The 144,179-nt window shown below is 38.5% G+C and overlaps 2 protein-coding genes across 2 annotated transcripts; both read left to right on the forward strand.

Annotated features, from left to right (window-relative positions):
- The first annotated feature begins 45,540 nt into the window (after positions 1-45,540).
- On the forward strand, positions 45,541-78,510 carry ARL8B (ARF like GTPase 8B). The gene is made up of 7 exons (XM_070933576.1): positions 45,541-45,936; positions 66,591-66,671; positions 68,467-68,540; positions 70,558-70,651; positions 72,297-72,364; positions 73,057-73,127; positions 76,222-78,510. Exons 1-7 carry the CDS (start codon positions 45,814-45,816, stop codon positions 76,269-76,271), a joined length of 561 nt encoding a protein of 186 aa, XP_070789677.1. The 5' UTR covers positions 45,541-45,813; the 3' UTR covers positions 76,272-78,510.
- Positions 78,511-85,054: 6,544 nt separating this feature from the next.
- Positions 85,055-117,623, forward strand: EDEM1 (ER degradation enhancing alpha-mannosidase like protein 1). The gene is made up of 12 exons (XM_070936867.1): positions 85,055-85,700; positions 90,249-90,321; positions 92,614-92,717; positions 94,702-94,873; positions 95,310-95,493; positions 99,537-99,711; positions 101,823-101,943; positions 102,768-102,938; positions 103,931-104,004; positions 105,094-105,190; positions 106,257-106,442; positions 114,287-117,623. Exons 1-12 carry the CDS (start codon positions 85,195-85,197, stop codon positions 114,374-114,376), a joined length of 1,953 nt encoding a protein of 650 aa, XP_070792968.1. The 5' UTR covers positions 85,055-85,194; the 3' UTR covers positions 114,377-117,623.
- Positions 117,624-144,179: the final 26,556 nt, after the last annotated feature.

A 144,179-nucleotide genomic window follows, 5' to 3' on the forward strand; every position in this document is an offset into this window, starting at 1 on the left:
TTTCTTGTTTCAGCTGCATATGGCAGATTGCATGCCTTAAAAACTGATAATTCCTATTAAAATCAGTAGTGCTGGCCATGATTGTTTGCTGATTTTTACTTTACTCTGCCAGAATCATAGCTAAAGGTCAGCATTTGGGGGAATTCAATTAATTGTTTGCTCAACTGAGGCATCACGTCTTTATCCTGACAAGGTGTTTTTTCAAGTAGGAAAGGAAAAACGGAGACTTCTCTTTAATATTTTTTAACCATCACAGAATCAATCCTGTGCGTGTATGTTTGTGAGGCAGACACGGTGACCCAGGTTGTTTCCCAGCTAGATGGGCTTGAACCAGGGGTGGGATGGTGGGGGTTTGCAGGGGTTTGGGTGAACCTCTAGCTAAGTTTCTGTGCAGTTCGGAGAACCCCCAAATCCCATTCCTGGCTGGCCCTGCCCACGCCACTCTGCCCCTCCCAGGAGTCCACATGCGGCCCATTTTGGATGCAGGTAAGTACAGGGCACGCGCGGTGGCTCAGGGAGGGCAAAAAAAATGGCCTACCAGAAGTTTGGGAAGGCCAGAATCAGGCCCGTTTCTGGCCTCCAGAGGGCCTCTGGAGCCTGGGGATCCATTTTTGCCCTCCTGGAGGCTCAAAGAAAGCTTCCGGAGCCTGGGGAGGTCAAAAATGCCCCCCCCGCCATGGTGCAGGAGGCCAACTAGGCCACACCCACCATGGCCACGCCTACCCAGCAACCAGGCAGAAAACCCCTTGCTAAAATTTTTGAAGCCCACCCCTGGCTTGAACCTGGCCATCTATAATCCTACTGCAACAATTTAATAACTTCAGTGTATGGTGTTCTTTCTGGCTACTATTGTCTATGCATCTTCTACCTGCAACTCTGTGTGCAGCCACAGAATCTAGGAGAATGAAAAATAGCCTTTAGTCATTTCGCTCTAACTTTCTAGAGAGCCAGTGTAGACCAGGCATAAAAAGTCATTCAAAGAAAAATATGCTGTGAATCCTGTACAGTGCCTCATTGTTCTCAAGAATAAATAAATAACAACAGGTGTTAGCTGCAATACAATAATGATATCAGAACTACTTATCAATAATTGCTTTGATATGAAAGATGACAAAGATCTACATTTTGGTAGAGGCAGAACAAAGGGGTGCAACCATTCTGGTTCTTCTTGATCTCTCAATGGCTTTTCATACCATTTGATCATAATATCCTTCTGGGCTGGCTACAGGATGAGGGAGCTTTACTGGTTGTTCTTTCTTGTAGCCAGTTAACATTTAGAGTTGACAGCACAAAAAATCCAGACTGAAGCCTCTGATTTTTGAGATGCTTTAAGGCTTGGCACTCTTGTCTCAATTGCTTAATGTCCACATGAAACTGCTGAGTGAGGTCACCTGTTGACATGGGGTAGGGTGTTGTAGGTATGTTGATGATATTCAACCGTAGAACTTGACCCCTGCTTGACCAAGTTGTATTGTTGAGGTCACATATCAGTGTCAGGAGGATGGAGAAGAATAGACTCAACCTTTACTCTTACAACATAAAGGCTGGAGGGTATGAGAGAGATAGTGACTGGCTCAAGGTCACCCATCCTGAAAGTCTGGCCATCACCCATAGAGCTGTTAGTTGCATGGAGCTTGATTATCTGAGGAAGTGCCTCTTCTCATCATTCCTGTCTGTTCTGTAAAATTTGACCCAGGTAATGTGGCTTTTCTGAACCTTTTCTGGACTCTGGAACAGCACCTTTCTCCCAGAGATTTGCAGCATCTTGACTCTGCAAACCTTAGAACAATCCCAGAGCTTTCCCCTAAAGCTCTAGGATGGTTCATTTGTGGGCCCATTGTGTGTGTATTGCTTATATTGCTTGTAATATGTCTTTCCCCCAGTTTAGTAATATGTCTTTTCTGTTCATTTTGTCTCCTTTCTTAAAGTAGTACATTGCTTTGTAACTGCTCACCACCCAGAATCAGATTGGGTTCAGGAGACCTTATGAATTGAAATTATAAATAAATATAAATATTAATGTAATTGACGGTGGCCTAAGTCACAGTAATGAATATGGACAGATCATCAGTCTTCATCTAAAGGGTCTGATGGGCCTGGTTAGCAAGCTTGTCAAACACAATATGATCCTGAAATGTGTATGAACTGGTGATCTATTTCAAGAGACTATTTATTGTTTGAGTGAAGCTCCCTGTTCCGTGCTTCCAGCAGGATTTTAAACTATCCCCAAAAAATAGCTATCCAGCCTTTCCCTCAGTGCATCCAGTTGAAGAGGAGCCAATCACTTCTCCAGGTAATTCGTTCCATTGTCAAACTCCTCTTATTTTTAGGATTTTTTTTTTCTAATATTCAATTGGAATCTAGTTTTTTGAAAGTTAGATCCATTCTTTTGTGTCCTGCCCTCTGGAAGGAGACGGATCTTGATTTTTTTTGTGTGTGTGTGTGTGATTTCTTGTCAGGTATTTGAGAAGAGGTACCATATGCCCTTCTCACTTTTCTTTTCTTAAAGTTAAGTACCAGGAGCCTGGTTTAGCTCAACAGACAGAAGCACTGTAATTTAACACCAGCTGTCTGCAATTAAAGTAAGATAGAATCTCGCCAGGCTCAAGGTTGACTCAGCCTTCCATCCTTTCAAAAGTAGGTGAAATGAGGACCCAGTTTGTGGGGGCAATAAGCTGACTTTGTATAAATATACAAAAGTATGAAGGCTATTGCTTAACGCACTGTAAGCCACCCTGAGTCTCCGGAGAAGGGTGTCATATAAATCAAATTAAAAAAAAAAAAAGTATTTCCCATTGTTTCACTCTGATCATCATTTTTAGTCTTGTGATCATCCTTTTTGCTTTTCAGTGAACCTGTTTCAGTTTGTTAAAATGTGTTATCCACAACTAGACTCCATACCTGAGGTGGAGTCTGAAATATAGAGCATAAAACAGATTACTTCCCATGATTTAGAAATAATGTTTCTGTTGATTAAGCCTAAAACTGCATTTACAGTGCTTATAGTCACAGCGGCCTTTTTCATGTTCATTGCTGACTCATATTTAGTTTGTTATCGAATGCTGTTTTTTGTGGCACCCATTTGATTCTTCCCTTTATTTTAATGAGAAAATGATAATGAGTACTCTGAGTACAATTTTCAAGTCAGTGATGTGTTTATTTAATTGTCATTCCATCCATCCCTGCCTAACTATTTTGTTAATTAATGGAGTTCTTTGCCATATGCTTTGCTAAAATCAAGATATATTATATTTACAGCATTCCCACATTTTATTACCTGATTAAAAATTAGATAAGGCTGGTCAAGTAAGACTTGTTCTTCATAAATCACAGCATTATTTTAAAAGTGCTGTCAGTCAATCACTTTATGTTCTAGAATTGTCCCAATTACCAGCATCAGTTTGATTGGTCTATAGATCCTTTGATCCTTCATTCCCATCCTTTTAAGAATAAGGACAAAAGTTACCCTTCCCTAGTCATCTGATACATCGAAAGTTTCTCAAAGAAAATACATAATTAACACATGGAATTTACCTGGTCCAAGAAATTTACATTTGCTGAATGTAAACATGTATCTTCTGACAGCTTTTAAGTCAATCACATGATTTAATCCTACCCTTTCACCTTAATGTTCAAAGTCACCAGTTGGAATATATACTCTATTGTTGGAGAAAATTGGGGCAAAATAGATGTTGAGAAGATGTTGTCTTTTCTTTTTTATGTATTACTGCTAACAGAATAACAGAATTGGAAGGGACCTTGGAGTTCTTCTAATTCAACGCAAAAGACCCTATTCCATTTCAGACAATGGTTGTCCAATCTCTTCTTAAAAACCTTCAGTGATGGAGGACTCATAACTTTTGAAGGCAAAGCATTCCATTACTTGTTCAAACTGTCATGAAATTTCTTCTTATTTTTTAGGTTGGTTCTCTCTTTGGTTAGTTTCCATCCACTGGTTCTTGTTCTTCCTTTATGTGCTTTGGAGAATAGGTTGAACCGCTCTTCTTTGTCGCTCTTCTTCAGCCCCTTAGATATTGGAACACTGCTATCATGTGACCTCCCCTAGTTCTTCTTTTCATTAAACTAGACATATCCAATTCTTGCAACTGTTCTTCATATGTTTTAGCCTCCAGTCCCCTAATAATCTTTGTTGCTCTTCTCTGTACTCTTTCTAGAGTCTCAACATCTCTTTTATATTGTGTTGACCAAAGCTGAATACAACATTCCAAGTGTGGCCTTACCAAGGCATTATAAAGTGGTATTAACACTTTTTATGATCTTGATTCTATTCCTCTGTTAATGCAAGCTAGGACTGTATTGGCTTTTTTGGCAGCTGCAGCACACTGCTGGCTCATCTTTAAGTGATTGTCCACTTGTACAACTTGTACAAACTCCAAGATTACAAGATTTTGTGAGCATGTTTTTCTTCTTCTTAGCACCTTTCATCAACTTCTGCTTTTTGTTAACTTTAGCAACAGAGTCTGGAGAAAGATGGAGAATGGGCCAGAAGGATAATTTCTTTTGCACAAGTATACTTCATTAAGTGTCCCTGCATTATGGATTTTGTGGTCTGCATAGTTTTTATAAACAGTCAATGAAGCAGCCTACGGTCTAAATTAAGATACCCTAGTTCTTAATTTGTGTGATTTAATTTGCTCCATTTGTTAACAAGTCCTACAAGGCATTGAAATCTGGATGCTCAGGAACTTCTGGAAAATGTTTTCCTACAGCTTCCCTGACTTACTTCCTTATTACACAATTTACCTAACTTCCTCCATAGAGTTCAAGCTCACAGTGGCATTAGGTATGGTCCATTTTTCCCCCCCCACTTTATCTTCATCAAAACGTAGAATGAATTTTCTACTGTTAGAAAAGAACTTCTAACAGTAGGAACAATTTGACAGTGGAGCCAATTATACAGAGGAATAGTGTGATACTGGATATGTACAAACCAAGGCTAAACAGATTTTGTAAAATAGGTTAAGTTAAGGAGAAAAAAAATGTGTATGGCAATAGCACTTAGACTTATATACCACTTCACAGTGCTTTACAGCCCACTCTAAGCAGTTTACAGAGTCAGCATATTGCTTCCAACAATCTGGGACCTCAGTTTACCAACTTCGGGAGGATGGAACCCTGAGTCAACCTTGAGCCGGTGAGAATCAAACTGTTGAACTGCTGAACAGCTGGCAGTCAGCAGAAGTAGCCAGCAGTACTGCATTCTAATCACTGCACCACCACGGCTCTTATATGTATAGCATTATACATGGGGCACAAAACTTGAGTATGAATATTTGCTTTTCTCCTTCCCCTTCTTGAAATATTAGGACCCAAGAACATACAATGAAGTGGAAAAGGGAGATATTCTGGGGGAGGCGGGGGGGGGAGGAAATAACTCTTTATGCTACATATAATTAAATTATACAATGTGCCCATGCAAGATATAATAATGGCTGCCAATTTAGAAGACTTTAAAAGAAAATGGGATAGAGGGACACACAGTTCAGGGCTACTAGTTATATTGGCTATAGTTCTCTAGTATCCATTTTCCATGAAGAAGAAAGGGAGGGAGGGAGGGAGGGAGGGAGGAAGGAAGGAAGGAAGGAAGGAAGGAAGGAAGGAAGGAAGGAAGGAAGGAAGGAAGGAAATCAATCTATTCATATCTTCAGGGATCTGGTTAACTGCAGAACAGAAGACTAGCCCAGGCAAGTCTTTGACCAGATCAGAACAGCTCTTTGGGGTTATTTTTGGTTTGATCTTCAAACCAGCTGCTGAACTGTCTGCCTCACTCTGTCCTGGGACTTTTTTTTTTTTCTTCACACCATCTTGCCAAAGGGATTATCTTTCATCTAGCAAGCCTCTATATGAATACTTAATCTCTGCCATAGAAATACGATATCTTGTTTCCAAATAGATGTTTAATCCATCATTTCCTCCATATTTAAGAATCCCTATCAGCTCTCCTCTTAAGATTCAGTACAAATGTAGGAAGAAATGTTTGGTTATTGCAAATATGGAATATTTGTCAGCAAGCAGTGCTAACACACACTGGAAGCAACAACAGAGAATACATTCCTTGACATATGCCAATTAGTTTGGATTTCCAGTTAGCACATGCTCCAAAATGAAGATTCTTTGATGTTATGCAAATTAAACCCTCTAGTAGTTAACACAGAGAGTCTAGCTTCCTTTCTCTTTTGGGCTGTCCCTGTTAGTCAAAGGGTGAAGGCGAGGTCACATGGGGGATTTTAAGAATTGTTCTGATGGTTTTGATCTCTGTCTAATCCTCTGTGTTGTAGCTAATTAGGCACAGCAGCTGCAAGGTGGACTTAGAAAGCCAGGGTTTTTGATCAAGTCATGCTGGTCAAATGAAGCTTTCCATCCAGTGAAATGAAGGGCTACTAATGAGTCTGTTACTAAATACACTCATTGACTTCAGACTCTCAGCAGTAGGGCATTTTTTTCAATTTGGGTCACTCCATCTTGGGCATCCAGATTTGAAAATAAGTTATTTTGATGGTGGCTGACCTAGGTCGTACGAATGGGTTGCAACCCACATTCCTAGAGAGGGGGTGATTTGAAGCACAACTTGAATTGTGGGAAACGTATTGCACAGTGCTCTCTGCCCTTTTCTTACACAAGTTGGCAACAGATATAAAACACTACCAAAAGGGGATTTTTAAACATTTCTTGTCAACTAAACTGTAGTGTATTGTAACCATTGTATTCTCTTTTAAATTCTTGCCTTCAATCTTCAATAACTTGGTTTGGCCATAGAAACATTTTTTCTTCTGATTTTGTTTAGAAAGCTAATAGACTTTGAATCTTAAAAAAAGTCTGCATGAGGGAAAAGGAGGATTATGGAAATGCAATTCTGGAGGAAAATATAGACAGGGAAAATAATTAACAACTTGATCTAACCGAATGAAATTCAATGGTGAAAAAAGTAAGGTTCTACATTTAGGTAAGAAAAACAAAATGCACAGGTACAGTATATGTGGTACCTTGCTCAATAGTAATAACTGTGAGAGGGATCTTGAAGTCCTAGTGGACAACCATTTAAATATGAGCCAGCAGTGTGCAGCAGCTGCCAAAAAAGCCAACACAGTTCTAGGCTGCATAAACAGAGAGATAGAATCAAGATCACGTGAAGTGTTAATACCACTTTATAATGCCTTGGTAAGGCCACACTTGGAATGTTGCATTCAGTTTTGGTTGCCACAATATAAAAAAGATGTTGAGACTCTAGAAAGAGTGCAACGAAGAGAAGAGCAGCGAAGATGATTAGGGGACTGGAGGCTAAAACATATGACGAACAGTATGTCTAGTTTAATGAAAATAACTACTAGGGAAGACATGATAGCAGTGTCCCAATATCTCAGGGGTTGCCACAAAGAAGAGGGAGTCAAACTATTCTCCAAAGCACCTGAGGGTAGAACAAGAAGCAATGGGTGGAAACTAATCAAGGAGAGAAGCAATTTAGAACTAAGGAGAAATTTCCTGACAGTTAGAACAATTAATCAGTGGAACAACTTGCCTCCAGAAGTTGTGAATGCTCCAACACTGGAAATTTTTAAGAAGATGTTGGATAACCATTTCTCTGAAGTGGTATAGGGTTTCCTGCCTAAGCAGGGGGTAGGACTAGAAGACCTCCAAGGTCCCTTCCAACTCTGTTATTCTATTCTATTCTATTCTATTCTATTCTATTCTATTCTATTCTATTCTATTCTATTCTATTCTATTCTATTCTCTCCCACCTGATAAAAACTAGTTTTTTTTGGCCATCATAGTGAAGTGGCAATATCCATTTTTCCCCCACTTCATGGAAACATAGACAGGAGATATTTGATTGGCAGGCGTAGAAAGCAGGTTACTGGGCTGATCAGTGCAGACTTTCATGGGACATTCTTCAAAGCTGTTGCTTAACTTGCCTGCCATACTCTATCCAGAGATCCATTTGCCTCACATCAGGGATTTATGGAATCCAGAAAAATGCTATTGGGAAAAAAAAAGCAATGGTTTTAGTATGTGGAATAAAAATGTCCATATTTAATGTTTCATGCATTTTACACAAAGCTATACTTTTGAAAGTGGAGGGTAGAGGAAGCTGAAATCAATGTACCTGTTCAAATTACTGCATCTGAAGTTTTGCACATGTGCTGGATGGGTTTGATGATAATGCAATTCTGAAGCTTCAAGATGGAACAACTGCTAAAGGAATGGCATAGCCTGATGCTTATAAGCCACTGTAGGTTATTTCTGAACTGGAAATTGTTCTGCTTTGCAGTCAATCTATTTCAATTAGCTTTTACCAGTCTGGGACCATTGGGATGAGCTGAGACACAACTCTAATCATCTGTTGGCATATCCTCCAAAGGTCACCAAATGGCATTATACTTTTTTTCCTTCTGCCTCTTTAATGTACATCTTTAATGTACAAGTGCTTAGGTAAACAAAACAACTTTTTAAAAAATGGCAAGATGCTGGATACAAGGCCATGATGCATTTTAAAATGCCCTAATATGCTGGAACCAATGAAGAAAAAGGATACTTTAATATGTCCATAACCAATCCTGTCATCAACATCCTGCTGTGAATGTGTAGGATTTAGTGCCTATGTAAGCAGGTGTCAAAGTGAAGAGTCGGTAGCTGAAATTGTGGCGTCCACACCTTCTATTGTAATGGGGAATGGGAAGAATTATGGATGATTCAACACAAACTCCATGGAGAAGATCACCTATTTCTTGCTTGAGAGATTATGTATCGGTTGATCTGTAAGACTTCTGTCTGTGAGTCAGGGTGAATAGGTAATTGTTGTGCAAGGCATCTCCTTGTGTGAAAGCTTTGAGTTTGAGTGCCAAATCAGGCTTATCCACCTCTTTCAATTCATCTGCCCTCACTTGCTGTTAGACTGCATTATCTTCTAATTCACATGGGCTATTGATGGGTTGCTGTGAATCAAAATGTACCAGTGTGGTTGTGTAACACATTTCACCAGAAATTGAAATATTTGTAAATGATTGTTCTTTCCCTGAAAAGTAAAGAGGCCGAGCAGGATTACCGTTATAATGCAAAGGCATTTTGGGATAAAACCACAGTGCACTGACGTGTTCTGGTGGTACAATGAGTTGCCAAAGTCGATTGAATTCTTGTTTTATTTGGGATAGAAGATGAAAACCATAAAATTATATAGGCTTTAGTTCTTCACAAGTATGCTCTTCCACAAAATCCCTATGAGGAAAGAAGGCGAAGAATGTATGATGCATGTGAATTGTGCTAAGCTCCTAACATCTCTGGTACCCACACTGTGCTGTACAAAGAGACTAGTTTCCACTGAGCGGTGGACATTCTTCTCTTCCTGATTTACAACACAGTTGACTTTCATTATAGGAATTTGATATAAAAAAAATGATGGATAGATCTAGGGTCTAAGCAAGATAAAATACTGACCTAAGTTAACCCAACAATAACAAAGAAGATTTCAATCCTCTGAAGAGTCTTGCAGATATAAGGAAACAGTCCCATTTCTACAGCCCTTTTTTGGCTCTTGGGCCAACTTGTTAATGAACCAGATGTAATAATTATTATGCATTTAAAACTTGACATTGTAAAATTGATGTTGAAATTCAAGGTACAGCTGATACTGAAACCCTAAGAGATGGGTTTAATAGGATGAGGAGGTCAAATGGGAGAGTATTACAATGATTAGTGATTTTGCCTGTTTTTAGGTTCCGGATGTATAATATAGTATTTTACACTTTAATAAATCAAAATTGCAGTACATATGCTGAAATATTCCTACATAGCTATTCATTTTGATTCTTCTTCATCTCTTCCAGGAAATTTCACATGAATCCAAATGATTCTTCATCCATTTTACTGCTATAATAATTCTATACAAGAGTATAAGGAGTTAATAGCTATTGGGGCAAAGTGAACTTCAAGCCAAACAGGAAATTTCATTATCGAAATCAAAAACCCAAACTTCAGTATTTACATGTGCATATCAACCTAAATCGTACATACAAGTTTGGTTTAGAATGTTATTTCTAAACCAAACCAAGCCTTTGCCACAATCTAAATTCATGGCATGTTCTTGAAATTCAGACCTGCATAAATGAGCATTAGTGGGGATGGGCTTATGTCAAGGAGAGAAATGACAAAACATATGGCATTGCTATGCAAACTTGACCTCTTCCATGTTTGCGTGTGACATCAAGACACTGCTATAAAAAGCCAGAGCTTGGGTCATGATGTCATGATTGACATTTTGGCATCATTGTGGATAGCTCTGGACACCTATCTCTACATACTGTTTGATCTCCAAATAATGTCAATCCTACAGTAGCTTTTAGAGGGAGCTGCAAGATTGAGTTACAAAGTAGGGCTGTTTCTGCCACAGTATCTTTACCTTTTTGTTTTACTTTTCATACACAGTGCAAAAGAGCAAACAAAATTGGTAGGAGGATTACCCTTTCCTACCCCTACCCTACCATCTGGCTTCTGTACATTTACTTTTGAATTTGGTTTAGATTAGTGGTCAAATGCAGCCGGTTCTACCCGGCTCAGGCGAACCGGTAGGACCGGCGGCGGGAGACTCTACTCACCCACCTGGACATCATCATGTCCATTCTTGACACTCTATGCATGCACAGAAGGCTCTGCGCATGCATGGAGAAGGCGCGCACACTCACATTTGCAAACCTGTAGTGAAGGTAAGTGGATTTCACCACTGGTTTAGATGTTGGCACTAGCCAACAACGACAACAGTGTAGCTGTGTTTTCTGGCCTAACATTGATGGTTAAGTAATTAATGATAAACTGTCAGTAATTAATGATAAACATGTCTTAGCCAGTAGTACAAGCATAGTAATACAATAGCTTGTATTACTACAAGCTATTGTAAGAGTAAAATGAATAGATAGCTCATTTCTGAATTATTGGAAGCAGCATATATGCTCATGAAACGTGTAAAGAAAACGAATTGTGCAGACAACTTTTTGCATGCCACCTTCACATCCCTTGGCTTATCAGGTTATAAAATAACTGGTTGAAAGCCTCTACATGTCTCTTTCATTGATGATATAGTCAGCTCCTGAACTTGTTTGCTCCATTTTTAATTCAAATTCTAAAATTACCCCCATATTGAGATTGCCTCCACTTATAATATGCGGAGAGCATTTGGAAATAACACATTCCAATTTGAAAGGCATTTGTTGGACGAATAACCTGTGATGGCAGCATATACTTGGGGCTGAATTTAATATTTTATTCTTATAAAGTGGGCTGGGTCAGAAAGTTTATAAAACCTTCCATTTTCCATTCTTGTTGCTGCAAAACTGCTCCTCTTCTGCTGCTTTTATGACCAAGAAAATAAAGTAATCCTTGCTGAGTGATATAGTTTTTGAGAAAACAATAGAGAGAACAGGCAAAATAATGATTTTATTTACTTCTTTGTTTCCATCTACTCATGATGCAAATTATTCTCATCCATTAATTCTCATGGCAAAATTAGAACAATCCACAGTATGGTGTATCAGTCCTACAAGTATAATATCTGTGAGGGCTCTTTAAAGATCTTATTTATTTTGAAGCCATGAATAATAAAGTCATAAAAATATTAAAAGTTTAGAAGTAAATTCTTGTTCATGCATATAGATTTTTAGATTTCTCTTAAAAGCAGATGTGAGTGTGGTCCATCTCCCAGAACGAGGACATTCTACTGTATTGATGCCATGGGTCTGCTTGTTTCTAGCTGAGCATCCTTTCAAGGTAACATCTACATAATAAATCCATGAAGATGAATTACCATATTGCTCATAGATACCATTGAGAAAATGAGTGAAAATATATCAGAACTATGTTTTCAGAACCTCATCTTTCTTGTAGAATTCAACAGGATACCATAATACCATGGCTTAGGACCTGGGTACTTGCGGGACCGCCTACTACCACCAATAGCCTCCCACCAGCTGGTACGCTCCCATAGAGAGGGGCTCCTCCAGGTGCCATCGGCCAAACAATGCCGACTGGCGGCCCCCAGGGGGAGAGCCTTCTCTGTGGGGGCACCTATGATCTGGAACGAGCTCCCCCCAGAGATACGGAGGATCCCGGATCTGCGCACCTTCCGCCGCGCTTTAAAGACCTTATTATTTCACCAGGCGGGCCTGGCCTAATTTTCTCCCTCTTTTATAAAAGATTTTTAATTTTTAAATATTTTCTAGTATTTTATATATTCAATTTTAAAATTGGTTTTAAATAGTTTGGGGTTTTAATTTGTCCGGGCCAAAATTATTTAATTTGATTTTAATTCTATTTTTAAATTTTGTATGTATGTGTTTTATTGTTTGGCTGTGCACCGCCCTGAGTTCTTCGGGAGTAGGGCGGTATAGAAATCAAATAAAATAAATAAATAAATAAATAAATAAAATAAATAAATGGATGGTATCAAAGCCACTAAGAAAACCGAATTAGAGAGTTGGAAGGGACCTTGGAAGTCTTCTAGTCTAACCCTCTGCTTGGGCAGGAAACCCTATACCATTTCAGACAAATCTTTGTCCAGTCTCTTCTTAAAAACTTCCAGTGTTAAAGCATCCACAACTTCTGGAGGCAAGTTGTTCCACTGATTAATTGTTCTAACTGTCATGAAATCTGTCCTTAGAGGGAAGCATAACGGAAGAGCATAAACTGAGCACTACTTCCCTTGTAGCACTCCGTCAATGAAATTATTCATAGGAATAATCAAAGTCATGACTGTGCCATCTCCCAATTTGAAACTGGCCTGAAATGGATCCAGATAATCAGTGTGATCAGTGGGCCAAGTTCATCTTAAGAACCTTGTCCAGAGAGTGAAGGTAAACCAGGAAACACTACTATATGCTGCTACTAGCTAACATTTTCAGTCCTAATTACCTAGAAGGGTAACAAAATGGCTGCAAGCAAACAACCAAGTTCAGAGAGCACCAAAGGCTCCATAGTTCACATATATTCCCTTCTATTAGCATTACAATCTTCATGAATCTCAATCCAAAAGTACTTGATACATTTAAATGACCTTGAGAAAACATTTGCAAAGCTGTTGCCAAAAGACATGCTAGGCCAGGGGTCAGCAACCTGTGGCTCTGGAGCCACATGTGGCTCTTTCACCCCTCTGCTGCGGCTCCCTGTCACTCAAAATATGCATCACAACCACCAATGTGCGACACCTGCAGTCACACGATTTATTGAGCTTTTCAACGCCTGGTAGGCCAACCATTGATAAATCCAAGAAAAGAAAAGTTTCAGAAGAAAACAGAACATTTAATTCAATTACATATGCTAGTTTTGTGGCCACTCAAGAAATAGGCACGGGAAGGGTTTTGTGGCTCCCGGTGTTTTCTTTTCTATGGGAAATGGGTCCAAATGGCTCTTTGAATGTTTAAGGTTGCAGACTCTTGTGCTAGGCTGTGTCAACTCTAGCATCAGGTAGAATAGCTTGCTAAGGTGCTTTTTAGCAGACAAAACTCTTACGTTCCATTCTCAAGGTGTTATTTTTCTCAGTGCCCTGTAAACTGTGCATGATCGTATTTGCTTTTGGATTTCCAGGGCACTGATTGAACTAATTTTTGCACTTTCACACTGGTCAACCGGAGGGAGAATTTTTTGGTTTCTGGTGCTACATAGTTAAGCAGAGGTGAAGACAATCTTTGTCAGTCACTGTAAGAATTGGGAAGAGAAATTGTGATGTGGTGCAAATGTCCACTGAACAATGTTCCTGCTACTTCTCCATTTAATATACTGAATTTCTGAAGCTCCGGAAACTTTTTAAACAGTTTTAGCTAGGCCAAGCAGAACCTGCCTGACCACTGCCATTAGTGCATTTTCACAACTGACAGGAACAAAAACCATCACAAGATCCTGCACGTATTTCCCTCTTTTTTTTTTCTCCTTCAAAGCAATAGGAGGTGGCAATCAACTCTGCCAGAGATTTTCGCACAAATCTCACTCTCTTTGCAAAAGTGAAATGATTCTTCCTTTTGTTGGAAATGTGTCTGATCAGGACCCACGCATGTTTTATCCCGTGAGACAAATAGCAACTTCAGGAAGTAGATTTCCATTTCAGTTAGGAAATAGCATGGGGTAAAATGTCATCCAATAAGGGAAGGGCCAGGGCAGGGTTTCCCATAGTCGCTTTCAATGTCAATAAAACAAATCAAAGCCACATTTAGCTCTGTGTTAGATCCCATCATAGATTATTTGTGATTGGTGTGAAAAAGACTTGACTTAGTTCCCAGGCTGTTTAATCAAGGAGAAAATATTCATGGATTCTCGGGAGTTCATTTTAATGACTGTGGGAGTTGTTGTTTTTTTTTTTAAAGGTTATTGGAGAGAAACCTGACCAATTTACAAAATAAGAACATCGATGAAGTTACTCAAAACCTGTTACTTCACCTTCAACCACAAAGAAAATGGATTTCATAAATAATGAGTTCATTGGAAAAGGCGTTGAAGTAAAGTAACCATAAGCATGAACAGGATGCTAAAAACTTTTGCCTCCATGTTTTTCATGAATCTTGCTGTAAGAAAAATTGAATGTGGCATTGTATGGTTTGAGAAGACTGAATGGTGAATCAGTACTGCTCTGGAGCTGTAGGTGCCCTCTCTGAGCTGAAAGCTGGGGGAGAGGGTAGGGGGAGAAGCAGCAGCCTGTCACTTACCTTTGAATGAGTATGTGAATCCCTAGGGGAACTGTGGGAACAGGTGCAGAAAGTGGGTCATGTATGCAGATGCCTGGATGCCTGGGTGTTGGTGGGTGTTTCTTTGGAGGAGTGCTGGCTTGGGGAGCTGGAGTTGCTGAGTGCCAGGGGCATCCCAGTGACCGAGGCTAGCTCATATGGGTTAGTGGTTATTGGATGTTGCCTCTTGGTCCAGTGATGACCCAATCCAAGTTGGGCAGGGAAAGGTTTTGGGGTATGGAAGCAGATAGAAATATTTCAGAGGGGCATGGGGTGGGACACAAGAGATGGGCTGTTCCTGGGGATCAAAATTCTTGTACCAATTATGCATAATTGCCCCTTTTCTCTGCCCCAAAGCCTGCAAATTGGACCTTCAGGGCCAAGTTTCAGGAATGCCAGGTTAGCCTGTAATAATACCTTTCTCACCCATCATCTAATCAAGGATGAGGTGACTGATCTAATGAATATTATCAAGATATATGTAGAGGGAGGGGCTGCCCTCTTAGAAATATGCCCAGCTGGATTTTGAGTGTGTCATCAACTAAGACACAAGGTCAGAGATGGTGGGTAGCTATTGTTATATGAGATATTCTGGTAGTTTTCAGGGATGCTGCCCCACAGATAACATATGGGATACTCTGTTAAGTTAGGCTCTAGGGATCAATTAAGATTCTTGCTATATATCAGTCGCCTTGCTGTGTAGCAGCTTTCTTGCCTGAGGATCTTGACTCCTTGCTGGACTAGTGGTGGAGCTTTCCAGCTTATGACCCTGGATAACTTCAATCTCCTTTAAATCTGTTTTCTGACCTTGGGAGTTCATGACCCCCATGACTCAACATCATTGAGAGCCCAACTCATAGTGATGGTCACACACTGGATCTGGTTTTCTGTTGGGACGGTGGTAATGCAATCTGGATTTGTGGGAGCTTACCATCACTGCCTGACATGGTCAGACCATTTTCTGATTGCCTTAGAATGGCCTGAGATGTAGTGGCTCAGTGGCTTAAAAGACGCCAGAGAAGGTATATTCCCCAGCGGTTCTATCCCCACATGTTGGAGCTCCTGTCACTTGCCTCAGCTCCTGCCAACCTAGCAGTTTGCAAGCATGCAAATGCAAGTAGACAAATTGGAACCACTTTGGTGGGAAGGTAACAGTGCTCCTTGTTTCGACACACAATTGCAGAAGAGGGTGATAGTTTTCATATCTTTTCATCACTTTCAAGTGGACATCCATACTTTTATGGATCAGATATGATAGCCCTAATTAGAGTTTCCTCAACATTTTGCAAGCGTGGAACCAGGGGTGAAATGCTCCCGGTTCGGAACGGATCGTCCGATCTGGTAGCAATGGCGGCAGGTGGTTCGGAGAACCAGTAGCAAAAATCCCTGTGCACACATACCTCCCCATGCCCAGCTGAGCTGTGCAATCATCAGAGGCTGTTTTTTTTACTTTTAAAAGCATTTTTTCTACAGCCTCTTCAGCCGAAAAAATGCTTTTAAAAGTAAAAAAAAAGAAAAGTCTCTGATGATCGTGCAGCTCAGCTGGGATCGTCAGAGGCTTCTAAAAGCATTTTTTTCTGCAACCCCTTTGGACGAAGAGGTTATAGGAAAAAAAATAGCTTTAAAAGCCTCTGGCGATCCCAGCTGACTTGCCTGATCGTCAGAGGCTTCTAAAAGCATTTTTTCTGCAACCTCTTAAGGTTGTAGAAAAAATGCTTTTAAAAGTAAAAAAAAAAATGGCCACGCCCACCCAGTCACATTACCCCCACCACCAAGCCATGCCCACAGAACTGGTAGTAACAAATTTTAGATTTCACCGTGGAACCACTAAGAGTTGTAGAGAGTGGTGAGATATGATTTCTTTGTTGCTAATCTAAGTTAGGTAGCTATTCAGATTTATTCCCCCCCCCACTTGCCTTTGCAGAAGTAGAAAGCAGAAACTTCCTACTGCTGATGATTAGGGGACTGGAGGCTAAAACATCCAATGAACTGTTGCAGGAACTAGGCATGGCTACTCTAGTGAAGAGAAGGATCAGGGGAGACATGATAGCAGTGTTCCAATATTTGAAGGGCTGCCACAGAGAGGAGGGGGTCAAGCTATTCTCAAAGCACCTGAAGGCCAGACAAGGAATAATGGATGGAAGCTGAACAAGGAGAGATTCAACTTGGAAATGAGGAGAAATTTTCTGAGAGTTAGAGCAACCAACCAGTGGAACAGAGGTTGTCTTCAGAAGTTGTGGGAGCTTCATCACTGGAAGCTTTCAAGAAGAGATTGGACTGCCATCTGTCAGAAATGGTATAGGGTCTGCTTGGGCAGGGGATTGGACTAGATGACCTACAATAGTACAGGGGTTTAGTGCACCCTGTTATTAACACAGCTGCCTGCAATTTCTGCTGGTTCGAATCTCTCCAAGGCTCAAGGTTGACTCAGCCTTCCATCCTTTCTAAGGTAGGTGAAATGAGGACCCAGTTTGTGGGGGCAATAAGCTGACTTTGTATAAAATATACAAAAGAATGAAGGCTATTGCTTAACGCATTGTAAGCCGCCCTGAGTCTCCGGAGAAGGGCGGCATATAAATCAAATTAAAAAAAAAAAAAAAAAAAGGTCCCTTCCAACTCTGTTAATCTGTATCTGAAACATCTCAGAGGAGTCTCAAAAATTTCAAAATGGCACTGAGAATATGCCTTGTAGACCTGCCAATCCTATGGAGCCGTTTTACCAAACTTGTTTATGTGAGCATCACATCAACATGCGATAAAATCCACTGAAAAGATTGAGATGTTTTCATAACCAGCCTTGTTTAAAAATGAAAAACTCCCACTTTGATAAATACAATGTGATCTCCAGATCTTGGTTTCCTAAGCCAGGCAGAGCCAGGAGAGACATGGATGACATCATGCATTAGGGTTGGGCAACCAATTTTTGTATGGGTCACAAAGACTTTAAGCATTGTGTTTGAAGATCTGCATTGGCGGAGATAGAGAGACTAATTAGGGAACAGATGTGTCAAGACATTCATTGCATATGGCAGACTGAATCAGACAAAGGAAAGAAAAACCACCAAACCAAACCACCAAACACAATTTCAATGAATGGCTGGCAAACCTAATGAAGTGTGGTGAGTCTACTTGGCAGAATGCTCCGACAAGCAGGCAAGATTAGCAAATCTAGCTGTTGTGCTCACAATTCTTGCATGCAAGCACACACAATGATTCTCTAACTCTGTGTTTAATATGGTACCAGCTTCCCAATTGCTCTTCTTGGTATGCTGCGGAGCACAGACCTCAGGCAATTGTTGGATAATCAGAAAGTTATCTTTGATGATTCGTTGGACTCTGTTGTTACAGATTTCAATCAAGACCTGATGGCCTACAGGTGGAGCTCTTGCCTCACAATCAGGAGGTTATGAGTTCGATCCTAGGTAGAAGCAGATTAGGGTCTCCTGCTTGGGCAGGGGGTTGGACTCGGTGACCTGCAAGGTCCCTTCCAACTCTGTTAATCTGTTAAATCTGTTAAGAGTAAGGAGTTCTGGTGTCTCAGCAGACTAATTAACATCCACTTACATCTGCTGCCTGCAATTACTGCAAGTTCAAATCTCACCAGGCTCAAGGTTCACTCAGCCTTCCATCCTTTCTAAGGTAGGTAAAATGAGGACCCAGATGGTGGGGGCAATAAACTGACTTTGTATAAATATACAAAAGTATGAAGGCTATTGCTTAACGCATTGTAAGCTGCCCTGAGTCTCTGGAGAAAGGTGGCATATAAATCAAATTTAAAAAAAAAATATTTTTTTTTTTTTAAAAAGAGTAGGCCACAATCATATGGTCCTAGTACCTGATTCTGATTTTGGCAATATATAAATATAATGAAGAATTAAAGAAATAAATAGAGATGGAGAGCAGTAGTAGTTAGGGTATTGGCCTAGAAACCAGGAGACTGTGAGTTCTAGTCCTACTTTAGGCATGGAAAACTGGCTGGATGACTTTGGCCCAGTCACTCTTTCTCAATCCCAAATCACTTCACAGGATTTTTATTGTGAGGAAAATAGGAAGGGGTATTACTGCCTTGAGTTACTGGGATTAAAGACGGGATTTAAAAAAATCTAAAATGAATAATATGACAAAGAAGTATATCCCAATACCATAAATATCTCCTGATTTTTAATAGAAAGCATTGACTGAGGTGCCTAGCTATATCCTCAGGAAAACTATTTCTTCAATTATTCCAAAGATTACAGGCAAAATATGCATATGGCAGGTATGGACATGCTACTTTTTGGCTTTATTTCAAAAGCTCCCTCCAAGTGACCAGTTCAGATTTTTAACCAGAGTCAGTGAGTCTGCTATTCCCTAGCAGCATGCTAGATAACAGGGACTGAGATAAATGAAAATAGAAAGGAGTGGCAAAGAAAAAGAGAGACAAAAGCACAAAGAAGTAACCCTCAGTTACTTTTATCTATAGCTGCTACCATCTATTGCCAGTCTAAGTTTTTGGGGGAATATAGTGATTCCCCCACTTCTGCCATAAGGAGTTTCACCTGAGCAACCCTATACCTTTCACTTAAACTAATAATAAGTAAAACACTATGCACATCCAAGTAACTCATAGAAATCTTCAAAGCAAGTATTAAATTATAGATATCCTCCAAGCCAGGATTGACTTGGCCAGTATCAACTGGATGTAACTTCAATGCTTTTGTAATTGACAGTGTTGTGCATAAATATTGAAAATTAACTTCTTACATGGTGGAATATGGGAATGAGGTTCAGTAAAAGAGGAAAAGTAGATGTGGCTTTGGGAGACCTGCCAACTCAAAATGTGCTTTTTTTAAAAAAATGCATTAAATGTATTATTATTTTTAAATGAATTATTTCACAAACACAAGTATTGTCTGGTGGATAATACTGCATACTGGTAGCAGTGATTTACTGAATTTGTATACAACAATGGATTATAATCTTCAGACAGATTTATTTGTCATCTAGACAAGTTTAGTGTTTTTGTTTGATTGACCAGACTTTGTAATAGACTATGCAACTAGGTTTATCCTGAGACTGTCTTGCACTGAATAGATTTACTACAATTGGAACAAAATGATGGAAATTGTTGTTTCAGGAAGCTCATCTTAATTCATATTGCGGATGTATAACTGTGATGTATACTCTTTCTGAATGGTAAAACAAAATTGAATTCTTCAAGTGAATTTCTAAGCAGCTTCACCATTGACTGGATCTTTAACTGAATTACATGATCACTGTTTGCAAATGAGGACTCTCTCATTGTAAAGGTCACCCTGCCCCCAGGTATTTGTTTAATTTAAAAGTATACATTGTAACCTCCAGGAAATGATAAACTGACCACGGCTTCCCTAAAAGTGTAGCTGAGAAAATTGCAATAGAATGAAGGCTTGGCAAGTAGAACCATTCCTTTTAATTTCTCTCTGAACAAGGAGAGGTCTGGAGATTGCTCATAAGTGCTCCATACAGTTACTCCTTGGAAGGGCACCATTAGACAGTTTTCTGGTAGGTTTAGAGATGAGGAAAATGAGAAAATAACCATTTTGCAGAATCCACGATTAGTGCCATCAAAAAGAATGCTGGGTTTGCATATTTTCTTTTATAATTACTTTTGTAAATTTCTTGTTAACTGCTTTACAGCTATTAGGAGTCTTTGGATCAACAGGTTTTATAGCACCAGATGAGTTTTCTTCAATCCTTAACAAAATATATTTTAAATGACTTTTTTTCCCTAAAACAAACAGCAAAAGGGTGATTAGAACTTTAATTTTGGAAAATTACAATTTGACTAGAGGCCCAGATGGATTTGAAATAAGTTTTTTAGAATTAAAAACTTCTCCACAGAGTTTTATTGTGGGAAATTGCCAGGGAACATTTGAATTCCTTCCTTCCTTCTTTCTTTCCTTCCTCCCTCCCTCCCTCCCTCTCTCCCCCTCTTGAATTCCTGCCAACTTCCCCATTTATTTTACTTATGAGAAACTTGCAGAGAGAAAGTCAGCGGGGAAGTCAGCAGGAAATTGCAAGTTCAAGCCCATCAGGCAAGTGACTGACTGCTACCAGGTGGAGAAGGAAGTAAGGGATTGCTCAAGTGGCTGGGAAATTGTCATGGAACATTGAAAATGAGGATCATGGGAGTTAAGCAGTGGCCTAGCAGTGCTGAAGAAGGGAATAAAGATCAAGATTGTTAAAAGTAAAAGGAAATAAAATTGTTTTATATGGTCAAGGTTAACATACAGTGTATTCAGACCGCCTTCATTTTTGTCAATTTGTAATGCTGCAGCCTGATTCTACAGTTGTTGAAATTCATTTTTTGTTGTCATTAATCTATACTCAGTATCCCATAATGACAAAGTGAAAATAGAATTTTAGAAATGTCTGTAAATTTATTAAAAAGAAAAAAACTGAAATATCACATTGGTATAAGTATTCAGACCCTTTGCAACAACCCTTGAAATTTAACTCCCATTTCTCTTGATCATTGCTGACATGTTTCTACACTTTGATTGGACTCAACCTGTGGTAAATTAAATTGATTGGACATGATTTGGAAAGGCACACATCTTTCTATAGAAGGTCTCATAGCTGACAATGCATACTGTAGCAGAGCAAAAGCCATGAGGTCAAAGGAACTGTCTGCAGAGCTCAGAGACAGGATTATTGCAAGGCGCAGATCTGGGGAAGGCTACAATAAAATTTCTGATGCACCAAAGGTTTCTAAAAGCACAGTGGCCTCCATAATTCTCAAATGGAAGAAGTTTGGCACAACCAGAACCCTTTCAAGAGCTGGTTGCCCGGTCAAACTGAGCAATCAGAAGGGCCTGGGTCAGAGAGGTGACCAAGAATCTGATGGTCACTCTGACTGAGCTCCAGAGATCCTGTGTAGAGATGGGACAGAGTTCCAAAAGGACAACCATCACTGCAGCCTTCCACCGATCTGGGCTTTATAGGAGAGTGGCTAGATGGAAGCTTCCCCTCAGTGCAACACACATGAAAGTCTGCTTGGAGTTTGCAAAAAAGTACCTGAAGGATTCTCAGACTGTGATGAACAAGATTCTCTGGTCAGATGAAACCAAGATTGAACTGTTTGGCCTCAATTCTAAATGTTATGTCTGGAGGAAACCAGGCACCACTCATCACCTGCCGAATATCATCCCAATAGTGAAGCATGGTGGTGACAGCCTCATGCTGGTGTGTGTGTGTGTTTTTTCAGCAGAAGAGACTGCAAGACTGAACAAGGTTGAGGGAAAGCTGAATGGAGCAAAGTACAGGGATATCCTCAATGAAAACCTGGTCTACAGTGCTCAGGACCTCAGACTGGGCCTAAGGTTCACTTTCCAATATAACAATGATCCTAAGAACACAGCCAAGACAACACAGGAGTGTCTTAGAGACAACTCTATGATTGTCCTAGAGTGGCCCAGTCACAGAGTCCTGACTTGAACCCTATTGAACATCTCTGGAGGGACCTGAAAATGGCTGTCCACGGATAATTGCCATCCAACCTGATTGAACTTGTGAGGATTTGCAAAGAAGAATGGCAGATTTGTCAGGTGTGCAAAGCTTGTTGCGTCATACCCAAAAAGCAGTGGTGAAATCCAATTTTTTTTTACTACCGGTTCTGTGGGCGTGGCAGAAGAAGGATACTGCAAAATCTCCATTCCACCCCACTCTAGGGAAAGGATACTGCAAAATCTCCATTCCCATCCCACTCTGTGGCCAGCCAGAGGTGGTATTTACCAGTTCTCCGAACTACTCAAAATTTCCGCTACCGGTTCTCCGAACTGCTCAAAATTTCCGCTACCGGTTCTCTGAATTGCTCAAAATTTCTGCTACCGGTTCTCCAGAACCTGTCAGAACCTGCTGGATTTCACTCTTTCCAAAAAGACTTGAGGCTGTAATTGCTGCCAAAAGTGCTTCAACGAAGTATGGAGTGAAGGGTCTTATGCCAATGTGAAAGTTCAGTTTTTTGTTTTTAATAAATTTACAGACATTTCTAAAATTGTTTTCATTTTGTCATACTAAGTGTAGATTAATGAGAAAAATGAATTTCAACAACTGTAGAATTAGTCTGCAGCATAACAAAATTGACAAAAGTGAAGGGGGTCTGAATGCTTTCTGAATGCACTGTATTGTTATCTCTGGTAACCTTTAATGACTTTGCTGATCAGGATTAAATGATTTGTTTATAGATAAGAAATGAGATATGGGAAAATGAGATAATTTGTTGTATTTTAAAGAAAGGTGACAAGTTAATAAAATAGTTTACACTTGTGATAAAGTGGGAAGTCATTTCAGTATATATTTCTTTACCTTTATTCTTCACTTTCTTTTCTATTTTTCTTTCCGCACTATTTTACCTTTTTAATTGCAATTTTAATAAAATTACTATTAAAAAAGGGAAGTATACAGTTGCACTGCAATAATAGATAGACAAGTAGAAAAAGTGATTGTTTGCAATTGACCCAAACAAATAAAACAGCCCATCTGAAATTGTAGTGATCAGATATGCTTTAACAAATACCCTTCCTGTTTAAACTGGGTTTTTTTTAAAAATTCAAAACATGTTTGCAATGATTAAATAATCTTTATATGAGGAAAACTAATAGGTAGCTTATTATAGTAAGGGGATAGTTGTCTATATGTGTGTGTAAAAGAATCTTATCTCCTTGCTTGTCATTTGGGTCGCCACCATCTCTCTCCCAGAGGCATTCGTTTTAAAAATAATACCCTGGGTCTGGAAGTTGGGACTGCTCAAAGGCTCTGTTCATTCATCATTTGTTACCAGCTATTGACCAGAGTGGGTGGCTTTGGATTATTATGTGAGCTGGGAGATAAGATTTGTTCAGGCACATGCTGGCTGCATTAGGCAGCACAGGAGGCCCCAGATCACGAGGAAACCACGTTTCCTGCAGCGGTGGCCTGATTAGTTTTTGAGCCACTCTGAGGGAGGACGCTGTTTTCATGAGATCATAGCTCCCTCTGCCGGATGATGGGGGAGACAGAGAAGGAGAGCCCGGAAACCATAACACAGCATCAGGAACTTACTGGGAAGGGCAGGAAGCCGACAAATGTAAATGTTCTTCAAGGTCTCTCATTTAATGGACAAACCATAAACTTTCATGTTGCTAACATTCACCTCACATTCAATGCATGTCTGACCCGTCTTTTAAGAGTGTGCCTTTCCCATTTAATAGGTAAGATACAATCCTATCAGTATTACGAAGTTCACTAGGGCACAGGTTAAACACATATTAAACACATCTCAGAATGAATCAGTAGATATATGTATATATGAACACGCATCGGAAATAGCCGATATATGCTGTTCTATTAAAAGCCAAACTGAAACCAACCCAACTGGAGATCTAATCGCACCATTGAGAAACCCTATCTCAATATTCCCCAGATAACAGACAAATGTTCTGACTGGTTTAAAAAAGAAGAGTTATCAAAATACAGTAAACGTATTTTAAAATCTACAGACAATATATAAGTCAGAGGTGTTCAAGCTCTTGGGCTATGTGCAATGCGCTAATATCTCAGAGACATCCAAAAGCCGTTATCAAATGGAATGTTTAATGTGACAGAAAGGAAGCATGATTAAACTCAGAACTGGAGTGTTAAAGATAGAAACTTACAATCATTTTAGAATATAGACCAGGGGTGTCAAATTCTATTTCATTGAGGGCCGCATCAGGTTGTGTTTGACCTCAGAGGGCCTGTGGTCAGTGGGGGGTTGCCCCTGGTTCAGACCGGTTCTATAGAACCAGTAGTAAAACTGGCGGGAGGCTCCGCTTATCGACCCCAAATCATTAGGAAGCTTCTGCGCATGCGCAGAAGCATGCACGCACGCACGGCCCCATTGCAAACCAGTAGTAAAGGTAAGTAGAATGCACCCCTGCTGGTGGTGGTGTGTGGCTGCTGGTGGGAGTGGCCATGGTGGGCGTTTGACACAGGCTCAAGATGCATTTTTCCCTTTCTCTTCTTTCTTTTCACAGTTCTTTATTATAACCATTTTCCTATCTCTTCTACCAGATATTACTGGCAAACATTTATTACTTATTCTTCATACTCCACTAAAACTTTTAATTTCTAAATTTATACCCCATTGTTTAATAGTAAATTGCTTTTCCAGGCAGAAAAGCTATTTATACTATTGTATTTTTATTATTCAACCGATAACAAAAATACAATAGCATAAATAACATGGTAATACAAGATCTAACAGCAGAGGTAAATTTCCAGAAATGACGGTCAATTATAGGTTGTTGACTGTAGATTAAATGGACCTACAATATGTAAAAACTGTAGTATTAACATAAAATGTCATTTATTTTCTATCCAAATCAGGCACTTACATATTGTAATACATTTTCATTGACTTGGTTGTTTCCTTTGCTATTTGCTTAGGATGATGGGATCGAAATTAGGCCATTTTTTCCCATTAACTGAGATCTTGTGAATACAGTTTAGAACAGTCACTGCAACCTATTTCCAGTATATCATGATGGCCAAAGTGGTGAATAAACTTTAATCTCAAACATACAGCAAAAAAGAAAAAAAAAAGTTATAAAAGAATTTGCCAAAATAACTTTAATGTGAACTCTGATGGTGAAAACATACTTCTTATGCCAATGTCAGCCCATAATTTCCATAGATTGCTGCAGTCTATGCCCCCCCCCCCCCCGACACCAAATAGTCGGTTGCTTTCTCCAGATTTGTGGTTATTGTTTCATTCAGCAATAAAATAGATGAAATAAAACAAAACAAGTTTAATGTTTTCAATTTAATTCCTTTAAATTATTTGCTCAGTGAGAAAATTGCTCATTTTCTGCTACTGAAGACTGGTTCACCTATCTGCAAAGAAGTCATAATTCTGAGGAATTGTGTACAACTGATAGTAAGCGTTATTTGAATACATTAGAATGTCTCTTTTCAAAACCCAAGAAATGTGTCCGGTGAATCTCATAGCAAAATGGCATAGATAAGGCTTCCCGTACACTAAGCACATAGAACATAGAATAATAGAGTTGGAAGAGACCATGGTGGTCTTTAGTCCAAGCTCCTGCCCAAGTAGGAGACCCCATACCATTTCAGACAAATGGTTGTCCAGTCTCTTTTTGATGGAGCGCCCACAATTTCTGAAGGCAAGCCATTCCATTGATTGATTGCTTTCATTATTATGAAATTTCTCCGTAGTTTTAGGTTTCTTGTCTCATTAGTTAGTTTCCAGTCATTATTTCTTGTATTGCCTTTTGGTGCTTTGGAAAATAGTTTGTCTTTGTAGGAGCCTCTCAAATATCAGAACAGTGCTATCATGTCACTCTAGTCCTTCTTTTCATTAGACTAGACATACCCAATTCCTATAACCGTTCTTCGTAGCTTTTAGCCTCCAGTTCCCTAATCATTTTTATTATCCTTCTCTTTCCATAGTGTCAACATCTTTTTTTTATTGTGACCAGCACTGGATGCACTATTCTAAGTGTGGTCTTACTAAGGCTTTGTTCTCGTTGTAGAAATCAGCACTTCACTGTGAGTGGCTCAGTATTTATATTGCAGGCACGTTAATAATCCATAATGAACTAGAAGGAAAACAAAATAGAGAAATATAAATGAGTTGCATCATTTATAGTTCTTGGGGCCTATAACACAATAATTTGTTGAAGCAGGTCTGTGTCTAGACAGTACCAGAAACAAGGGATTGTCCAAGAAATTTTATTTCTTTGAGTTGCATTATGGAAAAAAGGAATACAAATGATTTTAAATAAATGAAACATACATTTCCCTCTAAATACAGTGGTCTGAGGAACTGAACACAAGATCGACATGTAGATTGTATTTCTATAAACTGTAACGGATTAATATTATAAGGTGATGAAAGAACTCTGTGGGTCAGGGAGGTGTGATATTTTAATGGTAATTATTATTTATTATTTATACTTAATAATTACAAATTGCAGTACCTGTTTTAGTCTTCTGCTAAAAGGAAATATAGCACTTGAAAGAAATGCATTTAGTAACCATGGAAAAATTAAATAACTGTAATTGATTTCAGAATCATAGTTTCGTATATAAATACTGTATAAAAATTAGGTTGCAGGCAGCTAAAGATAACTCTAAAAAGTATCTGTGAGTCCAGTCATTTCCTTAAAACAAAACTGAACTTTTTGTTAAACCTAGAACAGAGATACCATCTGGTGGCCATAAGGAGAAGAGTTTTAAATTATTAGAAATGCAGAACACATTTTGCACTTTGCTCGGATAACCAGAAGTAAATCCACTGTGGAAAGAGACTTCATCATATTTTGGATAGATGTATAAACAAAACTCTGGAAAAAGGTGTTCATTTGGAGAGAACCAAATGTTTTTACTACCGGTTCTGTGGGTGTGGTGTGGCTTGGTGGGCGTGGCAGGGGAAGGATATTGCAAAATCTCCATTCCCACCCCACTCCAGGGGGAAGGATATTGCAAAATCTCCATTCCCACCCCACTCTGAGGCCAGCCAGAGGTGGTATTTGCTGGTTCTCTGAACTACTCAAATTTTCTGCTACCGATTCTCCAAACTGCTTAAAAGTTCCGCTGCCGGTTCTCCAGAACCTGTCAGAACCTGCTGGATTTCACCTCTGGTAAAACCCAACAGCGCTTTCATTTCAGGAGGGAGAATGAAATCCCAGGAGTAAACGGCAAGAATTTCAACAAAAAAATAATTGCTTACTCTGCAGCTTCATGAAAATGTTGGAGCAGTAGCCAAGCAGCCAACCAAAATCAGTAGACTCATGCAAGCTCCATGGTATTATCATGGGAACAAAAGGATAGTGCCATAGGTTTTACATGCCATCGCTTCAAGTCACTAGAGCTGAGTATGTCAGGGTATGTAGATTTAATAGCTGTAAGCTGATGGAAAGTTGTAAGCAGAAGCAACTGAAAGCTGATGCAATGGGAATGAGGGAGCAGGGTTACGGCCACTGTAAGAAGCTGGCTAAGAAGCTGGCTATATAAGGGAAGCCATTAGAGGGCGTTTCCTTCTCCTCATGTTCTCTCTCATCATGTATCTCATTGCTCTCCTTGTGTCAGTAGCTGTATGATAAGGTACTTACCACGTATAAGTCTGTAAATACGTAGCTGTATATAAACCACTGTTATTTATCTAAAGGCTCTGTGTGCTGTGTGCTGTGTTTTACTCCTGGGTTTATCTCATAATACTAATCATGCTGCCTAAACTCTGATAGGTTATGGGCCCAGTCCGCAGTGAAGGCCAGAGTGATTAGTGACTAGTGAGTATAGAGGAAAAGAGAATCCCAGTGTGAGTTTGCACCAGAGTATGTGATTTATATCGTGGTTAGCAGGCAGCATGGCCTCCGTCGGTATAATGGAGGAGGTTTCCTGGTGTCTCGACTGAATAAGTCTAATTGCCTCTCATGGAATGTGAAGTTGGAGATGTACCTGCGGAAGGAGGAGTTGTGGACGATTGTGACTTGATCCACCAGCAGTCCTGGATGATGGGGATCAGAGGAAAAACGAAAAGGCATTAGCCAGCATAATCCTTGCCTTGGAAGATAGTCAGCTAATACACGTGAGGGATCTCCAGTCTGTGAAAGAGAGCTGGGAGAGAGAGCATAGTGTGTATGTGAGAGAGACTGCCGGCAGTAAAGTATTGCTGACTAGGAGCTGTATAAGGCACAGTTGATGCCAGGAGAGTGTGTGTTCACATGTTTGCAGAACATGAGACGGACATTCCTTGAGTTGGAGGAAAGGGGAATGAAATATTCGGAGGCATACAAAATGTATGTAGTTCTTAGTCCATGGGACATTCTTGTGAATAGTTTTGAGTCCATGCAAGAACAGGACTTAACGATGGTGTACTTGACTGGTCGGTTGTTGGAGGAGGAGCAGAAACAGCTGTAGAGGAGAACAGGAAAGGGAGGAGAGAGTGTTCAGCACAAACCAGCATCTGCAACAGTCCAGGATGCCGGCAGAGCAGCTGAAAGAGTTAATTTTGTGAAGAGATGCTACACATGTGGTTCTATTGAACATCTCCAGAGACACTGTCCTGAGAGGAGGAACAGAGGGGCAGTGAGAAAAGGGAGCAGAATCAATCAGCGAACATGGAGTGGTTCTCCAGCATTGTTTTCCCTGGCAGTGTCAGCGACTGAACACAACAGGAATATGTGGTTGCTGGACAGTGGGGCAAGCCAACATATTGTTAATGATCCACATGTAGTTAAAAAGTGAGCCACGGTGGTGCAGTGGTTAGAGTGCAGTACTGCAGGCTACTTCTGCTCAATGCCGGCTGCCTGTAATTTGGCAGTTCAAATTTCACCAGGCTCAAGGTTGACTCAGCCTTCCATCCTTCTGAGGTGGGTAAAATGAGGACCCAAATTGTTGGGAGCAATAAGCTGACTCTGTAAACCACTTAGAGAGGGCTGTAAAGCACTGTAAAGCATTATATAAATCTATGTGCTATTGTTATTGCTAAAAGACAAATCCATGTTACATAACTTGTGCCATCAGCTTCTGAAAACACCTTCAAATGAGAGATCTCTTTTCTAATTTATTATGGTTGTGGTTGATGTTTTAATAGTTGAGTCACCTCATGGTGAAATGGGTGGCAAACAAATTTAATAAATAAGTAAATAAATAAATATTTGTCAACTTTTCTTTAGAGAAAGAAAAGCATTTAAACAAGCATAAAAATGTCAATAGGTATGGTGAGAATTATTATTATTTTTTTCCAAATAGCCTACCCACTGGGGTGAAATTTGACTGGCTTGGACCGGCTCGCGTGAACCGTAGGGACGATTTGAATCGATTCACCGAACTGGTAAAAACCACCTGTGGTTGGCCCCACCCATGCCCAGCCAGTCGGCCACTCGCCTGGTCACCACTCACCCCTTCCGGCCGCTCGACCCACCCACCCACCCCCGCCCTACAGGGTGAGACTTTTCTCCCTCCATTCATAGCAGAGCTGCTGCTCCCTTTATGGTTCCCCCCAGCCCCCTCCCTCCTGGGGATTACCTTAAAGGGATAGGTTGCAGCAGCTCTGCTATGAATGGAGGGAGAGAAGTTCGGCTTCTCTCTGCCACAGAATTCAATGTTATATGTTGCAGCAGAGAGAATCCAAAATTTTCTCCCTCCATTCACAGCAGAGCTGCTGCAGCCTGTCCCTTTACGGTACTTTGACCTTGGAGAGGGAGGGGGCTGGGGTGACCATAAGGGGAGCAGCAGCCCCGCTGTGAATGAAGGAAGAAAAGTTCTCCCTTCTCGTGCTCATACACACATTTTTTCCTACCGGGTTCTGTGGACGTGGCTTGGTGTGGGTGTGGGTGTCATGTGACTGAGTGGGCATGGCCATGAGTGACATTGAGTTGGCCATGCCCACTCAGTCACAGGATACCCCCCACAGGATACCGCCCACAGAACTGGTAGGGAAAAAATTGGAATGTCACCACTGCTACCCACATACCCTATGTAATTCCATATGGATGTTCTCGTCACACAATTGCCGCAAAGTACATAATAGCAGCATTTATGTGATAATGATAGATTCAGATATGAAATTGTCACTTATATGATTTACATTCATTGTTATGGTTACTGTTTCATAAACAGGACAATTTGCTTCTTTTTAAAAGAGAAAAAATTCAGTGCGGGGAGAATATTCAAGTTTGTATAAATAGTAAGCTACAAAGCTTTGTTAAAAAGCAGTTAACAATGAAACCATTTACAGTTAAAATAGTGTTGGCATAACCTGAGATTTCTAGCATAATTTGTGAACATAATTTATTAGCAACTTTCAGCACAATTTATTCTGCAACTTTATGTGAGACTGACCAAATAATAAAAATGCAAGGTCCTTTGCTCTCTCATTTTAATGTTCAGACTCAAATCTTTTCTAGAGCAGAATAATAGTTGTTTGCATCACAAGAATTAATCTGATCATTTATTTTGGAAAAGTAACTTCAAATAGAAATGCTTACTCGAGACTAAGTTCCAGTCAATCTAGTAAACTTTGTTTCTGAGCAGATTTGTATAAACTTGTACTAAATCGCTAGTGATGTATACTTATTTGTATCCATGCCCCACTTTGACTGCAAACTCATAAATATTCATACAATTGCATTTTAACTTAAAAAAAAAAAAAAACTGCTGGAGAATTCTTTTTCAACTGTTGGGGAATATGTTCAAAAATGATGCTTTGGGCATTGCTAGAAACTTAAAACAGATTGGATCTGCAACCATAGACAACATTTATCCTGAAATCACTCATGCATATTTATAAGTCTAAATCAAACTTTGGCTAACTTTAAGTAAAAGACAAGCAAACTCACTGCTAAAGTTTAATCTAGGACAGTGTTTTTCCAAACTAGGCAACTTTAAAATGTGTGGACTTCAAGTCCCAGAATTCCCCAGGCACCATATCTTGGTTCAGAGATGAGAAAGGATTCAGAAATGTTGACATATGCTATAGGGCTGCGGAATTCTGAGAGTTAAAGTCTGCACAATTCAAAGTCTGAAAAACATTGATCTACAAGATGTCACCAGGGTTTTTGTTTTGTTGTTGGATATGTGCATTTGCCTAAGCTGCTACTCTATATAATAACGGGCATTCTCTGACTTCTGAGAGGCTTTTTTGTGGCTTTTGCAATCCCTTCAAACTGTCATTGCTTAAAACTATTGTTTAATATCATTAAAAACAAAGACACAGGAAACTCCTGGTCCTCATTTATCTCATCCCTGAAATTAAAGAATGTCTACATCTTCTATGGTTGAATATACACATTGTACTATACTTTAAAGAATGAGCTAGAATTGTTAAGGGTTTTTTTTATTTGTATTATTTAGTTTTAGAAATAACTCAATGTGGCAAACATATCCAATGCACCTTCCTCCTCTTATTTGCCCAGGAACAACCACCCTGTGAGGGGAGTTGGGCTGAGATAGAGTGACTGACCCAAAATCACCCAGCCAGCTTTCATAGCTAAGGCAGGACTTGAACTCACAGGTTCCTGCTTTCTAGTCTGGTACCAGGGGTGTCAAACTCAAGGCCCAGGGTCTGGATCCGGCCTGCGGGGTGGTTAGATCTGGCCCTCGGAGCTACCCTGGAAACAGTGAAGGACCGGCCCGCAGTACCTCTGCCAGCAAAACGGAGCTCGCGAGGACTGCACACGGTCCCCCTAAGCTCTATTTTCATTGGCAGAAGGTTGCAGGAGGCGTTGCAGCAGAAAACGGAGCTTGGGAGCCTGTTTTCACTGGCAGAGTGGTCAGGCCAACACAGGCGCTCCCAACACGAGTGATGTCCGCCCTGGCCATGCCACCCCAGCCCCCGAGATCAAACACAACCCTGATACGGCCCTCAATGAAAATCAAGTTCGACACACCTGATCTAGACCAAACTGGCTCTCATGCATCATAGGAAGAAAGAGTCCATGTTTTATAAATAATGCTAGATTTGCACAATAGGATGAGTCTCAGTAAAAAAAAACTGCTTGATGTTAGTTAAGTAACATGTAAAACTACAGAAAAGGAAATAGTTTCCTTTATAGGATGGTGGAATCATGGAAATTCTAGTGTGAGGGGTTGTCAGAAATTAACAGCTTCACCCCTCTAATAAGAGCCCAGAGAAGGTGTACAGGTAGACCTTAATTACCCATTTTCACCAATGGTGAAAAAACAAGCTTTGCCACCAGTCTTTACATTTTTGAGTGTCATGTGATCATCACTGGGGCACTTGGCAACTAGTGTACATTTACAATTGTTACATCATCCAACGGTCATGTGATTGTCATATGTGTGCTTCCCAACTAGCTTGCAACAAGCAGAGTTAATGAAAAATACAGAAGTGAAATTGCAAGTTGCAATCCCATGATGTCTCACCTAATGATTGTGACATTGTAAGACCATCAAAATCATCTTTTCTTCTTAACAACCATACCTCTTAGTGACGAAGTTGCCAATCCCAACTGGGTCACTAAGCAAGGACTATCTTTATATCACTCATAGATTCATCAAAATTAAACTAATCATATGCTGTGATTCTTCAGTGTTAAATTTTGACACATCGTCCTCCTGAATGGTTGCAAATTGCATAGAAAACTATCGTCCTAATAATAGAACAAACAGATACTTTAAAAAAGCTTGTATTCTCCAAAAAACATAAGTGTAATAGTAATGGATCAGTCCCTCCTAGTTCTGCAGAATTAGACTCAAGTGTTTCAAGTCATTACTTTGGATATGGCGGCATCATTGCCAACCTGAACAGATTTGCCTGGGAAAAAAGTCAAATTCCTGGACAGTCTCCGTAGGATCTTCATAGCAACACCAAAGTAGGATAGAATAGAATGGAATAAAATCTTTGTTGTCACTTTAAATATGCACTAATCAGCATACATTAAAATGAAATTTTGTTGCATTCAGCTCTCAAAAGATAGCCATTATGCATATACCCACATACACACACATCTGCGACACACAGAAACATCAGTCTAGTTCGAATATATACATATACATTGTTGTGACCTGCCAGAGGCCTGCACGGATTGTGGATGATCCCGACGATGAGAAGGCTGGTGTGGTGTCGCGCCAGCAGCCTGTGCAGCCAGCGCTCAAGTCGGACAGCGAGGAGGCTGAAGAGGATGTGGTGCCAGAGGCAGAGACTCAGCCAGGGCCTTCAGAACCTCCAGAGGCTCCTTCAAGTGAAGAGAGTGACGTGGAGAAGCCTCTTCTCAATGCTCCAGCACACAGGGCTGCCAAAAGGCAGGAGTGGCTACTCAGGAGGAGGTCTCCTTGAGAGTAAGGCTTGGGGTTAATTGGCCACTCCCTTAGCCTATTTAAGTTCGCACACAGATAGCAAATGTTGCTGGAAACAGCGTTTGGTCCTACACAGAGCATTTTGAGAGTGAGTTTTTTGTTACAACTTGGTTTCTGGGCTGATTGCCAACCCTTGTCGGACTTTGTTTAATCTCTGTAATTCATAGCAGGCTGATAAGGACATTTGTGGTTAAAGCCTGCATTTTGAAAGGGGTCTGTTTGTATTAAACTGAGTTTTTGGAGCTGTGTGTGTGTGCTACACTTCTTGGGACCCATAGCTGGGGCAGAACACACATCAGGGTGGGTTCTACTTACCTTTACTACCAGTTCGCAGCGGGGCCGTGCATGCACAGAAGCGTTTTGATGACGTTGGGGTCAGTGGGCGGAGCCTCCCGCCAGTTTTACTACCAGTTTTATAGAACTGGTGCGAACCAGGGGCAACCCACCACTGATACGCATGGCAAAAAAAAGAAAAAAAAATCCAGCAAATGTATAAAACGGATGACATAAGGAACAAAGCTGTTCCAGAATCTAGTTCTTCTTAACAACCATACCTCTTAGTGACGAAGTTGCCAATCCCAACTGGGTCACTAAGCAAGGACTATCTTTATATCACTCATAGATTCATCAAAATTAAACTAATCATATGCTGTGATTCTTCAGTGTTAAATTTTGACACATCGTCCTCCTGAATGGTTGTCTTGTGATAGATCATGGGTGTCAAACTTGGTGACTCACGTTGCCGTCACGTGATATATCATGACGTTTTTTCCCTTGGCGGAGCTGGGATAGGTGTGGCCTATGCATGATGCATGTGGCCTGCAGGCCGCCAGTTTCACACCCCTGCTATATATATTTCAAAATCTCCTCCCAGGAAGGAGCAACAGAAGCATACTTCGAGCTCTAAACACATAGAGCTTGTAAGCAGTATCCTGAATAACGGGAAGCGAGCTTCCTATAATCTTCTCAGCTGTCCTTTGGAACTCAATGATATGCAACTTCTAGCGCAGGGTAGTTCTTTTTTATTTATTTATTTCCTAGTCTAGGCAATCGCTTTGGGCACACTTTCTGATGGTTTCAATCTAAATAATAAATGCTTCCAACTTGCTTAGCTTTTTAAGATCAGCCAAGTTCAGCTAGGTGCTGTCATTTAATGGCAGTGAGCATCTAGGGTAGTGATGGCTAACCTTTTTGCCATCGCGTGCCAGGAGCGGGGGGGATCGCACACATGCATGCCCACACCCATAATTTTATGTGCCCCGCCCCCGCGCATCCACACGCTCCGCCCCCGCTCCCCAAGGCCCTCCGGACGCAAGAAAGAGCCTGTTTCCCTACTTCTGGTGGGCCCAGAAGGCCCGAAAATCAGCTGGCTGAGCTCGCGTGCCCACCGATATGGCTATGCGTGCCACCTATGGCACACGTGCCATAGGTTCGCCATCACGGATCTAGGACAAAACTCACTGGAATCAGTGAATTTCTTTAATTTAGTTATTTCACAATTGGATTATCATGTGAATGGGATGCATTCTTAATTTAAATTTTATTGATATTGAGATGTATAGTCTATCATTGCTGGATTTTCAGTGCCAATAGTAAGAGTAAATACCATCTGCAATAAAATGTATATGAACATTTTAGTATGCTTTTTTTCTAGATTCCAGACTGCCACTTATGGCCAATTTTAGAAAGTTTTTTCTCCAAGTCTCAAACCTGCTTTGAGTTGACCTGTGAAGTGTGCTTATGTAAGCAGAAAAGCAAAATATAAATTGAATATTTTTTTTGGCCACAATACAGGCATCCTTTTCTAATGCTTGCTTTGGGGACTTTTTCAACTTTCTAATGCACTGATGTTACCTAGTTCGGTAGACTACAGCTCTTAGATTTCCATTCAAGCACTATCCAAACCCAAATATGCATAGCTTCCTAGCTCAGAGAAGATAAGCCAGATGCTGCAATCTAGATTTTGCTATCTAGATGCTGCTATGTTCTTATTTAAACAAGGCACAGAAAGAAGTTTTATAGTTAGGTTTATGGTTATGTTAAAAGCAATTAAAGCCCAGTGACAGAATACTAAATGGGAATGGAATGAAAGTCACAGTGACTGAACACATGAAATCCTGCCTTATCATTTATCAAACATGCTAATATCGGTCATGTTTACCTAAAAAAAAGACATTCACTCTTCAGTGGGGCATTTCTTTTCATATTTATATTCTGTTAACTCAGTCATGGCTCTTTCACCTAGCTTCCAAAGGAGGGAAAGAAGGCTATTTCTACCAGTTTGTGCAAAGGACACCACCTGAACCAGAAGTGGATTTCAGCAGGTTCTGACCAGTTCTGGAGAACCGGTAGTGGAAATTTTGAGTACTTCGGAGAACCGGTAGTACAAATTCTGACTGGCTCTGCCCCCGTCTATTCTCTGCCTCCCAAGTCCCAGCTGATCGGGAGGAAATGGAGATTTTGCAGTAACCTTCCCCTGGATTGGGGAGGGAGTGGAGATTTTACAGTATCCTTCCCCTGGAGTGGGGTGGGAATGGAGATTTTGCAGTATCCTTCCCCTGCCACGCCCACTATGCCACGCCCACCAAGCCACACCCACAGAACCGGTAGTAAAAAAAATTGAAACCCACCACTGACCTGAACTATTTAGATTTAGGATTCCACAGTATGGGGGTTGCCATCAAGAAAGCATGTTCCCACCATGCATGGGAGAGACTCTCAGTAACACTTCTCATGAGAGATGCACAGGACAAGTTACTGTGGGGTCCTTGATGTTCTCTGAGCTTGGTTGTTGTTGTTGTTGTTGTTGTTGTTGTTGTTTTGTAGATGTTTCATTACCAAACTAGATGACATCATCAGTGCACTGATGATGTTACGTAGTTTGGTAGTGAAATGTTTACAAGAAAACAATCAAGTTCAGAGAATACCAAGAACTCCACAATTCAACCTTAAGTTACAAATACTGTTCTGTCCCCGTCCCACATGCACACACACCAACAGACGTCCAAGAGTTAAAGACCAAACCAGCCGACAAAATCCTTTTTCTTATGATAATGGAACTTGGCAGCAACCTCGTGGCTGCCTGCCAAGAGTTTATTACTTACGAAGGGAAGAGATAACTTCTCTCCGCTTCTGGTACATCAAAGTAAAATGCTCAATAATTACAGAGTATTTCAAGTCCAAAGATAATCCAGCAAAGTCTATAGCAAAAGTCCGGCAATGCAGAATGGCGTGGAAGCTTTCAGCTTTGTTCGTCACAAGGCTTGACTGGCCACCACGCTCCCTTTTATACCCTGTGGGGTGTGGTTCAGTGACAGCCTAATCTCGGGCACGCCTTTTCATCTGTTGCGCGCGCTTATCTCTGCGACGCTGGCGTGGATCCAGCCAAGACTCATTACTCTCATCACTGTCCACCTGTGGCTGCGTGGACGTGCTTGGCCCCGGCCCTATCTCTTGCTCTTCAGCGGACACCGAAGGCATTGCCAAAGAGGAGGGTCCTGGAGAGGGAGGCCTTGCCAACTCCTCTCCTTCACTCTCAGAGTCCTCTCCTGCCGATGACACAGACTCAGGTAACGGAGCCACAACAAATATTTTCTTTTTTCAGGACAAGCTGCGTTTAGTGAGAAAGACCATCCAGAGCTTTGTACAGGTGTATAGGTTACAACCACCATCTTCAATTGTGTCCAGAACAGGGGTGCTATTCAGTAGGTTCTGACAGGTTCTGGAGAACCAGTAGCTGAAATTTTGAGTAGTTCAGGGAACCGGCAAATACCACCTCTGGCTGGCCCCAGAATGGAGTGGGAATGGAGATTTTGCAATTTCCTTCCCCCAGGAGTGGGGAGGGAATGGGGATTTTGCAGTATCCTTCCCCTGGAGTGGGGTGGGAATGGAGATTTTGCAGTATCCTTCCCCTGCCAGGCCCACCAAGCCACGCCCACAGAACCGGTAGTATAAAAAAATTGAATTCCACCACTGGTCCAAAAGCCTATTGGCTATTGAATCTTATTGTCTCTGTTAAGAACCAGACCACTGCATTTTGTATCACCAGCATTTTCAAGTTGTTTTCAAAGACAGTCTAAGCACAAAACAAAGAGGGCATGAGTCACAGTTGTAAATGCTTCCCAGTCCGGAAAGGCTCATTGGAAGCTATGTGGTCAAGAATTTCCACTTGGTGAGGCTTCCGGTTTGGCTTCCGTCGCTGTCAGACAGTCCTTTGAGACCGCCAGCCCCGTCGCCCGTAAAGAGCCACCTTTAAAGTTGAAAGGCGGCTCGAAAAATTCCGTTTTCGTAAGGAAACGTGAGACAGAGCTGGCAAGGGCAGGTAGAGCCCTCTGCGAAGTCCCCAGAGTTCTTTTTTACCTCTGGGGAGGAAGCAGGATGAGGCTCCCTATTTTCCTCGCCGCTGCTCCGGGCTTCGGGAGAACTCTGCGCTGTGCAGAGCCAGGCGATAGGACCAGACCAACTAACGAAAATTAACAGACTTTCTGAATAAGTAGGATGAAATCCAGATCTGGGACCCTAAATTGCAAGTACTTCTAACAACCCTAAGACTGACTTTAAAAGTAAAGAAGAGTGGAAGGGGGGGAAAAGAAAGTTTAAAATGGCGACCGGCTGAGGCTTGAGAAGAGCTGAAAGCGAAAGTCCTTCCGTTTGACTAGTTTAATATGTTACAAAGTAACTGAGATAACAGCGCTGGCTAGAAGTGAAGAGAAAAATTCTTATTTCATACTTCTTCCTTCTTTGAGACTTGATATTGATATTGTTTGGAGAGAAGTTTTCTTCTTTAAAGGGGAAAAAAGAAAAAAAAATCTGCTTGTGTGGCAAGATGGCGTTAAAACTCACAAAGCCAGACAACCAAGCTGTGGGGGGGGGTTTCCCCCATTTATAAACCACATGAACAAGTTTTGAGTTTGCAGATGCAGAGGAATGGCTTTAAAGATCTAACGCAATTTGTATTGGAGGAGATGGCAAGACATGATGAAATTGTGAACCAGAACCTTGAAAAATTTACACAGGAAATTAAAGAGTTGGTTCAACAAAAGTATGATAAATTCAAGCAACATATGATAAGCTTCTTAGACGCAATGATAAAGATGGATGAAAAGTTTAATTCAGAAATAGAGTCTAATATGAAGGAAGTTGATTATAAGATTCATAATTTGGATAATAAAATACAAAGAATTGAAAATGATTTAACAATGATTCAAGAAAATAGCTCAGAAGTAGAATCAAAAATAAAGGAAGCTGACAAGACTTACAATGCAGATAATATAAAACAAAGGATTGAAAATGAAGTCATAATGATGCAATTCAGATTTATGGAATTTGCGGTCAGAGTTAGGGGAATACAGGAAGATAAAAGAGAAGATTTGAGAAAGATGTCTGCTGAAATTCTGGCTGGGATTTTAAAGGTTAGTCCTGAAGAGGTATCCTGTAAGATTGACAAGGCCTATAGAGCAAATTCTTGGGTGGCAAAGCAAAGGCAGTTGCCTAGAGATGTGGTGATTTACTTTACCGATAAAGGAATAAGAAATGATATTGTGCAAAAGTCTTTTATCTCCACTCTTGAAATGTATGGAAGGAAGATTTGGATATTTAAAGAGCTGCCGCCCAAGATGTTAAAAGATAGAAAGGATTTTGGTTTTTTGGTGACTGAGCTAAAGAAACAAAACGTCCCATTTAGGTGGGATGCTCCAGTTGGAATAATATTGAGATATCAAGGAGAAAGATATCAACTAAATACTGTTGAAAAAGCGGAAGAATTTTATTATAAGGTTCTTAAAATGGATTCAACATCTCCATGTATAATACACGAGGGGAATAAAGAAAAGCAAAATCAACAAGAGATTGAAACCCAGGCTAAGCAGATGGTGGTGGAGGTAATGGAAAAACAACAAGTTACAGAGGCTTTTGTGGACGAGCCGCTTATGGATTCTCCTTCAGAGGTTATAGTTGGATTACCTATAAATACAAGAGAGGCGGCTTTGGATTCTAATGTGATGACTTATCAAGTTACAGACCAGCATAGAAATCAATCAGTTGATATACAACTCCTAGAAAGGCAACCAGGATGGAGATCTAAGCCACAAAAAGTTAAGAAAAGAAGAAGCAGGTCCTACAAAAATAAAAATTTTTAGACTAAACAACAGTGTAATGCCAGTTACTTAAAAGACGATTAAAAACATGAAAATATAGCTGAGGCAAAGTATTGGTTTATACTATTTTGAGGAGAGTGACAGATCTCTGCAGTGCTATGCTTTTGAGATGTGGAAGATGGCCTTTAATTGAGTGGATTGGAACTTTCTATTTTGGACTCTTTGACAAATGGATTACGTTTATGCTGAGCTATAAGGCAAGAGAACTATGGGACTGGGGCATGCAGAAGATCTGGTTGTTACCCTAATATGGTGGTTGGAATTAATAATCTAGATGAAAGACATTACAGAAGACACTATATGGAATATAAAGTCACTCGGGTGGTTTTTTATATACGAAAACATTTATTATTGATGGGGGCAGATGGTAATTGAAGATACTGAACATACTGTTGGAATTAGAATTTGATGTTACCCTAACATGGGTGATGGAATTAACAATCCAGTTGAAAGACATTACAGAAGATACCAAATGGATTACAAGCTTAAAGTCATTTGAGGATTTTATCTATATATGGAAATATTTTTTAGTGGTGTGGGCAGAAGAATAAAGATATTGAAAATATTATGTATGGTAGACCTGCAGGAAAGTGGGTGGAGATAGGCTATCTTACTGATTGTTTAGTTTAGGAAAAGGGATGTTATGTTATATTAATATACGTAATAGATTTGAATTAAGAGATATATGTATGGGGGAGGAGGAAATGGATAGATTATGAGTTGAAATTGCCAAATTAGGATTTATTATATAATTTTACAGCTGAATGTTGCTTTGAAATGTATAGTAAAGGGGGATATAATAATATTGTTAGAAAGAAAGGGTCAGCATATGGGGGGTGGAGTAAAAAGGATGGTAAAGTATTATATAATCTGTTATTAATTTGGGTTTTATTCTGGCGAAGCCACAGGGGGAGGGGAGGGGGAGGGGGGGGTTAGGGAGGAGGGGGGGAAGGGGGAAAATCTGTATTTGAAAAACTTTTTCAGTAAAAAAAAAAAAAAGAATTTCCACTTGGTGATCCAAAGGAGATCTCAGTCCAAGGGGACTCAGAAGTCCAAGAAGTCACAGATGTCCTCCCCACTTCTCCAAAACTAATCTAGTGACAGGGATTGAGTCAGTTGGATCAGTTAAAACAGTTAACTGTTAAAACATTGGTTATGAGCTTGTTTGGATCCATCAATCCCGTTTAGTTCCTCCCAACTGGGAAGTATTCAGATCTATTTTGTTTAGGGTCTCTTTAGCTGAAACTCTTATCAGCACGTCCATAATCTTCTCCCAAAATAGATTTGGGACCGGGCAGAAGTTGTCTAACACAGCTTGATCAAGACACTCCCCTTTCATGACTTCCTGTTTGCTGCTGGCTGCCGCCAGACGTTCCTTTGGGATCGTCAGCTTCCACTGCCTGTCAGAGCCGCCTTCACAACGGAACGGCGGCTCGAAAAAACTCCGTTTCCATGAGGAAACGGAGATAGAGCCGGCAGGGGTGGGTAGAACTCTCTGCAGAGTCCCAAAAGTTTTTCTTTTTCTTTTGGGACGGAGCGGATGAGATGCCCCATATCCCCAGCCGTCGCTCCGGGCTTTGGGAGACCTCTGCTAATGCAGAGCTAGGCGTCAAGAGCAAGCCTGTGAATCTAACAGATTACTTAAAGAAAATGTGAGCTGGATCTGTAATACTGAACCGCAAGTATTCTACTTATCTTTTAAAAATAAAAAATAACTTAAGAGAGAAGAGGAAAGGAAAGGAGGGGAAAAAAGCTTTTTAAAATGGCGCTTGCAGCAGCTGGAGAAGAGGCAGAAAGGAAAAGTTTTTCCGTTTTCTATTATTACAATGTAGCGGAATAAATACCACTGGCTACATTTGTAGACAAAACCTCGCTCCTGTGTTTTTCTTTCTTTTTTTTTTCTGGAGACTTGATATTGTTGTTGACTGGAAAGAAGTCTTTTTTCTTGTTTTCTCTTTTTTTTTCCTTTTTAACAAAGCTTGCCTGGGCGGAAACATGGCACTGAGACTTACAAAGTCAGATAAACAAGAAGGGGGGGGGATTCCCTCACCCACAATTTAAAGGAACAAGTTTTAACTCTTCAGTCTCAGAAACCTGATTTTGATACAATAGAATTTCTCATAGAGGAGATTGAAAGAAGGGATGAGATTGTGAATCAGCATCTTGAAGAATTTAAGCAGGAAATTAAAGAACTGGTAAAATCTAAGTTTGATTTTTTGGAGCAAAAAATTTTAAAAGTGGTTAATGTTTTTTCAAAATTTATGATACAGTTGGATACAAATACTAATTTACTAGAGTCTAAAATGGATGAAATTCAAGATGAATTGGACAATAGAATTCAAAAAATTGAAAATGATTTGATAAACACTCAGGATAATAGCTCAGAAGAAAAACCTAAAATGGATGCTGACCAAATGTCTGGTAATGTAGAAAATCTGCAACAGAGGATTGAAAAAGAGGTTCTCATGGTCCAATACAATTTTACAGAATATGCGATAAGACTGAGAGGTTTGCAGGAAAATAATAGAGATGATTTAAGGAAAATATCTTCTGAAATTCTAGCTGGGATTTTAAAGGTTCAACCTGAGGAAGTGTTTTGTAGGATTGACAGAGCTTTCAGAATAAATTCCTGGATTGCTAAGCAAAGGCAACTGCCTAGAGATGTGGTGATTTATTTTACGGACAAGGAAATTAGGAATAATATTGTGCAAAATTCCTTTAATTCTAATTTGCAATTGTATGGAAGAAAGATATGGATTTACAAGGAACTCCCACCTAAGATATTAGCAGAAAGGAAGAAATTTGGTTTTCTGGTGTCTGAGTTAAAAAAGAGAAATATCTCATACAGGTGGAATGCCCCAGTTGGTATTATACTGAGACATCAAGGAGAAAGATATCAGTTAGATACTATTGAAAGAGCGGAAGAATTTTATCAAAATAGGTTGAACATGAATTTAACTTCTTCAGGAATGATACAGGATAAGCAGAAGGAGCTGGAAATAAAGGGAAAATATCGAATTACAGAGACTGCACCAGATAAATTGCCTTTGGATTTACCGGACACCCCAGCTGGATTATCTACAAATTTGAGGGAAGTGCCATCTGATTTTAATGTGATGACATATCAAGGCAAGCATGGAAACCAATTAGGGGATATACAAGGGATAAAAAAGAAACATGAGACACCAAAACAAAATCAATACGACCAATCTACAAAGCAGAATGAAGACCGACCAGTTGACACACAATCTGTAGAAAAAGAAACCAGGATCGAAGTCAAACCCACAAAAAGAAAACAAAAAAAGAAATAGGTTGTATAAAAATAGAAATTTCTAATTCAAGCAACAGTGAAGCCAGTGTCTTTAAAATATGAATGATTATGTGAAAATATAGAGGAGGCAATATATTGGTCTATATCATCCTGAGGATAGTGGCAGATCTCTGCATTGCCATAATTTTGGGACGTGGAAAGAGCCTCAAACTGATGGATTTGAATTATCTACTTTGACATTTCTTTTTGTGTTGATAAATATATTATAATTATCTTGAATCATAAGGCAAGAGAATCATGCTGGGGCATGCAGAAGATCCGGTTGTTACCCACTACGATGATGGAAATCAATAATCCTGATGAAACCCATAATTATTATTATATGGAATATAATTATAATGTCACTCGGGTGGTTGTTTTTATTTTTATACATATAAGAAGATATTTACTACTGATGGGGGCAGATATGATTGAAGACCTTGAATAAACTGTTGCATCAGCAAGCTATGTTACCCTATTATGGATGTTGGTTTTAACAATCCAGTGGAAAGACTTCAAAGAAGATATTATATGGACTATAAATTTAAAGTTATTGTCTTTTCTTTTTTTTTATTTAGATATAATGGAATATATATATATATATATTTAAGTAGTGTGGGCAGTGAATTAAAGATATTAAGAATTGTTGTGTATGGTAAATTTGTAGGACAGTGGGTGAATAAGCTAACTACAGACTGATTAGTTTAAGAAAAGGGATTTTTAAGTGATATATTTAGGGGAGTGGAGGAAATGGATAGAGGGGAATAAATGTTAAATTAGATTTTAAGGGGGGGCCGCTTTGAAATGTTATAGTAATATATATAGAAGATTAAATATTAAAGTAGGATTTATCGTATAGTTTTAAAGTGGAAGCTGGTTTTGAATTGTTGTAATAATATATAGATATAAAACACTATTATGTTAAATTAGAAGTTATTTTATAATAGTTATAGTATAATGTTTTTTTTTTTTTTTTTTTGTTCTCTTCTTTTCTGAAATGTATGGATAAAGGGGGATGTTATGATATTTATAATATTTTTAGTAAGTAAAGGTCAGTATTTTGAGGAGGGAGTAAGTAATCTGTTATGAATTGGGGGTCTTTTTTTGTTACGAAGAAGTCACAGGGGGGGATGGGTGGGGAGGGGGGGTTAGGGAGGGGGAGGGAGAGGGGGGGGGAAAGGGGGAAAAAAATTTGTATTTGAAAACTTTTTCAATAAAAAAAAAAAAAAAAAAAGACACTCCCCTTTCATAATAGGCAGTACTTCTTAAGAAAGCTTTAACCACCTCCGAAATACATCCACACACCTTTAAAGACAATAGACAGACCAATGGCTTCAGTCTATAGATGGTATAACTCATGTCACAGATAAAGCTATTTGGTTCCTGGATTGCTACAAGATCAAAAGAATGTTACTTTGAGTCATAAGGCATTATTTGATCTAGATTCCTCATCTAACTCTGAGCAAATATGTTCTGCAAAGAATTGTGGAGCTATGTCACAGTGGCCCAAAGGGCAATCTTCATCCTGTCTTTCCCCAATATAGCACGGGTAACTCCAGTGGTGAAATCTGAACTGGTTTACTACCGGTTTGCTGGGTGCGCATGCACAGTGCACACCACGCACCAAATGTGAGGTGCGCGCGTGCACTGCACGCCAAAAGGAGGCATGCAGTAAGTAGAGCGCAAGGGGGGGTGATCAGCTGTGGTGCACAATCTTTTTTTTTTACTCTTAAAAGCATTGCTTCTAAAAGTAAAAAAAAAAGCTTCTGACAATCGCGCGGCTCAGCTGGGATCGTCAGAGCCTTTTAAAAGCATTTTTTTTACACCCTCTTTGGCCGACATTGGTATTTGAACATAGATCTTTTTAACATTTATATTTTATTGTGTTTTACTAATCTAGATGAAATGTTTAGAGATATTGCTAGTCCTGACTCAAAAGCACGGGCGCACAAACAAAATAACATTCATCCAGGATCAAGGTTTCACTTAGAATCACTTCAAAGCAGGGGTGAAATCCAGCAGGTTCTGGAGAACCGGTAGTGGAAATTTTGAGCAGTTCGGCGAACCGGCAAATACCACTTCTGGCTGGCCCCAGAGTGGGGTGGGAATGGAGATTTTGCAATATTCTTCCCCCAGGAGTGGGGAGCAAATGGGGATTTTGCAGTATCCTTCCCTTGGAGTAGGATGGGAATGGAGATTTTGCAGTAGCCTTCTCCTGCCACGCCCACCAAGCCACACCACGCCCACCAAGCCACGCCCACAGAATCGGTAGTTTAAAAAAAAAAATTGGATTTCACCACTGCTTCAAAGTGAATTCTGGCTCAAATTTCTTCCTGATCGGGGCTAGAGGCAGGACTATTGAACCCAAGCAACGGAGAGGTGCGAAAAAGCATATATATTTTTTTAACCCAGACCAGCTTTGCCTCCCCGGCTCTCCCCGCGTCTCCTTTTGTTGCCTCGGCTATCTTATCAGGCGGAGTTTAAAAGGAAGTCGTCCTTGTCCGTCCCCTTCTCGGCCTTTCCTCCTCCTCCTTTAAGTCTTCCACGGCTGTAGCGCCTCCCCGCTGCCGGCAGAGGCCGCTGTGAGGCCATCCCCGAGCAAGCCGGAGTGACGGGAGCCGTTCTTGTCCTACGGCACGCCAAAGCCGTCATATGACCCACAGACGCCAGGAGCCACAGAGGGGGAACAGCTGCAGCCGCCGGGAGTTGAGTCGGTGCCGTGGTGACGGAAGGCGAAGCGGAACGAGTTGAGCCGGCGAGGCGGACGCAGGGGGAGAGACGCGGGGGCTGGGCTGCTGTCGCTGCCACCATGCTGGCCTTGTTGTCTCGGCTGCTGGACTGGTTCCGGTCGCTCTTCTGGAAGGAAGAGATGGAGCTGACGCTGGTCGGGCTGCAGTACTCGGGCAAGACCACCTTCGTCAACGTCATCGCGGTGAGAGAGGCTTCGGAGCACCCCCGCCCCGCCCCGCCTCGCCTCGCCTCGGCTCTTTCTTGCCCGGCCGGAGTTTGGGGAGGGGAAGGAGAAGGGAAAAGGAGAAGAGAAAGAGAAGGGGTTGCCCCGGGTGGCTGCTTCGCCGCTTGCCCGGGAATCCACAGCGGGACCAGAAACTGGCTAATCAAATCTCAGATAGATAGATAGATAGATAGATAGATAGATAGATAGATAGATAGATGATAGATAGATAGATAGATAGATGATAGATAGATAGATAGATAGATAGATAGATAGATGATAGATAGATAGATGATAGATAGATAGATGATAGATAGATAGATAGATGATAGATAGATGATAGATAGATGATAGATAGATAGATAGATAGATAGATAGATAGATGAGAGATATCTATCATCTATCTATCTATCTATCTATCTATCTATCTATCTATCTATCTATCTATCATTTAGCTATCTAATCTATATATCCTGCCGTGGCACTTTTCAATATATATAAATATATATTGAAAAGTGCCATGGCAGGAGAACGTGTCCCACGCAACCTGGGAAGGGGGGTGAAAGCCATTTGGTCTGCAAGTGCTGGCTTGAAAAAATGCTGCCTTTACGGTGGTGGTTTGTTAAACAGGGTCACGTACGGAAAAAATGCCTGCAAAAGAAGAAAGATCGATCCTTTCTTACTTACACACACACACACACACACACACACACACACACACACACGATCCCGAGTCTATTCCCCACGCACAATGTTTTGTGGACTACATATATTAAGTAGCTATAGGGGCCCCCGTGACTTGGTGGCAGGTTATTAAGCTTCGTGGCGTAGGGGATGCTGCTGTCTGTAGGTGACTGAGGCTTCGTCTTCTTGGGCATGGGGTGGGGCTGAGGATTTCTTTTTTTTTTTTTTTTTAACCCAATTGTTCTTACTCAACGCTTTTGGAGAAAACCAGATTGGTATCTTCGCCTGGCTGAACCGGAGCTTCCTGAGTAGTAAGCGCTCCTTTGGGATGAGCAGCAAGGTCAGGAGCTGCTTGCTCTGAATTAAAACTCTCCTTCCCGTCCTTGGGGCTGTTGTCATTCTGAATCTTTTGTGGGTGTGGCATCCTCCCCCCTCCCCCCCAAAAAAGGGAATCGTCTTAATAGTGGAGGGTAGAGATTCCCCAGGGTGGCGGAGGAGACAAAAAAAGGCAGTTTGGCTTTATGGCGCTCTGCCTTGCTTTGGGGTTTTTCCTGCCTTGTCCCTCTTTTGAAGAAATGGGACACACAAGGTTTAAGATTTGACAGTTGATGCAATATCACTTGTATGTAGAGAATGCACTTATATGTGTAGAGATTGGCCTTGTTATGTAGGACTGAATATTGTGGGATCCATCGGAGAACTCAGGATTATCCTGGAACCCCCTGTGTGTCTGAGATTTTCCAGAAAACATATAGGTGGCTCATTCATATACCGAAAGTTGGTTACAACATTCAAAATTTATTGTACCTTTTAACCACTCCCTGTAGTCTTGCTTTCCTAAGTGAGAATTGAAGTTACTACCGCTTGTGGAACTAGCAATCTTCTTGCACCTCAGAGACAAGGTATTCTGTAGTGTAACAGCTTCTTTTCTTTGTCGTAGCCTTCATTTTACCTGGATGTTAATTTTCTTCTCAGACAGTATTGAAACAATTAGCTGGGTGAATTGAAGGATGTATATTTAGAAGGAATTCTCAGTTCAGTGGGATAACTCTCAAAAAAGTTTTGTTAAGTTGCAGTCTTAGATTCAAAGAGAAATCTTTTGTTATGCTTTGGATTTGGGAATATGAATCTTCATCAGATAATTTGTAGCAAAAATTACAGTGGGAAAATATGTTATAGTTTAATAGGCTTTTATCTATACAGCTTCTTAGAACAGTGCTTTTTATCTATTGCTTTGGTACTGGAATAAGGTGTGCTGAATTTGTTTGTATGGTATACTTAATAAAGTGAGGGGATTTAGAAAGATAAGAGTTAGTGAGTAACATCTGATAGTCATGTGATAGAACAAAGTGACCTTTTACTTAAAGCAGCAACAATAGGAGGGTGGGGTCAAACTGCTGATGGAAACTGGTTGGGATAGATTAAGAAATGCTTTTGCAATGGTACAGTTTAGAACATGCCTCTTTAATTTAGCTGTTGACTTAATTATGCATGCTGAAATTAGCTCTAAAGTCTTTGTTGGGTTTTTTTTTTATGTGTTAGTTTTTACAGAACAAACAAGATATGTGTAGCCAAGTTGGATGTTCCTGGTAACAGTATTGTTCACTGTTGCTCTGGAATGATCATTTTGGTAATTTAAGGTGTTTGTAATGTTGTAATTTGCAGTTTTTGTATTTGTAATGTTATAATTTACAGTTATAGTTTTATAGCTTGCGGTATAACACTACAGCTTCATCACATGCTAAGTACTACTTGTTCTTTACAGCCCCCCTCAATATAATAAACTTGGTATGTAAATATTTTCTCTTTTTGTTTATGAAACTTAGAAATGGATCCTGCTTGGCTTTTATTACATTTGTATCAATAATGTGCATTAAAGAAGAATAAGCAAGGTACTTTACAAACCAAACTATGCTTTGTAGAGAATACCATGTAATCTTGCCCTGAATTTAGGCAAGAGTGCATTTGTAAATATATTTAAATGAGTTATCACTCTTACTAGCAAAATGTGTAAGTATATGAGATTGAAGCAATTTTAATCTTAAAATTCATTGATATAAATATTGTATTTTTTAAAGTATGATGGATGCAACCCTAATTCTGACAAGATTTTCAGGTACCTTCTTAAGGGGATATTTAAATGAAGCTTTCCTCTGGTTTTTTTTTTTTTGGTGGATTAATGTTCTAGGATACAATCTGTGTCAGTCACTGGAACTTCTCCTGCTAGAGAGAGGTTCCCTGAAGAAGGGCTCTAGCATGAGTCTGAAAGCTCGGAAGACAAAACCTCTGGTCCCAGTGACTGACCCAGACTGGATCCTGCAACATTATTCTGGGATCATAAACACATGCACAATATAGGAGAACATCAGGACTCAGCAGCAGCAGTTCATCTGCATTCAAAAGACAAAGGCCACTCTTTTGAAGATAGCAAAGTCCACATTTTGGAAAGAGAGGACCACTGGTTTGAAAGAGGGGTAAAAGAGGCCATCTATGTCAAAATTGAACATCCCTCACTCAACAGAGGGGGAGGGATATGACATATTCTATCTCTAACACAGTCCTTTCAACAGTTCCAAGAAGGCTCCACACTCATTTGCACCACTCAGGTGACCCTGATGAAACATAAACCTTCAGGTGACCTTAATGACTCACTAAACGAATGCAAATGACCAGCTGTCTGCAAGGAATATAAATCCTTCCATTCCCCACCATCCAGTCAGAGCTGAAGAAGCTTCTTGGATGGGAAGTGAAACTTCTTTAAAGAAAAACCAGAAAGTTCCAGTTGCCTTTTGAAAAAGCACCTTTGGGACAAACATGACCTGGATGACTGAGAATCTCCATAGACATTATCCTGGGACATGTATATTTGTCTTCATTTGTTATTCATGTTCTATTTAGGAGATGAGCATGTTGACATGTTCTTTTTAATTTGGTTGATAAATGCAGAAAGGGCTTTAGTATAGATTAGGTAAGATAGGATCCTAAGATACATTCTTGTTCATTGTTTGAAAGGTTCTTGATGGGTTCTTTGGCAGTAAAACATTATTTATTTTGAGAAAGAATGTAGCTCATATCTATAGGTTGTTGAGTAGGTGCTTGAAAATCCTACTCTTTTTGATTCACCCTTTTATTTCAGGTCCTGTATTTGATGGGTATAGGTTAGAGCTGGAATTTAACGTTTAACTAATTCAACATTTTCCCCTGAAATAATTTACTTCTAAAGTGGGAAAATCATTGCAGGTTCCTTAAGAAATTGATGAAGGAAATAGACAAATTCTCTCCCTCCTATTCCTATATAATCTTTTCTTCTTTTAGGTCATGAGTTGTGGTATTGGGGATTATGTTTAGAAATGGTGCTATGGGCATAGACATTGCTAAAAATTCAAAAGAGTTTGGGTCTGCAACCACAAATAAAATATGTCCTGAAATTGATTCTGAATAGGGGTTTCTTCTTTAAATTTAAAATATATTGATTTCTGTGGCCGATAAAAGAGGAGAAGTAAACTACACAAGGCCGAAATCAGCCCACTTGCCTAAGCAAAAGAAAATAACAGAAAAATTAGAGAAATATTCATGGAATATATTTCTCTGATCAGCACTCAAGAGCTAAATGTATTGCTATGACAATGTTTTGCTTTGGTATTGTTTTATTTATTACTGAAAGCTGTAGCAGAATACTTGAGTTAATATATAGCCAAATTGAACTAATAAAACATGATCCTGAATATCTTGTTCTTTGACAATTGTATTACTTTTTCGCCGATTACAAAGCAAATACATTTAAGTGAGGTAGTTATTGAATTATAATGGTGAAGCCAAAATACCATATCAGCAATGATTTATGCTAGTTTCTTACTCCAATTATTTTTTGACAGGAGAAGGCTGTCTGTGTTAGCTTCCTTTCAAAATAATCTTCAAAGTAAACATGCCCTCTTGTAACCTTTTGTAACCTTTCAGATGAATTGTCAGCTATCTTTAACTTGGCATGTGTGACTGTGTTTGTATAGATGAAATAAGATTTTGTTTTTATTGATGAGTCAAATTATTAGAAAAAAACTGCATCAACTGAGTTGCTATTGATAACATAATTTTTATTTCATGAAAAGGAACTTTTCATCTTAATAAAAATTGGTTTATTAGCCTAAAATGGAATGACATAGGACAGGTTGACATACAGAATTCTATGTGGAAAGAAGGGAAGGTTTTGTATATAAGAAAAATTAAACTTAAATTCTTAAAGCAGAAATAGAGTTCAGTATAAATCATGGACAGTTATTTGTTAATTCAATTTGTGTAATCGTAGGATTACCAAATCTGAGCATCAAAAGTACAGATAACCACAAGATAACTACAGAAAGCCCTAATTCTTGGCTGTCATGTAATGGTCACACTGATTTTTTAAACCCCAGTTACACAGCCCTATTAGGTTGTGGTTTCTTATTTTTCAGTTGAATAAAAAGCTATTAAAATGTATTTTAAAAGTCCATTGATTAACTTTAATAATTAACTTATTTCTTAATTTATATAATGCTCTTCCAGGAGTCAGCTAGGCTCACATGAGTCCCAAATAACAGTTGGTTTACCGTATTTTTCGGAGTATAAGAAGCACCTACCTTTTTTGGTGAGGAAAAGAAGAAAAAGAAATCTCCCTCTCCCTCTGCCTCTGAGCAATTTTGCCTCGCTGCAGCAAACAGCCTACTTTACTTTCATTTTCATTTTCAGCATAGCTTGATTAGCACAAGGGAAAAAAAATCTGCTCCAGCAATTTACCTCTTTGCAGCAAGCAGCAGAGCCCTGCGCAAAACAGCTGAGAGCAAATCAGCTGAGAGTCGGGAGGCCAATCCAATCAACTTGTGCTAATTAGATTGTGCTGAAGCTGAAAGGAGCTGTTTTTTCTTGCTGTTTGGTTGCAAGGAGGTAACTGCTGTGAGGCAGAGCCAAAGGGTGGGAGCCAGTGGGTGGGCAGGGTTACATTCGGTGTATAAGACACACCTAATTTTTCACCCCCTTTTAGGGGGGAAAAAGGTGCGTCTTATACTCCCAAAAAATACGGTATTTAGATCATGACCAATATTTTGAATAGTGTCCAGAAACACTTCGAGGATAACCAATATATATGGGTTAACAAGTGAGTTATGCATTTATAACTCAATTTGGCTGCAGTGCTATGGCTTTGTTGTCCTTTGGACGATACCTTATTGCCATGGTAAATGCTAGATTGTTTTAGATCAGGGGTCTCCAATCTTGACAACTTTAAGATTTGTGGACTTCAACTCCCAGAATTCCTCAGCCAGAGGACTTCTGGGAGTTGAAGTCCACAAGTCTTAAAGTTGTCAAGATTGGAGACACCTGTTTAAAATGGTATTACAAACCTGCTTTACTTTTGTATTGGTCTTCTATTGATGATAACAATCTCTCCAATAACAGATTTAAATTAATAATTTAATTCATAATTTGCCAAATTATAGGCTCAGGTCTCTGTGGCTTATTTTGTATTGGTGTTCTTGTACCCTTTTAATATTTATTGAATGTTAAAAGATAGTAATCCTTTCTTAGATTGGAGTTGATACATATTTAACGTTTTACCTTATTATTCCATCATAATTCTTGTATTGCAAGTTTTGTTTAAGAACTAAGGTGAATATAATGGTCAGAAATAGGTAACTCTTTCTTTTTCTTTTTCATTTTGGGAATGAAATTAGGCTGTGATTTTATATACCTTTTCTTTTGGGTAGTAAAGTATAGGCTAGTATTATAAATTGTATATGGCATTAGGAAACGTATATTTGTATTTTGTGCAGGCCTCATTGTAGCAAGGACCTCTGGAACAATTTCACTTGTGTTAATGATAATACAGGTAGTCTTAGACTTACAACCATTCATTTTGTGACAGTTTGAAGTTACAACGGCACTGAAAAAAATGTCTTACGACCATTTTTCACACTTATGATCATTACAGCATCCCTGTGGTCACATGATCAAATTTCAAACGCTTGGAAATTGGCATGTATTTATGATGGTTGCAGCGTCCCGGGGTTATGTGATTACCTTTCGTGACCTGACAAGCAAAATCAAATGGGAAGACAGATTCACTTAACAACCATGTTACTAACTTAACAACTGTGATTTACTTAACAGCTGTAGGCAAGGAAGGTCGTAAGATGGGTCAAAATGTTCTTAAAACTGTCTTGCTTAGCAATGGAAATTTTGGGCTCCATTGTGGTTATAAGTTGAGGACTACCTGTACTACATGGCTTTTAATTGCAAAGTAAACTTTACCTACAGTGTAGTTTCTTATGCAGTCATCAGTCAAACTGCATCATGACTTATTTTCCAAACGGATATAATAGTAGTATTACTCATGAAATACGATGTTACAAAACTGGATTTACTACAAAAGAATACCCAGCCCATCTAAATTCAGAATATTTTAATAATGCTGAAATCATCTGTTACGAAGCAAAGCCTGCACCTCCACTTAGTGTATTAAAGCAAAGGTTGCAGAATTGTATCTGCTCTTCTTCTAATTTTATGGAATAATACTTATGGTTGTTAGTGATTGCCAATATGGTCACAGATGCTGTTTTGCTAATTTATGGCTTACTGGGGCTAAAGCTAGTGGACACTTCCATGGCTGATTTTGATATATGAAGGTTTAGCAGTGACCTTTGCTAAACCTTTCTTGTGATCTTTCTTAAAAGCCTACAGATGATTTATGCAATATGTTGCAGCTCTAAATAGGAAAAGGAATGTGAAAAAAATAATGAAATTTTGTTTTGTAGGAATATATACAAATATATCCCAAGTGAAAAGGAAATTACAGCTGCATTTCAGTTAAGGTATGCTTGCAAAGAATGCAGTCAGTTAAGGCAATGGCAAACCCCTCCCATTAAAACAATTGAATCTATCCAGATATCAGTATGTTGATTTGTGTAGCATATTGGCAATAGGGGGAGGAGTGTTGAGGGAAAATATTTCTGATTTATCTAGACAGAGATGTTGAGTTTCTTTGTGCAGCCAGGTGAAAAAAGTTTCTCTAGGCCTAAAATGAATGTTTCTGTTTTTGGTCATATGTACTACTTTCATAGTAAGAATGATGTCAGTTTATTTATACACTTCCTAAAGGATTCCAGGTGGTTTGCAAAACAGAATACAGGGTGTAAATCTAGCCTAATTAAGTCAGCCCATTGTCATCAGTGCATCTATTCATTCTGTGAAACATCATTTTAGAGACTAGAAGGTGGAGGCATTTCATATCTCGGGTGATATGGTGTTGCGGGGCAGGAAAGGAAAGCCACTGGGAAGATGTGTCAAGGTTTCACTGCCCTTATCTCCAGGGAATGGAAACTCTTAGCGTTGATTGATTGATTGTTTTAGACTTCTAGCAACCACATAGATTTTCTTCATGTCAATCCTTATCTTACTCTTTCAGGTCTCTCAATGTGCATTGATTGCCATCATAATTCAATCCACCCATTTAGTTGTTGGTCATCTTCTTCTCCTCTATCTTTCTACCTTTCCCAGCATTAGAGCCTTTTCCAGAGAGCTGACTGTTCACCTAATGCAGTGATGGCTAACCTTTTTGCCATCGCGTGCCAAAAGCGGAGGGTAGTGGGGGGGGATTGTGCGCGTGCGTGCCCACACCCATAATTCAATGCGTCCCGTCCCCCCACGCATGCGTGCATGACCCCCCACTCTCCCCCCGCTTTTGGCACGGTGGGCCCAGTAGGCCCATTTTTTGCCCTCCCCACGCTCCAGAGCCTTTCTAGGAGCCTAGGAAAGGCGAAAACAGCCTTCCCCACCCCCCCGGAGGCAGTCTGGAGGCCCGTAAACAGCCCATTTCCTGACTTCCAGTGGGCCCGGAAGTCCCGAAAATCAGCTGGCCAGCGCACATATGCATGCTGGACTGAGGTAGGGCAATGCTCGTGTGCCCACAGATATGGCTCCGTATGCCACTTGTGGCACCCGTGCCATAGGTTCGCCATCACGGACCTAATGCATCTATCAGTTTTCTTCCACAGTATACTCAGGAGACTTCTCCAACTTCAGTGTTCAAAGGTGTCAATATTCTTCCTATTCTGTTTGTTAAAGATGAACTTTTGCTTCCCTAGAGTATCACAGGAAAAACTGTGGCTTGTGTGATTCTGATCTTTAGCATAGTTGATATTTAAATGCACATGGCAAGATGAATCTGGGTGGATAGTTGATTTCATAGGTACCTGGATACCAAGCCACGTAATGCTTTAAAGCAGCACTTTGAATTGGACTGGAAACAAAACAGTAGACAGCAGTTATACTGTTAAACATGCCATGTTCATTTAGCAAATGAGCACTTCATTTTCATTCAAATGAGCACTGGAAGCATCCAAGTTTCTTCAAAGGCAGCTGCTTGTAATACACGCTACAAGTCTTATTACCTGTTTTCCACCTAGTCTGAATATTTAATGGCAATTTACAATCTGATAGTCATAAAACATAAAATCGCAACCCGATAAAAAGCATATGGAAACAATATTTAGTTTTTGTTGCTTCAATTGCAGTTGATTCTAAGTGGTAAACCAACTACTTATACTGTCATGACCCCGTTAGAGCTTGGGTTTGAGGAGGACGATGAGATGGAGCTAGGGCTGACAGAGGAACGACTGGAGGAGCAAAACGAAACAATCCCAGGTCCCTCAGGCCTGGGAAGGGTCACTAGCAAAGGAGAGAGGGCGCAGGATGAATAAACAATAGGGGGGAGGAGAGGGCAGGCAGTGGAGCTCCAGAGCACGGACAATGGAGAGGAGGTGGGATCAGCACAGGGTGACCTAACAACTTGGGAGGAGGGCGCCCCACCCCTCTTCACAAGGCTCACCTGGGGAATGAGATTTAAAGAGATGCTTTTGGGAGGGGTACTTGTCGGGAACAAGCATTGCCTTTTTCCAGTTTCACGTGCTGTTATCAACATCTGGATACTTTGCTTGCCTTGCCCTGTTTGCCTTGCCTTGCCCTGCTTGCATTGTTTGCCTTGCTTAGCTATGTGCCAGTTCGCAGCAAGCCAGTTCTGTTCCGGGTTGTGTTGCAGTCCCAGTGAACTCTTACTGTGACGAGGACTCCTTGGAACCAAATTCCCTGAACTGTGGCTGCTCTCAGAACTGTGCTGCTCCTCTGGACTAATAGCAGCCAGGAACTATTGGAGGTGCATGTTTATAGCTTTGTTCCTGGACTTGCAGTGAAAGTGGGACTTTTGGAGGAAAGTTGGAGCAATACAGGGGAGTTAAGCCTTCATTCTGGCTGTTTTGCTTCTATGCCCAGCCCCGGGTCGTCACATATACATAATAAATGCCAACAACAATAGATCATGTCTGATCTCATTAAGACAACAGTATTATTCCTTGAAGACTGTTGAGTTCAAGTACAGTTGGTCCTCCATCAATGACTCTTCATTCCACAACCATTTGACTATACAACAGTGCTTAATGAGTGGTACTTAATGACTGGTCCTCGAAGTTCTGGCTGTTACAGTACCCCTGCAGTTATGCAATTGTGATCTGGGCCTTCAGCAACTGGTACACATTTCCAAACATTGCATTTTTTATGGTCATGTGATTGTGATTTCCCTGTCCACTGCTACAAGCAAAGTCTTATCGGGAAGATAGCAGGAAGTTGGAAGTCATAGCCACAATGAGATCCTCATTTAATGTCCTGTGGTGATTTGTTTAACTATGGCGATGATAATTGGGGACTGCTGGAAGTGTCAGAACTGCCATCACTAAGCAGCATGGTTATGTGATATTGCCCTAGTGATGGATATTTCAGTCTCACCATTGTTAAGTGAAGACTACCTATAGTTTTAATAAATTTCCAAAGGATATTAAAGGAAGAGGCTATTTTTATCTCCTATAAGGAATGCTTGTTTCTGTGTCCTATGCTGCCAGATTTCTAGGTAGAAGAGAACCTCAACAATACTCTGTATGTATTGGAAGCATAAAACAAGTGATCTTAAAAATACCCATATCATCATTTAAATAATTTCGTTTCCTCTGAAACTTTTCCTAATTTACTGGATAGAAGTAGAAAGAAGATTCTACTTCTTATTTCTATTTTGTAAATGACCATTTATTCCTCCTTTTGCTTTTCGTTGCTCAACAAGTTACCAGTCTATTGGAGGATCACTTCTGTAATCCCATGATTATTCCAATTTCTCAAGTCTTCGTAGAGAAACTTTGTCAAAAGCTTTTTGAAATTCAGGTATCAATAGGATTACCTCCATCTGCATGTTTTTGACATTTTCAAAGAACTTAAGCGGTTTAATGAAACAGAATTTACCACTGTAGTAGTCATGCTAACTCTCCTTCATCAAGGTTGCTATTCTACATGCTACATGATTTTAAATTTGATTACATATTCTGCCTGTTTGTGCAATAAGCTAACTGTCCTGTGCTTTGTTTGAATCTTAAGCATCTGGGGTTGAGAGAAAATCAAACTCTGGAACACGCTGTATAGAGATACCTGAATGCTGAACCTTTTTTCATAAGCTCCTGAAATCAGCCACTTGGGAACTAATGGAGCAGAATGGTTTCCTTCTCAGACAACACAGGAAGATATTGTAGTTGATGTTATTAAAGGCCACTGAGAGACCTAGCTTTTAAGAGCTATGTGAAGGAGAAGGGCAGGCAGAGCTGGGGGCGGAGTTAAGTGCATCATTAGCTTGGCATTGTTATGTTCCCACAAATGGTATAAGTCCAGCGTCTCTTGAATTATTTGGTGCCAATTTAATATTGAACTTTAGTTAAGTAGATTCTTGTGTATAGCTTGAGCAATAAATCTTCTGAACTGCAATTTAATGTATGATCCTGATTCTCTGCCCCTAATGTTATGGTACCCATATTCAAATCCTACCAATCCTACCCAACTAATTCAGTATTTTCCCTGTGTCGGCCTGTCAGGAGTCCAAATAATCTGCTTCTTTTTGTGTTCCAGTGGTTTACTGTACTCCATTCGGATACGGTAAACTGTAGTATGGACTGAGTAGTAATCAGAATTTCTGATTTTCAAGGGTAGACTTTGTTAAAACTGGTCATCAGAATAATTAATAGTATTTGTTCCTTGATTAAAACAACTGAATTAAATGACGTAGTTTGGGAATATTATTGAAGAGCTCAGTGTAAGCCACTGAATAAATCATCTGTCACTATATTTACATGTATTGTCCATATTTTTTTCTTTATTTTTTACATTTACCCTGTTTCCCCCAAAATAAGACATCCCCTGATAATAAGCCCAATTGGGCTTTTGAATGCATGGCAATAAGGCCAAGCACTTATTTCAGGGTTCAAAAAAATATAAGACAGAGTCTTATTTTTGGGGAAACATGGTATATACTGCCCATCTTATTGTCAAGCAGCTCTGGATGGCCTACAACTTTATAAATAATAATATAAACAATTAGAGCATTAAAACTATCAAAAGCTGTAAGCATTAAAAGTGGCAACATTAAAATTAGAAACAAACTGGATACAAAAAGAATCATATCAAAGGGGAAGTGGATGGATCTTCAAGAAAATGAGATGCCCAAGGCAGATCAGAATTGAAATAGTTAAGCTGTGGCTAATTTATCCACTTAATGTATAAAGAAGCACCATAAATTGCTGTATCATTTGCTCTAATGGATAAAAATATGCATATATTTGATGTTTCTTTCATTGATATTTCTGCTTCCTGGCCTGTTCAGAATAATCCTTTATTCCCAACCACCAGTTAAAATTTCAACTTTTCAGCATTTATTATTTAAACAACTCCTAAAGACTCTTAAAATAGTCTTCCTAGCTTGGGCTTTGGGCCTTGCAAAATAGGTATTGGAAGAGTTGAAACTGTTATATATAACTTGTAACTGAACTCCTCAAAACCACTGCTGAGTTTTAATGATTTACTGATTTGTAACAGACTTGGGAGTATTCTAATAATCTAACCATTCATTTGTTCAATCTTTGATTTGTTGGCCAGTAAATTAAAAAAAAAACCCTCTGCTGCTTAATTTTAAACCAATATGATTTTAATAAGCATATTTTACTGAATAAATATGGGTAACATGCAATACATGGTATGTCTAGCAGCTTATTAACAGAGAATTTGACTAGTAGTGATGACTAGTCTTGATGGTTATATGCTGCTTCCTGAAACACAGACAGTATTGCTTGAATACTCGTTACCAAAGTGCAATAGTGAAGCAGAACTTTCGCTGTCCTGGTTTTGTTTCAAAAACTTGTTGCTACACCCTTGTTGGCCCTTGTATGAATCAGAATTAGAGGGATCATGTTTTAGTAAAATATTTTTTAGTCTTCGTGATTATAGATGTGAGTGTGAAAAAGTCACTGCCAAAATGTTTCAAATATGATTCTTCTACAGATATAACTATGTAGTTATATGTAATCAAAGTTTAAATAAAAACATTTCAGGGTGAATGTTTTCACAACCCAACAGCTACCTCCTTTGTGATGAATATGTTCTTAAGTGTATTTTCTCTGTGCTTGTAAAGTTGTTGTTCAATCTTAGAATGATTCATATAAATATAAGTAGGAGGAAATAGAACCTATTCCCTTTTTATAGAGTTTTACTTTATGTTACTTGTAACTCAAGGGTGTGAAGAAATCAAAAGCAAAAGGCTTTTAAGTGCAGCAAGACTGTAGGGCACAGTCAGATAACTTCCAGTCAAAAAGTCTTAACTAATTAGAGATATTGAAAAGGATTGATACATACAGGCTTTTATGAAGTACATGATGTTTATCTGGCGAAATGTTCAAGACTGCTGAACGCTAATTTTTGGTGTGCTTAGTCTTAGTCTCTTGGTCAAATGACATGACTCATCAGTGCCATGAACAGCACATGTATTGGCAGCTATGCTTTGTTTTTGTGCTTGCTTAATTTAAAATCTTATTTATGCACTGGTGTGTTGATAGCTGACCTATCAGCAAGAGAGATTATATTAACCTATTTTTTTAGGAGCGTAGGGGCTTCTTATGCATCATTATATATCATTTGCAGCTACTGAACTAATTAAATCAGGACATGGAGATTATCAAGAACAAGAGCAGTAATGCCTCATGACAGTTTTTGCAAGCATTTCCATATGTTACAGTCATTGATGTGTTAAAATTTGATTACTCAAACATTCCAGAATCCCTTTATGATGTATGAGGCCAAGATTATAAGGATGTATAATTCTCCCTAATTTTGCCGATTTGTAGTGTACAACATTTTCATATGCATGCCAATATATTAAAATACAATCATATATATGTATTTATCACTTTTAAAATCTGGCAGAAAAAAAATAAATGTTTCACTTTCTATATATCAAGTATTTGGCATATTTAAAAGCACATCAAATTGTGGGATGTGCTTAGGAAAGTAACAATCATAAAACATCTCATTTTCCTCATCTCAAATCAGTTCACAGGTCAAGAAGTCAGAGTTAAAATAAAACAGGCTGACTCAAGATTAAGGCTGTATCCTCTCCCCTTATTTATTTAATCTATATGCTTTGCTCAATATATATTGAGGGAAACTGGATTGGAAGAGGGTAAATGGGGTTTTAAAATTAAAATAACCTGCACTATGCTAATGACATTGCCTTGGAAGCTGAAAATGCAAATGATCTGCAAGCTCTACTAATGAAAGTTTAGGAACACAGTGGAAAAAATGTCCTAAGATTAAATATAAACCAAATTAATGACAATATACACAGCAACCAACTTTAGAATGAACAAATGAGCAGAAGCTATCAATAGTGAAGGAACCAACAATCAAGAAATAACACCACAGATTTACACTTGGTAGAGTAGCAATGAAGGCAATGATATTCAGATATGCCTACAAAGATCAGAATCATGCAGGCAATTTTTTTGGGTGACACTTTATGGAAGCAAAACATGGACTTCAAGAAACAGGAGAGAAAGAATGTTAACGCATTTTAAATTTTTGAGTTGGAGAAAATTCGTGAGTATACCATAGATTGCCAAAAAAACCAAAAATAACGAACACAAACCCCAGACCAAAAAATTGATCATAGAACAAATCTATTCAGAGATCTCACTGAAAGCACAGATGAACAGTTGCAAATTATAATATTTTGCGCATTATGTAAATATCTTATATATCTTAATCTTATATCTTAAATATCAAGGTAAATATCTTACCTTGTGAAGTTTATAATGGTGGGGGGAAAAAAAGAAAAAAAGAGGATGCACTTTTACTAACATACAGGCAGTTTAGCGGCTAACCATGGAAACTCACTTGATGATTTTGTGAAAGTTGTCAACTCCTAGTCTTCATCTGAGAAGAAAACTTCTTTATGCTGTCCTAGGTTTTTTGGGCTTTAAAGGCCCTAGTAGAGTATGAAGGAGGGCTGTGTGGCAGTGAACTGGATTTGAAACAGAAAATGTGATTTGGAGCATGTAGGGCATTCAAGTAGTACTTGTCAAGCAACTCTTAAAGACGTCTTTTTTTCTAGAGCATGGCAGGAACAGTGGGATCCCCAAGGAAAAAATACATTTGTTTTAAGTGGAGGCCAATAGTACTTGGCATCTTTGAAGTGAAAAGTGAACCACTTTCTCAGTTTAAAGACTAAGTGAACATTCCTGGGACAAAAAATCTGTAGAGAGTCTCAGTCATCCAGGTCATGGTTGTCCAAAAGGTGCTTTTTCAGGAGGCAACTGGACTTCCTTGTTTTTTCTTTTGAAGATGTTTCGCTTCTCATCCAAAAAGCTTTTCCTTTAGCTTTTCTTCAGAGATGTACAGACAGAGGTGGTATTCAGCCGGTTTGGACTAGTTCACCCGAACCGGTAGCGGAAATTGTGGGTGGGCCTGCCCACCTCCCCAGCTCTATGCCATCCTATTTAGGCACACTTTTGAGGCCGTGCGCATGTGTAGAAGGCGTGCGCGAGAGCAAAGTGCATGTGCGGAAGGCTGGGCGCATGTGCGGAAGGCAGGCGCACGTGAACTCAGCACGCACGTGCACGAAGCGAGTGTGTACACACACTGTTTTCCAACTTGGAGCAAAACAATAGAATATTGACATAATTCTATAATTTTCTGTATTCTGTTTTGAACTCCTAGAAGGAATTTAGAATAAGAAACGCAGATCAAACTATTTGACTTTTCACTATGCTGTCTGTTTCAAGTGTATCCAGAGTTTGTATAAACTCATTAATGGAGGTAGCAGATTAAGCAGGAGGGTTTGTGCATTTTTTACTGAAACCACAGCTTTTTTAAGTAGCTTTACTAAATATATTGTCATACTTATATAACCACCCATTTTATGGACAGATGACTCTGGATAATGTACAACCAAGTGATGATACCATACTCCATGACTGTGAATGATCTCACCCAGAGGCTTCATAAAGATATTAAATAGGAGTGGAGAGAATACTGAACCCTGTAGAACACCAAACAACGGGAATTGAGAGTGGGACCTGTTTCATCTAAGCTTTTCTGTAAACCATGGAGATCAACCAGGTCAATGAGAGAGGAGAGGTTGAACATGACTGTAATCTAATCTAATCTAATCCAAAGCCTCAGCTTCTCTCCTGTTCCACACAATGACCAAGGTTCAGGCAAACCATCAGGGATAAGCCCAGCTCTGGAGTCCATTCGGGTTCATTAGTCCTGGGGATAGACCAATCTAATAGGTCCAGTCTCCTTTTGGTAGGGGGGCAGTGGCAGAGAATCTGATACTACCAGGGCAAGATCTGACTATGACAGGTGAGACACAATTCCCCCAAATTCAGAACATATTGCTACTACTCTGATGAGAAAACCAGGGCTGTAGCCACTGCCCCTGGTTGGGCTCTGGATGATCTGGGATAGACCCATACTAGGGTTAGACCAGTGGTGAAATGTAAAATTTGTTACTACCTGTTCTGTGGGCGTGGCTTGGTGGGGGGGGGTAATGTGACGGTGGGGGTAGCCAACTTTTTTTTTTAACTTTTTAAAGTATTTTTTCTACAACTTTAAGAGGTTGTAGAAAAAATGCTTTTAAAAGCCTCTGATGATCCCAGCTGAGCCGCGAGATCATCAGAGGCTTTTTTTTTACTTTTAAAAGCATTTTTTCGGCCGAAGAGGTTGTAAAAAAAATGCTTTTAAAAGTAAAAAAAAAGCCTCTGATGATCACACGGCTCAGCTGGGCATGGGGGGGGGGGGAACAGGGATTTTTGCTACCGGTTCTCCGAACCACCCGCCGCCATCGCTACCGGATCGGGCGATCTGGTCCAAACCTGGAGCATTTCACCCCTGGGTTAGATGCCGTCATGGTGACCACAAACCTCTAAGCTACCTCAGAGCCTGTCCCCAGGGAAGGCAGGCTGAAGTCCCCAGGACCATGAACCTGGGGAACTGCACTACCAACCCTGAGACAGAATCAAGAGGCTGAGGCAAGGACTTTGCTATGCAGCCAAGAGGCTGTGGTACAATGGCAACAGTCCCAAAAGATTCCTATAGTCCAATTTCAGGTCTCATATTTAGTAACTTGTGGAGCAGCAGAGAGAGAGAGAGCTTTGGAAGATAATCTGACCCTGACATGGAGTCTCAACTGATGTCAAACCCAAACTCAGCTGGGCACATTTCTGTGAGGTCTCAGTAATAGGTACCAGGTTGGGGCTCTCATCTGTGATTAAGGAAGGCTTTATACAGTCTAACACTGTCTTTAGCAGCAGCAGCCAAAAGCACAGACTTCTGAAGATCAGTTGACAAGGAAATGGGTTGAGTCACTTATGTGGTGATGCTATAATGAAAAAGATGCATATTTTATTATTTGGGTAATGATGTTATTAAGCAACTGATATAAATCAATGTAATTGATTTATATCAGTTGCTTAATAACATCATTACCCAAATAATAAATTACATGTACATGTAATTATGTAATTGTCTATTTAATAGATATTTGGGGACCCTGTTGCAGAATGAATGTTCTGCTAAATTGATTTGTAATTTGGGAGTGTTGTGAACTTAAGTAGGATTCAGAGCAAGAGGTAGCAAAAATGTAGAGAGAAGAATGGAAAGGATTCATTATTATTTTCCATAGTGGAATAATAACTGATTTGTTGTATATAGTCAGGCAACTTGTGTTTTTGCCTATCCTATATTTGTAAATGTTTCCAGAAGTTCACTACATAAGAACTTGTATTTATCTTTGGGAATTCTAGAAATATATTTCAGATTTATGATTTAGCAGGATAACTAGAATAATCAGGCTTCGTTGTTTTGATTTTTACTCCTTTTTTGAAGAATGAATTATTTTTATTTTTAGATTCTGATTTATTTAAACTGTGAATGTTTGCATTGCCATTCCATTCCATGACATGACATGACTCTTTGTTGGGATAAAAAAATCTCCCTCCTGTCTACTGCAGATAAGGAAAATCAATATAAAATGTTTTATAGATGGCATATGCCACCGGAGAAGTTAGCAAAAATGTTTAAAGATAAATCCGCTAAATGTTGGAAATGTCACCAATTACCAGGATCTTACTACCATATGTGATGGACATGCCCTGAAGCAAAAAGTTATTGGAATAAAATCAAAACTTAGTTGGAAGAAATGATACAGCAATGTATTGAATTTAAACCAGAGTTGTTCCTATTGGGTATCCTCCCTGAAAAAATTAGTAAGGAAAAAAATTACTTGATTATACATGTAGTAACAGCAGCTAGAATTGTTTATGCTCAAAATTGGAAAGCAGAGAAAGTACCTCTGGAAGAAGTAATAAAAATTTTTTTAGACTGTGCAGAAATTAATATATTAACTTTGATGATTAAAGATCGGGAAGAGTCAGAATATTTTAAGATATGGAATAACTTTTATCATTGGTTGGAAATGAGATATAAATGATTAATTTTATAATTTTGTATAAAAACTCGATGATTAGAATATTGTTTTAGCAATGAACTGTTATAAGGGTTTGGATGAAGATCAAGATAGAAGAAACTTATGGAAGTAGAAGAAGAATTTTGGAAGATCACACCAAGGTGTCACAGGGAAGGGATGACTGATGTATTAAATGTTTGTTTGTCTTAAAAAAATAAAAAAAAAATCTCCCTCCCTCCCTCTCTTTCCCCCCCCCCCTCTCTCTCTCTCCCTCTCCCTTTCATACACACACTTTTTATTTCAACAAAGACTCATGGCATCTTATGGAATAGCAATGCAAACATTCACAGTATATTGCAAATTTATATTTTGCTGATAAAGAAATAAAGGGAGACTAGTATATATCTATTTCAAGCTTTTTAGCTTTCATCAGCTAGCCATACCCTTACTTGGATTCAAACCAAGGGAAAGATTAAGTGTTTGTCGTGAATGCGACTACTTGAGGGCTCCTGGATTGGAGCTGAAAGGCAAAAGGGAGCAGAATGCCCCCTCTCACATGTTGGGGTAAACCAGGTGTCTCGGTAAACACTTAATCTTTCCCCTGGCTCAAGCTGATGAAGAGAGAGAACTTGTGGCTCAGAAGGTTAATTCAACTGCCTAACATGCAGGAAGCCCAAGTTCGAATCCAAGTAAGGGTATGGCTAGCTGATGAAAGCTAAAAAGCTTGAAATAGATCTATACTAGTCCCCCTTTACTTCTTTATCAGTAAAATATAAATTTGGTATAAAATGCGACTGCTTGAGGGCTCCTGGATTACACACATACCCTGTTTTCCCCAAAATAAGACATCCCCTGGTAATAAGCCCAATCGGCTTTTGAGCGCAGGGCAATAAGGCCAAGCACTTATTTCAGGGTTCAAAAAAATGTAAGACAGGGTCTTATTTTCGGAGATCACTGTTTTCAAGCCCAGCCACATCCATTCCAAGCCCTTATGGAGTTTTAAGCTAGACAGAAGTCCTTGGGAAAAGAAGTAGCAAAGATGCCAAGCGGTGCCTTTAATAGCTTTCAAGATAGAGGAAAAACAATGTAGAAGATCCATGGTGGTGTTGCCTGCTTTTCTCAGGAGATCCTGAGAGAGCAGTGTGAGGCTAACTTTCCATTAGTGTTCTAGACTCCCATTGAGCTGGCCTAGAGCAAGTACTTCATGAATTTAAGGGAGATATGTAGGGATACATTTGCATTTATTGAAATTATAAGCCACCCAGAATCACCTTGCAGCGAGATGAATAGCAAACAAATTTAATACATAAATATAATTTGAAGTGTTTTCTCGCATTTGTCCATCTTGGAACATACCATACTGAAATAAGTAGCAATAAATGCTTTAATAAAATTATAAATAATTTAAATGTTATGTTACAGTATAATATTAGATGTATAATTTTTGAAAATTCATTTATCATATTTCATAAGTGTTTCAAGCCTGGGCTTACCCTCTAAGTAAACTTTCAGGTTTTATTCTTTGGAATAATGTTGTATGACGCTGACTTTATACTTTCCCACGAAGTGCATAAGTTTTTCAGGTTCTTCCAGATGCTATTGTGTTGCCTTAGGGTGTTGGGAAGATTACTTTTTATGCTGATGTCCAATTAAAAAAAAGGAACAACATGAGACATTCTAATTGGCCAGTGCTATTTCCTAACATTTTTTGGGAGAAAACTATTTCCTGGAGTAGCCTTCTAGATTTAATAGGGTATGCTGGGAAGCTTGAATAATTTCTATCCAATCTTTCTAAACCAACAAGGTATTTTTGAGTCATTACATATGACTCTGAATATGTTGGCCACTTGTTCCCTTCCATCCTTTTTCCTTCTGCTTTATAATTTTCCTGGCTTCACTCACATGCTCATGGACTATCTAAATTGCAAAAATTAACCTTCTCAGACGGAAAGGGAAGAAAAATAATGCTAACTAAGACTTAGTATTACAAATGTTCTCTATTCTGTTCAGCAATAACCTTTGTATTTGAAAGCAACTGACTGAAAAGATGACTCAGTTACTTGACAGATCTCACTAAAGGCTATCTCTTTTCTGTCTTCAGTCAGGCCAGTTCAGTGAAGACATGATTCCTACAGTGGGCTTCAACATGCGGAAAGTTACCAAGGGTAATGTCACAATAAAGGTATGTATCCAAGTTAATTATATTTTGCTAATGAGAAAAGCATGGTAAGAGTAATTAGTCTTAATCTTTGAATAAGATTAACATAGTTCCCTGATCTGCTGTATTCAAATATAGGGGGAAAACATTACATAGAACATTTTACTAAAATCTCACGGGACAATATGTGGTAGGTAGTCCTATCTTCGAGGAACAAACTCATGTAATAATCTATAAATACGACTCCTCTCAAAAGAAATCTTTAGAGGGAAGTCTTTCAGACCTCAGAACTATTGCACCCACCATCTTGTACTGCTGGGTTTCAAGTTCACAAGTTGTATTCTGGGGTCCTGGCCTGTCTCTGTTGTGGCCTGTCCAGGAGCCAAATCAGAGGAGGAGGAGGAGGCGTGGGAGTCAAGGTCAGCATCAAGGCAACATGAAAGCTCTGAGTGGGAAGAGGGAATGGAGCTGGCAGAGACAGAGAGGGGCGGAGCCTGAGCCATCCGTCAGCCCTCAGATGGAGAGTCAACAGCCCCCCGGTCTGGAGATGGTTGATGAAGAAGAGGAGGAACAGCTGGATCCAGTGCCTGACGCATGGTTACGCAGAAGGGAGAGAAGAGGAGAGCAGTGGAAATCCGTGGGCTGATCCTGGGGAAGGAAGAGCCACCGCTGCTAGCCAAGCCCCACCCTAGCTCTGAGGATAAAAAGTGGAGATGAATAGGTGTGGCAGACAACTATTCATCTTCTGGCCAGACGGACTTGTTAGGCTGTGTGGAGAGAGAAACCTTTTGCTGGGGCTGCCTGCACTCCTAATAAAGGAAACTTTGAATTAACTTCAAAGGGTTTGTTGTGTTTGGAGAGCTGGGTTAGACCACTCTGGTATAACAGTACAACCAGACCACCAAATGAGATTGTCTCTGTGAGCTTCTGCAAACTTCTTATCTGGTGGGAGATGAAACTAATTAAAGGCATCTAGAGCAATGGTTGCAAAAGATCACAAATGAATTTGACTAAGCAGTGGTCTACAAAGTAATAATAACAGTGGCAAAACATTTGTACTTCTTTTTGTTGCTATTGCAGCCATAAATTTCTGCCCACTAGACCTATTCGAGATGACCCAGTTCCATTTGGGAAATACAGGAGTGATAAGGTGGCCAAAGGCCCTGTGATGTTTTGTACGGGACTCTTTGGGGATAGAGGAAATGCTGATGAAATCTGTACAATCTGTAATATCCATTCCAGGCTGAATGGGAGGTGTGCTGTTCTGCATATGGTACTTAGGGACAAGTTACTTTGTCTGCATTGTTTTAGATTGTTCAGAATTTTGTAGGTCTTTAATCAGCATCTTATATTGCAGTGATGGGTTAACCTTTTCTGGACCGAGTGCCCAAAGTGTACACATCCGAACCCCCAAAATGCAATGTGTGCATGGTCCCCGCACATGCGTGTGCCTCCTGCACATGCCCCACCCCTGAACATCTGCGCAAGCCCCCGCACATGTGCCCTGTCCCCCCACGCATGTGCATGTGCCACCCCACAACCCACTCATACGTGGCAGAGACCCGAAGACCAGCTGGCTGGTGGGACACGTGCACATGCGCTATAGAGCTGAACTGGAGCGATGGCTCGTGCCGTCAGAGAGGGCACTGCATGCCACCTCTGGCACATGTGCCATAGTTTCGCCATCATGATTATATTGCAGTGAGTATTAAAAGAGGTATTTGGTTGCTCTTCTTGGCAAATGAACATTGTGAGCTATAGTGTTGTTTTTAGTTGCAAAATCTCCAGATATAATTCTTTTTTTTTCCCTCTAAAAAAGATTTGGGATATAGGAGGACAGCCACGATTCCGAAGTATGTGGGAACGCTACTGCAGAGGAGTTAATGCTATTGTGTAAGTTTTTTTTCTTTTTGTTACTTTAAATGTTTTTTTCCTGTTATGTTTGTTGCATGTTATTCTCAACTGTTTAGTAAGAAGTCTGGATTACAAACCATGAAGTTCTTTAAACTAAGGCTTGGAAGCCTATAGGTCTTACCTTGTCCCCCTTTATTTTGGCCCCCATGGCCTATTACAGAAATTTTGTAACAGAATGTCACAAGATGATGGTATAAATTTATTTATTTATTTAGCAAAGGAAGAAGCAAAATAGGTACATTAAGACTCTACTAAGCTTATCACATCTAATTTACTTAAAATTCTCCCTTCCAAAAGAACAAAATAAAACTTGTTCTTTTTGGGTGATTTAATTATAATGTGTGTCTCCCTTCTCAGAAGCTGATTTTATATAGGTAGTCCTTAAGTTATAAGCTACTACTATTTAGAATTACGATGGAGCTGAATGAAGGGGACTATGACCAGTCCATGAAGTTATAGCCATCGCAGTGTTCGTGTCATCACTTGATTGGGATTTTACCAAGTGAAACAAAACCTAAGATTAAGGCTGCAAAAACCCAGATGACCACTAAATGGTGGCAAAGAGATTCAGAAAACTCTAATCTTTTGCTGCCATCTAGTGGTCATCAGATTTTTGCAACTCAGACCTGGTAGTACTATCTTGGAGTACTTAGCAAAATATGAGACCATCAAAATTTTCTAAAAGAATGAGCTTAAGGACATGATGGTAAACTGAAACATGATGAATGCAGGTTTCTAATATCATGTTGTCTTACAAACAGGAAAACAGAACTTTTTTTCCTTGGTCCAGACAAAATAACAAATTGCAATACAGTTTATTTATTTTCTATGTTTCTAAACTACTGCATTCCCTAAGGACTCAAGCTTTATAGCATAATGACATGACAAAGGATTCCAAAAGAAGTTAAAATAGAGTATTACAAAACTTTATTATTAAGTAATGAAAGCTTCCAAATGCATCTTTGAGTTGGGGAGTGGAGAATGTTAATCTAAGATTTGTTGCAGCTTTTCCTTGTATTACTGTGGCAATGATATTCTGAATGTAAATATTTGAGTTAACGATGACTATGTAATTTATATAACTTTAGGTTATACTTAGATGAATTCTAAAGTCTCAGATGAAAATGTTTTTAATTGTTGCAATTATAAATGAAAACTTAGAATTCACTATTGTTCAATACTTAACGTGGCTTAGAAACCATATTGGAACTCGGTGGTGACATAGAATATAGATAGTCTTTGACTTATTACTGTAATTCAGTCCAGAATTATGTTAAGCAGGTCAACACATGACTGAATCTAATTTTATGGCAGTTTTTGTTGTGGTTGTAAAGTGAATCAGTTTTACCCAATGGGTGTTTTTCTTCCCTGAAACCAGCAAAAAATATCAAACATCACAGTCATATGACTGCTGACCATAATGATCAGCTGGTTGTCAAACACCAAAACCAATCACATGACCATAGAGGGGTGCATCTGTTGTAACTTCAAAACTGGATTGTAAGTAACTTTTGGGGAGATCCGTCATAACTGATTATTAAGCGTCCAGTTATAAATGGAGGAATACCTAGAATTCTAATGTTGAAACTGTTACAAAAACAGGTATCAACATATTTAAAGTACAGTATAAGGAAATGGTTAGGGAACACTGATCTCAAAGATGATCAATTTTGCAATTTTCAAATTTGATGTGTTTTCTTATTTCTCCTCAATTACTATGAGGAAGAATTCTGAAAAGCTTCAACATATTTTAGTACAATTTTAGCCATGCTGTGTTACAATTTAAGGCTTTGATGAGTAGTTGTGGGATCAAATTACCCAGTTTTTAGTCACTAAATGAGATTTTTGCTTGCAATTTTCTGATACCTTTTATAATATTTCGATGAAATTCCTAGTGATTTGAGATTCTTTGGGAGGGGAAAGTTGGTAATATTGCTGGACTGGACTGGTGTTCCTTGCATTGCACAAACTGATTTAAATGAATTGTTTTTAATAGCTATATGGTAGATGCTGCAGATCGTGAAAAAATAGAAGCTTCTAGAAATGAGTTGCACAATCTTCTAGACAAACCACAGCTACAAGGAATTCCTGTGAGTAGCGGACATGTTAATCCTGCCTGAAAATTTTGAAGAAATCGATGAGGAAATGTGCTTGAAATTTTAATTTGTTTAGAAAATAATTGCATTGTTGTCTGTGGACAGCTTTTTTGATGTTTGATATATTGCTTGTTAAGCACATCTCTGTCATGTAAATCTTTGATTCTTATATTATTATCTTTAGGTTTTTTTAGATATATATATAATGCAAGTTGAAATAGGTCTTCTAAAAGCTTCCTCAGCCACAGACCATAGAAATATACTAAAACTGTAGACCTATGTACAAGTTGATAAAAGGACAAGTGATTTAAAACATCTTGAGGTATTGAGTAAATTATTAAGCAGGGCAGGAGTATCTTGTTTCACAAGAGAAAGTAAAGAGCTTTGGACTATCTGTGCAGAAAAAGATCGACCTGAAATGACGGACTATTGGCTAATTATTTCTGACTTGTACTATTCGATTTCTCATCTATTGTACCAAATTTTCCTTTTGAAATGATTTTCCCTGCGGTTTCTGAGTGCTTCTGATAAGCACTTAGAATGGCTTATCTGGTTGTGTCACTGTCAGACTAGCCCACCCTGTTCTGTATTACAACCTGCTTTGTATACTCTTCCATGACCAAGACAACAGTAACACAGAGTTATAAAGAGACATTATTTGAGCTATATATGAATATAATGCACTGATAGCAGAGATGGACAACCACTGCTCCCAGAATCATGCCACCAGACAAGATCAGCATGATTTCTTGCTATTTTTAAACAAAAAAAAATATTATACTCATGATCTTTTGATAAGCGTAAGATATCTTTTTTATTTTATTTTTTTAATGAAGGAAGGATTGAAAATTCTGCTAACTCTGATATTTTGGACATGCCACTAGTAGCCCAACTAAAAAAAAAAGTGGTGTTCTAGCTGTGGAATTCATTTCCATCCCTTATCTGTCTATCTATCTATCTATCAAAATATTTATTTATTAATTTATTAATTTTACTTCTATACCGCCCTTCTCCCGAAGGATTTAGGGCGGTGTAGAGCCTGATTAAAAGCACAAGACAGACAAAATTTAAAAATAATTAGAATTATTAAATAATTGCCTCAATTATAAAACCCCCAAATTTAAAATCCCATATTTAAAACCAATTAAAATCTTTACATTGATAGCCCGGCCTGGGAACAACAAGGTTTTGAGGGCACAGCGAAATACACGGAGATTACTGATCTTATGAATTTCTGGGGACAGTTCATTCCAAAGGTCAGGGGCTCCCACAGAGAAGGCTCTCCCCCTGGGTGTCGCCAGCCGACATAATTTGGCCGATGGCACCCTGAGGAGACCCTCTCTGTGGGAGCTGACTGGCTGGTGGGAGGCTACTGGTGGCAGAAGACGGTCTCGAAGGTATCCAGGTCCAAATGCCATGTCTAGAGGAACATCTGATATTTACCATTCATTAGTAATATGGTTTTTTTTAAAGACTGGCTATTTGTATCAGGGAATAAATGTTGCAACTTTAGTTCCTTAATATGAGTGATTTATTTCCTCTATGTGTCACAAAAATGGATTCTTATTGAAATGAAATTTAACAGTTTCCTGCTTTAAAAAGCTAAATGCTAAAATCAGTACATATTTTCTGTTCGCAGGTTCTAGTACTTGGAAACAAAAGAGACCTTGCTAATGCACTGGATGAGAAGCAGCTTATTGAAAAAATGTAAGTGAGTAAGCAAGCATATTTTAAGAAGTAAGGTTAAAAAAAAAATGCTTTAAATTGGTGTGTCCAACCTTGGCAATTTTAAGACTTGTGTCTATGGAGATTCTCAGTCATCCAGGTCATGGTTGTCCCAAAGGTGCTTTTTCAAGAGGCAACTGGACTTTCTGGGGTTTTTTTGAAGACATTTCGCTTCTCATCCAAGAAGCTTCTTCAGCTCTGACTGGATGGTGGGGTATAAATACTTCCATTCCCCACCATCCAGTCAGAGCTGAAGAAGCTTCTTGGATAAGAAGTGAAATATCTTCAAAGAAAAACCTTTAAGACCTGTGAAGTTCAACTCCCAGAATTCCCTAGACAGCCCATGATGCTTTGTTATTTCATCAGTCACATAAGGGCCTATGGAATATTGTCCATCAGTGATAAATATGGGTACGTCTAACGTATATCACATAATTCTTTTTATGAATTTGCTGGATCTATAAAATGATCTGTGCCTGGACTTTCTAATAGTAGATTACTTTAGTTACGGTTATTTTGATGTGTATATATGTTTGCTGTCATAGGAGAAAGTTTCCAATACATTGCTTTTGTAATTAAAAATAATTCATATTTTAATGTGAATCATATGTACATCACATTTAATAGGATGTTGCTGTCAATTTTCAACAAATTATGAATTGCTTCTCCTCCAGGAACCTGGCTGCTATTCAAGACAGAGAAATCTGCTGCTACTCCATTTCTTGCAAAGAAAAGGACAATATAGGTAATAACAATATCAGTAATGCTAACTTTAGAGTACACAGTATGTTACCCGTGACTACCACAGTTCAAAAAGAACAGTGTCAAATTGAAACAAGTTTAAAGGAAGGCTACTAAAATAGTGTACCATTCTGGAACAAAGCTTCTGAGGAACAATTAAAGGATCTGGGTGTGTTTAGTCTACAGAAAGATGATTTAGAGGAGATATGATAGCTCTCTTCAAATATTTGAAGGGTTTTCACAAGATGAGGGAATTAATTTATTCTGTGTTGCCCAGTAAATAGTAGTAGAATTAAAGAAAGGTACAGGCTAGACATCAAGCTGTTAGTCAGCGGAACAGGCTGATACATGAAGTTGTGAGTTTTTCTTTGTAAGTTATCTTCAAATAAGGCTGGATTGTGAAAGATGCTGTATAGCCACCCCTCTTATAACAAATTCTGGGTAGCTTCCAAACAAAAATTAAAAAAACAAAAAGCAAACCCTATTAAATTAATACCATTTTATAATGCCTTCTTAGTAAGGCCACAGTTGGAATGCTGCATCCAGTTTTGGTCACAACGATGTAAAAAAGATGTTGAGACTCTAGAAAGAGCGCAGAGAAGAGCAACAAAGATCATTAGGGGACTGGAGGTTAAAACATATAAAGAACGGTTGCTGGAATCGGGTATGTCTAGTTTAATTTAAAGAAGGTCTACGGTGACATGATAGTGTTCCAGTATCTCAGGGGTTGCCACAGAGAGTCAAACTATTCTCCATAGCACATGAAGGCAAGACAAGAAGCAATGGATGGAAACTAATCAAGGAGAGAAGCAACCTAGAATTAAGGAGGAATTTCCTGCCACTTTGCCATATTCCTCTATTTATTTATTTTTATTAATTTAGGCCCTGATTCTTGTGGAACTTTCAGAATGAAGACTAAATCGTCTGCAAATGCCTGTAGTTTATATTTTTCCTTTTTTATTTCCATACCTTTTATCTCTATGTCCTGTCTAATATTTCTGTTTAATACTTCTAGTGTCAATATGAATAATAGTGGAGACAAGGGGCATCCTTGTCTTGTACCTTTTTTAATGTTAACCTTCTCTGTCATGTCTCCATTTACCATCACCTTTGCTCTTTGCTTATAATATATCGCCTTAATCATGTTAATAAATCTCTCCCCAAAATCCATATCTTTTAATTGTGGTAGCATAAATTGCCAGTTCACATTGTCAAATGCTTTCTGTGCGTCTAGAAAAATCAACACCATTTGCTTCCCTGGATATGCTTCGCAGTACTCCAGTATATTTAAAATTATTCTCATATTGTCTTTAATTTGTCTCTTAGGTAAAAATCCATTTTGATCTGAATGTATAAGTTCATTTAAGAACCTTTTTAGTCTTTCTGCTATTATTGAGGCATATATTTTATAGTCAGCATTCAATAAGGATATTGGTCTATAATTTTTTATCTGTTGTAAATCTGAATCTTCTTTCGGTATGAGAGTAATATATACTTCCATCCATGAGTTTGTTACTTTCGCTTCTAGCAATACTTCATTGAACACTTCAGCACTGGAAGTTTTTAAGAAGAGATTGGATAACCATTTGTCTGAAATGGTATAGGGCAGTGATGGCTAACCTTTTTGCCATCACGTGCCAATAGCGTGGGGAGCGTGGGGGGGGGTTGCGGGTGCGTATGCCCACATCCATAATTCAATGCGCCCCGCCCTCCTGTGCATGTGCATGTGACCCTCCCACACTTCCCCCTGCTTTTGGCACGCGACGGCACTGTGGGCCTGGTAGGCCCATTTTTTCCCCCTCCCCAGGCTCCAGAGGCTTTCTAGGAGCCTGGGGAGGGCAAAAACAGCCTTCCCCATTCCCCCGGAGGCCTTCCGGAGGCCGGAAACAGCTAGTTTCCCGACTTCCGGTGGTACTGGAAGGCCTGAAAATCAGTTTGCCGGTGCGCGCGTGTATGCTGGATCTGAGCTAGGGCAACACTTGCGTGCCCACCAATATGGCTCTGCGTGCCACCTGTGGCACCCGTGTCATAGGTTCGCCATCATGGGTATAGGGTTTCCTGTCTGAGCGGGGGTTGGACCAAAAGACCTCCAAGGTCCCTTCCAACTCTGTTGTTCTGTTCTGTTCCATTCTATTCCATTTTACTCCATTCAAACAAATCAGAATCTTGGTGCTATTGAAAAAAAAAAATCACACATTCTTGAATTTTAAATCAGTGCCATCTAGAAGGCAAATACTTTTTGTATAAAATGAGGCCGATGTGAAAACCACCATTTTGTGAAATGATGGTTTTCACATCAGCCTCATTTTATACAAAGGTATGTTATTTATGACTTAAACAGAAAACATACTTGAAAACATGTCTCTAAAGATGCCTCAAAAATAAACATATATTTTTAAAGATCTTTTAAGAATTTATGAAAAGAACTCCTTTATATTTACAAGTTTCTAAGGTTCAAGCAATTCATACTTACAAATGAAATGTACAATATGCTTTCAAGTGATGGTTCAGTCCAGTTAAATGCAGGGCAAGATCCATATGTGCTTAAGAGCTATTTAAATTTATATGCAGTATTTTTTTTCTTTTACAAGGATCTGATTTTCTTGCATGCATATCTTTTAATGAACTGTCTAACACATGATAGCAAGTCTTGCTTTGTGAAAAAAAACTATTGACTGTTACAAAGGATCTTGTTAAATCAAAGAAGCAATCAAATTTTTAGACATGGTTTTCATAGAATAACACCTACTGACTAAAGAATTTGAATTATCACTTGGGCAGCCTTTTTGCCTGCATTGAAATTCATTTTTAATTTAAAGAAAAAAGTTAGTAATGCAGTTGGAACAAATGTTGAATGAATTAAAATTACCAAAGCCTGTCCAAACAACTGTCCCAGATTTAAACAAATCTCAGAAATATTTTCATTATTGATTCAGCCACATAGAACATGCTTCTGTTTGCGATCTTACAGTGGATGTTTCTGGAATCTGGAAAAAATGAATCCATGTGCACTCCTGTTTAAATGCTTATTTTTAAGGATGATTAGGTACAACAATTATCTTGAAAACCAATTGTCATGTTTTCCCTTTTTTTTTTAGATATCACACTTCAGTGGCTTATTCAGCACTCAAAGTCTCGAAGAAGCTGAAAACGTTCACATAGCTGCTCATTTGGCCATATTCTCAATTGTCTACTCCCTCCGTGATGAATTGTTATCCAGGATAGCCCTCCTGTGTCCAAGGAATTGCCTTTTTTTCACAGTTCATGCCTCCATATATGCACTGCTGAATGACTTATAATCCTACTTCTGTCAAAGAGTTGGCTAGAGTTGTCATAAGTCGTGCAAATGTTTTTTATTCATTTCATCTAGACAGTGGCAGTGGGTACTTCTTCTCCAGAATTTTTTTTCTCTCTGGTCTTCCTGATCCAGATTTTTATATTAGATTCTCCGCACAATTATTTCATTCTTGTATGTAGCCGCTCATTGGAAATGCTGGCACGTGGCAGCACAGGGATTAGGACAACTCTTATTATAAAGCTTTTCCGACACTGTTTAAATGGGATACTGTACTAATTTTTCCTCTCAGATGCATGTGATGTTTATTGTAAAAAGATTTCAATGGAAAATATGAGGCACTAGAATTAAATCACTAAATTATCATAAATTCTCAAATTGTATTCCTCCCAATGAATAAAATATTCAGGTTGTCAGCTTTTTTTGTTTTGGTATCGTGCAGGGCATTGCTAATTTCTTTATATTTGCTAAAGCTCTTTTAAGTGGAGTAAAGAATAAGATACTTCAAAATCAGCCTGTCAAAAAATTGAACATATAAGCAGGTATTACGTAATTTGAATTAGATGGAACAGTCACATCTTTCTTCTAGAAATGCTTTACATAGGCTACAGCTTTATGACATTCTGGATGTCATATTGATTTCCAGCACAAAAATATGTGTCACTGTCTAGCTTATTCTTCTATTAATGGAGTAGTTGTGCACAGTTGCACTTGGTGCTAAATACCTAGGCTATTGTGACAACACTAGGTTTGCCTGCTTCTCACTGTGTAATCATGTATAAAGTTCATAGGCTATGAAACATTAAATTGTGTCTTGAAGCACAAGGAAATTTATGAAGTGATTGTCTTTCTCAGTTAGCTTCTGCAGTATAGAGGTTATTTGAACTGGAAAAATTAACACTACTTTCATATCTTTACATTCTTGGTAGTGTCAATATTTAAACAGATTTGTCAAAGCTGAAGTTGTTGATGCAGTAATGTTGAGGTAGGCTACAGTATGCAAATACATGGTACAAGTGTTTTGGTTGCTCCTCACTGTATTATTATTTTAAGGAACACCTGTATGTATTTAAATGCTGTTCAGAGCCCTTGTTTAATATATGTTTGATGCATCCATTCTTAATGTGCTTGTTCAAGTACAAATTGTTTCTCAAAAATGAACATTTTATATTGGATCAAGTACTGCTATTAGCTATAGTATGTTTTCTTTTGTTACCTGCATGCAGAATGAAACTTCTCTGGCCTTATATAGATATTCTGTTATTTTCAAGGATTCTTTGCCAAAAGGCATGGATGGTACCTCTACAGTAATACATGAAATGTTTGTATAAGCCTGTTGTAGTTCTGTCATAGATCATCTGGAAAAAGTAAAATAAGAAACTACAGTGGCAGCAAGTCTAGATTACTTTTAAAGTGTGCTTAAAGCATTACAAGTGTAATGTACACATTCTGTACTAAATTGCACCATTTTCCTCATAATGATTGGACTGAGGTTACAACCTAAAAATGTGCCCCTGCACAATAAATTTTGAGTTATAACTGCCATGGCCTTATTGTTCCCGTACAAATTCCTGCACTATTGCAACATGCAAGTACTGCCTCCGTTTACAAATTGAGCTTGCAATTTTAACTTCTCTATGCTTCAATAAAATCCTATATTGTTGGTGCTGTAGAAAAGGTTCACTGACTCCCGATTGTATATGTAGCTCACTATGGACTGCTGTATTTGACAAGAGCAATTCTGCTTGTGCCTAAAAATATAAGGAAATTGAATTAGAACATGTCAGCCTTTCCTACAGGAACTAAATTATTGTTTAGGTAACTGGCCTTTTGCTGAATTCAATATATTTGGGATTTTAGTGTATACCACACAGCTTTCAGTGTTTTGACGTCCCCAAACCACTATCAACTTTTTAATCTTGCATTAATCTTGGCATGTGAACAACTTACACATTTATGAAATTCTGTAAATATGTGAATTTTTTTATTTAGGTGGAATGCGTTTTATTTGTTTACTGCTATTTAGCTTTATCCAATAAACTTTAAGTTTTCAGGGTCATGTTGATATTTATATAACTTGACTCCTCAAGAATCGTTGTCTATTTGAAATATGTAAGAGTACATATCTACTCCGGTTATTTCATTAAAACTTGAGTGTATGCTTTATATATTACAAGTAACTGAAGTGCCTGAGTTAAGAGACCATATTCTCTCTTCATTGTGCATTCTAAAATTAGAGCACATGAACTAGTTTTGGTATAATGGTTAAAGGTCCTGAGTTCTACTTCTGCCTTAGATATGAAACCAGCTTTGGGCCAGTCAGTCTCTCAGCCTTAAGAAGAAGTGCAAGGGCAAGTGACTCTTAAAATCTTATCAAGAAAATTACAGGAGTCAAGACTGGCTTGAAGACTAACAGAAAAAAATATAGCCAGTTATCTATCTTATTTAGTAGAAACATGTTTTCTGTACATTTTCTTTTCTCCAAAGATATTGCTTACCCACTAAGTGCTTAAAACTAGGGTAGAAAAATTAGAATAGTTTCAAATCCACTGTATATTAGTTCAACTCTCTCAAAAGAGCAGAATCACCAGAGAAGGGTGTAAAAAAAATTGGGACTCCAGCTATCTCCAGCAGAGAGCTTTGGCATGTTTTCTTCAAATTAATGCATTGGTCCTGAGGTGAGTAGAACTTCTGCCAGTTTAAGCTAGCATAATGTGATGAAGACACCACCCCATCACAAAACAATTATATAAGTTTGCATGTAACAGAATTGTCACATCTGATTTGTTCTATTTGCTTTCATTATAGCCTAACTGAAGTGGAATAGATAAGTAGTAGCATTAGCTGACCTTCACTTAAGCATAAGGCCTGCTGGATAAGACCAAAATTCCTCTTACAGCAACTTTATCCTGCAGGGGCCAACCCAATATTTTTGGGACAGAGACATACATACTCTGTGCTGTCATTGTTCCCTTACTGTTGATGAGTGCTGTTCCAGGACTCTTGCTGTAACATTGAATCTTTAAGATCAATAGCCCTTGAAAGATGTCCTCCATGAATTTATCTAACCCATCCCCCAGCCATCCAAGTTAGTTGCCATCATATCTTCCTTCCAATTAGCTTCACTGGATAAGTTGCTGGTTGCCATGTTTGAGATAACAGGAAACACACTCTGCCCACTTTCTTCATGCTACAAGTGACTTACACACCTCATTGTGTCTCTTTCCCCACTCCTGTTATGGTTTGCACACCTGTTTTGCTGTTTGCCCTTTTCCCTTTTCAGATGGATAGAACTCTATAAACCGCAGTTACTATCCTTCCAATCCAATTTATTCTGATCAGACCTTATCGGCATGTTTACAGAAAAAGCATTTTAATACCAATGATAAAAGTTTGCCTAAACTAAACAGCTTATTGTTCGGTGCAAGTTGAGGCGGTTTGTTTGCAGATATTGACAGCAGACTTACAAAGGTTTATAATATGTATGACAAAGATGTTCTTATCACATGTATCATAGATTTGTATAAATGTTCTAATGATTCCAAGCATGAATTTGCCATTTTCATATCTGCTGCATGCTGAATCCCATTTACATTGATTCATGCGCCATGAAACTGGTTGCTGTCCCCCTCACAGGAGTATGAACTTGGTAGTGGATGTCATTTTCTCAAATTATTTCAGTTGCCTTGACTTAAATAGCACTGCATTTACCATAAGGTGATTTAAACAAACTAATAAGCCCACCTTGAATTGTGTATAAGGTAAAGGTTCCCCTCTCACATACAGTATGTGCTAATCATTCCTGACTCTAGGGGGTGGTGTTCATCTCCGTTTCAAAGCCGAAGAGCCAGCGCTGTCCAAAGACATCTCTGTGATTGTGGCCGGCATGACTAAATGCCAAAGGCACATGGAATGCTGTTACCTTCCCACCAAAGGTGGTCCCTATTTTTCTACTTGCATTTTTTATGTGCTTTTGAACTGCTAGGTTGGCAGAAGCTGGGACAAGTTAACAGGAGCTCACCCAGTTATGCGGCACTAGGGATTTGAACCGCTGAACTGCCAACCTTTTGATCAACAAGCTCAGTGTCTTTAGCCACTGAGCCACCACGTCCCTAGAATTGTGTATAACCAAAGTTAAAAGCATAACTATAGTCTGAATACAGATACTTGAGAGACTCCATCTTTTTTTCTTCCTGAGAAAATTACCATCTGCTCCAGTTCTATGCTTTCTGTTTTTTTATCTGTAAAATGACATATCCTCTTATTTTAAGATTACTGTGTTTTGTGAACTTTTGATGGAAACTTCAATTAAAGGCTTCTGGAAAATCCAGATATATAGTATCAACAAGGTCACTGCTATCTGAAAGCCTACTAACACTCAGAAAATTCTAGAATGCTGTTAAGGCAAAACTTACTTCTGCAAAATATGTTATTTTCATTCCTTTCTTGGTCATTTTTTAAAACTGTCGTTTCTACCAATTCACTTGGAACATATTTCAACTTAGTAGCTGTTAATTTTCAGTTCTGTTCCTTTTTTTTACAAATGTGCCTCCACTAAGCCAGGACTTTTTAAATTCTGTTCTGCAAATCCCTCAGAATTTGATGAGGTTTTCTGAGAGATTTAAAAACAAAGGGAAAAAGTTAATTTAAAACATAGCCAAATTCTAACCACTAGAGCTTTGCCTCTTGACTAGGAATTCTAGATTCTTTCAAAAGTTCCACTGTCTGAAAAGTTTTGAAAAGCCTTATAATAAACTTTTAAGGGAAAAGGATGTTTATCATTTTTTCCAGATTGTATGCGAGGATGTGAGGATCCTAATCTTAATGTGAGGATTTTAAATTCAATATATTATTGTCATAGAAGTCTAGGAAAAATCAGGCAGCTTTTCCCTGGGTTCTTTCTCAAGTCAGGAATTCAATAAACTCACCAGATGATCAGTAAAGATTTTTTTAAAAATACATTTATCCACCCAAAATTATCAATAAGCTTTGGATAGGCAGCCAAAATAGTGTGTCCCTCTGTCTTTCTTTTTATAGAGTTTTAATTTAAAGGTTTAGCTAATCATTAACAATGGAATGGGTTACCTTATTACAAACAAATGTTATCTTAGAGTGAAAGCAAACACTTCCTTATTTATAGTTAAACACGTATCTTTTTATCTAGAGCTAAAACATTTTCTATGCATAGGAATATATGTTGTTATATGGGTTTTGCTATTTGATATCTCTTGTATATATACTGCATGGAGCTTTATTAAATGATATTCCTTAATTTAAACTTACTGTAAACATAAAATTCCAACAGAAGGATTTTAGATCAACAATAATTACTTATTTCCAGTTAGCTGATGGAGGAGTCAGGCAACTTCTAAATTAATAAAATAAATCTGATTATCATAAACGTGACTGCAGGGATGCATTAAAATCATGCAAAACCTTATGCAATTGGATTCCTATTGTATATATTCTCCTGTTGTTTACTTAAACGTAGTCCTTGAGTTTTGATGATAAACGAGCCCTGCAATTGCAGTTGTAAAGCAGGTTGTAAAGCAGGTCACTAGTGACCAGACCTGATTTTATGACATTTTTGTAGTGATTGTTTAAGCAAATGCAGCAGTCATTAGGGAAATACATTGTTTGCAATGGGGCAGTTTTTGCCAGAAACAGGAAGTAAATACTGGTTTCTAGCAAAACCATTGTAAAATCATGGTCAAATAACCTGCAAATGACCATAAATGTGGGCTGTTTGCCAAGCATCCAAAATGTCATGTGACCATAGGGTGGGTGAAAACAGACATCAGAATTTTGAAACCAAGTCCCAAGTAGCCCTTTGTGTGTGTGTGTGTGGGTGGGTGTTCTGTTGTAATTTCAAATAGTTGCTAAAAACTACCTACAGCAGTGGTCCCAGGGGTGAAATGCCACCGGTTCGGGTGAACAGATAGTAATAAAAGCTGCTGGTTTGGGTGAACCGGTAGTAAAAAAATGCTGCCAGTTCATCTGAACTGGTATTTCTGACAATCAGCTGTGCTGCATGATTTATAGTCACAAGAAAGTAAATCCTGCTTTCTAGCAAATCTAAATCGCACGGCACAGCTGTTCCCCCTGCTGTTCTACTTACCTTCTTAAGCCTCCTTTTTCCGCACTGTGCGGTAGTGCCTGCAGTGCACACTGCAGCGAACTGGTGGCAAACCTTGGAGGATTTCACCACTGAATGGCCCCCAACCTTTTAGGCACCAAGGACTGGTTCTGTGGAAAAAGGTTTTTCCACAGACCGAAGGGGGCATGGTTTCATGTGCTGTCTGCATCCCGCAGATGGGGCTTCGCTTGTTTGCATGGCCTGGTTTCTGGCATGCCGCAGACCACTGCCGGTTCCCGTACAGGGGATTGAGGACCCCTGATTTACAATACTGCTCAACATACAGCAATCCATATCCACATTTCTTAGATATCCTTTGCTTCCTAGGAAACAAAATCTTTTAAAGATCTCTTCTTGATTATATAAAGTTCTTCCTTGAGAAGGAGGATTTACCTCTGTAGTTATGCTCTAACTCTAAACCTTCTGGGTAATTTTCTCTGAAGTTATGTAACAATGTTGCAGAACAAGGCAGATAAAATAAGCTGTATGGTACTCCACAAATCAAATGCTGGGAAGTGAAACAAAATAACCGCTGCTATTTGGGTGCTGACTGTAAATCGGGAACTGCTATAATATTATTGCATCTTAAGCAATGGCACAATATTATGATCGATGTGACAAATGTTGCTGAGAAATCCGGTAGAAGCAGGCCATCCTCCACTTTTCAGTGTAGAGAATCCACCAGGGCAATTGTTGCAAGTTTTGAATTTCAAGTAGTTTGTTGGAAAAGGATGACGACACAATGATGATTGGTATGAAGGCTCTCCATCATACCAATCATCATTGTGTCGTCATCATTTTCCAACAAACTACTTGAAATTCAAAACTTGCAACAATTGTCAGTTGTTCTAATTTTGAAGGTTTATTTTCCCCCACCCCAAATAAGGGCTTCATTTTAGCCATTATTGCTAATAATAATAATAATAATAATAATAATAATAATAATAATAATAATAATAATAATAATAATAATAATAATTTTATTTCTATACCGCCCTTCTCCCGAAGGACTCAGGGCGGTGTACAGCCTATTTAAAAACACAGAACAAAACAATTAAAATTTAAAATCATTAAATAATTAGGCTCCAATTAAAATCCCAGAAATTTAAAATACCCCAATTTAAAATCGTTAATAGTCCAGCCTGGCGGAACAACAGGGTCTTCAGTGCGCAGCAAAACACCCGGAGGTCGGAGATCTTACGTATTTCCGGGGGCAGTTCATTCCACAGACCTGGGGCTCCCACAGAGAAGGCCCTTCCCCTGGGTGTCGCCAGCCGACATAACTTGGCCGATGGCACCCTGAGGAGACCCTCTCTGTGGGAGCGGACTGGTCGGTGGGAGGCTATTGGTGGCAGAAGTCGGTCTCGAAGGTACCCGGGTCCTATGCTTATGATATTTTATGTGCATGATTTTTCTTTGCTTCTGTTAAAAAAATAGACAAACTCATAATCCACAAGAATTCTCATGTGTTATTAAATGTAAATGTTTAACTGAAATTATAGGGCTTTCTTAATTAAAAAATGATTCCTCTTAAAAAGGAACAATGGTTTTGCTGCTGAATTTCATAGGAAAACAAAAGCTAAATGCAAATTGTCTAAGTACTCTCAACATTGGACATCCCCCACCCGAAAAAGAACCCCAGGTTATGTGAGTCAAATTACAAGCAGGTTCTGGTTATTTTCTGAGGCTGAATGCATATATGTTCTTCAACAGTAAATAAAATGCAGAGCTTCAGAGCAAGTTCATATAGTACTTCAAACCTATATTATTTGGTATACATCTAAGATCTGATTAACTAATGAAAAATTGATATTTCTCACAACTTTGTACTTGTGCATGTTGGGATTACTCAAGAAAACTGAGAACTAATGTTTCATTTAATTACTAAGTTTCCCTCATCAAGTTCTGCTATGAAGCAGCATATATGAACTACTAAATTACCCACGTGGATGGCAACAGCTTGATGGCAACCAATCAAAAACGGATTAGTGCAGTGAAAACACAGAAATCACGGAAATTGGTGGCAAAGCCTTTAATTGGAACCAAGAGTTTTGGGGGAAGGCTTTCCTTTTCCCGCTAGCCAGTTAGTTAAACTGTAAATCTCGCCCCCTCCCGGCGACCCAGCGGCTGAAAGGCCAGCCAATCCCCAAGCTTGCGATATCGCTCCGCCCAAAAAAACTAACCCATTGTTTCTGATTGGCTAAGCCGCGCCGGGGAGCAAAATAATCGCGGCGCGCCACATCAACTCTTTCTCAGCTTGAAGCCCTTCCCACACGCGGTCGGCGGCGACAATCGCCCTTTGCTGACGTCATCTCCATCCGTCCGTTCTTCGGTTCGGAAGCCTATCGGGAAGCCTTCGTAGGCGAATCCAAAGGCGTGTTCTTGGCCAAGTGTCGCAATGCTTCCTTTTCTAAAGCCTGCCTTCCCTTGTCCGCCCGCGGCCGTATGTCACACCCTTGGCTCTTAAAGGAGACGCGTCGTCCTTTGGGGCCGAGGCGGAGTTGGAGGCGCGGCGAGGCTTCGCTTCGGGGCCCCCGCCCGCGCTTCCCCAGGCGCGGAACGTTCTGAGCACAACTTCCGCGAGAAGTATGCGCGTGAGAGGAGAGCGGGGAGGTTGCGGCGGCTGCGACTCCTCCGACCATGCAATGGCGGTCGTTGGTGTTGGCGCTGCTGGCCCTGAGACTGGCCGGGCAGGCCCTCCTGTGGCTGGCGGGGCCCAGCTTCGGCTTCTACCAGCAGCGCCTCCGCGCCTTTTCCTGCGGCAGCCCGGCCAAGGAAGGAGAGTCCTCCAGTTCGCGGTGCCTCAAAGCCCCTCACTGGGCCTCTTTCTTGGGACGAGCATGGGGAGCCGATAGCGGCGGCGGCGGCGGAGGCGATAACGGAGGCGGCGGCGGCGGTGGTGGTGGGAGGGAGAGCCCCGGCCCCACCGCTGCTTCTTCCTCTTGGTCCCGCCGCAGTGGCGGCGGCGGCGACGAGTATGAGCAGCGCTACAACCGGGCTTTCCCCCCTCAGCTCCGGGCCCAGTTGCGCGACTCCGCCCGCAGCATGTTCTCTTTCGGCTACGACAACTACATGGCCCACGCTTTCCCTCAGGACGAGCTGAACCCCATCCACTGCCGGGGCCGAGGGCCCGATCGAGCCGACCCGTAAGTTGCCACGCCGGGCTCGGGAGGCGTTGAAGGAAAGAGTCGAGAAGGGTAGAGGTTGCCCGCTTTCTCCCAGCCCCGGTTGTGTGTGTTACGTTTCATGGGCGAGAAGAGGTGGAAAAAAAACAGGCATTGGGTTAGCAGCATCCGAGGGGAGGTAGCTGCCTCCTTCCCTGTAAGTTAAAATGGACAGTGGGTGTCTTGTGAGACGGTAATTTATAGAGATTTGGCTTTAAAAAGAAAGTTTGATTAACTGCCGAGTTCATTACTATGTGAGGACCGAGAGGTACCTTGAAAGTACATTTTCAAAAGATAAGAATAGCTTTTATCCTTTTGATTCAGTTATCCCTCAGTGGTTCCATTCAAATCTTTATTGCCAGTGCACAACATATGTACAATGAGATTGGTTGGGCTCCCTCAGGGCACCCCCCCCCCCACAACACAATACAACTCACAGTGAAGACAGAAAATCCCTAACCCAATAAATCATATTCACAAAACACCTAGTCCTATTGCACCAGTGTGAATATGTTAATGTGTTTCCAGTTCATTAACGATTCATTGCATATATCAGAACAATTATAAAATGCCCTGATTTAGGTGCCTGACAATAACCATAAAACTCCCCAGTAGTAGGTGTGGAAGGTAGTGCAAGATTTGCAGGATATGAACAGATGAAAAGTTACCATAGTGGATAACAACAAAACATGATTATTATTTACTGAAGCCTTCCACTTCTTTGACTCTGCCTGTGGAAGGATTTAGTAGAGGATGACAACCATGATTTAATGGAGTCTTTCAAATCCCTTTTCTTTGTTAGATTTTATAGTCCAGCGTCTGACAGAATTAAGTTGGATTTGATGATCATATTTTGCGCGTTGTTTATACTTCTAAAGATCCTTGGCCTTCTTGAAAATTGCATAAGCGTTGCTTCATTCCTCCCAAGAGGAATCTTTCTCAGTTGTAAATACTAAGCTTAACTGCTCTGAAAGTACTAATAATTTCTTTGTATGCCTGTCTCTTGCAGCCAGGTATATCAACCTCAGATTGCTTCTGAATAGTTGCACGCGTATGGTGTGGTGCACTTTTTAGCTTTAACAAATCTAAGGGGACATGTCTCATTACTTATATTTTTGGGCAAGTTGATTTAAAAGCGAGTTTTATGACATTTTAAAAAATAGTGTACTCTTTTCTAAATAATGCCAACCTTGAGAATATAATAAAAATCCTGATGGATAGTTCTATCTATTTTTCTCTTAGAATTTCTTACCATAGAAATAATAAATAATGTTTTGGGGAGCAATAGGCCATTCTTCGTGTAGTTCCCAACAATTGGCATTGATATTGGGGATAGAGCATGTATATAAAATCCATCGTAACCAGTAGGTCTGTGTAAGTTACTTGGAATTATTCCATCTGTACAGCAAAATCATGAGTAAAGCATTCATGATTTAAGTAGTTGTCCTTGCCAGAGGTTGGTGTGTCCACTTTAACAGCTGTTCCTGTGAATACATTCATAGAAGTCATCTTTGTTGAAACTGCTGAATTGAAGCAAACTTCCAGAAAATGTATATTGCTCTAATGAAAAATAGCTATTGATAGTTGCTAGTTCAATATAGGCTTATTTTCCATGGCTATGTAATCCTTTTTTAAAGTGATCACACATTGCACTATTTGATTTTGTAGTTTAATGGACATAGAATAGGGCATTGTTCTTCTTTTTTTTAACATACTACCTTTTTGTCTAGTAGCTGTAAAAACTTTTTGCTAATATTGATTAACATTGCATATTCATTTTACATGTATACTAGTATTATAATGCATATAATATTAGCAGCCTTTTTAGTGTCTCTTCTAATATTACCTATATAGAATTTACGTACACAATTGCCACAATAGTTTTCATTGTAACACATATGAACACATTCCTAAATATGTTCATATGTAACACATTCCTAAAGAACTTTAATCAACTTGGTCCTTGGAAGAATATTTGTAATGTTAATTTTTTTTTCCATGTGCATTCCATTTTATTTTGTAACAATGATATTCATTTACCATTTTATTTGCAGTTTTGAAATATTTTTCTGAAACCAAGTGTTATTTTTTGCTTTTAGTAATCTTAAAACATTAAAGACATCACCAAAAACCTCTCACTATTCATCCTTAACTTCAGAGATGATTCATACTGAACCCAACACAGGCCATTGAGAAATACTAGTTATGGTAGTTATCTGTTAAAAAAAAAAAAAAGCACAGCTGTTGCTCTTTTTTTCCTTCTTGATTATATAAGCTATGAATTCTCAGATTGCTACAGATTTTGAATAGTTTCTAAATAGAAAATATTGGCAAAATGGCAGTTTCTCTAATAAAACTATTTTTATGGAAATAATATATATCTGGAATCAGCTGTCATCTGACACAAATGGTTACATATAGAAATAATGTGAGGTTGACTTTCATATTTGATCTGAACAAAGATTCTTGGTACATGTGGAAAGCTGTTCATTCAGATTTATACATTTTCGTAGTGGACTTGATTTTATTAAAAATGCTTCAGAAACTTGGCTGTTTATTAGAAGTGCAGTTTGTCAGTATAAATTTGAACTTTTATTAGAAATAAAGTAATATAATGTGATGTCGATGTTATCCATGCTATTCTTTTAGATATTATAATTGTGGCTATTTTTAAACATGTGTGCCATTAAGAAGTACAGTTCCCTGATTTCTGTAATCATTCTTTCCAAATAGCCTAGATTATAATCTGATTATAGAATTAGCTAGATTATTGTAATTAGCATAACACATTAGGCAGGTAACGTGTGTGTATGAATATAATGATATATGTTATATTGGGAAATATTTGTGTAAACTCAAATTTTCGCAGATTAGGTTTATATGATCTTGTATCTTTTAAGTGTTTCTGATGTTATCTTGTTAGAATAATGAAACATTGAAGTAAATATTAACATTTTCTAAATAGCAAACTGTCATTTTGGTTATTTTTTCAAAGTATGTATAAAATCCCCATTGTTCTTGGATGACTGTTTTTTTAGGAGAAATGTTCTTTCTATATTTTTCATAGAATTATCATTAACTGTAGCTCCATTTTTTAAAAAAATCATAGATAATTAATTATAGACCATTTGGTTAAATTTAAGGAAATATATTCCATTTCTTGAAAAAAAGAACATTTAAATATGATTAAATATCATGTCTATAGATATTTTTCTGCAAAACAGTTATTCTTAATCATTAATATTCTAAAAAGAAAGTGTTTGCTGTATTAAAGTAATAAATGAGGATTTTTGCAAAATATAATTGATATCAGGGCTGTATGGTATTTACATCAATTTATACTTTACAGAATTTACTTACAAGGGAACAACAGCTTTTCTTTCTGTCATTTATAGCACTCCCTGTAGCTCCAAGCTTGAACAATTACATAAATATTTCATATTTTTTAGCGTGTTGTATAATATGGGGCCTAGTTAAGAACAGTGCAAAAAGTCTTAGGTCAGTTTGTAGAGAAAAATATCTCCCCTGTTTAGAGAGTTTAGCATGAATTTTTAAAGGAACTCTTAATTTTTACAATGATAAGATGCTATTTGGGCTGAGTGATGGCGTTTTGCTTCAGCTATTGCTACAACAAAAAGATGCTTTATGGATAATAACTCTGTGCTGTAAGATTAGTCCAATTCGACTCCACTTTTTCCATATGTCATTTTGGCTAAAATCACCTTGTGTAGAGTCCAGTACGTAATATACTGGGCTACATTATATCACATTAGCTGTGATATAAATAATAGATTATTGTTTAAAATACCATATGTCAGTGGTCCCCAACCCCTGGTCCGCGGACCGGTGCCGGGCCGTGGAGTACCTGGCACCGGGCCGCGCAGCGGCCGGGGGACATGAACGCTGCAGCGCAAAGGCTCCTGGGCCGTGCGCAAAAGCTCCTGGGCCGTGCGCAAAAGCTCCTGGGCCGTGCGCAAAGGCTCCAGGGAAGAGAACCCCGCGCAGGTACGCACGTGTGGCCCAAAGCCCCCACCCCTGCGCGCGCTCAGCGGGCCACGGTAAAATTATCAAAGGCTGATTGGTCCGCGGCGATAAAAAGGTTGGGGACCACTGCCATATGTATCCAGTTTCTAAAATCAGATTTGCTGAATCTACTATAATTCACTTGAATAATTCTTTTAATCATAATTAAAACATCAGTGGAAATAAGTCCCATCTACTTTGGTCTCTTTGGTCTACTTTGGTCTACTTTGACCATGATATTCCAAACATAGTTTGTCTAGGAAGTAAATAAAGGTGGGATAAAAAACAAATAAATGATAAACTATGAAAGTGTTAATATTAGGTTTAAGCTATGTAGCTACAGCTGCCATCTTTTATGCCCTTATCTAAGAATATTTTCCTTAAAATTATTTGGGATGTTCTTCCTGTTAATGGTATGTAGAATTAGGCTATATCACCTAAAATTTACCTAAGTGAATTAAGTCTTTTTAAATTTGGTTGAACTAACTCTAATGAAATTTATTTCAGTTCAAATCTGAATATCAATGATGTGCTGGGAAACTACTCGCTTACTCTGATTGATGCATTGGATACCCTAGCAGTGAGTTAAATCTATTTTTTTAATTTCTGAAAGGAAAACAAGTACTATCAGAAAAATATATATCAAATTTCACAAAAATATCTTCATTAACACAGTGCCTAATCCCTCAGTTTTGTAGTCTCGAGAATTGCTAAAGAAGATTTTTCTAGGCCAATATTGACAACAGTCCTGGTCTTGTAAGGTTATGAGAGGATCCCTTTCTTTAGCCTGTAATAGGGAGGTTTTTTTTTTTTCATTCATGCTTGGCTTGGGAAGTAGGCTTAAGCAAGAAGAGATTCTTTTCTGCACGCCATAGATTTAAGGAGTAGAGAAGTTTGTAGCAACCACAAATTTTACAATTAAAAAGTTTTGGCACAGAGGTACTGTTATTATTAGGTAGTTTTATACTGTAACTAATTAGGTAAATTAGTACTTTAAGAGTATTAAATATACTTTAATATTGTATTTCTATCCCATGTTATGTTAAGTTTCTTGGTAGCAGGGGTAGGGGAGAAATTATTTCAGTTTATATTTTAAGGTAAAGCTAATCATTTTATATTTCTCAACTAAGCCACATTTAGTATTTTACATTAATAGATTTCCAGGTTTTGTGATGGTGCTATATGAACAAAAATAATACACCAAAATATTTGTCATAAAGAAATATGTAGTTGTAACAGCAAAACTATGCAGGTGGCCCTTGGTATTTGTGGTTCCATGGCCCATGACTTTGTTTATCTATCATTGCTAAAAAAAGACACCATATTTTGGAAATTGTGGTAAAAGTTTTCAGTTATCTGCAGCTTTGCTTTTTTTTTTTTTTTTTTGTAACAGTCTTCCAATATTTGAGGCACTGTTAACAGAGAAGAGGTGGTCAACCTATTCTCCAAAGCACCTGAGGGCAGGACAGGAAGTAACGGATGGGAGCTTTATCAAAGAGAAATCCAACCTAGAATTAAGGAGAAATTTCCTAACAGTAAGAACAATTAATCAGTGGAATGGCTTGCCTCCAGAAATTGTAGGTGCTCCATCACTGGAGGTTTTTAAGAAGAGATTGCCATTTGTACAGAATTGTATAGGGTTTCCTGCTTAAGCAGGGAGTTGGACTAAAAGACATCCAAGGTCCCTTTCAACTCTGTTAAGTAATTCTGAAAAATGACAGAAAGGCTTTGCATGCACTGTATATAAAATATATTTTTTCAGGGTTTCACTATCTATGGTTCTTTGGCTGGAATAAAACCACACATAAGGACCATTTAATTATTAAAGGGAATGTTGTTTATAGAAACATTAAGAAAAATACCACACAAAGTTCGTGTTTTAGAGCAAATGTTCATAACAGCATAATTTTTGTAGGTGTGATCCTTTTTTGGAAAAAAAGCATAATGATGCAGAGATTGATTAGGGGAAGCACTTAAAACTGGAAAAGTGTATTGAAATTGACAGATTTGTCCAGCTCTTCAATTAAATCATATTGAAATAATTGATTTTATTACAAGCTGATAATTTGATTTTTTTGACCTCAATGTTGTTAGTAAGTCTGTACTAGCTGTGTGCCTATCATTAAATATTTTATCATGTTATTAAATACTTTTAAAATACATGTTACACATTTAATCCTGCTTTCTCCCCCTCTATCCCTGTCTCTCTCCCCCTCCCCTTTTCTTCTGTCGCTAGTTAAATGTTAAAACAGTTTTTGTAAATTAACACTTGATTCCTCTGTTGTTTTGTTTTAACCTAGTGAGTCCATTATCTGTAACAGTATCGTAAAACACTTTGTAGAAAATTTTGATAATAGAAATATAGATTGTCTTCTACTTATGACCAATTGTTTAACGACCATTCAAAGTTATGGTGGAAACGAAAAAGTTACTTATGATCCATCCTCGAAGTTGCAACTGCTGCATCACCCCCACAGTGATGTGATTGCATTCCAGGCGCTTGACAACCGCTCATATTTACGACTGGTTGCATTGTCCCATGGTTATGTGATCGAGTTTTGTGACTTTTTTTGCCATTTTCCACCAAAAAAAAATTCATTGGATAAAGCTGGATTAGGATTTACTACCACATGGTTTGCTTAATCATGGTCATGTGATTCCTTTTATTACCACCATAAAATAGAGTCCTATCATGTAAGTAATTTGATTTAACAAAGAAAGTTCTGGGCTTAATTGTGGTCATAAGAGTGGATTGCTTTTATATTTATATGACATTAATTGCAGATATTTAAATTTATTTTTCAAATTTAACAATTTTGGTATAAAAATGTGTGGAGAGTATTTTCAGATCTTTTTTTTCTTTTTCTTAAAGGTAATGGGAAATTCTTCAGAATTTCGGAAAGCAGTGAAGCTTGTGATAGACACAGTAACATTTGACACAGATTCAACTGTCCAAGTCTTTGAGGCAACAATTAGGTAGGATGTTGCTGAAATTTGACAACACTGAATGTGAATAATACATTCAAGAAACTCTGAAAGAAAATTTACTCAGTTTGCTCTAACTGATAAGATTCGCATTATCAGTGTCATAAAATAATAAATTTAAAGCAGTTCATACTATGGTTTAATAACTTGGGCATATAAGTAATAATTTATAAATTATAATTTGACTAGTTCTTTTAATGCAGCTGCTCATCAAAATCATAATAAAGTTTTGCTCTCCTATTTGGCTCAGTCTTATCCAATAAGATGATATATATTCCACCTGGCAACTATGAAATGAAGGATTAAGGGACAAAGTCAGAACTTTATGATTAAGAAATACTTGTTTTGAATGGATTTAAATCTCCAAGAATGCATGAATTACATTCATAAGTACTGAAGGACCTTGTTGATATGCTGCCTGAATTTATATGTAATCTTTGAGAAATCTTGGAGAATGAGCAAGGCCAATGTAATTCTTTATCTTCATAAAGGAGATAAGGAAATTGAAGAAGGATTCTTGTAGATGACACAAAATCTGGGTCAGTTTTATTAGGCTTTAAACTGAATCCTATAAGGATAGAAGCCCTGAGGCAGGCACCACTGATAAACACTTTTATATTACAGAAAGTGAAAGCTGAAATGTCATTTTTAAACCACTCCCCTCAAAAAAGTAAAGTAAAAAAAGAACATGGACTCATAAGGCATGAACTGTGAATGGTACCATTTGTAAGACAAAATAATAAAAGAGAGAAATTGCACTGGTGATTAAAAATATTGATTCTCGGAAATACATATTAATGAACATGTAATGCTGTCAAGAGCATTTGATGAACAAATGAAAACAATACTGTAATGTCTCTCATCACTTTCCCATCCAAGAAAATGTTAGTTCTTCCAAAACCAACTTGCAGTTCTTTCAAAAAGCTATCATTTGTAGCAATGGGAGACTTCAATTGTTCTGACATAAATTAGAGCCAATTCTATCAAATGTTATCTTTCCAGGAGATCCCTGATTTTTTGATGACGGCATGCTCCATCAGAGATTGGAGAAAGGCACAAGAACTTTTAGGGCAGTGATGGCTAACTTTTTTTCCTTCGGGTGCCAAAAGCATGTGCACGCATGCGCCCACACCCATAATGCAATGCCCCTCCTGCATGCCCCACCCCTCTGCACATGCGCGTGACCTCCCCCGCATGCGCATGCGACCCCTGCATACGTGCACAACCCCCCCCTTTTGGTCTCACATCCCAAAACAGCACTGGGGGGAAGCCTTTACCTCCCAAAACGGCTGGGAGGGGGAAAAAAGCCTTTGCCTCCCAAAACGGCTGGGGGGGGAGGGAAAAAAAGCCTTTGCCTCCCAAAACAGCTGGGGGTGGGGAAGCTTCCAAAACGGCTGGGAGTGGGGGGGAAAGCTTCCAAAACGGCTGGGAGGGGGAAAAAAGCCTTTGCCTCCCAAAACGGCTGGTGGGGGGGAAGCTTCCAAAATGGCTGGGAGGGGGGAAAAAAGCCTTTGTCTCCCAAAATGGCTGGGGGGAGGAGAGAGAGCCTCGCCTCCCAAAACATCACTGAGTGGGGAATCTCCGGAGATCTGGGAAGGCACAAGCAGCAGAAAGTGAGGAGAAAGGTAGGTCTCCCCATGCATGCTACTTGCAAGGCAGACCTGAAAATCAGCTGGCTGGCGGGATGCGCATGTGCAGTAGAGCTGAGCTAGGCAACGGCTCAGGTGCCCGCAGAGAGGGCTCCGCGTGCCACAGGTTTGCCATCACAGTTTTAGGGTGTTTCTATTGCTTTATTATGCTTTTCTGCCTTTAAAAATTCTTATTGCTGTGTTGAGATCTACTGATACAGAGTATACATACATTGCCTTACTGCTAATATGTGTGATCATAAGAGTGATCATAATTCTGTTATTTCTGTTGCTATAATATTCACAAATAATGTCTCATTTAAAATAACTCATATCATTTCTTTTAGGGTTTTGGGAAGTCTTCTTTCAGCCCACATAATAATTACAGATACCAGGCAGCCTTTTGGTGATATGACTATTAAGGGATACGATGATGAACTGTTGCATATGGCTCATGACCTGGCAGTAAGATTATTACCTGCCTTTGAAAATACCAAAACTGGAATTCCTTATCCAAGGGTATGTGTAGAAAAATTGCCAATTTTCAGGCAAAGGAAATTCAGTCTTTTAACCCAAGGTGTAACATGTTAAATATTTGAATTTAACTTTGTCTTTAAAAATGTCCTCTGTGTATCCTTTTTGCTCTTAGCACTATCTACAAGCTCAAGCTGAATATGCCACTGCCATTGTTTTAATACATTTGGAAAGCAGATTCTGTAGTAAATATACTGAATGAACTGCTGTTTCCTCAAGGATTTCAGTGTTCTGATTTCTTGATGGCTGAATAGTGACATGGTCTAGATATCTCTTTAAGATAATTTCTCTGTGGAATATGATGCAAGTTCGTGACAGAGCACTGATGAAATGTCTGTCACTAACTTTGAAACTTTGAAAGATAGTAATACAGCTGCTTATTACTTAGTAAGCTTGCTTATACACCTTCATATCTTTGCAGGTGAACTTAAGGACAGGAGTTCCTTCTGGAAGCAATAATGAGACTTGCACTGCAGGGGCTGGATCATTACTGGTGGAATTTGGAATTCTAAGTCGGCTTCTTGGGGATTCAACTTTTGAGTGGGTTGCCCGTCGAGCTGTAAAAGCCCTCTGGAACTTAAGGAGCAATGACACTGGGTTACTAGGTACTTATTTTTTTTCCTGGATATCATTCATATCACTTCTTTGGTTTGTATTCGTATTCTAATAGCTGATCCTTTGTATTCATATTGATAAAGAGAGCAGAATCTTTCGCCACTGAATTAACTAGCTCTCTAGACATTTCCAATTGCTTGGGAATATTAAATTAATCACTATAGCACGTGCTGTCCTTAATCTTATCATTTATATTAGGTTTGTTTGTTTTTTAGCGTATAACACATGTTAGCCAAGGATCACCGAGATGGCTGGCTGCCTCTGTGAAAGGAATTTTTTGGGGCACTGTTATCTTTTACCCGTGGGACGCCTGAATGCCAGTATGCAATTGAGGGAGGCTGCTTTCTTGTCCCTATATGGTTTATTCGCTCACCGGAATCGAGCCGCCGACCTCAGCAGTGTGCAGGCCCAGCGTCTTGCCACGTGAGCCACCACGGTCCCCTATATTAGGTTGAAAATGGAACCTCTAATCAAATGGAATAAGTTCATTCCTGTGATTTGTATTTTCCATTTTTTTGAGTTCAAAAAGCAGTTTTGGTGCTGTATTTGGGAGTAGTTTAGAAACACCTGAAATCCAGCATGTACTCTTCTTTTTTAAAGATTCAGAATAGTAATAAACACTGATACAGTGGCAACATTTCTGGAACATTGCAAAAGTATATTTGTGGATTCATATATAACATATTTGAATTGTGAGCCAATATGGTTAGTAAGACTGATTCTGATGTTTTTCTGAGTGATCTTTTCTGGACAAACTAGATGAGTATCCATTATTTAGAAAGGTAAGATAAAATGATTACATTTAGATATAGTTCATATGCTATGTGGACATTGGAAAATATAAGTTCGTATTGCAGTATTGGATACTTTAAAATATAACATAGCTGAAAATTTATCCAAATGAGTCAACTTTCTCTTATTTGATTTTCCCTTTGTTGTTGAGAAGCATAAGTAAAAGGCATATGTAAATAATACACAGAGGGAGGGAGGGAGGGAAGGAAGGAGAGAGATAGTAACATCTCTTGGATGAAATAGACCTCAAAAATTAATTTTTATACCTTATGTTAAAGCCTACATGTTTCAAGATTTCTCTTTTGTTGGGAGTTTGAATTTAGGAAGAACCCTTGTTAGAATGTATGTTTTTGAGTGCATTAATGAGTAATTAAGTAGCAGAAAATTCCATGAAAAAGAAAAATGTGCTCAATATATTGAATCCTTGCCTTGGATTCAGAGTATGGACTTAGCCCAACTGTCAGTTAATGCTGATAAACCTTCAATATGCTAACAGACCTTCAAAATAAAAGATTTATTTCAGAGAATGATTTGTACCTTTTCATATATGTGTAATCTGATTTATACTGTTGAGTTTTATTATGTACTGATCTTTGATGGCAATAAAAATTATAATTACTTTAAGAAATACACAGGGTAGGAAATCCTCTTTCTACTTAAACTACATCTAGAAAAGAAGGAAACGTGAGACATGGTGAGAGTTGTTTTTTGTCTTAGACCCAGAGACTTATTTAACTAGCAATATGCCAGATGAGAACTCTCTTTTCCTGTCAGAACAGCTCATAGGTGCAAAGAGATGATGCAATCATCAGCAATTCTTAACTGTCCACCCAGATATAGATAGCTGATAAATAACTCATCTAGTTCTGAAGTCTTTTGTGACTCATTGTTCAAGTAACAAAAAAGCCGGTGGGTGTTTATGCTCTGGGATTCCCTAAGCTATAGGACAAGGTGTGTGTACAATCCATTCTTTAGGTCAGGTTGCAATAAATGAGTCATGGAGAATCATGCAATAGAAAATAAACCATAGATATGTCGAATGTTCTGAAATACACATCTAAAGCTAGAACTATATGGTTCCTAATTCTCAGCAAATCATATTTTTCTGTCTTAAATTGATTGATTGATAAATCAAATTAAATGTAAAGGTTTCTAATTGGATTGTTTTTTTTTTAAAGCCTCATATGAAATCCTCTAAATAATAGGCTTTCTACCCATCTATATCAATTGACTAAAGGAAGGTTCTGTGATTACCGTATTTTTCGGAATATAAGACGTACCTTTTTACCCCCAAAAGGGGGTGAAAATTTAAGTGCGTCTTATACACCGAATGTAGCCCTGCCCACCCACTGGCCCCCACCACTTTGGCTTGTGCCTCGCAGAAAACAGCAAGAAAAAACAGCCCCTTCCAGCTTCAACATAGGTTAATTAGCACAAGTTGATTAGATCTGCCTCCCGACTCTCAGCTGATTTGCTCTCAGCTGTTTTACGCAGGGCTCTCCTGCTTGCTGCAAAGAGTGCTGGAGCAGATTTTTTTCCCCTAGCTATGCTGAAAAAATGAAACTGAAAGTAAAGCAGTCTCTTTCCTGCACCATGACAAAATGAGGCAGAGAGATTTCTTTTTCTTTTTCCTCACCAAAAAAGGTAGGTGCAAACAATGGGAAATTTAGGGCAAAAGAGGAGAGTTCAAAATTTTAAAACACAAAAGAAAAAAAGCTCTATTTAACTAGGGAATTGTAATAATTGAGATACTATTAATTGTATATTGTGTTGAAAGCAGAAATGGTTAAGTTGTGGTTTGGAGGAATATAGGGGGAAAATTATTTGGTTTATTATTATTGGTAAATATAATTAATTCATTTGTAAGAGATTGGATTGTATGGAAATAATTGGAATATTCATGTTCATATTGATTAATATACAAAAAAGATAGTTATAACTAATTGATTTATATAAAAATGTTGAATTTATATTAAACAATTGTAATATTAAATAATTAACCAATGTGAGGATGAATATAAAAATAGATGACAATGGGAAGGGGTATAATATAGAATCGAAGGGGAAAATTGAATTTGATTAAGATTAGAGATGAGAATAAAGGGTAATATTGGTTTTTTTTAAAAAAATAGATGAGGAATAAATATGGCAAAAAGGAAATATAGAAATTGTAAATTTAATTGAAATGACTAAACACTGTTTAAATTTGTGAACCAGCCAAATACACTGTTCAAAGAAAATACATTGTATGTTTGTATGTGTGTTTGTCTAAAAAATTAAAAAAAACTTAAAAAAAAAACCAAAACAACCAAAAAAGGTAGGTGCGTTTTATACTCCGGTGCGTCTTATACTCCGAAAAATACGGTATATAGAAACTTTTCTAAGTTGACATAGAATGGAGATTTTTTTAAATGATTTATTGCCTTACCTCCCCAGGAGGTTGAGATCTGTGTGATTAACTAAACAATTGTAGAAGGGAGAATTGTCTGTACATGGAAGCTTCTGCTGACTTACATAATTTATCAAGGGAGTAGACAAATTAAATGTAGTCCAATATTAATGCAGCTTTGAATTTGGTTTTATCTTTGTTTTCTGATAATATTGGCAATTGTACAAATCAAAAATCTCTAGTGTGATGTTATAGATGTGATGCCTGCTAGATTTGCCACTTATGTCCAAGAATACCTTCTGTAAAATTCTTCTTTACTTTAAAGCAAAACGTATGAAACAGCCATAACTCATTTATTCTCTGTCTCTTAAAATAATATTTGTGTTTATTATTATTACTATTGATGCTGCATAAATACATTAAGAAGATTGGATTACATCCTTTATCTGGTAAATTATCTGCAAATTTTAATCTAAAATAGTAAACTCCTAATTGTCTTTCAGATTCACAGATAAATATATTAATAAAGTATATGGATTGTTCTTTGGCTATATATAATGCACATCATATATTTAAGTAAAGTGAATAAGGTATTTACTTATCCCAAAATATTCATATTTGACTATTTTGTATCTTGTAATTTTACTGTACTCAGAATTATGCTTGTTTTTAATATTTAGGTCCTGTGTGAACTTCCATAAATAGATGTTCTTTAATTTAGTATTATTGTACAAATATGGGAATTTTATTCTCCCTTGAGAGTTGTTTAACTAGATTATGATTCAGATATGTGCATTTACATTTAAACAATATTTGCTTTTATCTTTCTCTCTCTCTTTTCTTATTTCATAGGTAATGTTGTGAATATTCAAACTGGCCATTGGGTAGGAAAACAAAGTGGCTTGGGAGCAGGTTTAGATTCATTTTATGAGTATCTTTTGAAATCATACATCCTCTTTGGAGAAAAAGAAGATTTAGAGATGTTCAATGATGTTTATCGGAGTATTCAGAACTACTTAAGGCGAGGGTATGTGAATTATGGGTGCTATTTTTAAGTTATTATAATACTGTTTGGAGAGCCAGTTTGATGTAGTGGCTAAAGCATCAGACTAGAAACTGGGAGACCATGTATTCTAGTCCTGTTTTAGGTACGAATTCAACTGGGTGGACTCGAGCCTGTTACTCACTTTTGGAAGATGATAATAATTTGGATAACAACTTGCATAAAACTTGCCAAGAGAACCGTGAGGACTACTCAAGTTACCAAGAGCCAACAATAATGATTTGAAGGCAATAAATAAATCACCATTGAGTGATAGAAAATATGAAATGGGTTGATTCCATCTATGTTATAAGTAGTCTTTAAGTTAACCACTTGTTCAGTGAACAAAGTTACAGTGATACTAACTGAATGGTAATTATATACGGTCTCCAAAGTTATAGAGGTTGCAGCACTCCAGTGGACACATGATCAAAATTTAGGTGTTTGGCAGCTGCCCACACTTTATAACCAGGAAAGCACTTCAACTCTGTCTCACCTGTCCATCACTTCCCCATCTATGCCCTTTTGGTCCCAACAATCTGTGGCCCCTGCCACCCTGTACTCTTCTAACTCCACTGATTTTTGTCATCTTCTTACTCCAGCTTTTGACAAGATGGCCATCCTGTTCTTTGCTAGGCACCCAAGGCTTTCTGCTTGAGGTTGCAGATGGTGGTTTCCTAAAGAGATCTCAGGAAAAAGACCTCATGTGACCCACCACTGCCTCATGCCCCAGCAGCAGCAGGAGTAAGAAGCTAGTAAAAGTCAACTGGGATGGCGGAGTATAAAGCAGCAGGGAACTTAGAGTGGTGTGGGTGGCTGCAACTGGGCCGGGTTGGGGCTTCTTGAAGTGGCTGCAGCTTCAAACCATGTTACGGTGAACCAGACTGAACTGTCTGTGGTTCCATGCCACGCTGCTTGGCTAGGTTGGGGCAGCTGCAGCCTCAGGAGTCTTAGGGGCTTCTGGCAGGAGCCATGAAACCACTGAGTTTCAACATGGCAAACAGCCCCAGAACCATGTGATTCTGGAACTGATCCCTCCTACATTTTGCAATGTAGGAGGGATCAAGCCAGGAATGGCTTGGATTAGGGTGGGTCCTCGGCTCATGACTGGTAGAATTGGGCTAGTTATGCTAGGATTGCTGTCTGAAAATGATGCAATCCCAAGACATTGAGGTTTATTACCATATTGCTTAGTAATGAAAGTTCTCATCCCAATTGCTGTGCTAAATCAAGGATTATTTGTATATTACTTCTTTGTTTATGAAGAAAACGTATATATTTTAGAATATTTTTTTAAAATTTGTGAGTTAACTTTTCTTTCCATATTTTTTTGGCCTTGCCTCATTACTTCCCTACAGTTTTCATAGACATATTACATTATACATGTAATGAAATGCAGCCCCGAGTCAGAAAAAAATTGTCCATACTGTCTATATTCTTAGTAAGTGTACTAATACGTGTTGGGCTTTGAATTGTTCTCATCATTACTTGCCCTGTATCAAGTTACAGTTAAGGTACATCTCTGGGGTTGGAGCTGTATTGGATACTATTAATACTGTATTAATAATATAACATATACTTTGATTTTAATGATGCTCAATAGTTATTACAATTTTTGCTATAATCCTTGCATTGAGTGGTAGAGAATTAAAAGAAATACCGTTTGATAACTTCTTCAAACTATTGAATATGTATGCTTGTAGATATAGTGTCTTGGGTTAGGACTTGATGTCCAATTACCCAGTTTTCAGAACAGAAAATTCAATACCAGTTAGGACTATTTATTAATTGCACTAACAACAATAATAGTAATTTAACTTGCCTGCCACCTGACTATTTGTGATTCTGGGTGGCTCATAATCAAAGAAATTACAGTCAAAATAATAAAACATAAAAGATGGAAGAATAAAAGATGGCACTCACAATGAAATGAGTCTTTCAGTCCTCCTGGGTGATATCTGAGTAATTGCTCTCTGTAACAATTGCATGCCATTTGATCATAGGAACTGAAATTATGGATAATTCAAATAATTGAATAATTGTTTCTCGCTTGCCCTCAAATATTGGTATGAAATATTGTACATCTTTTTTCATAGGAGGGAAGCCTGCAATGAAGGTGAAGGAGACCCACCTCTTTACGTTAACGTTAATATGTTTAGTGGCCAGTTGATGAACACCTGGATTGATTCTCTTCAAGCTTTTTTTCCTGGACTTCAGGTATTTGTTCTGAGGTGGAGAGAAAATAGGAAATTTGAAATATATGTATGGTAGTACATCAAGAATTTCCATTTGGTGTGGAAATGGCTGGGAATTTATTAGAACAGACTACAAGCTTGTGCGGGGAAGAGAATCAAAAGCCCATTTCTTTATCTAGTACTTTGAAGCCCCAGTTGTCCCTAGGAAATGTCATGGTGTCAGGTTTCGAGGTCGTCTCAAATAAATTGCATTTCAAACAAAGTCTTTGATGAAAAACTCCCATTTATTAAGCACAACATTCTAACTCCGACTCCATCGCAGCCAACACTGACTTCCAGACCCAAAACTCTCCCTTTCCGTTCCCCACTCCTCTGCACTCATTGGCCATCTTCCAAGTCACTCTACCCTTAATCTACTGCTCCAGCTCAAAGGAATTTCCCCCCTCCCATCCTATCTCCTAGGGGATATTATCTCCAGGGAAAATAAGTAGGTGAAACGTCAAACGTCCCTTTCCAGACGCCTCCACTTCTCCTTCTTATGTCAGCACTAGAGTAAATGCAGCTTGAAGTTCTGACACATGGTGCTTCCCACCAAATTATTTAATTTCGGGGATGCTTTACCTCCCATCAATGCAAATAAATCATGATATTACTTTATTTATTTACATAAAGAAAACAGCATATGGATGTCTCAGGGTGTCTGATAGGTACAGTGGTGCTTTCTTGCTTTAGGATGAAATAATAACCCTGACCCTGAGTCACAATAAAGAGTAGTGTGCATTCTAAATAAAATCAACAACTATTAAATGTAATGTAGAAAGTTTTATTTTTGTTATTTTGCTTCAGGTTTTAATAGGTGATGTAGAAGATGCCATTTGCCTTCATGCATTTTATTATGCAATATGGAAACGATATGGTGCTCTTCCAGAGAGATATAATTGGCAGTTACAAGCACCTGATGTCCTCTTTTATCCTCTAAGGCCTGAATTAGTAGAATCTACGTATCTTCTGTATCAGGTATTTTTTCAAAGCATGATTTTGAAATACAGTAAGTCCTTCATTAGATATAAAAGTCTGTATTATGTTTACTGCTGAGATGTGGCCTTTTGCACATTTTAGAACTGGTTCTCAGCTGCTGTTTTGTTTTTTTTTTAAATAAGGTTTCAAGTCTTTGTTGGACCAGAATAGACCAAAACTTGAAAATAGTATGTAGAGAATTAGAAAGCTAATTGTAGAAATTTCAGCATGAAGCCTTTCTGTACTGTTAGTTCTGTGATCTGTGGATTGGACCTCTATCCCTTCTGATTAGTGAAAGATGCCAGGGCAGTGATGGGAGGCTAGAGGTGGCTGATGGAAAATATGTCCTTGACTTAAGAGGGTTGTTCCCCTGTTCTAAAATAGGTAGTGTAGATCCTCAAGAAAAATTTCATGGCCCAACTATTTTGGATAATCGTAAACTAGTGTCCACTCTTCTCATTTTTAGGGAAGATTGCTGAGCAGGTTGCAGAAAGTCCTGGATTAGATGGATTATTTTTAGTTGAGATTCAGGCATGGGTGTGAAGCTGAAACCATGTTCTGTTGATTAACTTCAATTGGACCAGGACAGTGTCAATTCAACTCTACTGATCCTTTTAGTCTTTTCAGTGGTTTTTGATACCACTGACCACAATATTCTTTTGAATGCCCCTGTACTGAATGGGTTGGAAGTGGGTGGCACTCTATTGCCAAAGATGTTCCATTGAATCATTAGGGGAGCTGTGTTATGGTATTGTTTATAATACGTTTGTGCAATCTTTTTGCACGAACTGAATATATGTTCTACACTGTTTCTTCAGCTTCTTTGCACAGTCTGCACTTCAAATCATTTGGTGATTTTCAGTTCTGGCCTCAATTGCATTACTACAGATAGATTGCTCTTGCACAGCTAAAATCAAGCTTCATTTTCTTTTTTTAATGTTATTGTTACCATATAGCACTGTTTCTTACATTTATTTCCTTCCTTTCATTAGGCCACAAAGAATCCTTTTTATCTTCATGTAGGAATGGATATTCTTCAGAGTCTGGAGAAGTATACTAAAGCAAAGTAAGTTTTATTTATAAATTACTAAATCCTTGCAGAACTGAACTGTGTTGCTGTGACATAATTCAAACATATATACCTTCTTAATGTTGACCTAACAATTGAAGTTGAAATCCCATGTGTGGTTTCATGAAATAAGTCCTACTAATTCAATGTTGAGTGAATATGTAGAATTGCATAAGTGTTTTATTAGAAATACTAATAGGAGTGTTTGGAACTGTGTTTTCAAATAGCTCTAATCATATAACAATTTCATTACAAATTTATTTTTTGTATTTATTTGTGTCTAATAATCAACATTCCCGAGGCAACTTGAATGTGTAGTTGCATTGATTATATTTTCCAGCTGTAACTTTGTGGCTAACTTTGGGATATTGGGAATAACTCTGGCTAGAAATGGTTCACATAGCTGAGTAGGCTATTGCTGTTAATTGTTTTTGAAGTTGAGGAGAGTTACCATACATGAAAAATTTTATTTTATGGATGGAAGTGAAAAAAAGTGTTTGAAAAAGAAATTAAAATATCCCTTTTTTAATTTCTAATTTTTTAATTAAAGTTTTAATTTAATAACTATAAGACATACAGTAAATAAACCAGTTTTTTTCAGTTCTGATCTTTACTGCATAGGAAATAATTCTTCCTTTTTAAAAATGCTGCTTGAATATAACATATAAAACTAGTAGTATGATCCTACATCTGAATTATTAGGGTTGTTTGCAGGTACTTCTGATGCCTAGGTTTCATCAGAGAATATGAAGCTTTGTGAGATTTTTGTTCATTTTTTTCCCACTTGATTAGAAAGTGTTGCTGCCGTGCCATATTATACAGCTGGATTTCTGAGAGAAACAAAAGATGTTTCAGTTGTTGCAGTATCTCTGTTCTCAAAAGAGGCAATACTTCTGTTTCTTTTCTTCCTTCCTGTTGAATCTCTGGTCTGACTTTGTAAAATTGAAAGCTTCAGAACTAACTGGAGAAAAACTATGCTACTCAAATTGCAAGCTCTTCATAAAATGACTACCTTAATTCCTTAGACCTTTGCTATGGAGGTTGAAGCTAAAAAGGAGATGAAAAGTATTCAATTCTGTTTTTCAGATGTGGTTATGCTACTCTTCACCATGTTATAGAGAAATCCAAAGAAGATCGGATGGAAAGTTTTTTTCTCAGTGAAACATGTAAATATTTGTTTTTGGTATGTATGCTTCATAGGAGCACTTTTTCTTTAAAATACACTTTATTTACTAGAATTGAAATTAGGAACACACACCACTCCTTGCTGCTTGAAAGAAACACAGAGGGTAAGGATCCAAGTGACTGAGCTCACAATGGAGAATTCTGCCCTCTTCATCAAGTTCTTTGAATCCTGGTCACCTCACAAGATTCTGTTTGAATTACTTACTTAACTTAGAATTACTCTAATGATAATAATCCTACAACATACCTCATAAATAATATATATCAAGTAATAGCGTATATCTATTTTTTAGATTACTCCACAATCCTTGACACCATTGCCCATGACATCCATCTGCATATCTAAAAAGATTGAGAATTGGGCTGGGTTCTATAGTTCTGAAAATTGGTGGTTCTAGTTGATATTGGGGTGAGAGAACTAATTGATCCAATGGCTATATGAATGGATCCCATGAATGGATCCATGGCACTCTTACTTAATGTTTTTATAAAACTTCTGGGAAAAGTGAACTTTATTTAGAGGCAAGACCCCATGAATGTGAAGATATCTGTATCTACTTTTAAGCTGAGCAGGAGTTGCTAAGGTTATTCTGCCCTAGTGTTTGGAAGCTGCAAAGTTCTGGATGGGACAAAACAGGCTGCAATTGAATCCCAGTAACAACACATACTGGTTGTTTGCCTAGAAAACAGCTAGTTGGGACAAACCGAGAGCAGGAAGTGACTTTGAAAATAGGTAGTTTCAGCAGTTTCTCTCTCCCTGGGGAATATCATGGTGCCTATATTATGTATTGCATCTGCAGCCCTATCTTTTCACAGAGCAATCAAAAAATTTTTTGAAAAAACATTTGGAGGTAAAGAGCCATTTTATGTATTGTTTTTAGTTCCTGTGTGGTTTTGTTATCTTTTGCTTATTACAATATTATTATTGTATCATAAGGCATCATAAGGTATTTGAGTTTTGGATCTCCCACAGTCTCTGGAGTGAAATGAGATATAAATATTAAAAAATAAATAACATTATCCTCACACTTGGAGTATTACATTTATATATTCTTAAATTTCAGCTGTTTGACGAAGAAAATCCTGTGCACAAATCAGGCAATAAGTACATGTTTACCACAGAAGGACACATAGTATCACTGGATAAGCGCCTTCGTGTTTCAGTAGGGCAAAATACCTCCCCTCAGGAGCAGAAGAAACCTGGAAAGATAAAGCCAAATGAACTAAAAGCAAACAACTCCATTTCTAATGTAAGTATAGGCCAGTGTCTTACATAGTTTGAATTTAGGCGTTTGGTATTGTCCTAAAGATGCGAGTTCCAGGTATAGTTATAGAAGAGGCAATAGACATCACAATCTCCGGAACGTTTAAAAGTTTAAAAATTTTTATTTTAAAACTTGTGCTAAGCTTTCGTCGGCCCCTACCGACTTCGTCAGAGTATAAAATCCCCATTGAGGAGCTGCTTGCTTTTATGTAATGCTGATCAATTTGGTCATTGCGCGTGTAACAGGTCCACATCCTTGCCTTCCCCCTGTAATTATCTTTTTTTCTGCCTTAGTCATGCTGACGGATGACTGTGCACTTTCCCCTGCCTCCTTCCCCATTGTGTGTTGCCTCTTACTCTCCCTGGGGGTAACGCAGGGTTATCAGGCATTGCTTTGAAGGTATTTCTCCCGGCTCTCTCTCCCTCATTGTTATGCCTTTCCCTTTCCCTTGTGACCCGTCACAAGATCATGGGTAAAACAAATGGGTTTAGAGGAAGCAACGTGTATGCCTAAAAGGGAAAAATTTTAAACTTTTAAACGTTCCGGAGATCGTGATGTCTATCACCTCTTCTATATATATATAGAATGTATATATGCTTTGAGATTATTTAAGATTCTGGATACCCAGCAGCTTTTTCCTCTTTGTAAAGTGACCTGAGCTTTTTCATACTTGTGGAAATTTGCAAAAAGAGGCTGCTTTAATGAACGGCAAAGAGGAGTATTTGCATGAATTTAATAATTTAATTTAATTTAATATTTAAATTTATATACCGCCCTTCTCCCAAAGGACTCATGGCAGTGAACAGCCAAAAGTAAAAAACATCAAATACAAAATTTAAAAACAATTTAAAAATAAATTAAACAATTTGGCCCGACAGTTAAAATCCCCCATTAAAATCCAAATTAAAATACACAATTGGAGAGATTAGGCCAGCCCGACTTGATGAAATAAAAAGGTTTTGAGGGCCTGACGGAAAGTACGTAAGTCCGGAATCGTCCGTATCTCCGGGGGAGCTCGTTCCAGAGGGCAGGTGCTCCCACAGAGAAAGCTCTTCCCCTGGGGGCCGCCAGTTGGGATTGTTTGGCCGACGGCAACAATGAAGGGTGAAGTAGTACTTTGGAATCAATCTTAAAGCGTGCATAGTTCTAATATATTATTATTTCCGCTTGAAATACCTGCAGTATTCATGTTCATGGGGCAATTGATGGGGCAGTCTGAGCTTCACAATTGTATGCTGAGAACTGTAGTTGCAAATTCCCAGTTTTTCATCGCAAGACTGAAAGGGAAGCACTGTATTTTCTTTTGCCCTGACTAAAGTTATCTGCCTTAATGTAGGTACAAAAAATGAATTCAGCTATTTTCAAGTTGGATTTTAAATATAATGTAGCAAGGTGGGAAACAGATACACTTTCAGGGGAGAAGTAATATCTGAACAAGCTAGAGGTGGGGAGGTGTTAAGGCAGATTAGTTAGTCAGGATGATACTATATTCAACAAGTACAGCCATGTTTAACTATTTTCTTTCTATGTTGCTATGGAGCTAATAAGCAGTATAGGTAAGTTGACTTGAATATTTGCTCTAGATCATTTCAGTTAAATAACATTTATTCCTTGTGAAAGTCAGTGTAATTCATTTTGTGTTGTTTCAGAGGTAAACCTTTGTGGACTATTTCCCTGCTCAATTTCTAAAGAAGGTTTTTAACCTCAAAATGTAAAATATCTACATGTTTGTAATTTTCGGACACAAAGACTAATAACAAGCAGTACTTGAGCATCTTGACTTTTTTTTTTTTTTTTTTTTTATTGCAAAAGTTTTTCAATTACATTTTCACCCCTTTTTTCACCCCCCCACCTCCCTCCCCAAACTTCCCATCCTCCCTAACCCTCCCTAACCCTCCCTCCCCAGACTTCCCTATTACATACTCATAACTAATAACACTAATATATAAACCTGAACCCATCCCTCCCCCTATATAATTTTTCCTCTTTGTCTCTTTAAATAAAATATTTCTAATACATTATTTTCAAATAAAAGCTATTTGATACTTTCTAGTTTGGTATTTGTTCTGAACATATTCTATCCACCTTTTCCATTCCCATTCATAAGTCTCTTGTGAACAATCTTTTAAATACGCTGAAATCTTCGCCATCTCTGCAAAACTGGCCATCTTCAAAGTCCATTCCTCGATAGTAGGCAAAGCTTCATTCTTCCAATATTTACCTATCAACAATCTTGCTGCTGTTATCATATACAATATTAGTTTTATTTCACCCCGTGTAAAACCCTTAACTATACCCAATAAAAACAATTGTGGAGAAAATTGAATTTTTTTCTTCAAAACATTCTGCATGACCCACCAAATTTTTATCCAAAAAGCCTTAACTTTCCTACAGGTCCACCATACATGATAATACGTAGCATCCAAACATTCGCATCTCCAACATTTTGGCTGAACATTAGGGTACATACATGACAACTTTTTAGGATCCAAATGCCATCTATAAAACATTTTATAAAAATTTTCCCTCAAATTCTGCGACTGTGTAAACTTAACATTCTGAACCCAAATTTTTTCCCATGTTTCCAACATCACTGGTTCTTCAAAATTTTGTGCCCACTTAATCATACAATCTTTAACTAATTCAGTTTCTGAGTCCCTTTCTAACAAAACATTATAAAGCCTTTTAATATGCATTGGACCTTTCTCTCTTATATGTCTAACTAATTCTTCCTCATGCAGTATAATACCAGTTTTTTGGTCCTCTTTCCATCTCATTTGTAATTGATTATATTGTAACCAGGTTAAATTAATCCCTTCGTCCAACAGTGTCTGCAATGTCTTCAGCTGCCATCTGCCCGCATCTGTAAAAAGAACCTCTTTGTATAAAAACCCCCCGAGTGACATTATATTTGTATTCCACAAGGTATGACCAAGATTCAGCCATAGCGGTATTTTATAATCCCATTTGAGTCGGTGCTTCTTCCAAACTCTCATCAAAGAGTCTCTGAGTATATGACTTTTAAATACTTTATCAACTTTATCATCATAAAATAAGTAAGCATGCCATCCAAATTCAAGATCAAAACTTTCTGCATTCAATATTCCAGCCTTTTTATTTCCAAACCAATCACTTGTTAAAGTTAAAGCTGCTGCATCATAATATAACTGTAGGTTTGGGAGTTTAAGGCCTCCTCTTTCCGGAACATCTTGCATAATTTTCAATTTCACTCTCGGCTTTTTCTCGTTCCAGACAAACTTATTCACACCAGACTGCCAGACTTTCAGTTGTTTATCACTTTTAAGCACCGGAATCATTTGAAATAAAAACAGAAATCTTGGCAAAATATTCATCTTAACTGCTGCTATTCTTCCAAGTAAAGACAGTTGCAGCTTTTTCCAAGTCTCCATGTCTTTCTGAACCTCTCGCCACAACACCTCATAATTATTTTGAAACAATTTCATATTTGATTCTGCAACCTGAACTCCAAGATATTTTACCTTAGGTACAATTTCAAAACCTGCCTTCCTTTCAAGCTCATGTTTACGATCTTGTGTCATATTCTTAACTATCATTTTAGTCTTTTTTGAGTTCAGTTTAAAACCTGAAACTCTACCATAGTCTTGTATAATGTCGTTCATCAGGATTGTTGATTCCATTGGTTGTGATAGGGTAACAACCAGATCATCTGCAAATGCCTTTATTCTATAATCCTCTTGCCTTATCACTATACCTTTCAAAATTTTTGAGTCCCGTATTGTATTTAGCAAGACTTCCAATGTTAAAATAAATAAAAGTGGGGACAACGGACAACCCTGTCTTGTTCCTTTTTCAATTTTAAACTCTGTCGTCAAACTTCCATTAATAATAATCTGTGCTTTTTGCTCTTGATAAATTGCTGAAATCGCCTGTATAAATTGGTCCCCAAAGCCCATCTTTTTTAAAGTCTTTAGTAGAAAGTTCCAATCCACTCTATCAAAGGCCTTCTCCGCATCCAAAAAAACTAGCACTGCAGAAATCTGTTTATTCTTATCAAGATATTCCAATAAATCTATTACTTGCCTTACATTGTCCTTCATGTATCTGCCCTCAATAAATCCCGCTTGGTCCTCATGAATCACTTTTTGGATTACTGGCATCAACCTGTTGGCTAATACCTTCGCATAAATTTTATAATCTGTGTTCAAAAGAGATATTGGTCTGTAGTTCTCTGGTTTTTTAGGACCAACTTGTTCCTTTGGTATCAAAGAAATATAAGCAGTTGTCCAAGATGGGGGTATTTTACCCCCTTGTTGAATATTGCAAAATAAATCTCTAAGTTGTCCCACCATTTCAGCTTGTAGAGTTTTGTAATACACTGCAGTCAAACCGTCCGTGCCAGGAGCTTTGGCTGTTTTTAGCTGCTTAATTGCTGCTATTATCTCCTCCTCTGTTATAGGATAATTCATTCTTTCTTTTTGTTGATCAGTAATTTTTGTAACTCTCTTATCCTTTAAATATTTTTCTATAAGTCCATTCTGCACCTCTTCTTTGGCATATAATTTAGTATAATAATCCACAAAAGCTTCTTTAATTAATTTTTGTTGAAAAATTTCTTTCCCTCCAATGTCAATACTATCAATAGTCCGTATACTTTGTTTTTTCCTCAGAGTGTAAGCCAACCATCTGCCCGGTTTATTAGCGTTGCAAAATGTATTATGCTTCGCATATTGTAAACTTGTTGCAACTTGTTCCGCCATAAGCATTTGAAATTGGTCTTTCAAAAGTTTTATAGCACTTCGTATTCTTTCATCTGTTGGGTTTTTAATAAGTAACTGTTCTTTATTCTTTATTTCCATTTCCAACTCTAATCTTTTCTTTTGTCGGAACAGTCTATGTTTAGAATTCATGTAGATAAGTACCCCTCTCATATAAGCTTTACTAGCGTCCCAAACAATTTCAATTGGGGTACCTTTATTCAAATTTATTTCAAAAAATTCTTTCAAATGCTTTTTAAGTTCTATTGTATTTTTTTCATATCTAAACAAGTTCTCATTTAATCTCCAAGAACGTCTCTCAACCTTATCCATCTCAATTTCTATCCATACAGGGCTATGGTCAGTCAAAGTTCTTGGAAAAATCTTTGTTCTTTTTGTCTTAACAAGTAGATCATTTGACAACAGGATAAAATCAATCCTAGAAAAAGATCTATGTCTATCGGAAAAAAAAGTGTAATCCAATTCATTTGGATTATATATTCTCCAAACATCTTTTAGTTCCATATCTTCTTTCATATCAAAAAAGGTCTGCGGTAGTCTAATTCTAGACTTTGCCAAGCTCTTTTTGTCTAATTTAGAATCAATTACTCCATTCCAATCTCCCATCAATAAAATAGATCTATAGTCCCATTGCAATATTTTAGCATGTAACATCTTGTAAAAATAATCCTGTTGTTGGTTGGGAGCATAAATTCCAATCAAAAGAATTTGACCATTTGCTGTGAGCAATTCAATTGCTACAAACCTACCATCTTGATCTACTTCTATAACTTTTGCTATTAATTTTTTATTTACATAAATAACCACACCATTCTTTTTCTGCGAAGTTGAAGATATATAATGTACTCCTAATTTTGAATTTATCAAATATTTCTGATCTTGAGTTGTAATATGCGTTTCTTGTAAACATATTATATCATTATTAAATTGTTTCAAATATGTAAATAGTTTCTTCCTTTTCTGTGCTGAATTCAACCCATTAACATTCCAAGATAGACACTTAAGGGTCATCAGCCTGTTTCTGGAGCGCAGAGCAAAATATTTGAAGTTCATCCAAGAGCTTCGATCTTGCTCCTCCCATAGCTCCACTCTCTTGTGGGGTACTCTTAGCTGCCTTCTTGTCTTGTCTTTCCTGTTGTTGTTGTTGCTTTTGTTTAAGTAGCTTGGATTGAGCTCTAGTTATACGTTGATCTTTAACTTCAGTCAACTGAATCAAATCCAAAATTGGGGAAGAATCCAGCAAGGGCTCACTCAGAAAACCTCCTTCTGCACCTTGCACATTTTCTAATTCCTGCTTAGACTGTTCTTCCAATTGCCTCTCTTCACTCTCCTTAATCTCCAAAACTGTAGATGTACGTGGAGATGGTGTTCTTTCCTTAAGAATAGTACTATAAAAATGTTGTGCCTTCTCCACGGTATTCAACCGATATCCTTCTCCCTTATATCTAAAAATTATCCCAGCTGGTGCATCCCACCGGAAGGGTATCTGTAAGTCTTTCAATTCCTTAACAAGAAAACCAAATTCCTTTCTAGCTTTCAGCATTTTAGGAGGTAGTTCTTTAAAAATTACAAGTCGTGAGCCCCCCACTTGTACAGAGGTGTGAAAAGATTTTTGGAGGATTTCATTTCTAATTTCTCTCTCAGTAAAGTATATGACCACATCTCTAGGCAGTTGTCTTTGTCTGGCCACCCAAGAGTTCACTCTATAGATTTTATCTATTTTATGAAATACCAAATCAGGATTAACTTGTAAAATCTTAGCCAGGGCTTCAGAGCAAACTTGTCTCAAGTCCTGTCTCTCCTCCTCTCGAATTCCCCGAAGCCGTATGGCAAATTCCATCGCCCGGAATTGTATAATGACAATCTCATCTTCAATTCTCTGCATTTTATTGTCAGCTTCTTCAATTTTATAGTCATTATCTTTCATCCTAACATTAACTTCTAATTTGAGTTCTTCAACTTTAAAATCAACTTTCCCAATAAAATTTGCCAGGCCAGACGCCACCTCTGATATTTTTTTGGTCACCATATTTTGATTCTGTTTCACCATATCTTTAACTTCATTAATTTCCTGCAAAAATTCCTCATGTGATTTTTGAAGTTTATGATCTATTTCCTGTTGAGATACTTGAAATTTTTCATCCAAAGTTTTAGAAATAAATTCTTTTAAATCTCCCACATCAAGTTCTTTTTTCTGAGTTTGTAGCTGCTGAACAGAGGGGAGTTGCGTTTGATGTTTGTGTGTGGGGGATCCCCCCCCTGATGCCTTCCCTTCCTGCTTCTTTGAAGCCATCGTGCCACGTAAACTAGTTTTTCTAAAGAGGGAAGTTCTTTTTCCTTTCCCTCTTCCACAGAAACTTCTAAAAAAGTCCCCCAGATTTAATCAAGTAAAACTAAAGTAAAGCAAAGTCAAATTTTAGCAAGAAAAATTTTTTCCTTTAGGTAGAACAACTTTGTAGCAACTTTTCAACTTTGTAGCAAAGCAGAGAGGCTTCGCAAATCACTTTCACTAGCTCGTTAACTCAAGTGCTGGACGCCATATTTTTTCAAATCACTTTCACTCGCTCACTTTCTCTTTGATTTAAAAAGTCAATGAAGCACTAATACTTGCAGTTTTCAGGTTTCTGGATTCAAATTGATATTTCCGCTATTTGTTAGAATTAGTTCCTCTCACTTTAAAAGTTTGCTGCTATCGGCTTGTTCTGCTGAAGGCAGAATCGTCCCACGCCGCCCGGAGTCTCCGCAGGTTGGGAGGGAGCCGCTCCTGTTTTCACCCCCAGAAGCGATTCCCTGGGGGGGTTACAGGGGCTCAACCTGTACCCTGCTGTCTCTGCTCCTGCAATCTTCAAGATTTCGGAGTTTTCGAGCCGCTCCTCGTTCACGGGGCGGCTCTACAGGCGGCGGGGCTGGCGGTCTTTAGAAAATCACCGCCGTCGCCGAAGCTCGCAAACCGGAAGTCAGCATCTTGACTTTTTTAGGGCGATTCTTTTTTGACAAGATGCTTTTTGCCAAAGTGAACTTTAGAAAATGTGAATATCTCCAATTTCAACTTAAACAAATATCTATTTACAGTGTAACAGAGTACCAGATGAGAGAAGATATCTGCTGCCTTTGAAGAGCATTTATATGAGACAGATAGATCAGATGGTGGGTTTGATCTGAATAGCTGTGAAATACTGCTAAGAAGATACAAGACAACATCTCATTTGAAGATTATGATCCTCTTGAACTACAAGGCTAACAGCAAATGCAGGTGCTTAAGTAGTCACCCATTGTAATGAGAGTTTGATCTCTTGTTGAAAAGAGCATTCCATGTTAGATTGCAGTTATTGTAATTGAAATGGAGTAAAACATGGCATAATACAAACTAAGATCTCATGCATCAAACTTCAGAGCTCATATTGCTGATAGTTAAGGTTCCTTTAGTGGCTTGCACCTAAAATGCTGCCTTGCTATCACTTATTTGTCTTCCAAAAGAGAACATTTGGAAAGAACTTGCAATTTAAAATATATTTCTTTAAAAAAAATGGTGGTCAGAGGAAGAAAAGGGAGTGTGCAATTACTTCCACCAAGTTGAAAGGTTTCACAAGCAATAAATAGTACTAATTATTGCTCAGGTAGGAAAATGGCTATAGGTTCTGGTTTACCTAAAATATCTTGCTTGAATATATCATAATTGAAGTGCAGCTTGCATACCAGCCAAGCTATTGCAGGACTATGTTCAGGACTAACATCATATTGGTTGATGTTGCAAACAGTGTTCTTAATTTGAATTGCACATCTAAGGGTGTATGGAGTTTACTAGTTTCTGAAACCGGTATTTTTCTTTTCTTTTTTTTAATGTGCCTTCTGGTAGATAAAAAATGCAAAAAAAAAAAAAAAAAAGCAAAAGCCATTCAGTTTTGCTCACTGAGTGGCCTTGCGTTGCTGATTTGAAGAATCTTGCTATGTTTTTATGTTTTGTATTTATTCTTTCATGCCTTTCCTAGAAATCAACCTGAATTAATACAAAATAGAAGTATTCACATTCCATGCAGTCCTAATATGCAAGCTATTGGAACTAGTGCCTTGTTAGTTTGTGACTCAGAACAGAACCGAAGAGTTTAGCTCAGTCTTTCCTAAAGTAATTTTAGATTAATTGTATTCCAAAACTTAATTAGCTTCAGAAAGAATATTTGGGAGTTGTATACTTTTCAGACACATTTTGAACTGAGTATTTTACATAAGATTGTAACCTTTACTCTGGACAAGTATTTTTAATTTGGAGGACATGGAGAGGAACCGATTCTGTAAGAGGTTCTAATGTTTAATTTCAACTTTAATAATTATGACAAGAGTTTTCATTTGTCTGAAGGTGATTGTATTGGTGAGTCATTTTTAAGAAAGTCGGGCTGAAAGAACCAAAATGTCTGTAGCCATGGCTTTATGTATTTCTGAGGAGTAAAATATCTCATGTTCTCCATCACTACCCCCAAATTATTCTCAGTGGCTAAGAGAGTTAAAAATATCTACTTTCCTACAATTATAGAACACAGCTTTATCATTCTTGAGGATTATCTCTCAGTAGTCTGAAGCATGATTATTATTTCTTATCAAAGGATAAACTTGGCTTAAATTCCTAATCAGAAGCAAGATAACTTAGATCACAACTTCAATATTTTGCAACATTTAAATATTCTTTTTATTACGTAATGCAATCTTATTCTTTATAAAGTATATTTTGTGTTATAAATCACATTTTAAGTTAATCAGATAACATTGCAAATAATTAGGGTTTGCTAAATCTCTTTGGCAAACAATAAATCTCAGGGATCTCAAAGTAGGGTTCTGTTTGCCTAATAGATTTTGTTTCTCCCTAAAAGTTATTTTCCTGTTTCACAATTGCTATTTTTTTTTAAAGTAGGCAAATCAGAATCCACAGAGAACAAAATTCTGTGAAAAACGAAGCAGTCTCTGTGACTGAGTCTAGATCTAAATTGTTTCCCTCCTTCCAAAAATATCCCTAGAATGTTTGACTTAAGTACTGATTTAGAAGCCAAACATTTTTGTTGGTATGTCCAAAACGTATTAGGACAATGTAGTTGATAAAAAGTGAAGAGACCATTAATTAGTTATTCAGTATCAGCAGGCCTGCTAATCCTAAAAAACTGAACATTGTAACAATAGCTGCATTAGTAGAAAGGAGTATCCAGGCCTCAGAAGGTTAGGTTCCTTTAGAATCATGGCCTTTTAAAGTAGGAAAATTCAAGCCAGTTTAGAGGCATCTCATTCTTTATATTAGCTTAGTAGATTTCTCAGCTTTATCAAAGTCAACTCCATCCCTGTTATCTGTCTGCTTTTGACTCAAGCAGTTGAGCGTGTAGGAAATAAGGTCTTAATGCTTCCTTGGTTTGAGGAATGGATTTCATGGACCATAATAAGCACTTGGTATGAAGGGGAAAAAATGCAAGCCAAAGCAATTTGGTTTACTGCTGTAATCATGTTGTCAAGGCATGTGACTTCTTACAACAAAACTACATTAATGTGTATGAGGACTAAACCTCTTCTGTTCAGATTGTTTTGCTACACCACTTTTCAAAGTTTGTGCCTGCTAAAATGTTAAGTATCCAAATTTAAATTATTTATTTTTTAAAAAGTAAAGTAATAATTTGAGATGTAGGGATTTTTTTTTAAAAAAAACCTAAGGTTTGTTTTAGTTAGGTTACTAAAGTTCAAAGTTCTGAAGTTTATGGCACTAACACAACCAAGTGAACCTCAAGAAAAGTGCTACAAGTGATTGAATTAACATAATTCTGTTTGATAAGGATGAACATAGAAATTGATTAAGTTGTACCTGTAGCAGTGGGAATTTGTTGGATTTGTTGACTTTAAATCCCATCAGTTGCTAGGCAGCATGTCCAATAGTGAAGAGTGATGGGAACTGCAGTCCAGCTATTTCTGGAGAGCTACGTACTACACTGTTTTTTAAGTTGATTTCTTACCCTACCCCTGTGTTGTAATGATTTCAGATGGATACCTGACAAATTGATATAAAGTCCTTAAAACTGTCTGAAAAGATTATAGAGAGCAAACTCAAATTTTCAAATGAAAAATTTGAAACTCTCAGTTCTATCTGGTAAAACCCATGTTTAGTTCATGAAAAATAAGTTGACCATTCTATTACAAAATTAGTGTTAAGGCCAAATCAAAAATATTGTTCGGGTAATTTGCCAAGTCATAATTTCAGGCTGAATTTTTCACTATAATGTGCAATACGAATTTTTCTAGCCTAAAATGGCACTGTTATAACATATATGTAATAGTGTGGGAGTTAAGGTTGATTTTTTAAGAAAAGAATGTTCTGGAAATTGTGAAGATTTGAAAATGAATAAATTTTACATATAATTTGTATTAAAGGATTATTTCTTAACTTGCTGGTGTCTGTCATTTCTGTTATAGATACTAAAAAGTTCTAAATTATATTGCATGGAATAGGAACTTGTTTTCCATATCATTGGATAAACATGAAACTCATAAAAAAACTACTTGAGTCTGTACAGTTTTGTCCTGGGCAGGCTTTTTCCTTTAAACAGGAATCCACCACAGGCTTTGATTTCCCATCGTAGTTTAAGAACAGTTCAAAACATAAAATTATTGTAAAGGGAAGATAGTGCCAGCTGACTTCTCATTTTTCTATACAGTTTTAAGCTTGCTAATACTCAGGTGCTGCAAGATCGATAAGGAAATTATTAACCCTAGAACTTGAGAGCCAAGAGCTAGTATGTTCAAGGGTTGTGATGTTTTTATATTAAAATTAAAAAGAGAGCATATTTTAAGGTTTAGAATTGTGAGGGTCATAAGAACCATAAAAGAACAAAACTTCTCAGCTAATGTGTAGCATGCTAGATTGTGACAAATATTAACTGACAGTATGAAAGACTTAGAATAACTTTATTGTCACTTCAAATGTACACTAATCGGCATACATTAAAATGAAATTTCGTTGCACACAGCTCTCAAAGGGTCACCACCTCCAATATACACTACATAAACGTGACTAAATAAATAAATACAAAATTATGCATATACTCATATACCCACATATATTATATGGCACAGAGAAACAAAAGCTGTTATGGAAAATTCATACATTCTACAGAAAACTGGGCAAAGTGCATTCAGTGGATGGGATCCCATTTGTGAGTTTACTAATATACAAGCATCTGGAATAGCTGAGAGGAAGACCAAAGGAAGGAGAAATCCAGTCTTTTCAAATCTAATAAGTGGCAATGGATTTGGTTTATTGTTTGCATACTTCTAGATGTGAAGTAGTCAAATATTGTGTTTATTACTTTTGTTCCTTGTATGTCTGATTCTTAACCACTAGAGGTCATCCTGGCTGCACCAAATTTTTGGAAAGTCAAATACTGAAACACTTTAATCAACAGACAGAATCAATTGACCAGTCTCCGATTGAACAAGTTTACAGCTGTGCGCAAATTACCCATAGTGTAGTTTGATATATGTAGTCAGAAAATTAGGGGACAAACTTACCAAATTTCATGAGGGGAGGGTAGCAATTGGAGCAATTCAGTAAATTCCTCCAGAAGAGACAAATTCAACATTTCCTCAAAATGAAGCATGCTATTACCAAAAATGCTATCACAAACTTGTTTTTTTTTTTCCTGTTTGATCGAATGACATTTGGAGCAGTGGGGTTGGTAGGCTGACAGGTACACTGCGTTCTTCATACTGACAGATTTTCTCCCTCTCTTTCGAACATTAGAACTGGGAGACAACTAATGAAGCTGTATGAAAGGTCTCAAAGATAGATGATAAAAAGGGCAGAGAGAGAGAGAGAGATTTTATAATATGTACCTCTTGCATTCAAGAATAGTGGCCACTAATGTGGATGGTACAAAAGAATAGTTTCTTCAAGGACAAGTCTGAAAAGCTACTAGTTTTAAGAGAAAGCATGCAATATTTGAGGTTGAAGTGAGCAAAAAATACCCTTCAAACATTTTTGCTCTACCTACTGTTAGATCCTCGAAGGAATCATCTTTTCCTGGTCTTGCAGAATAGTTTCCCTTGATATGCATTTGAGTTAAGGAGGAGCTTACAATGCTTGTAAACAAGTAGAGTGCTGAAGTGAAGATGTTGGACTAAGAATGAACAAATTGCTAAGATTACTTAGTCCTGACAAAGGGTAAGTATGCAAAAAAAAACAAAAAACCCCTCTTGGTATTGTTTGGTATAAGATGAACTAGAAAAAAGCTCTGATAAGCTTTCAAGATTCTGTTATTCTATTGTATAGCAATAAAGAATGTTGTCACGGTTCTATCTTGGCCTTATCTACCTTGAAGAGCTGACCATGGAAGATCAGAATAAGCTACAGGAGCTGACAACAGGTATAGCAAATAAGTCCATGCTGGATCTGAAGCATCTTTGTACATTTTCAGATTTGAGGTTTTGACAATGCAAAACTCAAGTTAGTGTACCTTGGAGTTAGAGGCAGCAAATTCCAAATATCACTGACAAGATGAACAATGATGGACAATGGTATGTCTCCAACTCTTGCTTTTGAGAACCCAAGAAACATCTGGCTGCCCACTTTGAGAAACAGAATTGTAGGCTATGGTAGCCCTTTGGCTCCTCTAGCAGACTTTTTCCTTTTGTTCCCTTTATTTCCTAACTTTAAGATCAATTTATTTCAAAACAGCTGTTAAGCACACATACTTTGAAATCATGCATCTGAGACATTTTGTGCTGCTAAATAATCTGTTCATTCATCCCTCCAAGGTGAAGTAAAGATCTTAAAAATCTTCTAACCATTATATATACCAGGGATCTGCAACCTTTAACACTCAAAGAGCCACTTGGACCTGTTTCCCACAGAGAACAAAACACTGGGAACTGCAATGCCTGCGTGGGCGTGGCCAACTTGACACTACCCCTGGTCACATGACCCCCCCTAGCCACGCCTGGTGGGCGTGGCCAACTCAGTATCACTCCCACCCAGCCACAAAACATTTTGAACACATGTATTGGAGGGTAGGGTGCAGTCAGCTGTCAAACTGAATAAAAAATAGAATAGAATAGAATAGAATTCTTTATCGGCCGAAGTGGTTTCAGAAAAAAATGCTTTTAAAAGCCTCTGACGATCAGGCAACTCAGCTGGGATCTCAGAGGCTTTTAAAAGCATTTTTTTTTCTACAACCTCCAGCCGAGCAGTTTGGCTTGCATTTGGGAGGTTTCCCCCCACCCCTTTCGGCTGTGCACGGAGTGAATCTATTACTTAGCTTCTCACCGAGTAGCAGTGACTTCCTGGATAGCGAGGCGAGGAGTGACTGGGAACTCTCTTCTTCCTTCTCTTACCTGGCAAAGGAAGGAGGGGCGGAGGACAGACGGGGCCAACCAGGTGAGGAGTCTCTTCTTTTCTCAAGCCATGTGAGGAGTGACTGGGGCGACGGGCGGGGCCAACCATGTGAGGAGTGACTGGGAGGGGAGTGATTCTCTTCTCAAGCCACGCGAGGAGTCACTGGGCCCAGGACGAATGGATGGATGAAATCAGCCGGTACTACTGGTGAAAAAGTTAACTACCGGTGGGTGCGATGGAGCCACAGGAGAAGGGCGAAAGAGCCGCATGCGACTCTGGAGCCGCGGGTTGCCGACCCCCGATATATACTAATGTACTCCTGAGAGATGACCTTGAATTTGATTGTGTCTGTCTGTCTGTCTGTCTGTCTGTCTGTCTGTCTGTCTGTCTATCTATCTATCTATCTATCTATCTATCTATCTATCTATCTATCCATCACCTGTCTAATCTATCTAATCAGATTTTGGAATTGCCCATCTCTGTCATAGATGATTCCCTGTTCTCCATTTCATCAATCATTATTTGGGGAAATTCCTATACGTTTCCTATTAAAGCAGGCAGAGATGGCTGTATGTGAAGGCTGTGAGCTCCATTCTCAATACCGCCCCACCCCGCCCCGCCCCGCAAACCACTCTCTTGAATTTCTACCGAGAGCCATCATTCCTTTCCTGTGCAAGAAGGGAATGGCAGACACTTTCAATTTCTTCTGCTGTTTTAAAAATTCCTCGTTTTTAATCTTTCATCTGTAGTTTGTATTTTTCATGGAAGAACAATAAAAAGGGAACATTTCAAGGAAAGGGAAAGTCATGTTGGAACAAGAGATGAGAGGCCTGCTTCTATTGACCTTATAGACTATGTCTTCAGGCATTATCAGTCATTCATAAAACAATTTGATAAAGACAATCAATAGTAAAACAAATGCCCATTGAACAAATGTCAAAACCACGAGAACAGAAAAATAAAAACATAATTCATTTTACTTCTTTGTTTTTCTAAAAAAACAAAGGAAGTCTGTAAATAAAAATAGAAGAAGGAAAATAAAACAACAATGATAAAAAGAAAAAGAAATGACATACAAAGCACATATATAATTTCAAAGGGAAATATAAACATTTAAAGAAGGCTTAATATCTGGGCATCGTTTTTTACAAAGGATTTCACACTTTAAAAATGATTCTTCTGATCATTTTCAGTGTTTTTCAGTTTGTTATTTTGTTTCATTTTCTGCCTAAAATCATCACTGATTTTGAAAATGTAATATTTGGCCTACCTGGAAGTAACAAAAAAGTATTTCAATGGTTTCTACCTCGATCTCTCCCACACTCCCCCCCCCAAAAAGAGGCAGTCATTATGTGTTGATGCTCCATATCTATGTATCTATGAGCAAGAAATACTATTTTGTCAAAACAGAATCTAGACTCCAAAAAATTCAGCCCACTTTACAGATAGAGATGTGCATAGCTTCACTTTCCTCATGGCCGGTAGCTACAGAAATGACAGATCCACTGCCTGACAAGCAGCATAGAGAAGACAAATGAGGAATATTGGCTAGGAAGCACTACTTCAAGAGATAACGTCTATAATATTCCTGTCAGCCTGATTTATTGTTATGTTTCAGTTCAAGGATTTTTAGCCTTGCCCAAACCAAGATGGATCATCAGAACAGTTTTATTGCTGCCTATAACAGATGCCTCTCTCTCACTCACTCTCTCTCCCCTTCCCTCCCTCCCGCTCCCTCCCTCTCTCTCTCCCTCTTCCTCCTTCTCTCTCTCTCCCTCTCTTTCTAATAATGACCAAGTTATCCTAAATCAGTCAAGAGACAAGGCAACGTTTCTCAACCTTGGCACTTTAAGATGTGAATTTCAGCTCCCAACTCCAATTCTGGGAGTTGAAATCCACACATCTTAAAAAGTTGCCAAGGTTGAGAAACACTGACTCAGAGGCTTATTTTTAATACAAAAAAGAGAGAGGAAATAATATTTCTTACTGTTTTGACAATAATCTGTAGTAAGTGCTTAAAGTTATGAATGAAGGTGTCTTTCTAAAACCAACCGGATGCTTTCATGCCAAGATATTTCGTGAATAATGGCACACATCCCTCGAAAACTCACAAGGAGTTTCAAAAAAAAAAAAAAGGGGGGGGGGAATGGAAATGAAGTCAGCACAGGCTGATTTGCACAGACAGAGGTAGAGCAAGATGAGGCAACTGAATGAAGAGAGTCTCCTAAATAGAAATGCAAATGGCATACCGCAAACATTTATTAAAATGGAACATTTTGCTTCACTTTATGTAACACGGTTGTTATGTAACACAGATAAAACCAAGAGCCTTCAGACACGTCAAAGGCAAACTCATTTATTGTGGCATTTGTTTTCATGAGTAAGATGCAAGCTGGTTATTTGTAACTTGTAAAGAGTTGGAGGACAACTGGGTTATATTATACAAGCAATCTAGATAGTATTATACAAGCAATCTAAATCATGTATTTCAGCCAAAAATATAGCAAGTAGTTCATTCTCAAAACTTCTACAACAGCCCCCCCCCCAATCTTTTGTGCACCAGGGACCAGTTCCATGGAGAAAGATTTTTCCACAGACTGGAGGGGACGTGATTTTGCGTGCTGCCTGCATCCCGCGGATGGGGCTTCGCTTGTTTGTGTGGCCTGGTTGCTGGCATGTCGCAGCCCAGTGCCGGTGGCATGTTGTAGCCCAGTGCCCGCAGACCGAGGGTTGGGACCCCTGTTCTAGAATATAGAGTCAGTTTGGTGTGGTGATTATGGCACCAGGCTAGAAACCAGAAGGCTGTGAATTCTAGTCCTGTCTTAGGCCCCAAACCAGGAGGGTACAGCCATTTTCTCTCAGCCTAGGAAGGAGACAGTGGCAAACCACTTCCAAAATCCTGCCAAAAAATCCCTGCAGGGACTAATACCCAAAGGCTAAAAGAGAAAAAGAAAAACATGAATAGGAAAACTTCCATTGTAAAAGGCGACAGAGTCTTGGCTGAGGACTATCACATATCAGGAAAAAAAAAACACAATTGAGTTATTATTTATTTATTCCATTTATACAGCCACCTATTCAGCTTGGTTTTGTCAGCAGGCTTGGGAATTGCCTGGAAATAGGATGCCTGTGAAATGACTATATTTCACGTAAGAGCTTGAGGGCACTGTACCATGGTTTTAGTTATATTGATATTTTCATTGTTTAATGGATGTTAAAGTTTTATTTTAATTGTTCCATTTTTATTGTATACCGCCCAGAGTCAGATTTTACAGATGGACAGCTATATAAATTTGACAAATATATAGACATAAATAAACAAACAAGTGATAAAAAAATCAACAGACCTCATTCAGGTATGAACTTACTCTTTGTGACCATACCTTCTTCAATGGCATTTGATTCTGTTATTGCTATGCTGAGATATAGAGGGTTGCCATAATGTAAAATTGAATGCAGTTAATATTTCATAAACATGGTAATTTACATGTGTAATGCTTCATATTGATAATTCATGAAAAATGTGTCTGTTGGAATTCATTTTCTCTAGAAATTAACAATAGTAAGGTGAAATTTGATCTTAAACCAGGGATAAGCAACCTGTGGCATTCCATGTGTCAGAAACTTACAGTTCTAACAGGAACAAGGAAATATGACCAGGAAGTTAGCAATTGCACTTTAATGTTCTGTCCTATGGTAACTGTTTGTATTCAAAGCTAAAAGAGCTTGAAATAGTTGAAGGGGATCAAAGCAAATGGTCACCTATTCCAGCAGCAATTTCCCTGTCACTGCCTTAAGGTGAGACCTAAGTAGTCTCAGATCATTAAGAAGTCTGGAATCATAGATTGATTTCAAGCCAACTCTTCTTTGAGATATTTGACTAGTGCAGAGGTGGATTTCAGCAGGTTATGACCAGTTCTGGAGAACAGGTAGCGGAAATTTTGAGTAGTTCGGTGAATCTATTCTCTGCCTCCCAAGTCCCCGCTGATTAGGAGGAAATGGGGATTTTGCAGTAACCTTCCCTTGGATTGGGGTGGGAATGGAGGTTTTACAGTATCCTTCCCCTTCCCCTTCCATGCCCACCAAGCCATGCCACGCCCACCAAGCCACACCCACAGAACCAGCAGTAAAAAAAATTTGAAACCCACCATTGGACTAGTGTGATAGGTATAATGATTAAGATGTTAGACTACGATTGGAGTGGAATAGATCCTGATCTTTCATTGCAAGTTATAACTCGGGTTTAAAAAGCAAATATAAATTGTATTGAATTAAAGTGCACATATCTTGTAAAAAAAACCATTTGTCCTTGCTAATTAGAGGTCAGTTCTCAGTTAAATAAAATATCATAGAGCAACTTTTCACTTTCAATCTGCAAGAAGATCATTTTCTTATTATAGTTGATAGCAAATATGATTGATTTATTCAAATATCTGTATGTCCTTACCGTGCATTCATTTTATTTAAGAAATCCTCAAAATGATAGACAGGGTTATTTGGCATTTTGGATAACAGAGAAAATCTTCACCATGTATAACATTCGCAAGAGTGTTTCAGAGAGCAAGGAGAAGTTTCAGATTAACAACTTGAGAGAAAAACCATCTATTTACAGAACTACTAAGTTTAAATGCCTCGTTTCAAAAGCCCAGGTGTCCATCAAAGGATTTGTGTTAGAAGCAACAATGCTATCTACACAGCGATCATCACAGTGGTTGAGTAATCTCTATCATTTTTCTCAAAAGGGCAGATACAGTACCAAGGTTTACCCAATGCAGATGTTTTGCTGGTTGAAACCAGAACACTGGTCTAAAGCAGCTATGAAACTTTCAGCATTTTAATTATAAATACTGAAACTGAAACTATAAAATTGTCATTTAAATTGTCAAAGGTAGTTTAAGAGTTTCTTGTCCCCCACCCCCCTACCCATTTTTAAAAGGCTAAGATTATCAAAAGAATAAAGAAAGTCTATTATTGGGAAACTCTATGATACTTGCGAGATCCTAATCACTGTGGGGTCTTCGGTGCTCTCTGAGCTTGGTGTTTTTTCTGCAGAAATTTCTAATTGCTAGTACAGTTGCTAGCACTGATGATATCATCTCGTTTGGTACTGAAATATCTGCAAGAAAACTACCAAGTTCAGAGAGCACCAAGGACCCCAAAGTTTAACCAGAGCTACAACTATTCTCTTTTATCAATATCCCAATCACTACATTGCCTAACTACAATGGCAAGCTACATACTGTAATTATGGGCAAGTAGTTACATTTTCATATTGAGGGTATACTTCAGAGATGCAAAAGTGTGGGTTGCAGTCTTCAGAAACCTACAGAGTTGTCCCTAATTGTAGTTATTAATGTACCAGCAGGGGTCACGCTTAGGCCCCATAGGTATCTTTAGGGTAGGTACCTTCAACTCATACTTGATTTGTAAGTGGGTGCCCAGAAAAAAGACAAAGGTAACAAAGGAAAATTGATGTGGAAGAGAACATTCTTAAAGAGGTTGGCTTAATCTAATGGAAAATGAATGCTTGGTGGCTAGATACATCCAATATGGTAATTGTTTTGTAAATTGGCAGACTTCTTTTCAAAGCAGCCAATTTTGGGGGCATGGCTGTGACATCTCCAAACTTCATAAGCATGCCCAATCCCCAAAACATTACTATCCATGTTTATTCTATTTTATTTTAACAAGACTACTTCCTGTTGTGAAAAAGCCCTATATTCTTAGGAACGTCAACAGTTGTCCTTCAACTGTATTCCCACCTGAATACAAGCAAAATCAACTTTTTAGTTGGACAAACACACACACACACACAGAAATGAACAAAACATAATATAGCCAACAGATAATCTAATGAAATATTCGGTTATAATAAAAAAGACAGAAAAGAAAATCAGCATCCCCAAAATCTTCTCAAGAATTGAGACTAAATCGCTCAAGGTCACCCAGCTGACTCCGTGCTGGGTCACCTTGAGCCATTTACTCTCAATTCTTGGGAAGATTTTGGGGATGCTGGTTTTCTTTTCTGTCTTTTGTATTATAACTGAATATTTCATTAGATTATCTGTGGCATTACAAATCACTCCTGGTTTCTACCCTAGTGCCTTAACCACTACACCAAACCAGCTCTTATTACATATATATTTAACAACAATATATCAAATTATATTAAAAAATCTATCTAATTTTTGTCTCCTGCAAAGATCATGTGATCATCATCTCAGGAACAGTATGAATCTTTCTCTTGAAAAGATTATATAGCCCACAAAGGCTTCACAAAATCAAACTGACTTAAGCAAAGCCCTAGTACTTGAAGACCATGCAGAGTCCTCATTTTGTAACATTTTTGTGATGGTGTTACCTTTTAATCTGGCTTGCAGTTTCCTAGGCAACAGTTCAAGAAGTGGTCTACCATTGCCTACTTCTGGGATGGCAAACCTATGGCACGGGTGCCACAGGTGGCACACGGAGCCATATCAGTGGGCACGTGAGCGTTGCCGTAGCTCAGCTCCAGTGCGCATGGTGCGCCGGCCAGCTGATTTTTGGGCCTTCCGGTTCCACCGGAAGTTGGAAATGGGCCTCTGGAGGGCCTCCAAGGGGGGTGGGGGGGTGGGGAAGGCTGTTTTCGCCCTCCCCAGGCTTCTAGAAAGCCTCTGGAGCCTGGGGAGGGTGAAAAATGGGCCTACCGGGCCCACTGTGACATTGCGTGCTAAAAGCGGCGGATGTGTGTGTGGGGGGGCAGGGCGCATTGAATTATGGGTGTGGGCACGCATGTGGGCGACCTCCCTGTGCTCCCCCATTTTTGGCACACGACGGCAAAAAGATTAGCCATCACTGGCCTACTTCCTAGGGCTGAGAGGGAGTGACTGGCTCACAATCTCTTAGTGGGGCTTTTCAGTTCTACTCCAACAACTTAACCATAAACCATTGTTTTAAAGAAAATTTTAGACATATTTCTGTTTAAAGACCAGGTAAGCAATATTCACAATGATGATTCTGAATGTTACAGTCATCATCTACATTTGTTTCTTCCTGGTTCTCAAGATTGACGGTGAGTGATAATGCCATTACTGTCATCTTAAAAAATAAGGTGACAGTTTTATTGCAATAGTGAGCATGGACCATTACTAGATTTGTCAGAATCATATTTTACCATTGTACATTCCCTCATTAATAAAATCCAGGAGTGTAACCCTGTGTAAATTAGGAGAAAGCCCCACATTTGTAACTGCCCTCTCCTTCATCATCCTTTAGGAATCATTACTGCTAATTTAAAAGTTTCTAGAAAACGCTTTTTATGAAAGTCCTGTGGGAAGGAGGTGAGTTGTGGTATTCAGCCAGTTCTATCTGGTTCGGGTGAATCAGTAACGGTGGCTGTGGGAGGCTCTGCCCACCTACCTGGACGTCATCATGTCCCATTTTTGACACTCTGCGCATGCGTGGAAGGTAGCATGTACTCCCATTTGCGAACTGTAGCAAAGGTAAGTGAATTCCACCCCTGAAAGAGGTCAAAGCCTGCCCCTCTCCCAATGTCACCTTTCCTCTGTTTCCTACCTGACCTTCCAATGAACTCCAGACAATAAGACAAAAAACTACTTAAGTCAATTAAAAGTCTGGCTGAAACTGACAATGCACTTTTAACATAAATGAAATTGGCAAAAGGCATCAATTTAACCAAATGAGAAAAATTCCCTCAAGTTATTAAAAGTTTTTACTTCTGATAATAGATTTCCTCACAAAAGCCCTTCACTCACGAGGTCATCCCCCTGACTCACAAAATATAAAGATCAGAAGCCTTGCAGGACACCAAGTCGCATTTCCTTTCCACAAGACCTAGTGCACTTTTCCAGGAATCCCTAAAAGATAAGCTGAGTTCTCTAGCTTTCTAGAAACCATAGACTAACTTCTCTCTGAGAGAGAAACCCTCTCAGAACCACGATTTATGGCCACCATCAAGAGCCCCAAGTTGGCAGTATGCTTCAGTGGTGAAATCCAAATTTTTTTACTACCGGTTCTGTGGGTGTGGCTTGGTGGGCATGGCTTGGTGGGTGTGGCTTGGTGGGCATGGCAGGGGAAAGATACTGCAAAATCCCCATTCCCTCCCCATTCCTGGGGGAAGGATATTGCAAAATCTCCATTCCCACCCCACTGTGGGGCCAGCCAGAGATGGCATCTGCCTGTTCTCTGAACTACTTAAAATTTCCGCTACCAGTTCTCCAGAACCTGTCAGAACCTGCTGGATTTCACCCCCTGGTCTGCCTATATCTTGCCTTTGAATAAATGTCTTCTCTGCATCAAGTAACTGTCCTCTTTTTTCTTTCAAAGTCAGTTCGGAACGGATCAAGATTTTCTTCTAACGGTCCCTTTCCTTGATCTTTGTTCTAATATGTTAATCAGAGGTGGTATTCAGTAGGTTCTGACCAGTTCTGGAGAACTGGTAGTGGAAATTTTGAATACTGTATTTTCCGGCATATAAGACCACTTTTTAACACATGAAAAACTTCTCAAAAGTTGGGGGTCATCTTATACGCCGGGTGTCGTTCTCCTGTAACCAGGCAGACCAGCCTGAAAGGCTCTAACGAGCCTTAAATGGCTCTGACGAGCCAAGCTCTGACAATCCCAGCTGAGTTGCCTGCTAATCAGGCAACTCAACTTGGATCGTCAGAGCCATTTAAAAATCATTTTTTTTAAAAAAGCCATTTAAAATCCCCCCCTCCAGCTTGCTTACCTTAGCTGCTAGTCTTGCAACGCTTGTCTTGCTTCGCTTGCCTGCAATCCATTGCATCAGCAATCAATTGAATCTCCCTGCCTGCAATCAAGCAGGCAGGGAGTTGTGGACTTCAACTCCCAGAATTCCTCAGCCAGCAAAGCAAAGCTGGCTGAGGAATTCTGGGAGTTGAAGTCTACAAGTCTTAAAGTTGCCAAGGTTGGAGACCCCTGTTCTATTGGGTAAGTTTTTTTCCCCTTTGGGTAAGTTTTTTTCCCTTTAATTATTTAAAAAAAAATAGTTAATTGGGGTTTTTTTAGTTGTTCTTTTTTTAAACCTAGCCATTTAAAGTTTAAGAAGTTTTAAATTTAGCTGCTTTCATATAAAAATAAAAATAAAATAAAATAAAATAATATTTGTGCAGCTTTCTGAGATTTAGTGTGTTTCTGTAGTGTTTCACTCTAACTACACAAACACACAAAATCTCACAAAGCTGTATGTGGAATTTTGTGCGTGTAAAGTTTGAAAGTTGGGTTTTTGGGCTTTTTGTGGCTGTGTGAGGTTCCTGCTTGTTGCAGGGGCCATTTTGGATCTAGCACAGCTGCTTTTACATTGTGGGTGAGCCAGTTGTGTTGTGTTGTGTGTGTGTAAAGTGCCAGGGACTTGCCCGGCACTTGCTCTCTCTCTATTGTTTGTTATCTTCCTCCTATCATCATCAGTTCCAGTTTGGTTGACATCTTAGAAAACAAACAGCATGGCAGCTCCCATGGGTTTATTGTCTTATCCTTCCTTTCAGCTTTAGAGTGAATTAGGAAAAATTTAATCCAATTGCACTGTTTTATGTTTACATGTTTGATGACAAACAGCCTTATGTTTATAAGTGACAGTTTTCCTGCTAAGTACCTGCATGTCATAAGCATTTGAATTAAAATTACCATATTGAAATCAAATCTGATGTTTTTTAATTTTTATTTGGTGTGCGTTGGAAGAGCAGTAGTCTTATACGGCGAGTATAGCCCAAACCCTATATTTTAACAGGAAAAGTTGGGGGTCGTCTTATACACCGGAAAATACAGTAGTTTGGAGAACCGGTAAATACTACCTCTGACTGGCCCCACCCCATCTATTCTCTGCCTCCTGAGTCCCAGCTGATCGGGAGGAAATGGGGATTTTGCAGTAACCTTCCCCTGGAGTGGGGAGGGAATGGGGATTTTACAGTATCCTTCCCCTGCCACATGCACCAAGCCACGCTCACCAAGCCCACCACGCCCACAGAACCGATAGTAAAATATTTTGAATCCCACCACGGATGTTAATGTAAACGTTCCTTACTTCTGCATATAGTTTCACTCTGATCTAGTTTACAATCTATCTTCTATCACCATATGTATGTGTGTGAGAGAGAGTGATCCAACACACAGACATACACATATAGATATATGGTTGATAGAACATAAAATTATCCCTGTTGCAAACAGATTGCAGTCTACAAAGTCTTGTGACACAATGGTTTGTTTGTTTTTCCTGCAACAGTTTAATAAGCTGTTGCATATTAGATAGGCTTCTTGTTGGAAAGAGACTTCCTGTGTTTTATTGGGCAGGATAAGGATTAGGTTCTTTGCATAGAATACTGTGAATAGACCTGAATCTGATTATATGATCTCAACCCAGCAGAGAGTCTCTGACTGTGCTCTGCATTTTTTTGCTCTGTCATTTACACCTCTATAACTGTCTGGTTTGGCTCTGCAACCCAACAAGACAGACACAGATTTCAGAAGATAATTAGAACTGCAGAAAAAACAATTGCTACCAACCTGCCTTCCATTGAGGACCTGTATACTGCACGAGTCAAAAAGAGGGCTCTGAAAATATTTACAGATCCCTCACATCCTGGACATAAACTGTTCCAACTCCTACCCTCAAAACGACACTATAGAGCACTGCACACCAGAACAACTAGACACAAGAAGAGTTTTTTCCCAAACTCCATCACTCTGCTAAACAAATAATTCCCTCAACATGGTCAAACTATTTACTAAATCGGCATTACTATTAAGCTTCTCCTTGCTCCCACCACCCATCTCCTTCTACTTCTGGCTGTATGACTGTAACTTTGTTACTTGTATCCTTAAGATTTATATTGATATTGTTTCCTGATTGCTTATTTGTACCTTATGACTATCATTAAGTTTTGAACCTTATGATTCTTGATGAACGTGTCTTTTCTTTTATGTACACTGAGAGCATATGCACCAAGACAAATTCCTTGTGTGTCCAATCACACTTGGCCAATAAAAAATTCTATTTTATTCTGTTCTGTTCTGTTCTGTTCTGTTCTGTTCTGTTCTGTTCTCTCTAGAACCCTGTAATTTGCACCTTGTCTATGGCAGTCCCCTGGTCATGTGCCAGGCAAGGATACTAAAGCCACATAGAAATAGTCTGATTAAAGATTATGAGATATTGCCGGGTTTCAGGACTCGAGAAATGAAAGTGATGTTAAAAATGTTTTATTCATAACAAGGAAACTACTGCTTTCCTCTTGAGTTGACACATGATTATTATTTTTTCCCGAGGCTTGCTCTACCTATGTCTATTTTGTTAGTGACACAACACGTACTAGGGCTTCTCTAACCTCCGATATAATTTAGAAATTCAGATCCAGCCATGAAGAAAAAGAGACTTTGTTAGCACAGAATGATCCAAAATAAATACAACTTCAATTTCATGGGTGACCTGAGTCGTAATTTGATACTAGTGCTTTCTCTAACCGAATGCACATTTATTACTCTGAATTCCTAGCTGTTAGCAAAATTAGTTCAAGCACTCATCTGTTGGCTAGATGGATTGATGTAAAATAAAAAAAGGTTAAGCTAAATCCTTAAGAGACTTCTCATTGTGGTCATAACAGTAAAAATTAATGAAAGGCCCCCAGGATTTAAAAAGCTGTGCTAATTTTTTGCTTTAGATCTCCACCAGCTATCTTTATAGATTAGAAAAGTATTTTATGTAATCTCAAGTTTTAAGAGAAATACGATCCTGATTCTTGCATTTTATATAGATAGCATAGATAATGGGGGGGGGGAATCACACTCTCTGGGTTATATTTTCAATTAGTTTCAGCTCACTTTAGTTCACTTTAAGATAGTTTGGTTTTCTGGCAGTGGCAGTTTTTTCCTCTACAGAAACTTCAAAGTTGGCCAATGGGCAAATAATAAATTTGCATGTGTTTAAATGAATTAATGTACATTTGGGATTTATCTGGATGGTTTTTAACTCCTCAGGTCTTTAAGGCTTCTGAATAGGTCTTTCTCCCATCCCTTATAAAAAAAATAATTTGCCTTATTTTAGTGGGAATTAAGTAGATGAGTGCAAGAGAACCAGTTTGGTGCAGTGGTTAAGGCATCAGGTTAAAAACCAGGAGACTTCAGTTCTACTCCAACCTTAGGCATGAAAGCCAGCAGACTATCAATGGGCCAGTTCCTCTCTCTCAGCCCAACTCAACTCATAGAGTTGTTATTGTGGGGGAAATAGGCAGAGGAAGGTGCAGGGGTGAAATGCTCCCGGTTCGGACTGGATCAGTGATTTGGAGAATTGGTAGCAAAAATCCCTGCCCCCCTCACCTACGTCCACCCAGTCGCCCGGTCACCTGCTTGCCGCTTCTTTTAAAAAATGCCTTTAAACGGTAAAAAAAAAGCTCTGACGATCCCAGCTGAGCCGCGCGATGTCAGAGCCTTTTTTTTTTACTTTTAAAAGCATTTTTTACAACCTATTCGGCCAAATAGGTTGTAAAAAAATGCTTTTAAAAGGTAAAAAAAGACTGACGATCACAGTTAAGCCATGCGATCGTCAGAACCTTTTTTTAACTTTTAAAAGCATTTTTTTACAACCTATTTGGCCTATTATTATTATTTTTATTAGTCATATTTCTATGCCGCCCACTCTCCGAGGACTCTGGGCTGCTTACACCAAAGACAGTATACTAAATAGCATATTGCCCCCCAACAATCTGGGTCCTCATTTTACCCACCTCGGAAGGATGGAAGGCTGAGTCAACCTTGAGCCGGTGAGATTTGATCCGCTGATCTGCTGAACTAGCAGTCAGCTGAAGTAGTTGCAGTACTGCACTCTAACCACTGCGCCACCTCAGCTCTTTCGGCTGAATAGGTTGTAAAAAATGCTTTTAAAAGTTAAAAAAAAAAATCGCACGCCACAGCTGATCACCCTCCCCCCGCGCGCTGTTCTACTTACCCCATGCCTCCTTTTGGTGTGTGTGGTGCGCACTGTGCATGCGTGCGCACAGCGCACATGTACAGCCAAAGAACCAGTAGTAAACCGGTTCAGATTTCACCACTGGGAAGGTATATTAGGTATGTTTGCTTTGCTCCGTGAGTTATATTTAAAAAATAACACAGGCGAGATAAAAAAAATCTAAAAAGAAAGGTTATATTGCAAAGAACTGAAGAATCATTGATTGAACTGTAAATTGAAAGTTGACACCTTGGCAGAACTTAAAGAAAAGCGAATCAGGTTTGGTTTGGGATAATATTTCAATAGAAAACCACTAAGAAATCTTATACCCTGTTTTCCCCAAAATAAGACACCCCCTGATAATAAGCCCAATCGAGCTTTTGAGCACATGGCAAAAAGGCCAAGTGCTTATTTCAGGGTTCAAAAAAATATACGACAGGGTCTTATTTTGGGGGAAACGTGGTAGTTGTGAACTAGATGGGAAAGTTAAAAAAAAAATCTGAAGAAAGTAGTAGCAAATTAATTTTGTATTATTGCCAAGAAAATTATTTATCCTTCCGAGGTCAGTAAAATGAGGACCCAGATTATTGGGGGCAATATGCTGACTCTGTAAACTGCTTAGGGCTATGAAGCACTGTGAAGTGGTATATAAGTCTAAGTACTATTGCTATTTGGACCAATTAAGTAACTACCAGGAATTGAACCTGGAAGATTTGAAAGTTCATTCCTCTTCTGAGTATAGGAAATTTAAAGAATCCCATTAATTATATCTAGTGGGATATTGTCTCCTTTTAGACATGGTTTTATTGGCGAATTTCTCTTTATTTTCAAATGTTTTCTGTAATGTTCATCCAGAATCTGCCTTCCTCTATGTAAGACCAAAATGACTAGATATCTTGCATGTAATATATTATTCAGTTAAACCAATAATTCTAATAGGTAAAAATCCTTTCAGTAAATCATCCTAGTCATGATTTGGTCTTGGTTTGGCACCCTGCTTTAAAGAATTGATATTTCAAATTATTATAGTGTAGTGTAAGGATATCTGCAAGAGGGACCTAAAGGCCCTGGGAATGGACATTAACAACTGGGAAACCTTGACCTCCGATCGTTCAGCTTGGAGGCTAAAGACGCAGCATGGCCTTCTCCAATTTGAAGAGACACTTGTTCGGCAGGCTGAGGCAAAGAGGCAGTCCCGGAACCAGCGAAATCTGGGGGCTGGGCAGGGGACAGAATGTATCTGTCCTCAGTGTGGAAGGGATTGCCACTCTCGAATTGGCCTTTTTAGTCACACTAGATGATGTTTTAGGACCTCTTTCCAGAGCGCGGTACCATAGTCTCTTGAGACTGAAGGATGCCAATACAGTGTAGTGTAGTGTAGTGTAGTGTAGTGTAGTGTAGTATAGATGCAAGCTATGGAGTCTTAAGTCTTAACAAATGTCTCACATAATAACAGAAATTTTGGGCTCCACTGTGGTCATAAGTCAAGGACTACCTGTATAAAGATTCATAGTTGCATAAATCACCATGAAGTTGCCTTTTTTTTTTTTTGAAATATGGCTTGATAGCTGTGGTTGCAATGAGAAAACTGATATTGTCTTCCTTTCGTTCATTGCAATTCAAAAATTGAATTGTATATACCACTGTTCTCACTAAACGTAGAATAATATTACATTCTCTAAGCTAATAGAAAGCATACTGCTCAGTAGAAAGAAATATATGGTGGGGCAGAGCAGTATCTATAAATAGGTGTCTGCCATTCTAATGCATTAAAATAATTCCAGTAATTCATTCATTTTTGCTTTACCTTCTCTTGCAAACCTCAACTTAGTAATGCGAGATAGCTGTGTGAGGTCTCTTTCTCTTTTCATTGAGTGAGAAATGTCTCAATTAGAGGGTTAATTAGCACTGTCTAATTAGCACCGTTTAAACCAAGAGCACAGTCTCATTAAATTAATGCATCTTGTTGGAAATGTTTTAATTAATGAGGTAATAAAGCCACTGCACCAATACATACACAGAGAGACAAGTTTTGCAGGTTAATGAAGCTCATGGATCTATTCATTAAGCATTAAAAGGTTTCTCCTCTTGGTAGGCTCTCTTTCTGCTCTCTCTTAGGACTCTTCAAATAATCTTTCCCCCTTCAAATGCAAAATGCTGCAAAACATAATGGAAGAATTAGTTTACACAGATTTTAAGTTTATATCTATTTTTTAAAGGATAGACATTAGTAACCCTAAATAGAAAAGAGCCGACACAAATGTGAAACCCTCAAACTATATTGTGTGTTTCATGACAGCTATTAACCATACTTCCTTCTACAAGATATAGTGCCTTGTTCAACATAATCCTAATGATTTTACAAACCTCAGTGTCTTACACACTAATAAAGCCAACATGAAACTATATATTAGAGGGAGCTCAAGATGTCCCCTTAATGTCAATATATAGACCATAGTTCCTTCATTATCATATGAAATATCTAACTTCTACTGGGAACCCAGCCTTACTTACACATAACTTGAAGTAGGTCCCATAAGTTTACCTTAAATTTTTGGGAAGTTGGAAGAAAGCTGTTCCTGGATATCAATTTAGTTTTTAGATTTTTATCCTATCTTTATTTTTGGTCCAATCAAGATGGCATGCATACTTAATGCACCAACCTCCTATTTTCCCCACAACAACAATCCTGTGAGGTCGGTTGAGTTGAGAGAGTGTGAGTAACCCAAAGGCACCCAGCTGACTTTTCTACTAAAGGGAGAACTACAACTCATTACCTCTGTCAATTAGGGCATCTTTTGGAAACTTCACAACCTCCTTTTTTCTAGTTCAAATTTAACCACTGCACTACATTGACTCTAATGATTTTTGCTGCATGAAGGTATTACTAGTTTTTTCCATGATACCTCTGCGGTGGTGCAGTGGTTAGAATGCAGTATTGCAGGCTAATTCTGCTGACTGCCAGCAGTTCAATCCTGACCGCCTCAAGGTTGACTCAGTTTTCCATTCTTCTGAGGTTTGTAAAATGAGGACCCAGATTGTTGGGGCAATATGCTGACTCTGTAAACTGCTTAGAAAGAGCTGTAAAGCACTATGAAGTGGTATATAAGTCTGAGTGCTATTGCTATATTTAATGTAATGTAATATAAATACAATAAATATGCGTATTGAAATAACAGTTCAAGTAGCTCGCGTATGCACCTTAGGATGGGAAGAATCGGCTTTTTAAATTAATCCAGAGTTAAATATTTATTCAAGACTAACATTTGAGTAAACATGGTCCCCACTCCCCAGTTGATGCTCATGGATACTCTACTTGGCCGTATTAGACCCACCTCCTCTTTGCTTTTAATATATTTTTTTAAAACTAGTTATTTCATTTTCTTTTCTTTTTCTTTTCTTTATTCTTTATTGGACAAGTGTGATTGGACACACAAGGAATTTGTCTTTGGTGCATATGTTCTCAGTGTACATAAAATTTTAAAGAGAATTAAAAAAATTAGGGGGGAGTAGTAGTAATAAAATCAGCTTCAGCTTGGTGCTAATATCAGGTTAACAACAACAGCAACAACAAATCCTTGTATATAGTGACAGTAATGGAATTGGCTTCACTCTCCCTGATGTTTTTCCTCCTCAACATATCATCCTTTGAGAGACGGAGAAGATACTCAGTGTAAGTTATAACAATGCAATCATATTGGAAGCGAGTATTTGTTGGAAAGATCTAAGAGGGTTATAACCACACCACCAATAAAGCAGTTAGTAATATACTCAGAAGGCTCAGACCCCCAATGTCCTCTGAGGCATCCATACTGTAGCCATTGCTCCTTATCTCAATTTATACATCTCCATATTCCTGTGGGTCATTTTTTTTTAGATCTAGAAGCCACTTTTTTAAAAAATCTAAAAACAAATATGTATTATTGAATTTTATTTTCCCAGGAGATAGTTTCATTGGCTTGCTTGGGGTAACGTATGCAGACCGAGCTTTTGTTTCCTGATTAATTTGTTTAATTATTTTCTGTGGCTTTCTGTTCTGTGGATTTTCCTAGCAATCCTTCACAGTGCTTTTTAAAGAATACACTCCACCAACTTTACAGCTAAGTTTCCCCCTTTTTTTTCTCCATCAGAAAGAATGTCACCCTCCAAAGATTTTCTGAAACTGACCACAGTTAATCTTTTCTCCTTAGCTATCTGAAGCATAATAATTTATTTCCCAAGACCCGCTCTTGACTCTTCCACATAAGGATTTATTTCTTTGGCTTGTTCATTCACATTTAATGGGAGGTTGAAATATGCCAGTCTGGCACAATGATCAGAGCCGTGGTGGTGCAGTGGTTAGAATGCAGCATTGCAGGCTAACCCTGCCAACTGCCAGGAGTTCAATCCTGATGAGGCTCAAGGTTGACTCAGCCTTCCATCCTTCCGAAGTCGATAAAATGAGAGCTCAGATTGTTGGGGGCAATATGCTGACTCTGTAAACTGCTTAGAGAGGACTGTAAAAGCACTGTGAAGTGATACATAAGTCTAAGTGCTATTGCTATTTGGAATAGGAATTGAGAAAAATACTTTCAAGTCCACTCTCAATCATGCAAGTTACCATATTTTTCAGGGTATAAGATGCACCAGAGTATAAGACGCACCTTAGTTTTTGGGGAGGAAAATAAGGAAAAAGCTGATTGGTGGGTGGATCGGCCCTCCAGAATACCCCCAATCAGCTGTTCCCAGAGGTGGATTTTAGCAACAGGTTTGTTGGTTGTGGGCTCTGTGCCTTCTTTTTTTTTCTGCCTCTGAAAGCCTCCAAAACAGAGCTTCAGAAAAAAAGGCTTTTTTTCTGAGGCTCTGTTTGGAAGCTTTTTTTCTGAAGCTTCTTTCAGAGGCTTTTATTCTGAAGGACTATTTGTACTCTGTTCAGTCTCCTTTCTTTGGTATTGATATATAGATTAACCTCTTCCGATCTGTTGGTTATTGGGTCATTCTCCAGATTTGTTAGCATAGTTTGGTTAGAACCTTTACTGACTCTTCTTTTGTTGCTTGCCATATTATTTTAGATAAAAGCCTTCCAGAGGCCTTTTTTCTGAAGCTTCATTTCTGAGGCTTTTTTTCTGAAGCTTCTTTCAGAGGCTTCTTTCAGCCTCTGAAATCTCTGTTTGCAAGGCTGGGCAGGGCTACATTCGGAGTATAAGACGCACCTAGATTTTCACCCTCTTTTTTGGGGGGAAAAAGGTGTGTCTTATACGCTGAAAAATACGGTAATGTCTTTAGTTCAGTAACACTGATTTGGTTACTATATCCTACTACATCAACCTTTTGTGCACTAGGGACTGCTTCTGTGGAGAGAGGTTTTTTCATGGACTGGAGGGAGCATGCTGCCTGAATCCCAGAGATGGGGCTTTGCTTGTTTGTGCAGCCCAGTTTCTGGCACGCCGCAGCCCAGTGCCAGTCCATGGGCCGGCGGCTGGGGACCCCTATATTAAGCCATAATGTCAGCTGTATGGGTTTGGTTTAAAGTGACATGTCAAATCAGCACAACTTACCTCATATTAATATAGAAAGAAGTGGAAAAGGAATAACATGACATCCTAATATGTTCAGAGTGGCAAGGAGAATAGGGCTACAAATCTGGGAAGCAAAGATCCAAATGACCATTAGGTGGCAGCAAATAAAGAATATGAACTCTTTGCAGACTTTTAAGTGGTTGTCCTGATGTTTGCAAACCACATCTTGTAGACCTAATAGAAATACCATAAGAACCAATATATTCATTTATAATCTTCCTGTATTTCCATAGGCTGATTTTTCTAGAGACCACATTTTTATTCCAGAAAGATGAATGAGTAATGCAATTTGCAGGCATTAGAAAAGTGACTCAGAAGTGACTCAGTGCAGCAATGTTATTTTTTTTTAAATCAGGGGGAAATTTTATATCATGTTAAGTAGCTTGCTAAAAGTAGAGAGCTTCCATAATTACAAAAAAAGTATGACAAAAGAATAAAATGATAGGCAATCCTTTCTCTGTGAGCATGTACCATATTTTTCTGAGTATAAGACGTACCTTTCCCCCCCAAAAAAGAGGGTGAAAATCTGGGTGTATCTTATACTCCGAATATAGCCCCGCCCAGCCTCGCAAATGAAGATTTCAGAGGCTGAAAGAAGCTTCTGAAAGAAGCTTCAGAAAAAAAAGCCTCTGAAAGGCTTTTATCTAAAATAATATGGCAAGCAACAAAAGAAGAATCAGTAAAGATTCTAACCAAACTATGCTAACAAATCTGGAGAATGACACAATAACCAACAGATTGGAAGAGGTTAATCTATATACCAATACCAAAGAAAGGAGATTGAACAGAGTACAGATAGTTCTTCAGAATAAAAGCCTCTGAAAGAAGCTTCAGAAAAAAGCCTCCAAACAGAGGCTTTCAGAGGCAGAAAAAAAAGTTTTTTCTGAAACAGTCTCAGAAGTTTCAGAAGCTGAAAAAAAAGCAAGGCACAGAGCTCACAACCAACGAACCTGTTGCTAAAATCCACCTCTGGGAACAGCTGATTGGGGGTATTCTGAAAGGCCGATCCACCCACCAATCAGCTTTTTTCTTATTTTCCTCCCCAAAAACTAAGGTGCGTCTTATACTCTGAAAAATACGGTATATGTGACTGTGCATATGTAGTGGCTGCTCATTGCTATTGTCCCAAACAAAATGTTTGGAAGTCAGAGCATTTGGTTTTAGAGATTAGTTTCTGAGAATGCTCCAAGAAAGTGGATTCTAAAGATTTCTCTAAGGAGGCATGATTCAGTGTGTCACACTTGTTCAGAAATATGTGTTGAGTGTAAAAGAGAGAAATGGGAATTCTTGGGTTTCTTTGGAACCTAGCTATTGTATCCTTGGCCGCTCTAGAGGATTATTATCTCAAAATATCTGTACATTCAATGACAGAACCACTTGATGCTCAGTTTGGATATCCAACCCTGATAAAGTATTTAAATATATTCGTCTTTCATGTGATCTGTTTCTTTCTTTTTTTGGTGGAAGCAACAGCAGTGGAAATCAATTTCCATTTTGCAGTTTATCACAGCTAGCAACATTTTATTGAAAACGGAACTCTCTCTTTCCAGATTATTTGGTTGGTTTCCACAAGGATCAGGCGCCCTTTGTCTACCAACTGAGGGCAAACTGTGATCTGTATGGTTTTGGTTTAAAGTGATGTGTCAAATTAGCAAACTGGAGGTTTAAACTGTAGCTAATAAAGGAAGAGGGATGTGGTGGCTCAGTGGCTAAGTTGCTGAGCTTGTTGATCGAAAGGTCGGCAGTTTAATGGTTTGAATCCCTAGTGCTGCATAACGGGGTGAACTCCCATTACTTGTCCCAGCTTCTGCCAATCTAGCAGTTCGAAAGCATGTAAAAATATAGAAAAATAGGGACCACCTTTGGTGGGAAGGTAACAGCATTCTGTGCACCTTTGGCATTTAATCATGCCGGCCACATGAGCACAGAGACATCTTTGGACAGCGCTGGCTCTTTGACTTATAAACAGAGATGAGCACCACCCCCTAGAGTCGGGAACGACTAGCACATATGTGTGAGGGGAATCTTTACCTTTAATAAAGGAGGGTCGTGTCAACCTACAGATTTGGTTAGGCATATATTGCATCCTTTGTCCTTAGGAAGAAGATTGGAAACATTGGCTCCATTTGCACATTAACCATGGTTAAAGGAAAGTACCTGGATTCATATAATACACTAAACACAGGTTGAACAAACCACAACATAACTTAGCACAAAGCTAAGCTGTATGAATAGAGCCAACATCCAGGCAATTCCATTCCTTTCCAGTCATTTACTGAAGGTCTTCACTGATGCTGATTCCAAAACTCAGCTTTGTTGTCTGTTTCCAGTATCCTACACTGAAAAAAAGATTGAGCTTTTCTTTGAGTTTTCCATCCCAAACTTCTGCCCCAAATTAACATTAAAGTATAGTAAGGCCAAACTTGGAATACTGCATCCAGTTTTGGTTACCACGAGATAAAAAAGATGTTGAGACTCTAGAAAGAGTGCAGAGAAGAGCAACAAAGGTGATTAGGAGACTGGAGGCTAAAACATACAAACAACCGTTGCTGGAATTGGGTATGTCTAGTCTAATGAAAAGAAGGACTAGGGATGACATGATAGCAATGTTCCAATATCTCAGGGTTTACCACAAAGAAGATGCGGTCAAGCTATTCTCCAAAGCACCTGAAGGCAGGACAAGAAGCAACATATGGAAAGTAATCAAGGAGAGAAGCAACCTAGAACTAAGGAGAAATTTCCTGACAGTTCAAACAATTTTCATAGGAAGGGATAATCAGTTTTTCTAGCTGCAGGCCCCATTATTGGATTATTGTGGTCAACTCTGATCAAGAGTATTATTTCTTTGGTTTATTTTAACTTACTCAAATGAAGCAAAAGTAAGTCAGGGTCGGACAAAAATCATATGACTGCAATGTGCCGGTGTGTATAAATATGACATTAGGGAAATCTACATGTTGATGGATCTACATTTCTGTTTGGAATAGACTGCCAGACTCCAGAAGGAGATAAGGTAGGTCATTTTCTCATATTCAAATTTAGTGTCACTTCTAGTTTACCTGATAACAATAATCATACTTCAATGACAACTGTCCTCTGCTTTCATAACTTATTTTTGTACATGGATGTACAAAGATTCAGGGCACCTTTACATTACAATGTTTCCATGACCATTATAATTTCCATTTTCTTATCTCTCAAAAGTATTGCAAAACATGATCTGTAATCTTCTCAATCCCACCAGCCTTGAATCTATAGTAAGAGAATGGGGTAAGACAGGAGATCCTGCTAATTGAGAAGAAAGGTGGGATGAACCAAGAGAACCCAACTACGGTAAAGTCAGTCACTCCACTACAATAGTTTCTAGGACAGCTTTGCTACAATTTCATATATATCATAGTGAAACCATCAGTTGTTCAATTCAGTTCAATGATGACACAGCAGATGTTGAAGAAATGGCTGGTCTGGAGATGATTTTGGATTGCTGCAAAAGTCCTATATGGAAGTGCACCCTAATATATGTAGAACAAATTACAGCTTTAGGAAAACTTCATTGTAGAAAAATGCTAAGTTCTAATAACCCTACTTCCTTCTACAACCTGCAGCTGAAATTATACGAGATATGTTTATACAATTAGTTATTCCAGCTGAATTATCTGATATTCGTTTAAGATGCCCATGTTACGTGCCTGAAGGAGAAAGATGTGACCCAGCCAAGATCAAAGAGAGCCATCCTTGTAGGCACCTCTTCAAACATTCTTTCCTAGAAGAGCAAAGGTGCCAAACTAAAAAAAATAATAGAAAAAAATCAAAATGATTGATAGAAAGCAAGCCAAGCATGACAAGCTGAGCTGTACTGATGATCTTTTGCCCTGCAGAAATGGCATCCTTTTTCTAATTAATTTCATTCTCACTGAAGGACTCCAAGTTTAGGTATGCACAGCTATCATTTATTACAGAACAAAAGCAAAAATCCAAGTCTGAGCATGAAGGAAAAGTAGAGAGATTATTAAGTTATTTTAATAGTAACTTTATGAAGAAATATAATGGCAAAGATAGAAAACTAATACAAACCAATAACAGAATTGAAAGAAAAATAAAAGGTGCAGAAAAGCAAAAAACAGAAAAGAAAGAAAAAATAAGAATATAGTAAAGAAAAAGAAAAGAAATATATAAAGAAATGACTTCTTCTTTCATCAGAAGTATAAACAATTTTACTAACTTATCACTGTTGTGTCCTTATATGGGCATCCGCCGGTGGTTGGCTAATCCACCTGCGGGAAGTTTAAATGAATGTCATTGGCCGGCTAGCTTGCCAGAGCTGTATGTAAGGAGGGCTCGGCAGCACAGCCGGCAGTTCCATATGAGCTGAATAAAGTGCTGAATGGACCTCTGCTGAGTTGCATCTTCTTTTCCCTGCGCCAATCTAACAATCACCTTCTCTTAAAATATAACAAATAATCTCTTTTTCACATATCTCATCTCTTATCTATAAACAAACCCTTAACTCCTCCTTGTTGCAGTCCTGATCAGCAAAAGTCTATTAAGAGTTACCAGAGATAACAACATATACTGTATATTTTAACCTTGATCAAATAAACCAACTATATCCCTTCTTTTTACTTTTAACAATCTTTATCTTTAGTCTCTTCTAATAATGTTCTAGGAATTGATTTCCTTTCCTTTTTTTCTTCGTCCCTCTCACAAAATCCTTCAAAACTTTAAAAAGCTGCTTTTGTAATTCAAATATAGGAAAATTATCTAGGTGACTCTCAGTTTGTTATTTGTATACCCCACTTTTTTTAAAAGACATCAGCCATTTTAAAAATATGTCCAGCATAGCATCTTTTTTCCATATCATTCTTGTGGCCTGTCATTTTAAAATCCACTCTCAGATTAGAATCAATCTTGTCAGGTAAAATTTGTTTCTTTTGTACATCATCTTTTAAACACAATCTATCTACAGGAAGTCCTTGATTTCTGCTGCTTGGTCAGTGTCTGTTTGAAATTACAATGTTGAACAAAGGTACTTATGACCTGTGCCCAAAGTTATAGCTGTGGGAGTGCCCCCATAGTCACATGAACAAAATTTGGGCA

The sequence above is a fragment of the Pituophis catenifer genome, unplaced genomic scaffold, assembly GCF_029215685.1.
Source record: "Pituophis catenifer annectens isolate HBS135680 unplaced genomic scaffold, rPitCat1.0.hap2 SCAF_2, whole genome shotgun sequence".
Classification (NCBI taxonomy): domain Eukaryota; kingdom Metazoa; phylum Chordata; class Lepidosauria; order Squamata; family Colubridae; genus Pituophis; species Pituophis catenifer.

Excerpts from the sequence above, each read along its gene's own strand:
- ARL8B (XM_070933576.1), top strand. The coding sequence starts at position 45,814 with ATGCTGGCCTTGTTGTCTCGGCTGCTGGACTGGTTCCGGTCGCTCTTC. Across the intron at positions 45,937-66,590 it reads CCTTCGTCAACGTCATCGCG|TCAGGCCAGTTCAGTGAAGA; the intron begins GTGAGAGAGGCT and ends TTCTGTCTTCAG. Across the intron at positions 66,672-68,466 it reads AGGGTAATGTCACAATAAAG|ATTTGGGATATAGGAGGACA; the intron begins GTATGTATCCAA and ends CCTCTAAAAAAG.
- EDEM1 (XM_070936867.1), top strand. The coding sequence starts at position 85,195 with ATGCAATGGCGGTCGTTGGTGTTGGCGCTGCTGGCCCTGAGACTGGCC. Across the intron at positions 95,494-99,536 it reads CAATGACACTGGGTTACTAG|GTAATGTTGTGAATATTCAA; the intron begins GTACTTATTTTT and ends CTTATTTCATAG. Across the intron at positions 102,939-103,930 it reads CTACGTATCTTCTGTATCAG|GCCACAAAGAATCCTTTTTA; the intron begins GTATTTTTTCAA and ends TCCTTTCATTAG.